General features: G+C 52.5%; 36 protein-coding genes and 1 non-coding gene across 37 annotated transcripts; 19 read left to right on the forward strand and 18 right to left on the reverse strand.

Moving 5' to 3' along the window:
- Window positions 1-485: 485 nt before the first annotated feature.
- On the forward strand, window positions 486-1,233 carry POSPLADRAFT_1132069 (hypothetical protein; the record flags this gene model as incomplete). Its single annotated transcript, XM_024484167.1, has 3 exons — window positions 486-536; window positions 589-774; window positions 847-1,233. 3 exons carry the CDS (start codon window positions 486-488, stop codon window positions 1,231-1,233), a joined length of 624 nt encoding a protein of 207 aa, XP_024342745.1.
- A 971-nt stretch (window positions 1,234-2,204) lies between these two features.
- POSPLADRAFT_1131816 (hypothetical protein) lies at window positions 2,205-4,105 on the forward strand (the record flags this gene model as incomplete). The annotated part of the gene is made up of 13 exons (XM_024484134.1): window positions 2,205-2,263; window positions 2,356-2,454; window positions 2,492-2,505; window positions 2,532-2,596; window positions 2,625-2,710; window positions 2,764-2,773; window positions 2,831-2,927; window positions 3,075-3,130; window positions 3,279-3,290; window positions 3,533-3,633; window positions 3,691-3,750; window positions 3,929-3,966; window positions 4,083-4,105. The coding sequence occupies 13 exons, from the start codon at window positions 2,205-2,207 to the stop codon at window positions 4,103-4,105; spliced, it is 720 nt and encodes a 239-aa protein (XP_024342746.1).
- Window positions 4,106-4,911: 806 nt separating this feature from the next.
- POSPLADRAFT_1064547 (hypothetical protein) lies at window positions 4,912-7,855 on the forward strand (the record flags this gene model as incomplete). The annotated part of the gene is made up of 10 exons (XM_024481819.1): window positions 4,912-4,953; window positions 5,006-5,066; window positions 5,116-5,392; window positions 5,449-5,959; window positions 6,013-6,494; window positions 6,550-6,805; window positions 6,862-7,032; window positions 7,084-7,294; window positions 7,348-7,485; window positions 7,535-7,855. The coding sequence occupies 10 exons, from the start codon at window positions 4,912-4,914 to the stop codon at window positions 7,759-7,761; spliced, it is 2,376 nt and encodes a 791-aa protein (XP_024342747.1). The 3' UTR covers window positions 7,762-7,855.
- Window positions 7,856-7,879: 24 nt separating this feature from the next.
- POSPLADRAFT_1177410 (hypothetical protein) lies at window positions 7,880-11,281 on the reverse strand (the record flags this gene model as incomplete). Its single annotated transcript, XM_024488499.1, is given in 17 exon segments — window positions 7,880-8,236; window positions 8,286-8,357; window positions 8,407-8,476; window positions 8,526-8,630; window positions 8,644-8,718; window positions 8,771-8,995; window positions 9,057-9,139; window positions 9,190-9,301; window positions 9,405-9,665; window positions 9,719-9,828; window positions 9,877-9,997; window positions 10,050-10,352; window positions 10,415-10,542; window positions 10,591-10,661; window positions 10,708-10,858; window positions 10,936-11,081; window positions 11,137-11,281. 17 exon segments carry the CDS (start codon window positions 11,279-11,281, stop codon window positions 7,880-7,882), a joined length of 2,535 nt encoding a protein of 844 aa, XP_024342748.1.
- Window positions 11,282-11,573: 292 nt separating this feature from the next.
- POSPLADRAFT_1132764 (hypothetical protein) lies at window positions 11,574-13,332 on the forward strand (the record flags this gene model as incomplete). The annotated part of the gene is made up of 4 exons (XM_024484253.1): window positions 11,574-12,188; window positions 12,248-12,364; window positions 12,412-12,975; window positions 13,033-13,332. The coding sequence occupies 4 exons, from the start codon at window positions 11,574-11,576 to the stop codon at window positions 13,330-13,332; spliced, it is 1,596 nt and encodes a 531-aa protein (XP_024342749.1).
- Window positions 13,333-15,181: 1,849 nt separating this feature from the next.
- POSPLADRAFT_1043504 (hypothetical protein) lies at window positions 15,182-17,535 on the forward strand (the record flags this gene model as incomplete). The annotated part of the gene is made up of 14 exons (XM_024478325.1): window positions 15,182-15,317; window positions 15,372-15,469; window positions 15,525-15,616; window positions 15,670-15,713; window positions 15,766-15,863; window positions 15,926-16,098; window positions 16,167-16,417; window positions 16,468-16,534; window positions 16,586-16,780; window positions 16,832-16,861; window positions 16,916-17,149; window positions 17,205-17,237; window positions 17,297-17,325; window positions 17,387-17,535. The coding sequence occupies 14 exons, from the start codon at window positions 15,182-15,184 to the stop codon at window positions 17,533-17,535; spliced, it is 1,629 nt and encodes a 542-aa protein (XP_024342750.1).
- A 564-nt stretch (window positions 17,536-18,099) lies between these two features.
- On the forward strand, window positions 18,100-19,578 carry POSPLADRAFT_1052618 (hypothetical protein; the record flags this gene model as incomplete). Its single annotated transcript, XM_024480291.1, has 7 exons — window positions 18,100-18,114; window positions 18,173-18,208; window positions 18,263-18,308; window positions 18,359-18,413; window positions 18,468-18,923; window positions 18,986-19,097; window positions 19,153-19,578. The coding sequence occupies 7 exons, from the start codon at window positions 18,100-18,102 to the stop codon at window positions 19,576-19,578; spliced, it is 1,146 nt and encodes a 381-aa protein (XP_024342751.1).
- A 991-nt stretch (window positions 19,579-20,569) lies between these two features.
- Window positions 20,570-21,229, reverse strand: POSPLADRAFT_1132541 (hypothetical protein; the record flags this gene model as incomplete). The annotated part of the gene is made up of 2 exons (XM_024484229.1): window positions 20,570-20,929; window positions 21,053-21,229. Coding segments are annotated over 2 exons (537 nt in total), but the record flags the coding sequence as incomplete, so codon positions are not given.
- Window positions 21,230-23,208: 1,979 nt separating this feature from the next.
- POSPLADRAFT_1043507 (hypothetical protein) lies at window positions 23,209-24,684 on the forward strand (the record flags this gene model as incomplete). The annotated part of the gene is made up of 7 exons (XM_024478326.1): window positions 23,209-23,505; window positions 23,563-23,617; window positions 23,677-23,758; window positions 23,816-24,086; window positions 24,157-24,173; window positions 24,227-24,526; window positions 24,585-24,684. 7 exons carry the CDS (start codon window positions 23,209-23,211, stop codon window positions 24,682-24,684), a joined length of 1,122 nt encoding a protein of 373 aa, XP_024342753.1.
- A 442-nt stretch (window positions 24,685-25,126) lies between these two features.
- POSPLADRAFT_1165954 (hypothetical protein) lies at window positions 25,127-28,996 on the reverse strand (the record flags this gene model as incomplete). The annotated part of the gene is made up of 4 exons (XM_024487903.1): window positions 25,127-26,908; window positions 26,965-27,985; window positions 28,045-28,637; window positions 28,694-28,996. The coding sequence occupies 4 exons, from the start codon at window positions 28,994-28,996 to the stop codon at window positions 25,526-25,528; spliced, it is 3,300 nt and encodes a 1,099-aa protein (XP_024342754.1). The 3' UTR covers window positions 25,127-25,525.
- Window positions 28,997-30,706: 1,710 nt separating this feature from the next.
- On the reverse strand, window positions 30,707-32,855 carry POSPLADRAFT_1043509 (hypothetical protein; the record flags this gene model as incomplete). Its single annotated transcript, XM_024478327.1, has 6 exons — window positions 30,707-30,820; window positions 31,051-31,089; window positions 31,236-31,729; window positions 32,112-32,262; window positions 32,391-32,526; window positions 32,704-32,855. 6 exons carry the CDS (start codon window positions 32,853-32,855, stop codon window positions 30,707-30,709), a joined length of 1,086 nt encoding a protein of 361 aa, XP_024342755.1.
- Window positions 32,856-35,887: 3,032 nt separating this feature from the next.
- On the reverse strand, window positions 35,888-39,580 carry POSPLADRAFT_1177420 (hypothetical protein). The gene is made up of 17 exons (XM_024488500.1): window positions 38,812-39,580; window positions 38,581-38,754; window positions 38,471-38,513; window positions 38,325-38,414; window positions 38,181-38,264; window positions 37,997-38,129; window positions 37,839-37,941; window positions 37,747-37,797; window positions 37,595-37,696; window positions 37,286-37,544; window positions 37,077-37,237; window positions 36,881-37,023; window positions 36,764-36,833; window positions 36,528-36,711; window positions 36,308-36,465; window positions 36,151-36,253; window positions 35,888-36,095 (listed from the first exon to the last, which is right to left on the reverse strand). The coding sequence occupies exons 1-17, from the start codon at window positions 39,277-39,279 to the stop codon at window positions 36,028-36,030; spliced, it is 2,394 nt and encodes a 797-aa protein (XP_024342756.1). The 5' UTR covers window positions 39,280-39,580; the 3' UTR covers window positions 35,888-36,027.
- Window positions 39,581-40,209: 629 nt separating this feature from the next.
- Window positions 40,210-41,010, forward strand: POSPLADRAFT_1177425 (hypothetical protein). Its single transcript, XM_024488501.1, has 6 exons — window positions 40,210-40,349; window positions 40,405-40,546; window positions 40,608-40,684; window positions 40,741-40,746; window positions 40,811-40,894; window positions 40,943-41,010. Exons 1-5 carry the CDS (start codon window positions 40,238-40,240, stop codon window positions 40,855-40,857), a joined length of 384 nt encoding a protein of 127 aa, XP_024342757.1. The 5' UTR covers window positions 40,210-40,237; the 3' UTR covers window positions 40,858-40,894; window positions 40,943-41,010.
- Window positions 41,011-41,337: 327 nt separating this feature from the next.
- On the reverse strand, window positions 41,338-42,016 carry POSPLADRAFT_1043513 (hypothetical protein; the record flags this gene model as incomplete). Its single annotated transcript, XM_024478328.1, has 3 exons — window positions 41,338-41,460; window positions 41,515-41,614; window positions 41,673-42,016. The coding sequence occupies 3 exons, from the start codon at window positions 42,014-42,016 to the stop codon at window positions 41,338-41,340; spliced, it is 567 nt and encodes a 188-aa protein (XP_024342758.1).
- Window positions 42,017-42,748: 732 nt separating this feature from the next.
- Window positions 42,749-43,653, reverse strand: POSPLADRAFT_1043514 (hypothetical protein; the record flags this gene model as incomplete). Its single annotated transcript, XM_024478329.1, has 4 exons — window positions 42,749-42,888; window positions 42,957-43,208; window positions 43,262-43,428; window positions 43,493-43,653. The coding sequence occupies 4 exons, from the start codon at window positions 43,651-43,653 to the stop codon at window positions 42,749-42,751; spliced, it is 720 nt and encodes a 239-aa protein (XP_024342759.1).
- A 3,591-nt stretch (window positions 43,654-47,244) lies between these two features.
- Window positions 47,245-49,469, reverse strand: POSPLADRAFT_1131117 (hypothetical protein; the record flags this gene model as incomplete). The annotated part of the gene is made up of 5 exons (XM_024484031.1): window positions 47,245-47,327; window positions 47,396-47,757; window positions 47,804-47,824; window positions 47,884-48,259; window positions 48,311-49,469. 5 exons carry the CDS (start codon window positions 49,467-49,469, stop codon window positions 47,245-47,247), a joined length of 2,001 nt encoding a protein of 666 aa, XP_024342760.1.
- A 3,506-nt stretch (window positions 49,470-52,975) lies between these two features.
- Window positions 52,976-55,148, reverse strand: POSPLADRAFT_1052627 (hypothetical protein; the record flags this gene model as incomplete). The annotated part of the gene is made up of 5 exons (XM_024480292.1): window positions 52,976-53,025; window positions 53,084-53,427; window positions 53,483-53,503; window positions 53,561-53,712; window positions 54,681-55,148. The coding sequence occupies 5 exons, from the start codon at window positions 55,146-55,148 to the stop codon at window positions 52,976-52,978; spliced, it is 1,035 nt and encodes a 344-aa protein (XP_024342761.1).
- Window positions 55,149-56,165: 1,017 nt separating this feature from the next.
- On the forward strand, window positions 56,166-57,904 carry POSPLADRAFT_1131289 (hypothetical protein; the record flags this gene model as incomplete). The annotated part of the gene is made up of 3 exons (XM_024484056.1): window positions 56,166-57,312; window positions 57,371-57,710; window positions 57,847-57,904. 3 exons carry the CDS (start codon window positions 56,166-56,168, stop codon window positions 57,902-57,904), a joined length of 1,545 nt encoding a protein of 514 aa, XP_024342762.1.
- Window positions 57,905-59,454: 1,550 nt separating this feature from the next.
- On the forward strand, window positions 59,455-61,360 carry POSPLADRAFT_1072839 (hypothetical protein; the record flags this gene model as incomplete). Its single annotated transcript, XM_024482553.1, has 8 exons — window positions 59,455-59,955; window positions 60,014-60,158; window positions 60,207-60,311; window positions 60,363-60,461; window positions 60,519-60,885; window positions 60,945-61,079; window positions 61,140-61,203; window positions 61,267-61,360. Exons 1-8 carry the CDS (start codon window positions 59,516-59,518, stop codon window positions 61,358-61,360), a joined length of 1,449 nt encoding a protein of 482 aa, XP_024342763.1. The 5' UTR covers window positions 59,455-59,515.
- Window positions 61,361-62,510: 1,150 nt separating this feature from the next.
- POSPLADRAFT_1177440 (hypothetical protein) lies at window positions 62,511-64,545 on the forward strand. Its single transcript, XM_024488502.1, has 6 exons — window positions 62,511-62,681; window positions 62,751-63,540; window positions 63,598-63,800; window positions 63,861-63,942; window positions 64,011-64,097; window positions 64,150-64,545. Exons 2-6 carry the CDS (start codon window positions 62,775-62,777, stop codon window positions 64,299-64,301), a joined length of 1,290 nt encoding a protein of 429 aa, XP_024342764.1. The 5' UTR covers window positions 62,511-62,681; window positions 62,751-62,774; the 3' UTR covers window positions 64,302-64,545.
- A 612-nt stretch (window positions 64,546-65,157) lies between these two features.
- On the reverse strand, window positions 65,158-68,152 carry POSPLADRAFT_1132752 (hypothetical protein; the record flags this gene model as incomplete). The annotated part of the gene is made up of 6 exons (XM_024484251.1): window positions 65,158-65,504; window positions 65,718-65,905; window positions 65,975-66,037; window positions 66,163-66,547; window positions 66,599-67,811; window positions 68,048-68,152. 6 exons carry the CDS (start codon window positions 68,150-68,152, stop codon window positions 65,158-65,160), a joined length of 2,301 nt encoding a protein of 766 aa, XP_024342765.1.
- Window positions 68,153-69,198: 1,046 nt separating this feature from the next.
- On the forward strand, window positions 69,199-69,786 carry POSPLADRAFT_1043517 (hypothetical protein; the record flags this gene model as incomplete). The annotated part of the gene is made up of 5 exons (XM_024478330.1): window positions 69,199-69,279; window positions 69,315-69,429; window positions 69,468-69,533; window positions 69,567-69,628; window positions 69,691-69,786. The coding sequence occupies 5 exons, from the start codon at window positions 69,199-69,201 to the stop codon at window positions 69,784-69,786; spliced, it is 420 nt and encodes a 139-aa protein (XP_024342766.1).
- A 395-nt stretch (window positions 69,787-70,181) lies between these two features.
- Window positions 70,182-75,590, reverse strand: POSPLADRAFT_1133143 (hypothetical protein; the record flags this gene model as incomplete). Its single annotated transcript, XM_024484305.1, has 20 exons — window positions 70,182-70,359; window positions 70,403-70,435; window positions 70,493-70,868; window positions 70,920-71,254; window positions 71,294-71,373; window positions 71,583-71,870; window positions 71,960-72,084; window positions 72,139-72,175; window positions 72,524-72,643; window positions 72,913-73,011; window positions 73,165-73,253; window positions 73,704-73,886; window positions 73,959-74,059; window positions 74,202-74,285; window positions 74,466-74,523; window positions 74,594-74,614; window positions 74,768-74,788; window positions 74,914-75,043; window positions 75,081-75,119; window positions 75,243-75,590. The coding sequence occupies 20 exons, from the start codon at window positions 75,588-75,590 to the stop codon at window positions 70,182-70,184; spliced, it is 2,745 nt and encodes a 914-aa protein (XP_024342767.1).
- A 523-nt stretch (window positions 75,591-76,113) lies between these two features.
- Window positions 76,114-76,187, reverse strand: POSPLADRAFT_t32. Its single transcript has one exon. It is a non-coding gene; the product is annotated as a tRNA-Val (tRNA).
- Window positions 76,188-77,024: 837 nt separating this feature from the next.
- On the forward strand, window positions 77,025-78,837 carry POSPLADRAFT_1131370 (hypothetical protein; the record flags this gene model as incomplete). Its single annotated transcript, XM_024484070.1, has 8 exons — window positions 77,025-77,152; window positions 77,205-77,642; window positions 77,698-77,782; window positions 77,838-77,923; window positions 77,980-78,202; window positions 78,262-78,395; window positions 78,460-78,558; window positions 78,621-78,837. Coding segments are annotated over 8 exons (1,410 nt in total), but the record flags the coding sequence as incomplete, so codon positions are not given.
- Window positions 78,838-79,551: 714 nt separating this feature from the next.
- Window positions 79,552-81,726, forward strand: POSPLADRAFT_1052635 (hypothetical protein; the record flags this gene model as incomplete). Its single annotated transcript, XM_024480293.1, has 6 exons — window positions 79,552-79,747; window positions 79,803-80,714; window positions 80,767-81,142; window positions 81,202-81,222; window positions 81,278-81,630; window positions 81,683-81,726. The coding sequence occupies 6 exons, from the start codon at window positions 79,552-79,554 to the stop codon at window positions 81,724-81,726; spliced, it is 1,902 nt and encodes a 633-aa protein (XP_024342769.1).
- Window positions 81,727-82,668: 942 nt separating this feature from the next.
- POSPLADRAFT_1177444 (hypothetical protein) lies at window positions 82,669-85,001 on the reverse strand (the record flags this gene model as incomplete). The annotated part of the gene is made up of 6 exons (XM_024488503.1): window positions 82,669-83,757; window positions 83,812-84,253; window positions 84,313-84,486; window positions 84,546-84,641; window positions 84,701-84,824; window positions 84,887-85,001. 6 exons carry the CDS (start codon window positions 84,999-85,001, stop codon window positions 82,669-82,671), a joined length of 2,040 nt encoding a protein of 679 aa, XP_024342770.1.
- Window positions 85,002-85,196: 195 nt separating this feature from the next.
- Window positions 85,197-85,931, forward strand: POSPLADRAFT_1132407 (hypothetical protein; the record flags this gene model as incomplete). Its single annotated transcript, XM_024484209.1, has 2 exons — window positions 85,197-85,298; window positions 85,818-85,931. 2 exons carry the CDS (start codon window positions 85,197-85,199, stop codon window positions 85,929-85,931), a joined length of 216 nt encoding a protein of 71 aa, XP_024342771.1.
- Window positions 85,932-87,528: 1,597 nt separating this feature from the next.
- POSPLADRAFT_1043520 (hypothetical protein) lies at window positions 87,529-89,125 on the reverse strand (the record flags this gene model as incomplete). The annotated part of the gene is made up of 4 exons (XM_024478331.1): window positions 87,529-87,655; window positions 87,731-88,367; window positions 88,424-89,012; window positions 89,066-89,125. The coding sequence occupies 4 exons, from the start codon at window positions 89,123-89,125 to the stop codon at window positions 87,529-87,531; spliced, it is 1,413 nt and encodes a 470-aa protein (XP_024342772.1).
- A 2,702-nt stretch (window positions 89,126-91,827) lies between these two features.
- On the reverse strand, window positions 91,828-94,380 carry POSPLADRAFT_1131900 (hypothetical protein; the record flags this gene model as incomplete). Its single annotated transcript, XM_024484146.1, is given in 5 exon segments — window positions 91,828-92,116; window positions 92,318-92,634; window positions 92,715-92,763; window positions 92,780-93,173; window positions 93,231-94,380. The coding sequence occupies 5 exon segments, from the start codon at window positions 94,378-94,380 to the stop codon at window positions 91,828-91,830; spliced, it is 2,199 nt and encodes a 732-aa protein (XP_024342773.1).
- Window positions 94,381-94,918: 538 nt separating this feature from the next.
- On the reverse strand, window positions 94,919-96,901 carry POSPLADRAFT_1052639 (hypothetical protein; the record flags this gene model as incomplete). Its single annotated transcript, XM_024480294.1, has 4 exons — window positions 94,919-95,155; window positions 95,202-95,229; window positions 95,289-95,664; window positions 95,716-96,901. The coding sequence occupies 4 exons, from the start codon at window positions 96,899-96,901 to the stop codon at window positions 94,919-94,921; spliced, it is 1,827 nt and encodes a 608-aa protein (XP_024342774.1).
- Window positions 96,902-97,291: 390 nt separating this feature from the next.
- On the forward strand, window positions 97,292-99,140 carry POSPLADRAFT_1132248 (hypothetical protein; the record flags this gene model as incomplete). Its single annotated transcript, XM_024484192.1, has 9 exons — window positions 97,292-97,335; window positions 97,390-97,439; window positions 97,629-97,672; window positions 97,823-97,835; window positions 97,934-98,011; window positions 98,352-98,453; window positions 98,520-98,695; window positions 98,745-98,930; window positions 98,988-99,140. 9 exons carry the CDS (start codon window positions 97,292-97,294, stop codon window positions 99,138-99,140), a joined length of 846 nt encoding a protein of 281 aa, XP_024342775.1.
- Window positions 99,141-100,553: 1,413 nt separating this feature from the next.
- Window positions 100,554-102,306, reverse strand: POSPLADRAFT_1043522 (hypothetical protein; the record flags this gene model as incomplete). The annotated part of the gene is made up of 6 exons (XM_024478332.1): window positions 100,554-100,691; window positions 100,742-100,843; window positions 101,421-101,724; window positions 101,774-101,807; window positions 101,931-102,038; window positions 102,132-102,306. The coding sequence occupies 6 exons, from the start codon at window positions 102,304-102,306 to the stop codon at window positions 100,554-100,556; spliced, it is 861 nt and encodes a 286-aa protein (XP_024342776.1).
- A 3,228-nt stretch (window positions 102,307-105,534) lies between these two features.
- On the forward strand, window positions 105,535-107,569 carry POSPLADRAFT_1052642 (hypothetical protein; the record flags this gene model as incomplete). Its single annotated transcript, XM_024480295.1, has 4 exons — window positions 105,535-106,726; window positions 106,778-107,144; window positions 107,202-107,222; window positions 107,278-107,569. 4 exons carry the CDS (start codon window positions 105,535-105,537, stop codon window positions 107,567-107,569), a joined length of 1,872 nt encoding a protein of 623 aa, XP_024342777.1.
- Window positions 107,570-109,471: 1,902 nt separating this feature from the next.
- Window positions 109,472-111,503, forward strand: POSPLADRAFT_1052643 (hypothetical protein; the record flags this gene model as incomplete). Its single annotated transcript, XM_024480296.1, has 6 exons — window positions 109,472-110,047; window positions 110,391-110,529; window positions 110,581-110,953; window positions 111,024-111,032; window positions 111,088-111,428; window positions 111,493-111,503. 6 exons carry the CDS (start codon window positions 109,472-109,474, stop codon window positions 111,501-111,503), a joined length of 1,449 nt encoding a protein of 482 aa, XP_024342778.1.
- A 921-nt stretch (window positions 111,504-112,424) lies between these two features.
- On the reverse strand, window positions 112,425-117,079 carry POSPLADRAFT_1052644 (hypothetical protein; the record flags this gene model as incomplete). The annotated part of the gene is made up of 11 exons (XM_024480297.1): window positions 112,425-112,538; window positions 112,588-112,699; window positions 112,756-112,790; window positions 112,842-112,889; window positions 114,940-115,089; window positions 115,141-115,229; window positions 115,285-115,360; window positions 115,416-115,913; window positions 115,964-116,052; window positions 116,108-116,183; window positions 116,237-117,079. The coding sequence occupies 11 exons, from the start codon at window positions 117,077-117,079 to the stop codon at window positions 112,425-112,427; spliced, it is 2,130 nt and encodes a 709-aa protein (XP_024342779.1).
- Window positions 117,080-118,350: 1,271 nt separating this feature from the next.
- Window positions 118,351-120,474, forward strand: POSPLADRAFT_1052645 (hypothetical protein; the record flags this gene model as incomplete). Its single annotated transcript, XM_024480298.1, has 11 exons — window positions 118,351-118,405; window positions 118,463-118,770; window positions 118,835-118,910; window positions 118,965-119,083; window positions 119,144-119,169; window positions 119,225-119,425; window positions 119,478-119,530; window positions 119,605-119,771; window positions 119,837-119,906; window positions 119,961-120,073; window positions 120,127-120,474. 11 exons carry the CDS (start codon window positions 118,351-118,353, stop codon window positions 120,472-120,474), a joined length of 1,536 nt encoding a protein of 511 aa, XP_024342780.1.
- Between the last annotated feature and the right edge of the window lie 3,099 nt (window positions 120,475-123,573).

Raw genomic sequence — 123,573 nt, forward strand, 5'->3', positions numbered from 1 at the left:
CCTTCACAGCACTTGCCTCTATACCAGTCAATGCGAAGATATGCTCTAGCGCGTCTTTGAGACAAAGGAATGGACGGGTGTATAACCGCAAATATGCGTCTTCATCAAGGTTTTGCACGACGCGAGGATGAGCGAGACGGTTTGCGGGCAGCCTAGGTGTTTGAAACGGCGGGTAGCGCTTTCATATAGATGATAGCAAAGTACTGCACTTGACTTCGCGCCTCCTGCATGTACGCATCATTGCTCTTGTAAATATTATGAACCTGGCCGACGGAAAAGGATGCTGAAGGTACATACTATAAGCTAGCCTAGTGGTAAAACGCGATTGGCTATGTGATGACGTCGGATCTGGAATGACTTGACCCGCGACCGTGACTCTCCCTCGCTCCGGCCCGCCACCCCTCGCAATACACCGTTAGCTCGGCATGTCTTGACCTTCAACGACCACAAACATTTCGCAAGCGGCCATTACAAACCATAGAACCATGTCAGATTCTCATCAGGATGCACCCAAGCCCGTCCTCATCGTCGTCATGGTACGTCTCGTCGCCCCCTTGCATCTCTCGCGCAAGACGAGCCCGACTGCAGGGCGTCGCAGGCACCGGGAAGACCACGCTCGCTCAGGCCCTCAGCCGCACACTCCAGCTTCCATACATCGAGGGCGACGAGCTACACCCGCCTGCTAACATCGACAAGATGTCCTCCGGGCAACCGCTCACGGACGCCGACCGCGAGCCCTGGCTCGCCCTCCTGCGCACCACCGCCGAGCATCTCGTTGCGGAGCAGCAGCGTGAGGACAGGCCCGACGCGAACCCCGATCCTACGCGCATACACCCCGCACCGGAGCTGTCTGACGCGTCCTCTGACCCACCACGACGACGTGCCGGGGCGCTGATGACGTGCTCCGCCCTGCGCAAGTACTACCGCGACATATTGCGCGGGAACCTGCGGCCCGGCCTCCCCGAGCCCCTCGACCCGCTCGAAGCCCCCGCGGAGCCGGAGACACTGCCAACGTACTTCGTTTTCATCGAGGGCTCGCGCGAGCTCCTGCTCGAGCGCGTGTCAAAGCGGCAGGGGCATTACATGAAGGCGAACATGGTGGACAGCCAGCTGGGGACGCTAGAGAGCCCGGAGGGCGAGGATGGCGTGATCCTCGTCGGTATGAACGAGAGGACGGAGGACCAGGTCAAGATTGTCATTGCTGAGCTGAACCGAATGACGGAAGGCCTATAGAGGAAGCGGGATAGAAGCGAGAAGTCAGACATGCTGAATGCAAGTAGTATCAGTGTATCGATAGTTTACATGTGAGTGTTTCCAACCATAAGGTTCATCCCGGTATATCAGGCGTGGCGTAAAGAGTCGCAAACGTATGTTTATATTTGTGCATCGACATCAGTTTCCATGGTGGCCACCATTCTCACTATTTGGTGCTGAGATGAGGTGTAGATGTGCACCCTGTAGGTTCACGCTTTCTGCGGTGTCCTATGGGGTGCGGATATGGCGGATCTGGGCACGAGACCCGCTTCCCGCGTCAGGTTTTCGTCAGCATGCAGGCCTCGGACGCCGAGCTGACGGCCACTGGTCGAGACGTTCTCATTCACAAGCAGCATGGAAGCTCGCACGCGGTCTGCTCAAGCGAACAGATCGCAAACAATTGTCTCAACCCGTCGGATGTGGATCGTTGTGGTTAGATATGACCGCCATACCCCCGTGGACTACGGTCAACACGAAGGTGAGCCCTCGTATCGTCTGGCTGAACAGCTGAGATCAGATTCGGTCCACAGAACGATGCAATGTCTTCTTTTAATTTTCAAATTTAATCTAAACCTTACGTCCCATAGCCCGACCGACTCGGCCATTGCGCATTTAAGGTTGCGACTATGCAGCGTGCACCACAGCAAATCGTGCCCGGATTGGCCTGAAATATTGAGGGCAACACAACGACCGCAGTCCATGTACGCTCCAATGGCTGTCAGCAACTGAGCGTCCTCTTTTGACTATCATTACAGTGTCATTTCGTGAATTATACGAAGCGACGCCCGCGTTCGGATCTTAACAAAGGCGTAACACCCAAACTTTATGTGCGCGGGACCGCATCTTCTTTTTGTTCATGTACATCAATCATAGAACGGTCGAGGGCTGCCAAAATATGACATGATCCGTATAAATACACCTGGTCGAGGTGATACCTCCCGGCGTGCATCATGGTGTATCCGACGCCGCCTCAGCCTTTCACCAATCGACAGCTCAACAACACCATTGGGTGCGGCCTTATAGGCAATATTTGCGGAAGCATGTCGGTCGCACTAGTTGGTGTTCAGATGCAGTTCCGGCTGCTGATGAATCACTTTACAGGCTGTATGGTGTTTCTTGTGCTCAGATCCTGTATTATTATCGACATTACCCCAAGGATCGCAGAGGGCTTAAACTGTTTGTATGTCGCGTATTCTCAACGTATGTTGACACTGCTGAAATAGAGTGTGATATGTAGATTGCATTTCTCTGGTGAGTTCGCTTCTGGATGTTCATAGCACACTACCGAAGTGCTCTGCTTGGCAGGGTGCTCGACACTAGTGGAACGATAACACATACCTTGGTATGTCAATCCATCAGATATCCTGAAGACTGAATTCCGAAACCACTACAAGTGCCAATGGGTCTTCAATGTAACATATCACGCTAATCCAATCAGCATTAAGAGCACACCAGCGTAAGTGAGAATCAGATTCTGTTGACTATATATATATACTAACACCGTTATAGAGTATTCATGGTGAGTATCATCCCGGATGCACGTCCGTCATTATTCCATGACACACTTGTTGGCAAGATCGATGTCTTTCTCACAGTAAGCATGCCATTCAACAACCTGCAACGAATTAACCAATCGTATTTACTAAGGGACCCACCATTTTCGTCGCACAAAGGTCGGTTTTCCAGCTCTTTGCAGAATACATTGACGATACAGATGGTGCCGTGCACACAGCTACTTCATCTACTGCATCTGGAAAGGTAACACAAAGTCACTAGGTCAACACTTAATGCCTGATGTAAACCGGCTTTGTACGTACCAGTGAACAGCAACATCATTGAGCCGAAGAGCTACCGGTTTATCGAGACGATCACCATGGTATGGTCGTCGCATTACATCCACTTCACATCTGAGACAAGACCTTGCTTCGCGACAATAGAGCTGTCTTTCCTTCTTGTCCTTCGGCAAGTTTCCACCCAGCCCATAACGTTTTTATCGGTACATACTAACATCCATCGTACTACAGCTTTTTGCATCGGTAAGTTAATGATTCTTACTTTGTCTTACACGCACTCTCTTGCTGAGCATATTTCTCAGCCACGGTTGTCCGTCTGTAAGCTTTAAATTCTGACAATAATGATATGCTAGTATAGACACATAGCATCTGATGTGGCCCCACTCCCAGGCACGCTCACTCGGGAATATCGGTTGCGCTTCATTATATAGAGGTGGGTTATTATGTCTGACATGTGACCGCCCATCCTTGTTGATTGTCTCTAGATAACTGGCGCTGCGCAGCTTTTTATTGCGGAGATCACAGACATATACATCGCCGTATCGCTCTCATTACTTTCACATGGCATGAAAACCGGACTTCCCAGGTAACAAAACCCTCGCCGTTGAGGATGTGCTTCTAAGCCGATCAAATAGTCCTCCAGCAGTAACAATCTAATCATGCGCCTCATTCTTTACACCTTCAACCGCGGGATCGTCACTGCGTGAGTCAATCCTTGGACACCATGTATACCGGTATGGAGACTCATTCCTCACGCATAAAGGCTCTTTCAATTCACCGAATCCATTACAGTAATGATGCTGTTCCTCAGTGTATACTAGACCGTTCATTCTGATAGGTGCATCCTAGTTCATTGCAGCCATTAACGCTGTACCATACAGTCTAGTGTGGATGATCTTCCACTTTGCAGGAAGCAAATGTGAGTACGCAAAGATAATTTCTGTGTCCCCTGTATGTTAACAGCTACACATGACAGTATATGTCAACTCATTGTTAGCTTTGTCCGTATCCCGTTTCTGCTTAGCCTCTGTATAGACACTAACCCGTATGCTGCATGACATGGACACAGGTTGAATGTTAGCCAGCATATTCAGCCGAGCACAGTTTGCAACCTTGCAACAAATCACGTGTTGGTATACCTCCGCGGTTCTGCCACAGCACGCCATGAAGGCGTTGAACTCATTGATTCCCGTGTAGCTTGATCCTCTCGCAAAAGCATATGCTTCGCGATTGCTAGGTGTAATTATTGGAAGATCCGAATGCAGATGTTGTATATGTACTCTACCAACCCCCCTGTAGCAGAATATTATACGACATGAAGACCAGGTATCCCAGACGTTCGTTTGATCGCACTCGTCAATATTGTGTCTTTCCAGCATTCCTTCGAGGAATGTCTCCAGAGTGATGTCGGCGCTGCCCTCGATAATGCAGTCTGAATTATGGGCACCAGCGATAGAATGCCTAAATGACCACAGAACAAGCAGGCATTCAACTTGATAGTTTGGTTCGTGAGATATAAGGAGCGTCCGATTCTCTTTGCTGCTACTTCACATTTCCCCATTGATATTTTGATTTGCCGCACACATGCCGGTGGCCTTTGTCGTCTACATAGCGCACGACATGACTGAAGACGGTAATCAGGTAAACAAACGGCTGAGATATACCAGCTGAGTACCGCGGATGTGTACTAATCCCAGGCTCAGCGCTTCCGGAAATCTAATCTAAGAACAGCGTAGCAGATACAGGATCTCGATCACCGATCGTAAATTTCCTCGTGCAAACCTGTAGGCTCGAGATAGTATATGCTCGTTTTCTGGTACATGCACTGACATCGGTCCACTTGACTCCAGCTTCACGTACTACCATGACGGCTACCGTCCACCGTCACCGGCCTACATTAAAACAGGTACGAGTGTGCTATATTCCCTCAAATATGGGTGACAAATTGCATTTCGCAGCAAAACAAGCCGTTCAAGTCAAAACATGCTACAAAGAGTTCTTTGAAGGAGGCCGCCAAAGGTCCGTAGAGAGTGGAATGTATAACAGTCATCCGTTGACGGCATTTCAGGTCGCTCTAGTGGGCAGTCACCAAAAGCCGCGCCTACCTCGAATGCAGCAGCACAGTCGCGACTGAACAGACGTAACAACTCGAAACAAGCACAGGTCAAGAAGCGTCAAGCTCTCATCTCTGCTACTCGTATATTCAGCGGCGTGGATGGCGCACCGCGGATAGTCGCTGTCGTCCCTCTGACCGAGGACGTTTCGTCGCGAGCAGTAGCGTCTGCGATCTCGAGATCGCTAGACGAAGCGATCGAGGTGCCATCAGAGGGTCCGTGGAAGGTCAGGTGCGTATTTCTGTCTGTGCCATCTCGCATATATTGAAAGGGACCTGCGAATGCAGAGCAGAACGCTTCAAGACCTCGCTCCAGCTGATTCCCCTCCCCTTCAAACGCTTGTACGCAACGCTTGACGCCTGCAAAGCCGCCGACTACGTCGTCTTCGTGCTTTCCTCCGACGTCGAGGTCGATGTTTGGGGCGATACTCTACTGCGCACGCTGCAGGCGCAGGGTCTCCCAGAGGTCGTCACCATCGTCTCTGCAGAGTCTCCTATGGACCCTAAGGAGAAGTCTGGTATCCTCAAGTCGCTCCTGTCGTTCATGCAATACTTCGTGCCGAGCCAAACGCGGGTGTTCGACGTTCACTCAACCTCGGATGTCCTGAACACCGCCCGGGCGCTCTGTGAAGGGAAGCCTGGGGATGTGAAGTGGAGGGAGGGTCGAACGTGGATACTGGGCGAGAAGGTCGAGTGGCAGGACGGCTCGTTGGCCGTGACCGGGGTGGTCAGGGGTGCAGCGTTGTCTGCAGACCGCCTCGTCCACCTGCCAAACTTCGGAGACTACCAGATCTCACAAGTGAGTCCTCCTGTCCGCCATCGCATAGAAACATGCAGCCCATACCATTTTAGATCACGTCCGCTCCTCTCCACCGGGTGTCGAGGTCTGGGAATGTAGATGGTATGGACGTCGAATCTGTCGTTCTTGCGGAGCCGAGCACGTCCGACGCGGATTCCCTGGTCTCAAGTAATGACCCTGACGACATGGCCAACGAGCAGACATGGCCGACAGAAGAGGAGATGAATGACGCACAAAACGGCGAGGACCCATCGCACGCTATCCCCGACGCACAAGACGGCACGACGCCAAAGCGCGTGCGGAAGAAACCCAAGGGTATGAGCGAGTACCAAGCAGCGTGGATCGTTGACGAGAGCGACGAGGAAGACGGCGGGGACGAGGAGGAACACGAGGGCGAGGATCAGGGCGAGGTGGAAATGCAGGACGTGGATGAGGAGGAGATGGTTGAGTTGAAAGAGGAGGACAACGACTTGGAAACGGACGGTCGAAGGAGCGTCGCGTTCCAGGATCTGGACATGGAGGAAGAGGATCGACAGTGTGTGACCCCTACCTGTCCATTTATGCCTCAAACTGACGAGTCTGCTGCACAGACTCCAGTCATGGAGAAACCGAAAACGAGAAGAGGAGGATGATCTCGCGTTCCCCGATGAGATCGATACACCTCTCGATGTCCCTGCGCACACGCGATTCCAACGGTACCGCGGGCTGCGATCTTTCCGGACAAGCCCTTGGGACCCGTACGAGAATCTGCCCAGGGACTACGCACGTATATTCCAGTTTGAGGACTACAAGCGCACCGAGCGGGCGGTGAAGAAGCGTGCAGAACAAAACGCTGTGGCAGTGGAGGTTCGCTGCAGAGCTGTATTCTCATACGCATTTCTTTCTAACTGGGTATTACATAGCCGGGGACTCGCGTTACCGTCTACCTCAAGGACGTCCCGCAGGAGGCATCGCAACACGATCTGAACACTCCTTTTGTGATTTTCGGTCTGATGCAGCATGAGCACAAGAAGACAGTTCTTAACTTCACTGTCCAGCGCAACACGGAGTATGATGGCTCTATCCGTTCCAAGGTGAGAACATGGAAACGTGCCTTTGAATTGAGCTCACAAGACGTCTTTTAGGATGCCCTGATTCTGTGCGTGGGCCCGCGGAGACTTCGGGTCAATCCAGTTTACAGCCAACATACCCGTGGAGGAGGCAAGGGCGTGAACAACGTGCACAAGTTTGAGCGCTATCTCCGCCATGGAGTCACCAATGTCGCAACTACATATGGACCGGTAGTCTTCGGCAAGCAGCCTTGCGTGTTGCTCAAGGAGACCGAAGATCCACAGGGTATGCCTTTCACAATCGTGCATCTTTCATGGATGATGCTCACCTTTTTGTAGCCCCTGCGCTAGTAGCAATGGGAAGCTTCCTCAACCCTGATACGACGCGCGTCATCGCAAAGCGCGTCATTCTAACGGGACATCCGTTCAAGGTCCACAAGAAAACCGCTACTGTCCGATACATGTTCTTCAACCACAGTAAGTGCACCCTCTATTGTCCCATCGCTCTTATTGACTTCTGTCGCAGACGATGTCAACTACTTCAAGCCCATCCAGCTGTACACTAAGTACGGGCGAACAGGACACATTCGCGAGTCTCTTGGTACGCATGGATACTTCAAGGCGCACTTCGATGGGCCCATCAACCAGATGGACACCATTTGCATGTCATTGTACAAACGCGTGTACCCAAAATGGAGTGAGACGTGGACAGGAGCGTCCACCGCACCCGTTTCCGACGCAATGGAGGAGTAGCCAAGTCTCCTCTCATGTTTTCAATTGATGTTCAGTAGAGTCCCATGCCCTGTGTACACAATGTTACACCAGAGTTGTATCATATATCCAGGGTATCAACCATGAAATGTATGTTCGATTATGATGGCGGCATAGACTCCCGCCTCAATCCGAAGCTCACGAACCGCTTGAAATCGGAAAATACCTCCCGTCTCGGTGCTTGATCAGTTCTGGGTGGCGTGTCGGAGCCAGTTGACGATCCAGCAGCGGGCGGGGAAGCCAGTGCTGCAAGCAAGCCATCGCTCTGCCCCGATCCCTGAAGCAAAGATACACGACTGGCAGCTGGGCTTATGAGATTGGTCACCTGGCCAGGATCCATATCGAGGGATGAGAGGAAGGAAGCGTCCTTGAGGTCCGTCTTGGTGCTGGTAATCGTGAGGAAACAATCGAGTAGATCGTTCTGCTCGGCCTTCGTTGCGCCTTTGAGGTCGAGAATCTGATGGGATTGAGTGACATCGTCTCGAAGCGTCATGGAGTGCACAAACCTTCTGGAAATTGGTAAACGAAGAGTCCCCGATGAGAAGGGTGTAGTTCAAAATGAATCCCTCGGCAGGGTCCTGAGAAACTCGTATTCAGTAAAACTCGGGAACTGGCCATGGCTCGTACCAGTGGTGTCACGATGACTTTGAGAAGCGCCTCCAATCTGATTGTGTGATTCGAGACGCTGCGTGTATAACTAGCATTATGATCAGCTTCGTGTTCTGCGTTTATAATCGGGTACAAACTTCGTAGTACTGAGCGAGTCGCCAGGGATTCGCAAAAGAGCTACTTTGACCGCTTGTAGATCGATCAGTAGCTGCCAATCACCAAGGTCAAACGTGATAGAAAGGCTGGTCGCGGCACTATACCTGTTCGGCACCGATCTCTTTGAGTGGTCGACTTTTGACCAACGCGTTGGTAAACTTAGCAAAAACAGAGCTAGGATCGCAATTCGGGTTAAAGGACCGCTGATAGCTGCAAAATATCTCACCTCGACGCCTTGTCCAGGAAATTCCGCAGATATTTCTTTTGCTCCACTAGAGGCCTGACAGTATCCACGACTTGCTCGACCGCTCCAACCAAATCATCAATATATGCAGACTGGCCGCTGACAGACTTCAACGACGCCCAAGACGTGCGCGTCATAGTGGAAAATGGACCGTCACAAGCCGATTCCAGCTCGCGTACCATGACCTGAATAGCAGCAGAAATGGCACTTGTGGACACATCGAATATCAGCAATGAAACCCGCATTATGATAGAACTTATATATGCACCTAACGAATAGATCACGCTCGTCCTGGAAAGAGATCCTCTCTTTGAAAGGTTTGTCACATGTTTCTCTGATATTCTCTTCCAGCTATCAAGACGTCAGTTAGCTGGGTGCTACCTCGGTGATGATATGATTACCTCCAGCGCTGTTGTTTGACAGTAGTCGGCGGTGTTTATCAGCGTGCAGGCATTCTTCAGCTCATTGGCGTCCACGCGGCTTTCCGTCGATTTCCTCGATACAAACGCAGGCCTTGGGAGACGATGAGCTTGTTTTTGTGTACGAACCAGATATCTCACCTTTTCAGACTCGACATGAGAACATCCTCTGTCGAAAGAAAGATAAGTGAGTCAACAGATTAATAGGAGGCTTTGTCACACCTGCGTAGATCTTGAGCCACTTCTTGTGCAATACGGAGAGTTCATACAACGGTTGACCAGTGAACAAGCTCGCGCACTGGTCCAATGTTTGCTTGTAGTAATAGAACAGCTCCGTAGACGACGGCAGAACGAAAACAGGAGGTGCCGTCTCGTCAGAGGATGCCGTAGGCGCCGCTGCTTCAAGCGAAGAACGCGACTTATAGCCTCTGTGCTGGGCTAGCATGTCGGATAATGCTCTAGAGAACGTGGATGAGAACTAATTTCACTTCTGGAGTATATATCACGAAACCTGTCTTGCGCGTCTATGAAAACTCCCATATGAGGCTCGAATGCCGACGTGATCGTCTTGAGAGGCCGCGATGCTCCGGAAGGTTGGGTTGCTTTGAGAATGTCTGGTACCTATTGATAGCATGAATCACCGACAGGAATCCCATTGTAACTGCTCACAGGTGTCGCATATTTCCTCGTCATCGATTCCTCAAACTCCATCGTTTCCTGCAGAGTATCCAATAACTGCTTGACGGATAGCTTGGAACCCGCTTTGGACAACAAAACAGTCATATCGTCCCTAGTCAAATGCGATTGAGTCATTGTGATGTATAGCAGTACTGTCCTTTTACCTTGTGATCTCGATGAATTTCGAGCACAGGAACCAGCCCACTTTCCATTCTGCCGGAAACACTCTACCTTGCTCAGTTTCGTGTGTTTGCAAGAGCCGCCGGAACCACGCAAACCGCCGTGAGAGGTTGTCCAGCTGGCCCGCCTCATCGGTCGCACGGAATATTCGCCTATACTCCTTCAGCTCCAATGCGACATATCTTTCTACGAACTGAGAACGGATTTCTGGGCCAAGCACGTCGATTACGAGGCAAGCATCAGCGATCACAGAAGGCTTGATGGGCCTCGACGGGTCCTGTACGTAGCTGTTGGTGAGAAGAGGCTATCAGTCAATGTATAATCAGCCAACACATCCATGTGTGCATACAACTTATCCCAGTCCGCATCGATTCGCGACTTAATCTCAACCTGTATCTCTTGTATGCGACGCCAAATCTGAGATATGCGTTGAATTGACGTGTATGGCTTGAAAGATGTACCGATCTGCTTGACTGCCTGCACGACATGATTGAGACGCATAAACACGCAATGAGACTGACTTACAGCAAGAGAATTGACGATTTCGTGATAGTTGTTCTCTTTGACTTGATCTTCCAGCTGACTGAGGGCATTCACTTATGATAGTTCAGGAAGTGTGACCAACAAGTAGAAACTGCATACCCAGCATCTGGAGGCGCTTGAGCATCGTCATACTAAGTATCAAGTTCTTCTTCGCAAGGTCTAAGACTTGTATTTCCTTAGTGATGTTTCGTACAACTGCTTCTGATTCAGTTGCTTTCTCTCTGATTCGAGACATCTGGCCCAGTAGATCCTACGGTTGTATTCCGTCAAGACAAGATGCTGTTAAGATGTAGCTATGCAGGCAATTATAAGAACACGAAGACATACTGATATCATCTCTTGTATGAGCTGCATTCTGCTCGGATCTTGCTCCCGCCGGAGCTCTTCCTTCAGAGCGTCGATTTCGGCTTGCAGCTGCCTCTCTGTCTCTATCATACGAGTCTGCACGGCGTCCAAGCGCTCCAACGAGGATTCTGTGTGTGGGGATGAAGTATGTCCTACAATAACAACGAACAGTTGTGTTCGTACCGTCTGGAAATTGCGCATTTAGAGCACCGACGGCGTTGAAGTCATTGGTGAGGATGTCCAACGGATCCGTATCTCGTCCATGACGAATATCTAAGATACGTTCAATAGAGATAACAAGGTCCGATGAGAGGTCATCTCCTTGCATCTGTGAATACGGCCGAATTATACGGCTGACGTCAACGGCCATATACCTTGCGCTCAAGAGCGACAAACGAGTGATACTGGTATTCCAAGCAAATAAGGCTTGTAGAATACCCGAGTCGGCTGTGTCTCTGAGCGCGTCAAGTAGCCCGGGAAATGACCTCCCAAGTGCGTGCGAGTATGTGCGGCTACACAGGGCGGAGATACCAAGAATGGTATGCAATATTGACCGCCTCTATTTGGCTGAGACAAAGTAAGGCGGGATGTGGGCGCTTACTCCGTGTGCGCTCCATTCTATGTTCGGACCTCCCCCTTCAGCAGCTGGTCCATCCCAGCCGACTTCTGCTTCGCCAGAAAATATCCTGCAAAATCGTCCTGACGGTTCGGATGCTTCCCCAGGCGGTAATGTACCAGACGCACCATATTTTAATTGGCAAGCTGCGCCGCAGAATTCGAACGATCTACCGGCGGGCCCGAACCTAGGCAGGAGCCAGATTTCGCCCTCTTTGCCTGCACACGTGCCAAACGCAGCCCAGCATCCACCTTATGCGTATTACCACTATCCTCCGAATGCATGGGCTAGTGCATGGCCTCCCAGTACCTATCCGTACGGCGTTGTTGGACCTTACCAATATGCTTTCCAGCATCCGCAACCCAACCAAGACGCTACTCCGCAGCTGCCACCGAGCTCTCCTCCCACCCGTGCTATCTTGCAAGAACGGATAGATAGGTCTCCCTCTCCGCCACCGCCCTTAAACAATGACTGGGATGCGGTCATAATCTCATTTTTATCTTCGGCCGGGTTGACGCAAGCATTGCGCGGTTTCAAAGCCGACATGGTCGTCATGAACCCAGATTGGGCGAATAGCAAGATTCCGGTGGCGCTCGACGAATTAGGGGACAACCTTATGGTGAGAAATCTATTGTGTAAACCGCCGCGGTTACCTGACGTTCACCTCGTTGCTGACAGCGGCTGCGCGCACGCGGCGAAAATAACGACGTCAAGTACGAAACACGCCCCCTAGAAGACCGCAAGCTTGATTATGTGCAGGTCTCTCACGCTGCCCAACCTCGTGCTCATACGTCAGTAAGTTAGCTTCTCTGTAATCAGGCACAAGCTCAATTGTTATTTAGATTACAAAGTCCATATCACAGCTCCTTGCTCACAATCGAGCTCGAAATGATACGTCTAATCGCGCTGAATTTCTTGAGTCTCTGGTGCAGAAACGCCGCAGGTTGAGCCGGGAAGACCATCCGGATGTGTCCACATCGACTCCAAGTTGCGCGCGAACAGATGCAAAGACGCAGGACAGAGATGTCCAAATGAAGTATGACATCGCCAAGAACGAAGATGGTCCTTTACGCAGGACGCTCAAAAACGATCACGTCACATCGGAACAAGCAGCAAGCGGGACAAGCCAAGGCAGAGGCTCGATGGCTACGTCTGCTGACAGCGAGGCCGCTCCTGAGAGGTATCCTGCCCTTGATGAACGGATGAGGAGCGTGGAAACGCACCTTGCGGTCCGCTACGGTGAGGTTAATCCAATAACGTTGCCCCATCGCATATTCATTTCAGTAGTGCCGTCCCCACCGAGATCGCTACTGGATCGTCTGAAATTCCTAGAAGACCACATCGTGAGACTGGAGAAGGAATATCCTCCATGGGCCGCTCTACACTTCAACCAGCCCAGCCGAGGCGTAAGTCAGCAGGTCCAGAATCGCTTGTTGTACCTGCTCATCAGTCCATACACTTAGTGGCCACCACCGCCTCGACCAACACCTATCATTGTACCTTCCCACCTCACGTCAAGTGCCGCCCAGTCCCATGGGAGCCAACTGACCTCACACCGAGACGTTCCACCTCCTTGGCCAATGCATGATCCAACTGCTCCACTAGGGACTGCCAGTGGTAATGATGCCGAGACGACCGACTCGAACACGTTGAAGACGAAGGGGAAAATAGCTCGCAATAGCAAGTCTAGCTTACATAGAGCCGTCATGGAACGGCTCGAAGTCCAGAAAGCCATGCACGATCTCGCTGGAGGCAGTGATTGAGTCAATTGAAGGTCTCAGACTGGTGAAGTTCTCGTCATTGTAGACGTATGTGGTGTCTATTAGTCTGCGGAAATATGTCATCTCGTCATCGAGCACATGCTGTTCTCCGACCGAGTCTCGATGTCCCCTTTCGAGCGGGACGGGCCGCAACCAGACTGCATGTTCACGCAAGATTACCTAATAAGAACTGCCTTGTCGTTCGATCGACGTCCGGTGCCCTGGTCGGAACTCTGTCGCTGAGCCGCCATGCAGATCGCTTCGGGTTGTTCAGGTGTTTCGTCCTTGTTGCTGGAATGGCCTGACCGCTCTTTTTATTCAGTCTTGTTCTCTGCTCAACTCCTGCCATCTCAAGTCATTGACACATGCACAAGTTTCGAGCAAGTTGCGCATTTTTCAGCAGCAATGAGCACGGCTCGCAGCTGATTAACGCCGCGGTCCTCAGGCACCCGCGTCGAGGCTTCCGGAAGTTATGGTGCCTTAGCCATCGACATGTAGGTGTGAAAAGCGGAGCTCCGATCACTTGTAAGCCGTGTGGTGGCTTTCCTGAACGCAGACATGGTCACTGTCAGTAAGGCGTCGCGGCGTTGGCGCGTCGTGGCAATGGATCACGTGCCATACGTAACAGCTTTCCGCCGCTGACGCTCAGATCGTTTCGTAACATACGTTAAATGATCCACACGCCTTGGGGAGGTGGTAGCTTTGCCGCAGTTAGTAGAGCTATCAGAAGTGAGCCTCACTGACAATAGCAAAGCCTGATCAGCGTTTGATCATATACAGAGTCAGAGCACTGCGCCACAAATGGGGAGCTTACAGCTGATTGCATGTCGTCAGGCCTACCTGATAATATCCCTGCGCAAGCGGGGCCGATGTGGAATTCGGCAGCAACGGCCGGAACCATGGTCCTGAAAATAGATCGCGCTTCGTGGGGTACGTATTGTCCAGCTTATCCCTCCCGTGTTCTGATACTCACGATGCCTGTTAGTCAAGACTACTTGCTCACGTCAAGCAAGCTGATGCTGCAAGGTTTAGCGTCTTTTGCTTTTTCATCTACAGGACCATCGGTTATTGCCTCGATGCGCTGATAGTTTTGTGTATAGAATCGGTTTCCGGGTGATCGTCAAGGCTCGGCTACCCTCAAAGAATCAACCAAGCTCATTTCACGTGTGGTGGTCGCAGTTCCATTCCATTATTTGTATGGCAGACAGCTGTAATTGACGCTCCATAGGCCTTCCCTAAACCATAATAAAACACCGATGACCAACCAAGCTCAGCTACGGCCCTGTCAGTATGAGGAAGGCACATGCACGATAGCCGCATGGAGGTACGAGAGAAATGCTTCTCGACTGTGAAGTGTCGATGCATGCCCCTGAATGTCGATCCCCAGCCAAGCAATGTACGTCTCACACTCCTCATCCAACCTTCGCCAAGTACCACAACATTGTTATCATTGTTGGGTCAGGAGGTCTAGATTACTGTGTACAGCGGCAGTGTGCCGCTCGATATGATCCTACAGTAGCATTGGACCGTCAATGTCCAGTACCCGTTCTAAATCCGCTCGGGTGGAAGGTACGCAGTATGACTGTCAAAACAAGGTTGCAGAAATTGGACCCGAGCTTGACCCGGGTGCTATGTAGGTTCATGCAACACCGTATCATAGTGTTTTATCAAAGGCCTTTTGCTTCCACCGCATTCCTAAGACGCCAATATCTCCCAAAGCATACTAACGGGCCGTAGGGCGGGTCAATGCTGTCCTATTTAAATGTGGGACGTGGCATTGGGAACGAACCTCCAGCCCAGTCATCTACCCTCCTGTCTAACAACCCCTCTCACCTCTACTACCACCTATACAATGAATATACTTATTTCAACGGCAACCTGGGGTTTGCTCGGCTCTTTGGCATTCGCGATATGGAAACGTATCCGATGCCTGGTGTTCTCTCCTCTGGATAATATCCCAGGCCCATCACGTCAATCATTCTGGAGCGGTACCACGGCAAGCTTTCCAGCGATGAATATAGGCTCAAGCTGGGGTTGCACAGGAAACGTTGGTCGGTTTTTCGACCGCCGCGGGCTCAAGTTTCACATGCAGTTGGCGCAAAATTACGGTTGCGTCGTCAGAATGCATGGGCCACTTGGCGTAAGTGACTCTCTGGTCGAATGAAAACATTAATAGGTCACGAGGCAATCTACAGCGTCGTATGCTGTACGTATATGACCCATTGGCGTTGCACAGTATGCTGGCCAAGGATCAGACCTCATTCGAGGAGTCCTCGAATTTCATCTGGTGGGCAATTTACTCAGGCTTCGCCGGCGGCTACACTGACATACCTACCTCAGTTGTAATCAACTTTTGTTCGGCCCTGGATTGTTATCTACAGTCGGTCAGAAGCATCTTGAGGTTTCAGATGTTTTGCGCTAACAGCAAGTTAACAGGAGAGCAGCATCGGAAGCAGCGAAAGATGCTTAATCCAGTCTTTAGCATCAACCATATGCGACGTCTGCTGCCGATTTTTAACCAAGCTGTTCATAGGGTGAACTGAGAATCCCCCAATACCAATTCATCAAATACACATTCTCACGCTTATAATGACAGCTTCGAGTGGCTATCTCTTCGGAGGTAATTGAAGGCACAGAAGAGATCGACATGCTTGACTGGATGAGTCGTCTCTCTCTTGAGCTTATTGGACAAGGTGGTCTCGGGTATTCGTTTGATCCGTTGGTGGAAGACGCGAAGAACGAGTATGGTGATGCACTTAAAGTCATTTTGTACGTCTTTTCCCACAACTTGCGGAATACGTGCCATCAATAGCACTTTCCACTCATGCTGTCTGTAGTGCCGCCCTGCAAGATGTCTTCTTTCTTCGGCCTCTGCTGCCGTATGCTTCATTGCTAGGCTCGCGTTGGATCTGGCGCCGGTTATTGGACTTAATACCGTACACTCCCGCACGCAGGTTGAAGACCTTAGTGGATGTCATGGCAGACCATTCTGTCTTAATCTTCGAACAGAAGAAAATAGCCTCAGAAAAAGGGGATCAAGCACTTGAACGCCAGTTAGAAGAGGCGAAGGATATTATGAGCATTCTTAGTGTGTCTTTTTTCAATCCGTTCTCCCTACGTCGCTTAGGGCAATCTCAGTGAAGAAGAACATGGCCGCGGCTAACGAAGACAAACTTGACGAATCTGAGGTCGTAGCGCAGGTCTCGTACGTCATGCCGTTCTATCCCTTTCGTTTTGTTACTCATGATCATGATAGCACGATGACTTTGGCAGCCACCGACACTACTTCAAACACTGCCTGCAGGATCCTACACTTGCTGGCCGAGCACCCTGAGGCACAGAACAGACTTCGACAAGAAATCATAGAAGCGTCTAGCGGCGAAGATATATCTTACGACGAGTTGAATCAGCTACCCTACCTTGACGCTATAATAAGGGAATCATTGCGACTGTACGCTGGTCTTTCCCCGCTTAATGTTCGGCTTATGGACCCGTTTTATAGTTATCCGCCGGCTACCTTGATCTCCAAAGAGTGCGTTCAGTTTTCTCTGCTCTCGAAAGGTTTTCGATGAATTATGATGGACAGGGCGATAGCGGACACCATTCTCCCCTTGTCCGAGCCGATAGTTGGTATCGACGGGAAGATGATCGCCGAGATTCCTATCGCCCGTGGTACAGAGATTTACGTGGGTATTCTTGGGTCCAATACCAACAAGGCCATGTGGGGGGAAGATGCTTTAGAATGGAAGCCAGAGCGCTGGTTGTCCCCTCTACCTCGTACTTTGATGGAGACACCTATTCCCGGTGTATATTCCAAATTGTATGCATGGCTGGATTGCAGCCGTTACCACCTGCTAACTGCGAAATCTGACCAGGATGTCATTCTTGGGTGGGAAGAGGGCTTGCATGTACGCGCTCGAACCCCTGTTTTAGATCTTGCTGTACTAATTTCAGTGCGATCGCTCAGTGGTTTCAAATTCGCTGAGGTGGAAATCAGTAAGCCAATTTACTCTTGCACCACATCGAGAGTATATAATATATAAATATCTATTCACAGAAACTATCTTATTTGTTTTGCTCTCTGCCTTCACATTTGATGTTACCAAAAAGTCTATTGTGTGGAATGTTGCCACTGTCAATTATCCCACGGTAGGGATGGATAGTGCGAAGCCAGAGATGCCCCTACGCGTTCAGCTTGTATCCTGACTCTTCTTCAGCCCTTGATACATACCTCCCCCTGGCCTTCGCATCAGTATTCTATCCATCCCATCATTTCCCAAGACGTCGTTCCTGCGCTTTGAGTAACAATATCTACTAGTAGACATCGTCGAGATGCCTCGACGAGTATGCAAACAATACTTAAGCCCTTGCGATATGTCGAGTGTCGAGTGTAATCGCACCGTGATCGGTGACTGAGTCAATGCCAAGTACTTGACTGACCGCACCTAATTTGTACAGCTGCGTGGATCTGTCTCGGCAGTAGATTTTGGTCATCCGCCAAGTGCGTCCACATCTCCTGGCACTCCACTCTGCACATTTGTACTCGACAGAGTATGTGATGCTCAAGGTTGCTAGCTGTGATTGCACTGCTGCACGTCCCGGAACTGTATCAAAAGGCTTGAATCACGACACTTGCCTCTTATAGGCTCACGTGTATGATCGATTGCATTTAGGTCAGGGCAGTCGTACCGTGCACTCGCACTTTGAAGGGGAACTTGTACCAATCCTCCCCGTAATTAGACAGACAGCACCTGAACTAGGCCTACGACCATGCACGCGATCCAGGTATGATAATCGTATCGCTAATACCATAAGAACAGCCGTTGTTGACCACTCTCTGCAGCAACAATACTGGGCAGTACGAGACTATCTCAGCCCGGTACGCCACGTCCACAAGTCTATGCGGTGCCCACACTCATCACGCGTCGAATAGGTCCTGAAAGAGAGCAAGTTTAAGGAGCATGGGCGGATTACCCCAGGTGAGTCCCAAGGCGCGCGTCTCCTTGAGCACAAGACCGACGCCTTGCAGAGGAGTTCGTGGCTGCCGGCGACTTCCTGGCATACAAGTTCGGAGTCTGGACATGGTGTGTACCTCATTCATGTCTGTCGTCGTCTCGCATACGATGTATCACGGCTAGGGAGAAGGGCGACGCGTCGAAAGCAAGGGACTACCTCCCGGCCGATAAGCAGTACTTGCTCACCCGTGGCGTAGCGTGCCTCCGACGCGCCACATCTCTTGCCTACACCGACGCAGATGAAGATGCAGAACGACTACTCTCCTTCGGAGACTTGTCATCCACTGGCAACGAAGCAGACGAGTGGGTCGAGACGCACGCAGGGCGCGTTGCGAACCACGATTCAGCTGCGAATCCGGGAGAGATCGACGAGATTCCAGATGTGGACGACCCAGCTGGCACCGTGTCAGGCGCGATGGGGAATCTTTCGCTCTCTGGCGCGAATGGCGGCATTGGCGAAATCCCAGACATGGACGACATCCCTGATATGGAGGAGGAGGGCCTAGAAGCTGGTGACGACGAGGCGACGGCCACTGCACCGAAGACCACAGCGTCTTCGTCCAATGTAATTGACGGAAGGTCTGTCTGCGCATGGTCAACATGCTCATTCCTCCCTCATTCACAGCTGATGTGCGTCTCAGTAAAGTTGAGGTAGCCAAGGGCAACCTGCTGCAGGTCCGAACTTACGACGTCATGATCACATATGACAAGTACTACCAGACACCGCGAATCTGGCTCATTGGCTATGACGAGGTAGGTGTTTGCGAATGGTACCTACCTTCCGGCGCTAACTTTGGATGGCTCCCAGAACCGGACACCCTTGACGCCGTCGCAGATCTTTCAGGATATCTCTGCTGATCATGCGTTCAAGACTGTCACGATCGAGGCGTTCCCGCACTCTGCCAGCCTGCAAGCAGCCTCCGTGCATCCGTGCAAGCACGCGAGCGTCATGAAGAAGGTCATAGAGCGCATGAACGCGACCGTAATCGAGGAACAGCAGGCGCAGCGCAAGGCGTCCGCGTCCGGCGTCGCGTCCCCGAAGGAAAAGCAGAAGAAGTGGCTCTTTCGGCGCACGAGCGGGAATGGCAAGGAGGACAAGACGCAAGCACCGACTTCGCCAGGGGCAGAGGACGACATCGAGGGCATGCGCGTCGACTTCTACCTCGTCGTGTTCCTGAAGTTCATCGCGTCGATCGTCCCCACGATCGAGGTCGATTCTACTACAGCTTTCTAAATCTATACATACGATGAGATGATCATCTGTGGGGGGCGCCTTGGATTGTGAAGTATAGACATACCGGAAGAAGATACCTGGGTTGAGAACCTTATGCTTACCCTCTCAGACCTTTGTACAGTATACATGTATAACACGACGCTGAATGTTCAGCTTCACGACATATCATTGCGGTGCTCTAAATCAAGCAAATATCACAGACATGCGTATCGCTCACCGTGTAGAAAGTCAGATATCCATGAATCCAAGGTAGATCTAGAGATACATACGCAAGGTCTAAAATCATGCCTCCACAGCTTGCGCCTTAGCTTTCTTCGCCTTGTCTTTTTTCGCCTTCTTGGCCTCCTTCCCGTTCTCCACGACCGCAGGCGCGTCCACATCCACCCCATTCGCCTCCCCAGCCTCGCTCTTTCTTCGCTTCTTTTTGTCCTTGTCCTTCACCTCAACCGCCGACTCCTGCGACGGTGGCTCCACCTCTGCAGCCTGCACATCCTCGAAACCCTCCTCGCCCTTCTTGTGCTTCCGCTTCTTGCTTTTTTTCTCTTCCTTCGCCGGCTCTTCAACTACCGCTGCGGTCGCAACGTCCTCTTGCGCATCCGCGATCTCCTTCCCCTTCTTGCTCTTTTTTGGCTTCGCGGCCACAGCCCCCTCTGCTGTCCCGTTGACACCATTCACCGCTGTCTTCTTCTCCTTCTTGCCCTTCTTCTCGCTATCTCCTGACGGCTGAGCGGCAGATACGGGTGCAGAGGTTGAAGGACCAGCAGTCGCCTCCTGGTCTGCTTGACCCTCTTTGGATTTCTTGTCCTTTTTCGCCTTCTTGTCTTTTTTCTTGTCCTTTATTGACGAAGCGGCTTCTACGTCTGCGCCTACGTCAGCCAAGGCCGAAGGGGACGTTGTGGGCGCAACGCCATTCTCCGTCTTTGCCTTTTTCTTGCGAGGTTCCTCCTCAGCCTGGGCGCCCGCAGCCTGTTTCCCGTCAACTAGCCGTATATCACAACGACACGCGGATACTCGCCTGTGCTGATCCTCCACCATCCACCGCACCAGCCTTCCGCTTTTTGTCCTTTTTCTTGTCCTTCTTGTCCTCCTTTCCCTTCGCCGGAGTCACAGATACAGCCGCGTCCTTTGCGCCGTCCGATGCGTCGCCGTTAGCACCGGCGTGCGTACCATTCGTCTTCGGCAACGGGGCCTCAATAGGAACTGGAGCTGGAGTCGTTACAGGTGACATGCGCAACGGCGTGCCCAAGGGAGTAACGTTAGCACCAGTCGCTTGAACTCGGGGCGCGCCCCTGCCCCAGCCACCGGAGCCGCCGCCGCCACCCCAGGACTGATACGTACCCGTTGAAGCATTCTGCCCGCCCGACCAGCCGTTCGCGCCGTTTCTCTGCTGGCCGTTTTGTTGCTGCTGCTGCTATAGGCGTGCAGTGCACTATGTGAGGGAGATGGCAAACGAAGCGGGAAGTAGAGGACGTACGCCCTTGGGGCCTTTGTACAGGCCTTTTTGGTACTTCTCCGCCTCGCTGATGCAGGTTGTGTGTGCTTTGAACTGGGCGATTCCGGCGAAAGTCGTGTTGCAGTCGAGACAGGTGACGGAGGCGTGGCACATTGAGTAGTGCTTTTCCAGCTTGGGTTTTTTCACGACCTCAGCGCAGCCTAATGACGAGATGCATTAGGGGACTGCATCAGGGGGCATAAGTAAAAGAGAGCTCCCACCATCGCATCTACTCGGGCGTTTCAGTAACAATTTGAGACGAAAATGATACGCTACTCACTGAAAAGAAACCATTGAAGTGACCTGGCTCGCGCAGTGTTTATTGTCTCAAGGACAACAATAATTAAATTTGACGGTAGTAGAGAGGAGCGAGGAGGAACTGCAGCCTGCAGCAGACTTGCGGCAGCCAATCCAGACGCTCTGTGGGAAAATTATTGGCACGTGTTCCCGATTGATGCGCCTCTCGATCTGAGTTCCCATTCTGTGCAACTATCCTACAGCGACGACTTGCAGCGTCGCTTTCGTCGAGTACATGACAGTCATTCCTCGCCGTGTGCTGGACCTGTGCTGGGTCACTTTCTTGCAGAATAGCAAAACGTAATCTCCGCGAAATTGCCGGAGCAGAACAAGCGACTATTGGTCTTCTTAGCATCAATGCCAGCCATTCGTCTGCTGCTGCTGCTGCCTACTCGCTACTTTTATTGCTGTTGCACTTTTCCTCTGCAAAATTTTAGGCGGATTTTGCATATTTAGCTGGCGACATGCTACCCTTAGTCTGCGTTGCTAACCATAAACGGACATGGATGACAATCGATCCATAACTAGTATATGGTCTGCCGGAAAGCGCGCCCACTTTACTGGACCATCGCCTTATGTCCCAAAAAGGAAACGCGGCTGCAGCTTGCTGCCTTTAGTGTCGACTTCGACCTATATTCTGCATCCTGTACTATCAAATTGTGCACTTAAATTATTATTATGCACTATCCTTGACTGTGGTAGACTTTCAGCAAGAACTCGTGCTCTACTGCAGCCCAATCCCATCAGACAAGCAGTTTGAGGCAGATTTAGGGCCTCTAGTGGAATAATATACTCGAAATTTAACAAAAATGTTACCGTAAATGAACAGAACACATAGCGCACTCTACCAGCATGATGTACCTTCCATCTAGCTGTGCGCAGTATCGCGACGCGCTCTATAAGGCCCGATTGCACTGCGAAACGCGCCTCACGTGACCCGGAAAGTGCCGTAAGCGGCTCGTCCTGCAAACCGGGTCAGGTTTCATGAAGACTATGCAGCCCTTGCCTTTTATGGTGGGTCTCCTACCCGAAACAGCCAGTAGTATTCTCTCGCTTCGTTTCATAGCATCGTATACAAAGGGGCATATCCCCTTCTTCAGCCGTTTTCTCCTTTGCATACATATCCAACGTCGATATCTACAGCACAGACGATACATAAACATCGCAGAGAGTAGAAGGTATGCCAGCACTGCAGGTTCAGGGATCGTTGGCCAGAAGCGCTGATGCTCGACCTCGACATCTCCTGCTAGCGCGCACATTTTCCATGTCAGCATCCTGCCTCATTTCTAGGTGAACCACGAGGGTTTGTCATGAGAACTGACTCATTCCGACGAGCAAGAGCGCTGCGGTATCGGCGCAATGTGAGCAAGCGTTGATCGTTGTTCAGGCGAGCGCCTCCAGGTTTGAATGCAGAAAACCGGCGGGCCACGGAAACAAACGCGCCCATTGTGACAATATTTCCAGCGCCCTCTCGATTTTCTGTGTTGTCCGTGTGTCCCCGAGATTTGACTGCTGACAGCACATGTGATCGCGTCTCGCTAAGCGGGCCATGCAGGCACGACCGAGGGCAAGACAGTGCCGAGTGCGCATCCCGACGCGGATGTGACAAATGCGGGTGCGCGACTCACGTGAAGCGTGACCGACGTGCGCTCCGAGGATACCCGAGCAAATGTGGGAGCGCTGATTGGCTGGCGTGGTGATGAAGCAGGGCACGTGATGCGGGGAAATGGGATGGCGGGTTTCTAAGCGGATGAGTGCAGAGGTCGTAGACGCCTGCTTATAGGCCAGGCGGCCGCATTGAGCTGGCTCGTCCGACATCTCACCGGTTCCCACCATCCATCATGTCGTTCGCAGCCTTCAGGGCTTCTCTCCGCAAGGCCCCCTTCTCGCCTCCAAGGGCTGCCCGCGTCGTTCGCACTCCCTCCGGAGCCTTCAGAAGATATTCCACAGAGGTGCCGAAGAAGTCGAACACCGCTCTCTTCGCTGGTCTGGGAGCAGCCGCCGTCGGCGGTATTGCGATCTATGTATACGCCTCAGACTCCAACTCCGCAAAGGAGGCCGGCACTGCGGTTAAATCTGGCGTGCAGGTCGCCAAGTCCGCCGCCCACTTCACCCCGACCAAGGATGACTACCAAAAGGTACGTGCGTCATTGGCTCGGAGCCGCCGTGCACATGCTGATCGCCGAGCTGTGCAGGTTTACAACAAGATCGCGGACATCATGGAGGAGGCAGCTGACAAGAATTACGACGGTGCGTGTGAACGACCTGCTATTGAGTTCGTTCGCTCACTTCGCCATTCAATCCGCCAGATGGCTCGTATGGTCCCGTGCTCGTTCGCTTAGCATGGCACGCGTCCGGCACATATGACAAGGAAACTGGCACCGGCGGAAGGTATGTCGCGACATCACCCCAACTCTGTCCCATTCGCTGAGTCAGTTCGCGACCCAGCAACTATGCGACGATGCGCTTCGAGCCCGAAGCGCTGCACGGCGCGAACAACGGCCTGCATGTTGCGCGTGGTATCATGGAAGGCATTCACGAGCAGTTCCCCTGGATCTCGTACGGCGACCTTTGGACCCTCGGCGGCGTTTGCGCAATCCAGGAGATGGGCGGCCCCAAGATCCCCTGGAGGCCTGGGCGTATTGACGGTTTCGCTCCGCAGGCTACCCCTGATGGTCGTCTTCCCGATGGTGCACAGGGCGCTCAGCACCTGAGGAACGTGAGTATTTCCGGCACCTGTGACGGTGAGATGCGCGGGCATGTTCTGACGTGAATTCATTGCACTCCAGGTTTTCTACCGCATGGGGTACGCGGCTCCTCTCACTCAATTGTCGTGCGCGTCTAACTCTATTCCTGAAGGTTCAATGACCAGGAGATCGTCGCACTGTCTGGCGCGCACGCGCTTGGGCGGTGCCATCGTGACCGCTCCGGCTTCGAGGGTCCGTGGACGTTCTCCCCCGTGACAGTCAGCAACGAGTATTACCGCCTCCTGCTCGAGGAAAAGTGGGTCTGGCGCAAGTGGGACGGGCCGAAGCAACTCCAGGACAAGACGACGCGCTCGCTCATGATGCTCCCGTCGGACTACGCGCTCACCCAGGACAAGGCGTTCCGCAAGTGGGTCGAGGCGTACGCCAAGGACCAGGACGTGTGGTTCAAGGAGTGCGTTGACCCTCGTCTCTTTTGGTCCTTCTGCTGACCGATGCGTGCGCCGTAATAGCTTCTCTAACGTGATTTCTCACCTGTTCGAGCTTGGCGTTCCCGAGGCGCAGTTCGTTGCCTCGGAAGGGTGGATTATGAAGGGCACTGACGAGCAGTAGACTGCTATGGTGCGCTCAATGTTCGATCCGCCTAGAAGGTCCCTAGAGCTAGAGGACCGTGTCGGGACCTAGAGTCCTTGCTGTGTGTTGAGGCCGTTATGTACAGCCGGACCTAGATCTAGAGCTGCTTGCTAGACCTAGAGTAGACCTAGAGTCGTCGACGATCTTACCCATTTATCATACCACTATTTCGCGTCTTGGGCATTTTGGTTTGCATCGTATCGGTTTATCACTGTTCTCGGCCAGACTGAAACCTGTATGAATGTTTTTGCTATCGGCTTGCACGTCGAGGGGTGCCGTTCGACGATTCTGCTGCATGCGCAATGGTACTTCATAATGCTCCCGTATAGGTCGCGAACCTAGAGCCAATTTTGCTACTTTTGAATCCACAAAACCCCTAGCACTTGAGCAATCTGGATGCGCTTTGTCACACAACCATAATAGTGTAAGAGCATCATGCGAGCTCGAAAAACGCATCGGCATACCATTACAGCGCAGAGAGGGGGTGTCTATGGGGATATGGTGGACGAGGCCTGTGCTAATAATACTAGTAATGAAGGTCCTGGCGTCGCGCTTAAGTTATGCAGTCGTCTAACGTATCAACGAACGAACGAGTCTATGTCGTGAGCAGCTGTACTGTACTTATACATCGATGAGAGAAGGACATTGGGGACAATCAGGAAGGATGCCGGTGATGGAGGAGGAAGCAGAGCTAGGACGTCTCGATTTTCGTCATGAGTGGAGAGGAGAGAGAAAAAACCGTATATGCTGCACACCTGTCACAGAGCAAGGAGATATCAGACGTCAGAGGGAAAACGGACGAGAACGCTAGAGATCGGCGCTATGATTGGACAACAGAGGCTGCTGGCGGTGGTGGCGGTGGCGGTGGCGGTGTGCTGGCGGTAGTCCGCGACGGATGCGTCTGCGTGCGCTGCTGCTGCCGCCGCGCGCGCTGCGCAGACGCAAACATGCCCGCGAGGTCCGTATCGCTGAAGCTGCGCTCGCCGGGCGAGAGGCCGCGCTCCGCGCCCCGCATCGCCGCCGCGTCCTCGTAGCTCGGCAGCCCGCGCAGGCTCGACAGCGGCGTGATGCCCCCGCCAAGGAACCCGCGGCTCGCCATGCTGTAGTCCGGCACCTCCGTGAACGCATAGTGCAGCTGCTCCGGGCTCGTCATCGGCTGCGGCGTACCGAGGCTCGCGAGGTTCACAGACGACGCGCTCGCGGACGGCAAGGCAGGTGTGTGCACCCCGGTGTGCACTTGCGAATGCAGGTTCGAGGGCCCGTGTGCGAACCCGCCGTGAAGGGAGTTCGAGTGCCCGTGCTGGTGCAGGTTCGTATGGCTCGGGCTGCGCGAGGCAAGCGAGAACGTGCTGCCCAGACTCGTGAACGGCTTCATCGCGATGCTAAACAGCGAGTGCATGTTCCGGCTCGCGGTGCTGTGGCTGTGTACATAGGTCTCGTCCCGCGCGCCCGGCATGCCCGCCGTCGGCGATCCGCGCTCGGGGCTCCCCGCGCGACTTCCCGCACGGCTTCCCGCACGACTGCCTGAACGGCTATTCGCACGACTAGGCCGATGACTGGGGAAGCGCGAGCCGTGGCGGCTGGTCTGCATTGACTCGGGTGGCGTGCGGCTCGGGGGCGTGACACGCGGCGGCGGAACGGGCGCCTGGACAGGCATCTCAGGCGCCTCGCGGCTCAGGCTGAGCAGCAGCTCAGTGTTGACCCAGTCGAGGGGGGCAGCGCCGGGCGCGGGCTCGTGCGGAAGGTGGTGCCGCGGCACGGCGCTGTTGTTGTTGTTGCCGTTAGCGGTGTGCGAGATCTGCCACGTCTCGAACGTGGCGGGACTCTGCAAGCCGGAGGAGCCCTCTGAGTGCGGGGGATGGAGCGTGGGGGAGACACCCTGCATGACCCAGGGGTTGACGACGCGTAGGGTGGCGGCATCGGGGAGGTACGCATTGGCAACGCGATCGCGTACATGCGCGGGATACGAAGGCAGATCGTTGTCTTCCTCGGGGTCCTCACCGTGTGTGCCGACAGCCTGGCCTCCGTCGATGTCCTGCGGGCCGAGGAGGATACGCCGTGTATGCAACGTCGCCGCCCGTGCTTCATCGTAAAGACGGTTGTCAAGGACGTGCAGAGGAAGCGAGCAACGAAGCTCGGAGGTGTGTCCGTCCGAGTTGCTGATGAGGATGGACCAGCGGATGCGGTGTGATACTTGAATAGGCTGCGAAGGACATTAGTATAGGCGCATATATGCTGAGAAAAGGCGCATATACGGACCTCTAGTGAGTGACTTGGCGTCGCATGCATGGGCACACTAATATTGAGCGTGGTGACAACGTCTACCGACGGCTCAATCATTTCAGCCTCTGTTGGATCTAACGGAGGTGGTGGTAGGGGGAACGGGTTGACAGGCAAGCTCTCGTTGCTGCTCGTCGATGGTCGTGATTGAGGCGCAACATTGGAGCTTGTCGTGGATGGGCGCGTGCCGACGCCAGACGATTGGGAGGAATTTGTCGTAGTAGTCGTGAGGGGCACCAATTCGGACGCGTGGTGGACGGGTGACGGTGGATGTGACGTGACGGCGGGGAAGTAGCCGGTCGATCCATTCGCAGGACTGTGATGCGCGTGCCCGTTCGCGGTTGCGGGACTCGCGGGCGTTGACGCGTTGTGCCGTGGTGGATGTGTTGTGTGGGTTGTGTGCGAGTGGTGCAGGAGAGGTATGCGATACCGGTGGTGTTGCTCGTCGACACACACCGCGAGGCCGTCGACAATGTCATGACGCGTACTCGAGATCACACGCGTGCTTTCCTGCGTACCGCCACGCGCGTAAAGCTTGATCGTCTCATTTACGGTCGTCGTAACATTGAGCACGCGCGCCCCCTTCACTAAAGGGGAGAACTTCACTACCGCAGTAACCTTCTCGCCGGCGGCCCACGCCTTATGTGGGATCATGATGCTATACATGAGCTTTTCGGGCCAAGTATTCTCAATCTCGAGGGTCTGTTGGTACTCGAGTGCCTCGGGACCGAAACCACGGAGGATGGTCACGGGACAGACGGTGGCGAGGTCACGGTGAGCGAGCCCGCGGGCAGCAGTTGCGCGGAGCTTGTACTGAACGGAGGCGCCACCAAGGGCGGAGGTGGTGATAGATGAGGGAAGGGAACCGCCGATCTGGAGCTGAAAGGGGAAGAGATGGCGGCCGGCCTTGAGAGTGTGCGAATGCGTGCGGGTACCCTCAAGGAAAGACCATTCATGATTGCAGACCAGGTAGGTGAGCTGCGAGGAGCTCAAGGATAAACTGTGGCGTAGGGGGGTCAGTATATGCGCGGTATGGTGTACGTGAAAGGGAGTACGCACGGTTCCGAGGCGGAAACAGGGAGGCGGGCCTTGCCCCTGAACTGGAGAGTAATTTCCTTGATGTCTGTGGGCTCCGTGAGGTAGAGGACGACGTTGCCGGAGAGGAGGGCAGCGTCGACGTCGACGCCGGTACCGCGGAGGACAAGGGTATCGGAGGCGACGAGGATGTCGAGGTAGGGGACACCGCGGTCCTGCTTCTCCCTGTGCATATCGTGGTCGTGGTGTGGGGTATGTGCGGCGGAGGGGGCGAAGGAGTGAAAGGCGGAGTTGAGGGCGGCGACGAGGGAGTCCTCGTCTGGGTGGGGGTGGTGCATGTCCGCGCGTGGGGACGGGGGTCTAGTGAGGATGAAGGACATGACGGGCAAGCAAATAGCAACAATGGAGAAGACGAGAAAGGGAAGCTGCAAATGGAAGATGCGGCGGCGGGTCTCTGGGCTGCCCTGGTGTGTTGCGAATGCTTCGAGGGAGATCACCCAGTCGAGATCCTGACAGCTTCGCGAGCCGGGAGACTGGAAGGTGCGGTGCGGTGCGGTGCGGATGCAGATGCAGATGCAAATGTGTAAGGTGCGGTGGTCGCAGAACGCGGCGAGGGCCTGCGCACGCCGTTAAGCAGATGCGGGTGGCGGCAGTTGGAGAGAATTATACGCACTACGCCATCCTCGGTCCAGGTCGGGCTCAACCCCTCTCCCGGAAAACACTCCGTCTCCGGCTGCATGTCCTCCTCGGGCGGAGTGGTCCATCCCATCGGGCCTCCCCCTGCCAATCGCCCCCCGCCCACGTGTCTACCGGGACTGCCGCCCGGATGCCGACCCCTTCCGCACCCCCGATCATCTGTCCTCACCTCCGTCTGCGTCCCCTGCCGAGCACCGTTTTCGCCCTTCCGACGCATATTCCAGCCCCGCCCGCCCTGATTAGGGCGTTCCACTCCTTCCCCCCCGCCTCGGTCGACCATTCTCGTCTTGCCTCGTCTCCCGCGTTCGTGCCGCTACGTCACTCGATCCGAGTTTCCAGCCTCACCCTGCGCGCAGACCGTGCGTGCACAATACGGGCCCGCGTCGCCTATCAGGCCTTTCATTCGCGATTGCGCAACGCTTCTTCCAGCCACCTACCCACTTCTACAGGGTTCACAGGAACAGCCTCTATCTGTATTAGCGTTTCATTTCCATTTCTGTGTACTGGCCTGCTTATCGTCGCTATCCGCCTTCCCTTGTAGTCTGAGTTTCGATCCGAGTACACGAGCTGGGTGATCAGGCCTCCAGCAGCGCGCCCACGCACGTCCCTGTCACTGATGCTGATAATCTCCATGACAAGACCCAGTGCGTCGCACCGTAACCCCCATGCTCGTCCATTTCTTCACGTCCACAAGCATACCAATGATACGCGACGCCGGCCTATTGTAAGTACGGTAACTGTGCCCTTCATTCCAGTATCCCCATATGCAACACGCAGCGCGAATCCGAAGCGCAAATCGAACGCGAAGCCTAGGCATCTGCGCCACAAAGCAGATGAACTTCAGCACGCCCAGAACCCACCCTTCCTTACGATATATGCCTTCTCTGGAGACGCGAGCGCGCGTTGCCGGGCCCGGCCGCAATTGAATGCTGGTCAGTACGCAGCAGCCGCTCATAGGTCGCTGCTTTTCGGTCTTCTCGCCCTATTTCCTATCGCAACCGCGTTTTCCCAGTCGCCTGTCCCTCTTTCCATCTGCAGCCCGCGTCGACAGGGGTAAATGCCACAGGTAGTGCAGCGATCTCGAGTTGTCACAGCCGAGCCAGCCCGCCTTGGCGTACATACGCGATGACGTTACGTTATAGCCGCGGACCCTGACAGACAAAAAAAGAAAAGAAACAGGCACCAGCACTCGCAGAACGCCGGCATTTTGACGTTGACGCGTCAATGTTTCGGAAGCTTTTCGGGTAAACCAATGATCCGTTGAATACCGAGCGCGGAGGGACGCGGGCCGGCCTTCTGTCCTCACCGTCAGACTTGCCTTTGGAAATCATCATGTTTGGAACTTCGCGTTCTGCATCCCGCGCGTTGGCATCGCGCTCGGGCTGATGGATGCCACCATGTATGCTGTGGCTCTCGCTGTCGAAGAAACCTTTTTGCGATGGTCTGGGCTCGCCGACGCGCAGTCGCAGTGTGGTGCGGTGCGGCCTCATCGATCTCCCAAGCCGGGTAGAACGAGGATGCAAACATGGTACGTCGCTCGCATTTGGGCATGGCACTCGTGGCGCTGTGTGGCTTTGTGGGACAATGCTGATTGCTCTTCCCTCAGTCATCGTGTTATCCTAATCGCTCTTTTCTACCGCCATCTCCGCGACGTCTGACGGCCGCACCGGCGTGTCCGAACCCGTATCGGGGCGTGCCTATCTCCTCGTTCGCTGTGCCGAGGCTCGCGGTGGATTGCATAGCGTTGATATCTTTCTGTTCCTTGGAGTGTGGTGTGCACTAATGATTCATTGTGTGCTGCGGTGGGCTTATCCACCGCACCCACGAAGCGGCGCATAGATATCTGGCCGACGCGAGAGGGGCTCCATAGCTATGGCAAGTTGTATCTCACCGCGGCTCCCTGCGATCCCCGCCGCAGATACAGCCTAGGAAGAGCATTGGCCCTCAGTCTGCTCCAGTACGTCGTGCGACCATCTTAACGGCGTCAGATTTACTTTGTGACACCGATGCCGGTAGCAGATCTGGTCGGCCCTGGCCTTGGCCTGTCTTCACGCATAAGCAACTGCGTCCCGGCAGTAATCTCGGCGATTGCAGGTCTCCTACTCTAAAGCGCCAAAGGTACCGGCGGTGAGACAAGCCGCGGGTTCATGAGGTAGCTACCAAATATATGCACGACGATGACTCGGGGAAGTCTAGCGTGGTTCGCTCTGCTTCTTGCGCCTACTTTGGCGCAGTGTCTGCGAGTTTCTTGGCCACTAATGTTCGCGCGATCTCCCTTCAGTTGACATCGACTCGCAGCTCGGGGTATTCAATTGCTATTCAGCGGCCACGTACAGCGTTCGTTTTACGTCTTGACGGTGCTGCTTTGCACGCCTGAGCGTGGCATGCATCATAGCGTGTCCTGAATTCGAGGATCGCGGTGGCGCAGCGATACACAGGCCATTCAATTGCCTTACACTGTGCTGCCCTCCCATTCGTAGCTGACACGATATGCAGCAATGACGCGCGTGGGCTCTCACCAATTTTGCACAGACGCCCCGAGCTATTTCCGGTACGCCGAGGCCCGTGGGTGGATCGCGGACGCTGTGCCCATGCCTTTCGCCGCCCAGCGAGCGCGCGGGGCCTGTGTCGCATATTCCGCGCACGGCCGCATACAGTATTGTACGTGCGCAGATCGTAATAGAAGAAGCCCGGCCTTCCGAGAAGCTCGGCGAGAATAGCCCGCTTCGGTGCGTCGCTATATTCGACGCTTCGCTGCTTCGCCCGAGTGTCCTGTCAGGCTTCGCCAGTTGCGCCCCGTCGCACGGTCCTCGTGCGTGCGTTCGCGTACCGCGGCCGGCGGGGGCGACTGTATTGCGGCCGGTGCCCGTATCGCTCCCTGCGTCCGTCCTTCTCCCACCTTGGGCGCAGACGGAGGTGGAGCGCTGTCTCTCACCCCACTTCTGGACGCTGCGGACGGCGAAGACGTTGGGCGGTTCGAATTCAAGTGCGGTGGGCTTCTCGTCGGCGATGCCTTGCATGCATCATGAAGGGAAGCAATTCATTTGCGCATACGGAGATGTATTGCTTATCGCGATTGCACGCTCATTTAGCTCGCTGGTGGTCTAGTATTCCACCTTCGTATCCCCCTAACGCGCTATGCGTGAATCTACGCTGACAGTTTCCTGAATCACCTCGCGCGCTTTGCAATTGCACAAAAGAGAGAGTCATGGAGAGTTGAATATACATACTCATCAGATGAGTTTGATGAGCACTCTGCGCCTCTCAGTCGGACTTACGTGTATTGTCCTTCACTCATTGAAATGACAAATGGGGCTGACATTGTGAATACGAACTTCTAGCTCACCTGATAGTCGCGTGTGCGAGCTTGTTTCCCCACTATGCGGTCGCATTACGCTCGTCGACCATTGAACGAAGCTCGCCTCGGGGCACCCATCTTGGGAAATAATCGAGCTTCGCGAAGGCGTCTCCCGCGAGCTTGAGTCCTAGGTGGAGCAGCGCGTCGACCATATGCTCATCGAAGGTCTTATCACATCTCGCCCATGCCTAGGACAATGCTCCACACTTCCTGGCTGCGGCGCGTGCTGCTGAGCGAACCTACTTCTTGCCAGGCCCATGAGGTTTGTGGACGTCGATTCGTGTCCCATTTTCCAGATATCTGGCAGAGGACGTACAGGCGCGCTGGTGAGTCTACATGACAGTCCGCGCGTGTGATCGCCCTTCGCCTCAGGAGCCGCCCTTGGGTCTTCTGCAATTTCCAGCTTGATAGATGGGAGGTGAGCAGACTTCCAACTGGCATGACGCCAGCGGCTGTGCAAGGTTATATCTGTCAGTCACATATGTCCAGCGAACGCCGTGTGCTGTCAATTAGCCTCAGTGCGTAACCTATTCGCCAATTCATTCGTTTCATAAAGCTGACTTCGAGAAATATGCGCGTCTAGCTTGCGCGAAGTCGTCCTCGTGCGCGAGCTTATTTCCCCAATATACCCGCCCATCCTTCGCCGACACTGAACGAAGCTAACCTCATGATGCTCTGCCTGGGGGAGCGAAGGCTGCACGCGCGACTTGCGCTTCCCAGAAGTGGAGCGAGGCGCGCGGTCGATGAGTTGTTTTAAGGTATTCTGATAGCATTCATCCATTTTTTCGGCCGACGTCTGCCTCTACCGGGCAAGCGAGCAGGCGTCCCGATGACGTACGCATCGAGCAGCGCCGATCAGCGTGCGCGCGAACTCCAAATATAGGCTGCAAACGTCATTTTCTGCTGTCGCAGGCGCGGGGATTGTGCGGATACATGGCTGTCTAAGTGGACACTGTCGGTGGTGAGTAGGCTGCTCTGTCGTTGAGCTATGTGATGCCTTTGTTGGCACTGGAAGATTGATGTTTCTGCCACATGGGTGTCCTGTCAGTCCATTTCAGGCTCGGTAACAACCTTTGATGGATGTATTTCCATGAACGAGGCCGTCATGGCATGGCTTCCTGTGTCTTGCTCCTTCGCACGATGTCCGCTGATTGATCCTGGGATTCTTAGAATACGTTGGCCGTGCAAGGAATTGCCGCAGCCGTACGCTGCATGCTGCTGTGGGGCCCGGAAGCCGCGGATATTGATATGACGGCAAGGTGTAGGCCCAGTCCTAAGTATACCGTCTAAGTCAACGTAACGGGTTCTTGATGACCTGCTACGTTCTCAGATACCGCAGGTGGAGTCGAACCCGAGCAGGTCCTATTTCATCTGATGCCACAGGCACGGCGGCCTGCTCAATTCTGGAGTTACGCATGCTGATAGGAGTTTTTGCTAATCGCAGTGTATCAGGAAGAACTTAAGGTGCAGCGACGAAGACGCAGCCCATCCTTTTGCGACATTATCAGTACTATTGCATCTCGGCGGCCGTCAGTGTCATACCAGCGCATGTGAAATCGTAGCAGCAGCATTGGGCAAGATCAACCCGCGTACGCGAGATTATCGAGGAAATCGACCCTTCCGAATGCAACTTGTCTTTCGTATTTTCATGGTCAGCATCGTCGCCGGGCGTGTTACACTCTGAGCTTGAGACATCGTACAGTCTTGACCCGAATGATTATGTAAATACACCGCAAACTACTACCCGCTTTTCTACCGTGCAGGTTGAATCATGATGCACTGCATGCAGTGATGCATCAGAATTTCAAGGTCATGGCCAAGAGTGAGCGCGCCCCCTGTGTATCCGCTATCCGCTCCACCTCACAATCTCACACGTTCCCCATCATCTGCGTACGCAGTCAAATACGGCAGAACGGTGCGCATCACGGAGTGCTTCATGCTTGCGATGGGGCTCAGCATGGCTATGGCTATCTTTTTGCCCTCAGGAGTCCCATAGGTGCCTCTCCCCCTGAATCGTCCGCGACAGGGCCAATCTAGGTCGTTCGCTTGCTATAGGAAACTGGATTGTGAGATTCTTGCGCTTGAATTCTCCCTATCCCGGTTTCCCTCGGAAGCTGTTGGTATGTCGCGATCCCCGTTACACAGCGTTAGCCCTATCTGATATACCTAACGTTGCTTTATGCTTCGAGCATCACAGGTGTGAGCCGTATCTGTAACTGATAGAGGTCCTTCTCATCATCCCACATAACCTGTGTGATAGTGCATATGTCAAGAAAGATTGACAGTTCGCACTTTAAATTTTTCGTTCTCTCAGTCATTTATCAAACCCACAGGCCCAACTGTATTGACATGCTATCGGTTGCAACTCAAGCCACTCCGATGCATGATATTGTGACATTCATGGCGAAAGCGACCCTTTTCGCTGAGTGTTCCTGAATATCCGTTTCTGTACATCTTCTCGTGATCGACTTCTGCAGACTTTGAACCTGCGCACGTTCCTCGGTGCCTTTTGGTCTTATCCGTTCACGTTTTGCCCGATTCTAGCTTCCGCGATAAGTCCGGCAAATTTCAAAGGCCTTTGATACTGAACAACGCCACCGCAATGACCCGTTTAGTTGCTGCTACCTTCAATACTTCCTCGCCATAGCTGCGCATTATGTGTCTCAGAAACTAGTATGTGTTATCCTTGATCATTGCAATCTTCTGATATCGTTGCGACCACCATAGTACTACTATATCCGTACCCCAAAATTGTTCTTAGCTCCTCGCGACTTTTTGAACATAATCTCTCGTGCAAGAAGTGCATTCCGGTTGCTATCAGGCGTACCCAGGATGCCCAGATTGGCTCGAGACCGGGTCTCCGCTGGTCCGGATGCAAAATACCCGAACGATGGGCACTAATCTGGGTGCGTCTATCTGTCTCATCTTCTATTTTCCATTCGTCATACTCGTGGTGAAATCATGTCCGTGTCGGGGCAGAACGTTGGCAAACCGACCATGTTGTCCTATTCTGATCCCGTTAGATTCCCAAAGACTGCACCGCAAACAAACTCTGTCCTTTCATGCTGCTTCTGATGATCGATACGCAGAGAACCGGTCCGACTGAGCCTGACATAAAAGAGGGAATGATAACGAGCCATCGACATCCTAAACAGGAGGTGGGAACAAGCTTGCCGTCTGAAACACCCAAGTTGGATGCGAGACGTTTTTCCACATGAGTTCATGTCAAGGACCGTAGTGAGACCACGCGGCCTCGACGTGCATGTCCCATCGAAGTCTCATTGTGCGGGTGTCTTGACAGGAATTTGAGGTGTCGGTCGTCGCGATAAACGTTTGACTAACCACCCTTTCTATTATGGAGCGATTACCAGAGCATTCAACAATCGACCACGGACAGTAATCCTGCGTGTCATGATTTGTACTACTCCAAGGACATTGATCAATACTTCCGCCGTAGTGTAACCGTAGCGAACATCGAGATCGGCAGGAGAGACATCAGAGTCCATGTGCCTAACCATGGTCATCCCAACCGAGGCACAGCAATGACCGTTGGCCGCGGAACGTGATATGATAAATGGGTGCTGACCGGGATAGTGAGGACTACCACAGGCTGGCGACTTCCAGGAGTCCACAGGACTGCGTCAATAAACACGAGACCTTACGGCCAAAGGCTTGTTTTCCTGTTGTCGGACTGCTCTAGCTACGTGAATTAGAAAACCACGATCAACGTGCACCCCCGCCGACGATGATAAAATCATGCACTTCGGAGTCGTACTTGTCCTCGCAATGTTTGAGATACAGCCTCGGTATGGTACACGAGGGATAAAAATGATATATTGCGCATCATCACAATAAAACGTAACTTATGCTTGCTATTGTCCTAAATTGATCCACAAATAGCGATAATGTGCAGAAATCAGAGCAACGATATTCATGTTCATTAGCATGTGCGATCAAGAGTGCTGTTCTTCAAGCTGTCCGAGGAAGGCGAGCCAGGTCTTTTTGTCAATGACCCCCTCATCTGCAACCATGTGCTGATCAGCGGGATATTTGATGCGTACAGCGGCGAGGCTCACAGTATCCGTCGGTATCAGTCACGACCACGTAGCGAGCACCGAGCTTCGTAAAAAGCTGCTGGACGAGCTCTAGAGGTGACTTTGACTGGACCGTCAATGGCGCCTATATTGCCGCAGGTCAGCTTGAGCACAGAATGGCACGAGGATCAGCCCTCACTTGGTCCATGTAAAGGCTGAAGTCAAAGAGGTCAACGCCGCCCCGGTGAGAGCCTGTCTCGGCCAACGAGGAGTATGAAGACGTCATATGCTCGCCATGACCGTACGGATTGGCGGGGCGGAATGAGACCACTTTATCTGCCTCGTCTGCAACAATGGCTGTTGGTGTCATATATATTGCATCAGAAGTGCAAAGTGAGGATGCAATTATCGCTACATACTCAAGGCGTGCTCGAGCTCGTTTGCACCAATGTAGCCCACCATACGCTGACCGCCGTCGTCTTCTCGAAGAATGGGGAAGCCGCTGTCAGACCTTCCGGTCACGAGTAAGCCTTGTAGTTGGTCTCTGAGACTCTTGACCGTATTCTCGCGATCGCCTCGGATGACATCGACGTCACGATCGGTCTAAAGCAAGGCAATCAGGTGTTACTCATGCATGTGTGCTATAGACACCCACCACATCGTCAATCTGCAACTTGCCCCAGATGTACTCATGCTTCGCATCGAGGTAGGGCAATTGCGAGAGACTGGAGGGATCGTGAGCTGAGTTTTACTGCAGAACAGTGCAACATACTCGATCACGAGGTCATAGATTCCCTTTGGCTCAAGCGCATCGGCAACTGTCTTCGCAACGAGGACAGAGAGCATCACCGGCACCGCATACGTAAGCGTGTCGGTCAGCTCAAACATAATGACCGCCAACGATACAGTCGTGCGCTGCAAATACAATTGTTGGTAACATTCGTTCTATACGACGAGAGACGGCGTACCGTCACGCCGGACAAGGCTGCTGCTGCGCCCACCATCGCGTACAGCCCCGGGATCACGCAATCGAGATCCCCTTTACACGAAGTAAACATAACACTATTGGGATGCGAGTACTGCCACCATTGAACTAGTATGCCAAGTATACGCCCTGCACAAGCTCCCACTATCCTGACGTGAGAAACATCCGGCTCATCTACAAGCTGGTACGCACCTCCCAGTGACGGTATGAAAATCCCTGCGGGGAGCTTGATACCGAATGTCACGATTGTCAAAGCACCCTTGACGACCAACGCCACGAGGATAGCGCGTATGACAGGCAGGGCTTGCTCAGGAGGGTTCAGTACACACAGTCCGAGATGAGTGTTAGGGCTTCCGGGTCTGCATTCTGCAAACAAGTTATATACGAGCTCTGTGGTCCCCATGCGAGTGTATGGGTTGACGAAGCACAATAGGGAGGTCACCAAAGTAACCTTAGAACGTGTCAAGCAGAGACCATGACGCTGGCTACGACATCACGTACGAGGAATACTTCCACAACAGGATGCTTCTTCAACCAGGTGCCATTGCGGACATGGCGTGTCCATCGAATGTTGAGTTTCGAGAAGCATGCGCCGTAAACTCCCTAGGAGCATGTCAGGAGTCGTGATCCGTGCTTACGAACGGGGTACGTACTCCAAAGACGCCCAAGAGAAGGAAGAAAATCAGCTCATATGCATGCCAGTCCTGGTGCATCATAAGTGATGTGTGATGCGTCTGTTGAAGACACAGCTTGCCTTGTCGTATGTGACCTGGAAGAGCACCAGCTTGCCACTTCCGAATGGATCAAGAAACTTCAGCGTCATCGCAGCAACCATAGCACAGAAGAAGCTGGTATAACGTTCAAAATTATTGTTCTCGCGCATGTAAGTGTGCGATTGCTTACCTCCTCCACATAACTTTGGCCGGGAAGAAATAGGAAACCTCTTCCAAGCTGAAGAGCACCCCACCTATGGGTGCACCAAAAGCCACTGCTACCCCGGCTGCGCTTGCTGCACTCAGGATCTCGCGTCGCTTGCCTTAACTCATAATATCAGGAAGCAAAATTCGCCTGTGCACAAGTTTCTGACCTTCGTTTGTCTCATATTTGTTGAAGAACCGGCTAACAATATTCCCTATGCATGATGCGATGTGAACAAATGGGCCCTCCTTGCCTGCGATGAACAACGGCTCGTCAGTAAAGTGGCTCAAAGCATCTCGGAATGAATCCGCACCTAGAGTGAGGCCAGATGCAACGGAGAGAGCGAGACCGACTGACTTGGTGAACAATGTCCTTCCTCCAAGATACCCGTGGATTACGAAACCTAAACAAAAGGAATGATGTGTCGTTGGAGATTTGCTTGTACTTCTGCTTAGGTACCTGATAGGATGGTCTTGATCTCTGGTATACCACTCCCCGCCGCCTGTAGACGACGATGGTCAGACAGAATGTATGACTTGTTGGACGCCGATTGATCACACATTACGCACATAATACAGGACCTTGCGCGTCTGTTCTCCAGCCGAAGGTGTTTCCACAGTTTTAGGGTCGCCGTCGATGTGAGCGAATTCCGGTGCCAGCACCCCAGAATCTTTACGGGTAATAAAGCTCGTAGAAGCCGTCAGATAGATTGTTAGCAAGCAGGACGCTACCGCCAACATAAGCTATAAGATTAAGATATCAAAAAGATCGCGGAAGCTGCAAGAAGCGCTCGTACTGACCGCGATGATGGCATAGGCGATGTACTCCACCATTTCTGCTTCGAAGCCGAACCAATCGCCTTTGCGCTCGAGCATATTGCCGAACACATCGGTCCACGTCCGCCACGACGCACACTCTCCCTCAAGAGCGAATGTGAGAAAGGATTCAGGGGACGTGAGCTCTGCATCATCGTCTATAGAACAACAGAATCTCTTCGCCTTGGTCCAGTCGTCCTGACAATATCCCTCCTTGATATCGAATAGCCACTGCTCGCTTCGTACGATCAAAAAGGCAACGACCGCGGTCAAGAATCCGACAATTGTGACAATGATCCATCCTATGCTTCTATCGAACTGCCGAATGAGACGGCCGCGCTTTGATTTCCGCTTGCGAAGACGCGTCTGGCGCGCTGAGTCTTTGATCGCGTCGTGGAGCCAATCAATAGAGGTGAACGACGAGTACCAGACACGGACGCCATTCGTCTTCATGTCTGCGTGCGTTTCCTCAGATGCGAAGCTGTCTTTGGGCTTGTCATATGAAGATATGGGCGGCGGAATGGAGAAGTAGGAGTCTCTGAAGGATGCTGGAGAACGGGGCGACCCTGGGACGGACTTGGAGTAGATGGGTATTCTGAGGTGCGGCAGAGTGCTCAAGCCGCGTCTGCCCGGGAATGCTGATTTGGACTTGCTCCTCCCGGTGCGTGTAAAGGTAGAGAGTGTGCCATAAGAGGGTTTGCGCGTGGGCGGATCGGGACGCAAGGCAGATGTCTCATTCGCGTTGGTAGTGTCGCTGCCTATCCTGAGGAGACGCTGGCGCCTCCAGGCAGGGTCGGATGGGCCACTGTGTGGGCCTGTTGGCGGTCCATCAACGGTATCCGCGGAGACATTGACGATAGGATTCAAGCTAGATGAAGTTCTGCTCATAGGCATGCTGGGAAGCGCTGTGGTTGATCCGGGGAGCGAACAAGGCAGACGCTCAAAGTGAAGCAGTCAAAAATGTCAATTCGCGTGCCCTAAACCGCGCGATTGAGCGTCCCGACAAGACAATCGAGAGCGACTGCCAATTCTTCCAATATTGCGGAGTTTGTGGCTAGTGGGAGCGTTAACGACGCGACGTGTTATATGATCTCAAGACCTCACTGTCCAATGTTTCCCCGGAGGCCTTCACAGCTTGCAGGAGGGCTAGAGAACCGTCAAGCTCGCTGTCCTAAAGCTCAAGCCTGAGCAGACAACACTTCCTAACCCAACGAGTGCTGAGCAGGCGAGGGAGACACGACCGATCGGGCTCGTTAGTGTTACCGGTTGCCTGTCTAAGCGAAACATCTAATCTGATCATGTACGGTGAATGCCGAGAATACTCTGGGTCTGGCACAGGGTCTAGTCCAGCTCCCTGCACCGAAACGCCCAATCCTCGTTTTGCGCAACCACCGCCTTCACCGACGCCAAAATGACCACCGCAGGACTCGGCGTGCCCGTCAAATTGTTGCACGAGTCTCTCGGACATATCATCACCGTTGAGCTCAAAACGGGACAGCTCTACCGCGGGAAATTGGCCGAAGGTGCGTGCACCTTTGCAGTATGTGCAGCACACCTTGATCGTGGCTCTACATACAGCGGAAGACAACTTGAACATATCTCTCAAGGACATCACAGTAACAGGCAGGGATGGTCGTGTGTCTCAACTAGATCAAGTGTACATCAGGGGGAGTATGGTCCGATTCTTTATTGTCCCAGACATGTTGCAGAACGCGCCAATGTGAGTGCTCAATTGATGGGTTGGGCTCCCCCGAAGAAGAATTAACGTTACATCACTCTAGGTTCAAGCGTGTAGGTCCTAACGCTATGAGAGGGCGTGGTATTGGTACGGCGCGTGGTAGGGCAACGATCATGCGAGGTACGTCCTTAGCTGTATTATCCGCGCTCATCCTGCTGACGACGTTTCATTTCCAGCCAATGGTACGCATTCATATTCCTTTGTTTTCTCGGTGCAGATTTTAAAACACCTGTTGCACGCTTACAGCTCGTCGTGGTCGTGGAGTACCCGCCGCCCGTGGTATCCGGCGATGAAAGGGTGTCTCTCCTCAAAAGTCTGTTATATAGCTGTGTAAGCGTTCGCAACGTTTTGTTCGATCCCTGGTATCTCATCAGTCAGCATGCAGATTGTAGTCGATGCTTGTCTTGTTGTTCTCGCATCAATCGATTCACTCATTTTGGAGACACTACGCGGTGCTTGCATTTTCGGGACACCAGGGTATAATTTTCGATCTCACCACGCACCACGACCTTCCGAAGACATTGTTCTCACATCTACGAGAAGAGGCATGCCTGCGATGCACCGTGCCAGTGCGTTCTCCCGCCTTCGATCAGGCTGCTATCACCGTGAAGGTAATGGTCTACATGAATGAATACACTAGACATACACAGATTGACCAGTAAGAATTTGATGAGCGATGAACGAGCAGTATAAAGATCCTCCAGCAATTGCATGATCAGCGGGCTCTTGAGTAATGCGCAGCCCTTGAAATTACATCCATCCGAACTTGCCGACTAGTGGCAAGCCATCCCCTTGGCGTCCACAGGACCGGACAGAGCAGCGTTTAAGTCCATGTGGGACCCAAAGACAAAGTGACCGATGCCAGCGCCCAAAACAACGGCGAGAATCAAGTATGCCTGCGCAGAAGTTACTATTTCGCTCGACTAGCATACATAGAACAAGCCGCTTACGTTGTAAGTCATGAACACCAGCATGAGGAAGAAAGACAGGAACACCGTCAGTCCATAGAGAACGGCCCGGGTCACGCGGGCGAGTAAGGGGAGAGGGGTCCTAGGTCAGAATGCTTAAAATGCATCACCCAAGCATCTCATATTACTTTGCAACTCACCCCGTCTGGACCTTCGAGACTGCAGCGCCCGTCAATAGTCCCGCACCCTCCGAGTCGCTGTCCGGCGTGTTACGCCCGCTCCTGACGAGGCGCGCCTTGCCCTTGCCCTCCGCGATTAGCCGCCGCGCGATGAAGCGGTCGACGTCGCGCTGCGCGATGCGGAGCCACTCGTAGAGGACGCCGAGGGCGACGATGGCGAAGAAAGAGACGACGAACGTCGTCTTGGACGAGACATGCCAGGAGCGGAACACGACGCAAGTGTCCTCGATCTGCGTATTCCACAGCATGTTCATGGAGCACTTCGGCCCCGAGGGCATGGGCATGTCATGATCGCCGTGGTCCATGGTGTGCGCTGGCAAAAGGGGGAACGAGGAGAACAAAGAGGAAGCGCGCCGCAGTGAGAACGGTAGTACTTGTAGTAGCAAGGTGAGAAGACGGAACGGCACTTCCTTCCAGAAAGGGTAGAGTAGAAACGCCAGCGTATGGGCGCTTTCAAACCACGGCTTGCCCAGACATTAGAATGAATATTTCAAACCCTCTAACTGGCGGAGAGATTGATCCTTTTCGCGGAGCAAAAGTATGATGTGTACAGAGCACCGCAACTGTCGGCAGGCTTGGTCGAAACGCAGATGCTATCAGCGTTTCAGTCCTGACTAGAGGCTGAGCCGCAAGTATGTACGCCCCCAGTGGGACAAATGGCACGACTTCACGACCAGATGTATGGACAGAAGCATATCTATATGGTATGTGTTCATCTCAAATATGGAATGCGATCCTACGGGCGCACAATCGTACGCCAGTACGATCAAATAATGAAAGCAAAGGTGCCTCAATTCGTCATATCTAAAACGACAGAGTGGTGTGAATGCTCCTGAGATCGCAGAACAGCCAAAGCACATCAGCAATCTCATGGGATGAAGCAGGGGCTGCTGCACCCGAGTCTGCACCCGACAGTGCTAGGCCTCGGAGATTGATCAGACTGATCGTTTCTATTCTTCTGGGAAACTCAATTCCAACATGCGAGGTAAGAATAGCTCGCTAACAGCAGTACAATAACAGGTCCATCTGGTGAAGAATCATGTTGCCCGCATCTCCGCGTCCTCGTCCTTCTTAGCAAGATCGTGTTTGGCCAACAGTGCATCGATCTCCGCAGGCTTGTAGATCTTCGCTTTTGGCTGCTTCGTGGTCGCATCCAATGTCATGGTAGCGAATTCCACTGGTTACATCGTTCACGTCAAAAGGTTTCTTCAGCGTCGCGTCAAACAAAGCAATGAGCAGGCTTACACTTCTCACTGCCCAGCGTGGTGCTATCCATGGTCTTGCTCATCACCCGGAGCACCAGCCCGATGGCTTCCTCAACACCTATGTCCTCCTTGTACTCCTGCTTCAACAAACTTTGTGCGGTACCATTGTTCGCGCCAATACACGTTGCCTTCCAGCCGGAGTAGTTCCCTGATGGGTCGGATTGGTATAGTTGAAACTGGTAGTGTGGGTCGTAGCCCGCATATAGGAGAGATACACCGAAAGGTCGTAGACCTATAGAACAAGTCATGCAGTAACGCGATTGGCCGAATGTGCAAAAAGCGCACCTCCGTATTGTGTGTAGCCTTGCTTAAGGTCACATAGCCGTTGTGCAAGTAGCTCAACCGGGATGTCTTCGTTATACACAAATAGATGTCTTTGTGCTGCTGCTCGGGCGTAATTTACGAGCGAGTTCGCGTCGGCGGTGATACCTGCAACCCCAGATATCACATTCCTGACATTCAGGGTCATCATGAGAAGATGGTGATGGCATACGACCGGTGCAAGGAGAGACATACGAGTTCAGCAAGAAGATCTTCTCTCCACTGCCACCGTAGCCTCCTTCCCTCGCCCCGCTGAGGTCGAGTAGCTTGCCTGTCACCTTTTTCTCCGCAGCAAGCACAACGCCATCCTTTGCCAGAACACCGAGGACAGACCCTGCGTGGGAGATGGCTTCCATGGCATACTCAACTGATCGGAAAGCATGTAAGTGGTGACGGTTTCATTGAGCACGTCCCCATCACATACTCTGATACAATCGCCCTGGAGTAGAATATCAAAATATATTCAAAGATAGCGAAGTCATTGACACCCACCCTCCGGCGAGAATATTGTAGTGCGACCTGCAAGATGCACGAATGTCAGGGTCATTGCTCGGGCAATCGGATGCGGTCGACGCACTGTCATAACGTCTGGCCTATATCGACGCTCAGCATGTCACTTCCATTGATAATAACGCAGTACATACCATGGCGAATGAATAGATGAGACACGGGCGTAGAATGCAGGAGAGGATGCACGGGTTGACGCGTCTGCGTTACGCGTCGCGCATGCACCAGACCAATCGGAGAATGCCGATGATCATGGGCGCTTGTTCGCCTGTTGAATAGTATTTATCTCATCGAATTGCCACAATCATAACACGCACGGCTCTTTTCCCTCAATTTGATGACATTGGCCTGGGTACTCTAGGTACCGTCTACTTGATGGACCTGCGGCACATATGTAGAACATGCCTATAGGCCTTCTGGTAATCTCGCCTAGACAGTGACCAGACCGCTTGCGGTCCGCCCTCAGCCTACGCGCACTCATATTTTATTTTAATTTGCCTAGGCCATAAACCAACGGTCCGCTAAAACACTCTCCAAAGATTGAATGGGGACGAATAGGACGAGGGTAATCGAACTCCGCGGAAAATGCGGACACGTGCTCGTGGTCGAAGACAGGAGCCATACTGGCGAATGAAAATTCATCTTCACGGCACACGGATGGTCAAGCCTCTTTACGGCTTGGTATGAGGAGAGCTTCACTTACAAAGAGGTATGCATGAGCCACGGGTGGTATCGAATTGTGGCTAGTGCCTACTAGTCAGTGAGTATCCAACTTCGCGCAACTCTGGCCAGACTCCCTCTATTTGTTTTTCCTCTCGTCGAATCTGGCAGAAAACAGTTTCACGAGCTTTGTGGGTATGTTTGTGGGCGATCTGGATGCAAAAATATTGTGCGAACTTCCCACTGGGAAAAAGTTATAGTTTTATGTTGTTCCCATTGTGATTCGGACGGGATCAATGAGTATTGTGACAAAGTGCAGCTGAACGACTGCCTGCCTCCATACTCTGCCTCGCTCAAGCAGGGAGTCCTCAGCTGTACTATGCCACTTTACTAGTCTACGGGGAGCACGCAATGGACAGCTTTTGCGAGCCGCATATGTTCTGCACATCTTGGCACTCTATAAGCTGCCACATGTGGCGGGCTACACCAGAGCAGAGACTGGAAGGTTTCTCGCGGAGGATACCGCCCAAGTGCGGCTCCACATTTCCTGCGCATGCTCAGCCCATGGTCTCTGCCCGTCTGAATGCTGAGAGTACAAATACACGTCGCTGACAATCGCTACGTCTGACGTTACCGGGTATCACGCACGCTCGAAGCCATCAAGCGTTCTATTGGAATGTACTAGGAGATGGTTGTGTAACGGTCTGCAGAGCAGCGGTCGCGCTGCTGGTCCAGCGACGTCTTCCATTCATTTGGCAGAAGTGCGTACCGTCGTCACATCATCATGTACTAGCGCCGCAATCCGGGGAAGCAGCACAGCTCACTCTCCGGTGGCATCAAATGACATGCACGCCACGATGTTGAAGGCACCCACAGAATGACAAGAAATCCAACAGGCTGCCATGATGAAGCCGAATACGATTTGGAGCTTCAGGTGCGCCGCTACTAGAATCCGCGTGCACAAAGACCGTCAATATAGCACTCTCAAAATAGGGAAGTGATCCGACATTCGCGCATTCGCTGACGTCGTCGTTTTGGTTCAGCGCTCTCATCCGCGGAAGGCTTTTTGCTGGGGATGTTCTCCCGTTGTGCTTGGCAGAAAATGATTAGTTGCTTTAAGAAAACGAAAATCGGCGTCGCCTGTCGACACGAGCCTAGCCATTGTGGTGACCCTCTCAGTCTTGCTTTCCGTGAGCTGCTTGCGTTTCTCGGGCGAAGGTGACTGGGCAAGTCGACACGTAACGCATCTCGATTTGCAGGAATACTGCTTCCACCTCACGACGCGGTACATGGTCCACCCATCCCTGCCCTCTTCGGTATCAATACAGCACAGCGGCCTCTATCTTCTACTTCAATTCAGGACCGTCGATCTTTATCAGCCTCGATTCAGCCGCTATGCAACTCCGTCCGTTCATCTATATCGCGCTTGCTGCAGCGCTTGCGACTTCCGCCAGCATTGCGGGCCATCCTTCTGTTGTCCAATGAGTGCTTCCAGCGCATGATCCAGCCCAGCATTCCCTGATGTAGCTATCCAGTGGCAATGCCCAAGCTCGCCCATCGCATGCGCTCTCACAGGCTGACGGCACCTCGCTGAAGGCTCGCAACATATGCTCGAACACCACCATCAACCTCAAATTCGTCGACTCTACCGGGGACACCTTCGCCACATGCGAGCACATCATCTACGAGACATACTTGGTGCCCGACAAACCGCACGACTTCTTGTGCACGGAGGGAGTGTCCGAATCCAGATTTCCCGCTCGTCTTCTGCGTATCTCATTTCCTTACGGGTCCTCCACGCCCATATAATTCGCATTCATCGTCTTACGAACCTTTCGCATCGATATGCCGATTTGAAGCGACATTTTGCAGCGATGTTCATCCCTCCGCGCATAAGACGGATGTGAACCAGGAGAAAGCCGTGGTTCTGCGCGAGTGATGCATACAAGCCTCGCTATCGGCCGTCAGCCGTAGCACGCCAAGCGCGACTCGCAACGGACGGTTTCTCATCCAAAATTGGCTTCTTGGCTTTGCACCAGGGTCCAGGGTCCAGCAGAGAGACGATGTTCCACAAATGAACAAGTACCAGAGTAGATCAATTACACAAGAACTCCATCAGCGTCGGAGCCCACATATCTTGTGAATACAAGCACTACTAGACGTGAGGAAATAGCATACAGAGAGAGAAAAGCGACATCGGCCATAATCCTAGTGGTGGGCATCGTATGCATCCGGCACTCTAGAAAGTTTCGCAGGCTCGAGCCTTTCGGAGGCGTATGGACAAGGAGGAGATAGTACAGATGCAGTATCGTGCAGGTCGCATGCACGTGAATGTGCGCGCGAGCCTGTAAAGTCTGGGACAGCAGGCGAGTACATAGGCGCTCAGAGTGCGTAGACTAGAAATTGACCATGCATGAGATGAAGGAGGACGGGAGGGGCGTGTTGGTACAGAGTGGAAGGAATTTTCGCATACGATCGATGTCGCGTTCGCGCTCCCTTCGTGATGGGCGATTGTCAGGGGCACATCACTGAGGAACCAACCTCTCGTACGTGCAGAAGTTTGAGACGAGGAGGGACAAGGCTATAGCAGCTGTAGATGCGGTGCGGGCGGCGGAGGAAACGTGATATGTGCTGATGCGAGACGCATTCGGCGAGAGGAGAGGAGGGCCTGGGAGGGACATGAACATGAATGCAAGTAGACCGGGGATTGTAGCCGGACGTCGCTAAGCCTACCAGCTCCGGGATGAGCTATGCGCGTAACGGATCTGGCTTGGCGGGTGTCAAGCAAGATGTGCTTCAGTCAGCACGCTCAGTGGGCTCCGTTCCGATACAAGCGTCTCTGGCTCCGCAGATAACTTGTCACCTATACCTTGATGCATGTAGATCAGCGTCAATGCTCCCTCGCCAACATACACTTACTTGCACACGTACCGTGATCATCTGGCGCAAATCTGTCCACGGATGTTACCGAACCTGCCGTCGCATTTTGCAGTACAAGTTCATCGTCGCACGCCGAATTAGCAGGTACTTGTGCATCTGTTGGATTTGACGAGGAAGGTGTCTCAGCATCGGCATACACGGCTGGCGGCACCCAGACGGGCTGTGATGTTTCAGACGCCACGTCTGAGTCGTCATGCGGGATTGTAACGCTGGTAGCGTTGTTGGTACGCCTGTCGTCGTCAGCACCAGCCCCTGCATGACTGACCACGGCATCCTGTGCGGACACGCTCTTGATCCTATGGCTTCTCCATCCACACGTCTCTTCGTCCCAGTGCACTGCACTCCTGGATAAGCTGTGTCAGCGAGATGGGAAGGTAATGCACTCAGCACACGGCTTACTTGACATTATTCAGCTCAATGCTGCGAATGAACACATTGTTATTCGAATGGTGGAGCGTGCAAGGTGAGAGGATACGCACCCTAGAATACTGCGTGCATCAAGCGTTGGCAAGCACAATCGTAGGTCATACGCTAATTCTTTATCTCGTACATTCGATCCCCTCAGCGTGCTGATGTGTATGATAACGTCGGTGAGATCATCAAAGATCGGCCGAGAGAAGATGGCATCAAGCTGTGGGAGCCCATCCATCAGCTTTCCCAGATCTATGTCGAGCCCTGCGCCGGTGTCATTACGAAGCCAGAAATGGAGTGCAATGCTTGATATATGTGCGGATGTGACCTGTGACAGAATCTCAACCGCCGGAGTGCACGGGTGTGATATATTCTCGTGATCGACTTCGACTGTGAGATAAAGGCGTTCGAGGCATGTATTATTAGACACATCGAGATATGGGGCTATGCATATGGGTTATAAACGTGGAACAGAAGGCATATTAGGAGACGGACCTGCACTGTGATCTACATGCACCCTTACATCGGCGTCTGAACTTGCATGCAGGAGAAGATGGCGGAGTGATTGTGAATGTTTGACGAGCCTATCAAGAGCTGCGTCGCACGCTGCTTTGGCTCGGGGTGACGAGAACAGACGGGCAGTTATGCGCCGAAGTTTTTCGCTGAGACCACTGGCGATGAGAAAGTCGACAAGGTCAGCCACAGAACAAGGGTCCGAGCGTAAAAGGAAGTTGTTTCCCAGGTCGACATCTGCTAGATGTGATGGTAAACCAGGGTGCACAGGAACACTTCTGGGGTCAAAACCGTGTTTCACGAACGCGTATGATTCTGGTAGTTCGATGCTTTCGAGTGAAGGGAGAGCGCACAGGAGGCAAGCAAAGGTCGTGACCGAGGGAAACGTGACATGGCCGAGTGTCAATCTTCGAACGGCGCTCCAAGGGGACGCTTGCGCAAGATTGGGAGGAGGGATTAGGCACCTCCTGTTACTGACGGCAACCATGAGGTCGATCAGTTCAACAAAGGAGGGTCTCAGTTTCGTGCTGTAATGCCCATGGTCGAGGTAGAGTGTCTCCAGCTGCGGGTGCGGTAGAAGATGGAATCGAGAGATAGCGCCTGCATCAAGGGGATGCTGGGTGAATTGGACATCATCGAGAAGGAGGTATTTGAGGCGTGGGAGAGCGCAGAGCAGGCGGCCAAGCGTCAAAATCGACGGGAAGGTGACGTCGACGAGGCGGAGGTGGGTGATCGCAAAGGCGGCCAGATCGCGCACGACGGCGTCCAGATCGAGATCCCGCGCCCGCCACACGGCGGAGTGGATCAACAGCTCCTCGACGCGGGGCCATCTCCCTGCGAACCTCGACGCGAACGTCGCCAGATGTGGAATCGGTCGCCGCCCGTCTTCTCCATTCCCGCCTTCGATCGACACATCCTTTGGCCCACCCCAGCTTCGCAACCTACCACCGGAAGCATCCACCTTGATGCGCTCCACGTCCCTTATATCATTGAATGTCATGCCATATGCTAAGCACTCCCATGCCATCGGCTTGAACTCCCTGCACACCACCCTGCATCGTTCCAGCGTGTCGTACTCGCCTCCCTCGGCCAGACCATGGAAGATGTCCAACCATATCTCATTCGGGAACGGCCACACCATGGTATGCACGATGCGTCAGTGATCCTGTCCATTGAGATGTCTGTATGCGTCGCGATGACGCTGTCTGACAGAGCTCACCGGAATATCGCAGTATCAACGGGAGGTCTTCAGCCAGTCTGCCGTGTTTGACAAACCGCAGTCGAGACGAGCTAGTTGATATACATTTGCTGAATGTGTCAAACCTTAGCAGGATATAGCTTCCGTGCATCGCCTGCTGATTTCGCCCGTGCGACTCACGCTGCTCAACCCTCCAAACTTTCTTTGAGCGTCTTCTGTTCATCGCTGACGCCGGCCAATCCAATCTTTCCCCAGATGCTTAACAATATCTCCCATTACTGCCATCAACACCTCAGCTGGCCTGACTTCAAAAGCAGCGACGGCCTCATCCAAGACACACCCCCTCTCGATCCCAGATACCGCTGCCTCTTTATCAGAAGGCCTTATCGATATGAACAGAGACACCTTCTGACGCGCTGGCGTGTGAGATGTGACACCGCTTAGATACAGCCGGAGCTGCAATGGACGGTCTCATACTCGGCCAGCAGGCCACCCACGGAAGAAACCTATCCTTCATCTACATTTGTAGGCTCGCAGCACATTCTAGGACATCTTTTTATAGAGATGATGATCTGCGAACGACCTCATCATCACGGGGCAGCGAACCTTGGAGGCTGGCGTAGCGCGCATAGCTCACATGATGTCTCCTTACTCGCCCGAGCAAGCCTGAGCACCCATGTCCGTGCAATGCTTGTACTCGGAGTATAAACATCGCACGGGCGACGCAGCATAAGGCAGGAACGCCGATATTCAGGGCTGTCCCGGTTCGTTCTCGCCGTCTTAGGTATGTGTATAGTCATGTCGCCGCAGTTGACTTTTTCTTATGTCCCCATTGATTCCTTTCTGCCTGCAAGTACCATATGGCCGCTCACAAACCGCATCTTCGAATGACGCAGAAATGAGCAGCAGACTACGAACCCGTTATACCTCAAATCATATCCTCGCCTTGAGGTCAGCAAGAGCATCGTGAGCGGTCTCCTCTCGCACGAGCCTTGCCATCCAACTGCGGCACGAATTCATTCCTCCACACCCGTACACGTGTCTCGTATGTGGCGCAATGGCGTCGAGTGCTGCCTCCAGAGAGCCTTCATGACATCGCCCGCCCACCGCAGAGTACAACACGCATTCAGGAGCCCGGTTGCCCGTCGCAGGGCATGGTCCGCACGGGACTATCATATTCAGAGCGAGGCGATAGGCACCGGTAGTCCAGTATGCATTGAGTTGTTGAGGCTTTGCAGGGTGCGTAATTCTGTTCATTGTTTGCGAACCTGTGTCAAATAGGCATGTTAAGCTACCTCGCGTTTCTGGGTTGAGATTCCCCACGTCACCGAACGTTCTCATACAGTACCTGTATTCGGACTACGGTCAATAGCTGTATGCGTGTTGCAGTCGCATGACACATAATGCTCCGTTGATCTAGCGTCGGATTATGACCTTCCAGGAACGCCATAGTCGAGCGCGCCATCCACAAGGTTAGAAATCGCAATGCATGCGGTGCATAGATGGTACGTGCTTAGCGTGTGGTCTTCGAGTGGCTGAGGCGTGACTGGTCACAGAACCACATTCATGGAATTTGACGTGTTTGAGGCCGCGTGAGGCACGAAAAGGCGCCGCTTCCTGTCCCCTATACATAACAACGAGTCGCCATTTCATGCAGTTGCGTGCGCGGGGCTGCATACCTCTTGTAGGCGCTTGTATCGCAACATCTCACGCCCCTTCAGAAGTCCTCTCGATGTCCAGATGACAGTGGTCAATGACTTCTTGGTTCGTGTTGACATTGATGTGTGAGAATGACCAGTTGCATTTACTCCCGATACGCGTACTACAGCAACCTCAAGTCGATCCGCAATGCCTCAGCCTGTCCATTCGCGATATGATTATTCTTCATTAACACACTAGGTGCAGAGCACTGGAACTGTGTGCTGAAAGCAAGTACAGATGCCTGTCAAGAGCTGATGGAGGGGAGCGGTGAGGTATGTTCCAATCGAAATGATACTCACAAAGTAGGAGGTTGCGTGCATCGATCGGGGCGGAAACCAGTGGTATCAGTAACGACAAGCGGGCCCCATTCCTCGCCTGGTAACGCCTGTATCGGGGCGCGCACGGACATAGATGCACGTCGAGCGGCTCAGAACTGGAAGTGCAGAGTGGCAGGTGTATAGACTTGACTCTTATGTCGTCATCAAGTGAAGCGGGCCAGGTCGCGGTATCCTCGATTTGCCCTGCCTCACTTGGATCACATGCCTCGCCCTCTGATGGTTTGCTGCCTCATCTTGCGAGGCATAGCCGCAATCCTAGGGAACACCTGCCGTCGTCTGCCTTGGCTCACACTCTCGCATTCCGGTTTGCTACGCAGCTATGTTATCCTGTACGCACAGAGCTCGGGAACTCTAGTTGGCCGCGAGGTTTCCCTTGCGACGAATGCGCCCCCAGTGGCAGTGGAGGACGTTGATGCTTCTGTCTTCCTTGTCTGTTCTGCTTTGCTATAATATGGCTCGTGGATGAGCCATCGCGGCCAAGCGTCAGCATCGTCGGAAACGTGACATCATGAGGATGAGTATTGTGCTCATCCTCTGACATAGCCTTCACGACGGTCATCGCGCTTCGCTGCCTTGTAGTGGCGTTGTCTCCACAACGTAGATTCCTCAGTTAAATCCACACGCATGGCACGAGGCAAACTTTCGCTTCCGATATACTTTCCCGCAACAAGATAAACCATTCGAGTAGATCCTGTACGTTTGATACTGTCATTGAGCCTCAAAGTGCGCGCTAAGCTATTGTCTCGCGTACATGAGTCTTGCCTCCGCATGCTAGTTTCGATAGTGCATATGTCAGTACATGTAGCGACTAGATGATTCTGCACGACGAACGAGCACGACGATGCCCTCGATATGGTTTGCAGAAAAACAGAGGAGCACACCATCAGTAAGACAGACTAAACAGAGCAGATCGATAATGAAGTACACTCGAGACGGTGCCAATAAGATCACGTACAGGAACAGAGCAAAGAGCCTCAGCGTACAGAGAGCACATGAGGCGTAGGCATCTAGAGCATAATTCCAGTGATGTCCTGCGCTCGCATCCACCTCCATAGATATTAGTGAGATGTGCGATGCAAAGGTAAAGCAACAGTCAAAGACGCCGTGAATAAAATGATGTTACGTCCCTGAGATGGCGCTAGCTGCGGGCGTGGTGCATGCGTCGAAGGAAACGTCCATTGCGCTGATTCAAGGATGACCCGGGGAGAGGTGAAAAAGACGGCCAAGTGTGTCAACAGCCGGAGAGCTCGAAGGATGCTATATGCTGGCTGTAAAACCCCGACCGGCTTCCAGCGCAGGCAGGATAGCGCGGTGCTTGTTGGATTTGGTGTGAGCGGTGAACATGATGAAGCCCTGGCCGAGCGAGTCGTGGGGGAGACGTTATTCGGCGTGCTCCTCTCTCGAATTGCGTCAGTCTTCTTTTGATAGTCCTGTGCCCATGAATGACTCGGCATTCGTAACTAGATACATATATGTCAATGGCATTCCTCCTTCATCAAGACACCCTAGAAGGCGCACCGTGCTCCTCGGGCGCATAGATCCTCACATATTCCTCGGACCCGGTTGTTGCGTCCTGCTCTGGGGTTCCGTTACCACGAGCCAGTTCGGTAGCTATTCGTGCATTTGGTGTAAGTGACGAGGAAGGCGTCTCAGCAACTGCTAACGATGCCGATCCGACCTGCAATGCCGCAAGGACCGCGCCGGTGTCGCTGCAGGCGGTCGTACGACTGTCGGCGTCAGTTGTACAACTCTCGTCGTCGACCCTGGTTACTTCGCCATCGTTGACGTCATCTTGTGCAGCTCCTCTCTCGACTCCACAACGTTTCCAAGACCTGGTCTCATAATCCCAGCGCAGTCCCATCCTGGACAGACTGTGTCAACAGATCGAAGAAAACAGTGAGCCAGCTTTTAGCATACCTGGTGAAATTCACCAATATGCTATGATTCAATAGGTCGTTATTTCAAACCGGGGCACACAACTGCATGAATACGTACCCCAGAATGCCGCGTGCATCAAGCTTCGCTAAGCACACTCTCAGGTCGTTTGCCCGTTTCTCATCCTGAACGTCCAACCCGTCAGTCGTGTGTATATCTACATTGACGTGGGCCAGATTGTCAAATACTGGTCGGGAGAGGATAGCATCGAGCTGTGGGAGTTCCTCAATCAGCATTCCATATTTCACGTCGTGGAATTCAGCATGGTGGAATTGCACCGAAATTCTGGATATATGCGGGGACGCCACTTGAGATAGGACGTCAATTATGGGAGTACACAGGCATGGTCTATTCTCGCTTCTGAAAGAGATGGTGAAATTGATATGTTCTAAGGCATGTATTCTCCGATACATCGAAGTATGGCGCTTTCATGAAATAGATTGAAATTACTGGAGCGGTATAATGATTCAAGACGCACCTGAAGTCGAGTCTGAATATGGCGACACGAGTTCACCATTTAGGAGAGGGGAACGTTCCCATAGGCTGAGACTAAGTTCATGCAATGATTGCCCAGTGTGCCTCACGAGCCTAGTAAGGGAGACGTCAGACTCTGTCATTGTCTGGAGGGACCGGGAAGGACAAAGTTTGATGTCTCGAAGTCGGCTACTGGTGCCAGTAGTAATGAAGAAGTCGACAAGATCATCCATGGAAAGAGGATCAGAGTGACTGTTGGACCGAAACTCGATAGCCACCAAGCCTAATGATAAATTCGGGTGCACAGGAATGCCCTGGATGTTAAAACCGTGCTTCGAAAACGTCCATGGCCCCCGAAAAACGAGATTTTCGAGGGCAGGAAGAGCGCACAGGAGGCGAGCAACGGTCGTGACTGAGGGGAAAATGGCACCCAGGAGATTCAGTGTGCGGACGGCGCTTCATAGATACGCCTGCGGAGGATTACAAAGAGGAACCAGGCATGTACGGGTACTAACGGAAGCCATGAAACTGACCAGTTCGACGAAGAGCGGACTGGGCTCAGGAGTGTTGAACATTCCGCTCAAAGACAGTGTCTCCAGCTGCGTACGCGGCAGAAGGCGGGATTGAGAGATGGTGGAAGGATGGAAAGGTTGTCGAGTGAATTGTACATTGATGAGTGTGAGACATTTGAGGGGGGGGCGCACACCAGCCGGCCAAGTGTCAGAATCGTCGGGAATATGATGTCGTAGAGGAAGAGCACGGTGATCGGGAAGCGAGCTAGGTCGCGAAACACGGCGTCCGCGTCGAGATCCGCAGCCTGCCACATCGCATTGGAGATCCATAACATTTCAACTGCAGGCCATCTTCCTCCGAACCTCGACGCAAACGTTGCCAGATGTGGAATCGGTCGGTGTCCGTCATTCCAGTTCCCTCCATTGATCCCCACCGTCTGTGGCCCGCGCCAGCGCCGCATCTCGCAGCCCGGAACCTGCAATCTGATGCGCTCCACCTCTTCCGTACTTATGAAGCTCATGGCCCCCAATAAGCACTCTTCAGCCATCGGCCGGAACTCTCTGCACACCGCTCGGCATCGTTCCAGCGCGTCGTACTCGCCTTCCTTGGCCAGGCCGTGGAAGATGTCCAGCCATATCTCATTCGAGAAGGGTAGAACCATAGTATGCAGAGCACTACAATGTGCCGGCCGTATCTAGTAAGGTATCAGCATGCCTCCCGAGCGCGCTCTCTGATGAAGCTCACCGCAAGCGTGAATGGGAGACCTTTAGTCCGCTGGGACCTCCCAAATCGTAGATGGGATGCACCTGTCGGGGCCCGTGCCCGTTTGTTCTGCACGGGTCATTGATATGAAGCCCTCCATTAGCAAGACACCGTGTACCACGCATCGCCTGCTCTTTCGATCTGTCTTATTCGTCCTCGCTCAACGGTCCAGGCCCTCTATCAGTCCCTCATGTTCATTGGGGACGCCGCCAGGCCCAGTCTTAGCACCTGCTCTCCCAGGGGAATCGTCAGCCATCCCCACATCGTCCTCAAGGACTTGGGACAGCCCGTTTGACAAGACGGTGCCACTTCCATCATTTACCCAACTCAAGAAACACTTTCGGTACAGCGAAGTAAAGCGATTGGAAAGGGGCATTTGGACTTCCAAATTGGTCATGTTCCTTACTTAGCGCGCGGCTTATCATTGTCGAAAGCAATCCGGATCGCGACCTTCTCGGAAGAGTTTCCTTAGGACACCCATGTGATTGATCAGGGACCGCAGGAGATACTAGATGATGCCCCATGTTCGGCATGCGTCCTTTCCAGCCTCACACATTGCGCGAGGCATTGAGATAAGACGAATGAGAGCGACGAACAAATGAAATCGGTCATCAATCAATTACATTGGAAGTAGCAATTGAGCGATATGAAGTGAGACGCACTGTCACGCGCAGAGCCAGACACGAGGCTTCCCGTGCTCCTGGGAGCCAAACGTAGTCCCATATAACCCTCAGGGAGGGCGAAGCCGCATATCTCTGCGAGGTATTCACATTGGGACTTCCACGACCTCTCAGCCCTCCGGTCGGTGCAAGGACCACAGTGGGCGTTCCCTTCTGGTGCGCAGCAATGTCATCGTACGAGAATCTCAAGTGACACTCACTCTGGACTGTTTCCACCAGTGGTTGCCCCGACGGCTATGCGTCGGCCCCTCCCTCTAGAGGTTTGGTTGCTGATCGTCGATGAACTTGGTGCGGCACGCGAATACGATGCGCTGGAAGCTTGCGCAGAGGCTAGTAGCAAGGAATCCCAGTTGCTGAATGAGAGAGCAAAGAAATACATTCCTAACGAACTGGGATTTAGGACGCCGGAGGAGGTAGCGAGCATCCGGGTGGCGCGGAAGCTGGGGTGGCTGGGACCAAAGTGCGTGCGCATCGAGGGTGGAGAGCATCGTGGCGAGCGGCTGCCGATTCCACACCTGGCGACATTCGCCTCGAGGCTCGCACGAAAGTGGTACAACGTATCGGTGATGGTGATTAAGAGAGCGGAGTGGCGGGCGCAGGATCTGGATTCCCCCTCCCTCTCGCTCAACCTGTGCTACTTCGCCTCGATCACCCGTCTCCACCTCCATGATGTTGCCTTTCCGACCGTCCGCGCATTTTGGCGTCTCGTCTGCGCATTCCCGGACCTTGTGACGCTTCGTGCCTATGACATCGAGATCGCCAACACTGCCATCGACGCACGAACGCTCGCTGCTCTGCGCCTTCTGTCCGCTCCCGTCGAGCTGGGCGTAATAGAAATTGTCACCGAGCAGCCTGGAGACTTCGCAGCGCGCACCGATTGTGCTAAGCTGTTCCAGGCGATCACACCGCAGGCGGTGCCATTTCTTAAGACGTCTCTATGGAGCTTGGTATCCGAGCTGGATTTCCAGCATGTCACCTGTTCGACGGCTGCTGCCTTTGCACGCTTGCTTTGTGCCCTTCCCGCCCTCAAGAAACTCTCCATTCGAGGGCCGTGCACGTTCTTGGAACAATCCACAGACGTCCCGGACATGACGTTTCGATTGGACCGACTCGATCTAGGCAAGGACTTCTCCCTGCAGTCTGAGTCTCAGTCAGTGGATGCTCTCATCGGCCTTTTCACTCAACCTCGTGCCGGTGGCGGCCTGCGAGATATCTCCGTGTGGCTGTCTCCGTACCTTCGTGTAATGACGAGCACAGATGTTGCCCTCAATAGACTGGTTAAGCATGCTGGTCGATCACTGAGTGGGCTTGGCCTAAGGGCGCTTCCGGAAGATGGCTTCCGACTGTACAGCAAGGCATCCATACTTGCAGCGCCAAACACAGGTGCGTCGCATAACATGATCCTGTACAGCTCACCCACGATCATACGCTCAATATATAGTCCGTTCCTTCAATATCGCGGCGAATACAGACCTCAGTTTTCTTGGCTGCTCGATCGAGTTCAAATCTGACAAATTTCAGGATTCTCCTCTGTTGGAGATGTTGCACAACATCACGTCGGAATGGATAACTCACGTGTCTGTGACTTTTCAAGTCAAGAACGCAGCCGATTTGCCAAGATTCTGGATTGCCCTGTCACAGCTCGATTTAGCCCTCTCCAGAAACGCCTTTACAAACCTCCGCAGGGTCCGATTATACTTGTGCGGGATTGAAGTGACCAATATGATTTCGGACTGTATCACGTTGTGTTTGCGGAGGTTATACAACCGTGATATCCTGAAGTAAGTACCCCATAGCGTCCTCATTGCTGTATTGACGGACGTGTGTTGTTCAAAGTATCGAAACGGGTGATCTATGAGGTATGATATACATTGAGATCCAACCAGTGGAATGTTTGCTTATGACTGGTGTCTGCAGGTGTGTGGCACAGACAGAACAGTTACGACTAGAGATCCCTCGCTCGTGCTGGGCATGAAACCCCTGTTATCTCACACATCTCACCAAATCTCAACACTACCGTGGCGCTCGTCGATTGTCCCGTATATATATCCTGCAAGCCCTCATCCGTACATCCCTCCGAGCTCCAATCGTCCCCTCCCTCTATGACGTCTGCTGGCGGCATCCTTCCGCCGTACCGAACTCAACATCATTCTGTCTGCGCACGGGTGTGCTGGAAATAACCCAAGAAGACAGTCAACACGTGCCAGCACGCACGCAGGCAGCGTCTTCCGCAAACGCAACTGGATGGGGAACCGGTCTCTATCTCTTCCGACTGATACACCTTGTCTATCCTCGCTACCCACCCATCATTCTGTGCGACTGGGTGCTCCGATGTTGGGTGTTTCTCCCGCTTTGACGCGCTCATGAGCTCCCCTCGACCTGCTCGATTCTCGTTCTCCAACAGCGTCTCAACCCCCCTCTCTGCTTGCATTCCCGCACTTCGCATCGTCCGCGACAGTACCATCCCGCCACAGTACGGCCCGGGATGTGCGTCAATTCGGTATCCTCGTTCCATCCCGTGCTGCGTCGTTTACCGGCGCAGCACGGCTCGCTCTTCGTTGCTGTGTATGCTCAGTACGTACTGCTACTCGCCCTCTCTGTCGCTATGTTTTGCATTTGTCCTGCTTGTCCTGACTGCTGCTATCGTGTTTTGTATGCGCTACTACTCGCTCCCGTGCTCTCCTCTGCTCGCTGTCTTGATTGTATTGTTTGCTTTGCTCAGCTATCGGTGCTTGATATCGCATTGCTTATGTACAATAAACGCTGCTCCTCGAACCTTTGAATTGCATTTACGTATTCGTGGAATGCAACAATGTTCATCAAAAGGAAGATTTGTCTGTCAGCAAACGCCGGTCTAGCCAACTCAGAGCGGTCGGAGCGCCGTAACAAACACGTCATCGAGAGATCCCGCGTCACCCGTACTACTAGTATGCGGCTCAGATGACGACGAGAAGATAATAGAGTGGCCGCGTTCGATCGCACTACCGATTTAACTGCAGCTGTTGGACATGTCAGGCAATACGGGAACCTACCAATCATCGTGCGGTTGATGAAGTGGCTGTACCCATGCACATTCGAGACCCTGACCCAGACAGACACCCACGAAAAATCGGCAGGACTGACCATAAACAAGTGCCGAAGCTGTGCCTACCTGGCCGCGAGGCAATGTCATTCTAATCCACGATATTCCCGGACCCCCGCGTCTCCACAGGTGCTGGACAAGGAAGGCATACTATCTCCCCATGTGATTCAGAGCCATTGATTCTATAATGGCAATGCGGTGCATTCGAACGGCCGGGCGATCTCAATAAAATTCATTGACGAGCATCACAACACCTAATTGTACCCCTCCGTAAGTCTAGATCCTGCGAAGTCTCCGAGATGCAGGTGACCTGTCAAAAAACAGTAATCAGCGTTCTCCAAGGTGAGTCTATAGCAATTGGCACGGCGCACACCCGGGTTCCGTTGACCTCGCAAGCTATGAACGATTTCGCTCCCCTTTTTTGGAAGGTCAATGCGAACATTGAATGAGGTGCATGTACTATAAAGGCAGCTCATACAACGGGTTATCCATATCTCCCACACCATGTCCATCCCCTTCATACACCTCTATATCAACGGTGGCGAGTGCCCCGCGAGCTCACAAGCGACCTTCGACGTGCTTAATCCATTCTCCGGGACACTCGTCACGCGTGTGGCCTCTGCGTCTCGCACAGACTGCAAAAGGGCTGTGGACGCTGCGGCGGACGCGTTCAGGACCTGGGAGCATTCCCCTCTCGGAAGTAGGCGCGACTATTTACTGAAGGCAGCTGATCTCCTCACCACGCCGAGATATCAGGAGAAGGCTGCGTCAGCTCTGAAAGAAGAAACGAGCGCGGGAGACTTCCTGGTCGGATTCAACCTCCACGTGGCGACAGAGTGGCTGCGCTGGATCGCGACGTTGGTGTCTGAGCTCAAAGGCGAGACGTTTCCATCGTCGGTGCCAGGTGGACAAGTCGTTGCGCTACGTAGGGCACAAGGCGTCATGTAAGTATTCCACGAATAATAATCATTTCACGCTCACCGAGTATGTTTTGCAACGTAGACTTGCAATAGCACCTTGGAACGCACCTCTGTTTCTCACCGTACGAGCTATCTGCTATCCCATCATCTGCGGCAACACCGTGGTGCTCAAAACCTCAGAAATCAGCCCGCGATGTCAATATCTGATCGCAGAGCTGTTCGCCGAGGTTAGTCCGGTGGTTCGGTGAAGTTATAGCGGACATAAGCAGTTGCAGGCGGGCTTGCCGAAAGGCGTTCTCAACGTGATACACACGTCCAAGGAAGACACACCGGCGAGGACAGCGGAGATCATAGCTGACCCCGCTATCAAAAAGATCAACGTTTGTGGTTACGACAATGTCCAGTAGGCGAGCTCACAATTGTGAGTATAGTTTACGGGTAGTGATCGCGTCGGCAAAATCCTCGCAGCGGAGGCGGCGAAGTACTTGAAACCATGCGTTTTTGAGCTTGAAGAAAAGGCACCGGTGATCGTAAGCCTTCAAGTCCTCATTCTAAATGCACCACGAAATGCTCATTCAACACCAAAGGTCCTCGACGACGCCGACGTGGAGCGCGCCGCAAAAGCCATCACCTTCTCTGCGCTGCTGTTCTCTGGTCAGATCTGCATGTCGACAGAGCGCGTCATCGTTCAGCGAGGAGCAGGAACAAGCCTCACCAAAGCGCTCGTGGACGAGTTCAGTAAATTTAGGTCTGGCAGCCCCGAGAAGAAGCTTGGGGCACAGTTCTCAGAGTCATCCGCGGAGAACATTGTCTCGATGCTACGTGAGGCACGGGCAGAGGGTGCAAGGTTCTTGCTCGGTGATGGAAAGCGAGATGGCGCGGTGGTGCAGCCACATATCGTGGCCGGGGTCAAGCCAGGTATGAAGCTCTGGGAGCGAGAATCGTTCGGACCGGGTGCGTAGTGCATTCTCCCATTTGCATGTTTGGCTAAGCGAAGACGCCGACGCTCCTAGTTGTAACTCTAACTGAAGTCGACACGATCGACGAAGCCGTCGAGCTCGCAAACGCGACCGAGTATTCGTTGGGTGCAGGCCTCTGGACCACGAATATACACCATGCAATGGATGTGTCGATGCGCATAAGAGCAGGTACATGAAGTCTAGCCGCGCTTTGTCGGAAACTGTGAGCTTGATACATATTTGCACCAGGCTGCGTAACCGTGAATGGACCTACCGCACACCTGGAAGATGCCAAAGATCATACGGGGCTCGGGTAAGTTTCGTTGCCAGACTACCAATTGCTGTATCCACAGTGCTAATTGGACCGAATGTAAAGTGGAGCATCAGGTTACGGCCGCTTCAGTGTCCACGAATTCACTGACGTGCGAATGGTGGTCTTAAATGGAACGAATTCGCCCTCGTACCCCTAGCATAGCGTCCGTATTGTCCCTGAATGCCTGTGTTCTCAATGCGAAGTAACGGTTCATGGCTTGATCACAGCCTGTAGGGCGCACTTAGCAAGAAAGAGCCAATATCTGCCTTTTGTTAAAGTTCGTCCGAGACCCGAAGCGAGAACGATCAACAAAGATATATCGCGTTTGTCTGAGCTCTGTCAAACGCGTAAGGAACATACAGGATGGCTCGCGCAAAGTCTGCGAGGTACTACAAACAATGCCAAATACAGTGGCATGCGCTCGCCACAATCTCAAGTTCCAACACCTTTCAACTTGAAAACGCAGTCAGTGGGTGTACGTAGGTGCTCCAAGATCACCGCAATGCACATCTACAGAATGGGGGCCAAGAAATAGTCAGATCCAAGCCAGTGACGACTGAAGGGCCAAGTGCCACGGCGCTTGCTTGGCTCTTAAAGCTAGACTTGGCGCTCATTTCCGTGCCCACGCTGGACCCGGCAAAGTATCGTCACAGCCACAATTTACCAAATCAAGACGTTATTTCCATGGCCCGCTCATCCCCGCTGGAAGTCAGACTGCGCACACTTTGAGTGCAACAGGTCTAGCGGTATGGAATCAGCTATAACATTAGATGTGAAAAATGCTTCTTCCCATCTGATATCCTGTCAACCCGTGGTTGAAACGAAGGCACAGTCGTCAGGTGCACGACATCGCCGTCTCAATTCCGCCAATTCCGGAAGTTCTGGACCGGCCAAAGACCGAATACACACAATACCAGTATGTTTTGTAACAATATCATCACAATATATGCAATCCTGGGTACTGACGCACAGTGTTATTATGAACGCACGTGGCTCTCGCGACACGTCAATCACACGAGGTGTCAACGGCGGACATGTTCAACACTGAACAACGGCATACTTGATGGTCGACAGCGCTGGCGTACTTGGCGATAAGCGCCGAGAGTGACTCTTGTATACGCTCTCCGGGGCCGGGAACATCGTGCCAAGTCGTGCGGACGTGCCTGAATGATCCTGCCATATAATGTCAATTCTACAGATGCTCAGGGACCGAGCATTCCTTCTCTCTTGCTTTCTAAGTCTTCTTGCCCGACATGGCCTACGCGGCCTACTTTCTCTCCTTTCTCCTCGCTGTCGGGCTTGCTAATGCGGACCCTATTCACATCCCGCTCACTCGCAGATCGCACCTTAGCCGCCGTGCGTTGCTTGACCGTCTCCCGGCAGCTGCAGACCATCTGCGTGTCAAATATGGATACAAGACTGCCGCGTCAAGACTAACCGAGCGCGGCCAGAGTGTGAACATACCAATCACTGATCAGGTAGGCTGATGGGTCACAAGGCGACATATACCTGAACGCGCTAACGCGCGACATTCATTTTCCCCATAGGATTATGACTCTTCGTATGTAGGTATGATATCCATCGGCACCCCGCCCCAAAGTCTTCCTGTGCAGCTGGACACCGGCTCTTCCGACCTCTGGGTTGTGTCAACGTCATGTACGGAGTGTGAGGAGGAGGACACGGCCGCATTCAATCCCTCCGCGTCCTCGAGTTTTAAGCTGAACACCACCACCCCATCAACGTTCGGTGCACCTCACGGGGACATCGTGCTTTCATATGGCAGCGGCTCAGTCACGGGCAAGGTTGCGTCCGACACCGTCACCTATGGGAACATGACAGTCCAGGCGCAGACCTTCGTCGCCGTCGACGCGATGGACGAGGCGTTCTTTGAGCTCAACACGACGGGCATACTGGGCCTCGCGTTCCAGGGCCTCTCAGCAACACAATCGGTCCCCTTCTGGCAGGCGCTCGTCAATGCGGGCGAACTGTCTAACCCAGAGATGTCCTTCTACCTCATACGCGACGACGGCGAGCCCTTCGCGACATATGACGAGTTCGGCGGTGTCTTCACGCTCGGCGGCACGGACAGCTCGCTTTTCATCGGTGACATTGACTATCAGGATCTCGTCGGCAGTCCCCTCTACTGGACGCTCTCTGTCTCTGGCGTCACCGTCCAAGGTTCTCCAGTCAGCATTGCTACAGGAAATTCCTCACTAGCGGCGATCGACACTGGCACGACATTGATCGGTGCTCCAGCCGCCGCCGCCGCGGCCATCTACGGCGCCATCGAGGGCAGTCAGGCCCTCACTGGGGAATATGATGGCTACTACACGTTCCGTAGGTGTCTTTTGAAGCTGGAGGCCTGCGTCATCTTCTAACGGAGGCCATTCCCAGCGTGCTCTACCACTGCCAACGTGTCCATCGCATTTGGTGGACGGTCATGGCCGATTAACCCAGCTGACATGAACTTCGGAACTTTCGATGGCGAGTCGTGCCTAGGCGCCATCTTCGTAATAGATCTCGAGGGCTCTGGAGACGCTGCGACAGACATCGTAGGAGCTGAGATTCCCACATGGGTCGTCGGTGATGCGTTCCTTGTGCGTTGGAATTACCCAGTGCAGTGTTGAATCCAGATATGCTCATGGGCATCGCTACAGAAAAATGTCTACAGCGTCTTCCGGGCGAATCCCCCTGCGGTAGGTTTCGCGGCGCTTACTGACAGCACGGCACAAGGCACTGGTGCGTCAGACAATGTTCTTTAGATGCGAGATGAAATCGTGCAGTTCATCATCAATTCGGTATTCTAGGTTTTTCCAGCGTGCTATCAGGCTCGCCTACTACTACCATCCGTTCCGCGAGTATCACTGCGAGCGAAAATCCTTTGCCAATCACCAGTAAGAAGAAGCCTGCTTTTCGATCCAATACTTGTGCTTATAACGGTTCCAGGTGGGACTAGCAGCGTGTCGACAGGCACTTTAAGCGCCTCGTCGACGGCCACGTCGCATGCGTCGTCAGCTACTGGCTTGATTATTCCTTCAACCCTTACTTCGTGTGTTCTCGCCTTCGCTGCGGCGCTTTCCAGCTGGATCACTCTATGACGATCTTGCCAACGAGCACACGCAAGGGAGCAGTTTGTTGTGTTATTTCACAGTATCTGTGCTCTTACTGTTTGAACGACGCGAGAGACACTGGTGATGGTTCTGCTTTTCTAGGGACAATGTTGGGATACTGGGACTTTGTAAAGCGCCTTCAATCGTTGATCTGGCGCGTTCATTAATCGTGTAGCATGAATGTAATGAGTGGTACTCATACTTAGGGTTAATTACAGGGAACTGACTTGTGCTATCACGGGATGTTACTGATGGCCGTGCCCAATACTCGATGCAGTCAACACGTTAAGTATCCACAGCGACATTTCATATAACGCTCTACTTATCAAAGAAACGGATATGCACGCCTATATACGCGATCGACTTGTCCTCGATCGAGATTCGGATCCACGACGTCTGATTCTATACCTTACAATGCTTATCCTATATGACCTCTGTAAAATCTTGCAAGGGAGTAGACGTGGTCGATAGCTCCGTACGTTACGTACACTTTGTTCGGCACCCAACAACGGTTGCCGTTACAATTGACTCGTGCGCTCCGCGGGGTACTGCGTACACCACAGAGCGCCGAAGACTTCACGACGATGCTATGCAGGGGAGAAACGTATCAAGATGTGCTACATCTACTTTGTACATCTGCGCTCTAAATGACATACAGGAACACCGCATTTGGGACAAAAAGAGACAGCTTCGGGAATGAAGCTTACTTCTCACAGAGACCACCGCCCCAGTCAGACCACCCACTACCGAAACGATCACCATCAGCCAGGGGCCACAGCGTCGAACCGGATCGTCCATTTATTTGCAATGAGTCCAGACTCTCACGTCCGAGATGCGCAGTTGCCTACGGGTCATTCAGCTTATATGCCGACAGGAATTTGACGCGCAGGCACCGCCTGCTAGCGATGTTCCCCACTTCTCTTTTCTCCCTCTTGCTATCCCTGGCCGCCCTTGTAGCGGCGGACCCAGTCCACATCCCTCTCGCTCGACGGTCAAACCATGCCCGACATACGTCACTCAACCGCCCTCCGCAAGACTTCCTACTCATCCTCGACACCAGTTCCTCCGACCTCTGGTTCTCGTCTATCGACTGCTCCGGATGTCCACCTGACACGCCCAGCTTCAGCACGTCCGCCTCTTCCACGTACAAGCCGAACACGTCCACAGAGGGCATTAGCATCACGTACGGCACTGGAAGTGTCGACGGTGTGCTCGGCTCCGACAGGTCAGTATGGCAGGCCTCACCGTCGCGCAACAGACGTTTGTCCTCGGGCTCGAGCTCGGCCAGGACACGCTCGACCAGAACGTATCTGGGATCATGGCTGGACCCGCAGGTGACTCATCATCTGCACCTTGATGCGTGTAGATCAGCTTCATTGCTCCCTCGTCGACAAGTTGACGTACTATGGTCGTCCGGTGCGAATACGACCATGGACGTTCCCGAACCGGCCGCTGCATCGGGAAATGCAATTCCGTCGCCGCACGCCGATGCGGCAGGTACTTGTGTATACACTAGATTCGACGAAGGTCTCTGAGTGTCGGTATACGCATCTGCTTCAGCTTCATGCAGGGTTGCACCGGTAGTAGCATTACTGGTACGCCTGTCGTCGTCAGCACTAGCGTCTGCATTGGGTACCACAGCGTCCCGTGCGGAAATTTACTCGATCCCGAGACGCTTCCATTCACCAATCTCCTCGTCCAAGTACAATCCAATCCTGGATAACCTGCGTCAGCGAGCTGCAAAGGCGATTGGCTCTGCATATGGCGTACATGATATTATTTACGTTAATGCTGTGAATGAGAACATTGTTATGCGGATAGCGGAGCGTACAAGATGAAGGAAACGCACCCCAGAATACCGCGTGCGTCAAGTACGGGCAAGCACAATCTGAGCTCATGCGCTGAATCCCTATCCCGCACATCCGAGCTGTCAAGTGTTGTCACGTCTACCACAACGTGAGTGAGGCCATCGAAGATCGGCGCGGAGAGAACAGCATCGAGCTGGGGAAACCCCTCCATCAGCTTTTCCAGGTCTACGTCAAGCTCTACACCAAGCTCGCCGGGCTGGCAATAAGAGGTGAAATGCACTTGAATTATGGATATATGCGTGGATGTGACCTGTGATAGGATCTCGACCATCGGTACACACGAATGTGTCATTTCTTGATGAGTGACTTGAACTGTGAGATCGAGGCGTTCGAGACACGTGTTCTCAGAAACGTCGAAGTACGGGGCTATTGAAATGGATTGAGGATATGCTAGAGAGAACGTAGTAGGAGACGCACCCGCACTGTGGTCGGAATGTACCCATTCATACGTGTCATTTGATATCCAATAGGATAGGGTCGAGTCGAGTGAAAGGTGGCGGAGCGATTGTGCTGAATGTTTGACGAGTCTGTTGAGGGTGACGTCGACTTCGTTCGCTACCCGGAGAATGGGCGACAGGCATGCCTTGATGCGCCGAAGACTTTTGCCGAGACCGGTGGCGACGAAGAAATCAACCAGGTCAGTCACAGAACAAGGCTCGGAGTCTATGCAGAAGCCATCTGTCAGTTGAACAACTGCTAATTGTAATGGTATCCCAGGGGGTACAGGCACGCTTCTGAGGTCAAAGCCGTGTTTCACGAACGCGCATGATCTGCATAAGTGCAGGCTGTCGAGTGCAGGGAGAGCGCACAGGAAGCGAGCAAATGTCGTGACCGAGGGAAACGTGGCATTGGCAAGTGTCAATTGTCGAACGGCAGTCCATGGAGACCTCTGCGCAAGGTTTGGAGCGACCGCGCGTCTCCTAAAACTGAGGGCAATCATGAGGTCGATCCATTCAACGAAGGAGGGTCTCAATTCTGTGCCGCTGTACTGATGGGTCAAGGCAAGTCTCTTCAGCTGCGGGTGTGGCAGAAGTTGGAATCGAGAGAGAGTGCCTGCGTCAAAGGGATTCTGAGTGAATTGCACGTCCTTGAGATATAGCGCTTCGAGGTGTGGGAGGGCACAGACGAGGCGGCCAAGCGTCAAAATCGACGGCAAGGTGACGTCGACGAGGTGGAGGTCGATGATCGTAGAGGCGGCCAGATCGCGCAAGACGGCGTCCAGATCGAGATCCCGCGTCCGCCACACCGCGTCGGTGATCGACAGGGTTTGTATGCGGAGCCATCTCCCTGCGAGTTTCGACGCGAATGTCGCCAGATGTGGAATCGGTCGACGCCCGTCTTTCCTGTCCCCGCCTATGATAGACACCATCTGTGGCCCACCCCAGCGTCGTAACCTACCACCGGAAGCATCCACCTTGATGCGCTCCACCTCCTCTATATTCTTGAATAACATGATACTTCTGAGGCACTCCCGTGCCATCGTCTCGAACTCTCTGCACGCCTCTCTGCATCGTTCCAACGCGTCGTACTCGCCTTCCTTGGCCAGGCCTTTGAAGATGTCCAACCAGATCTCATTTGGGAACGGCTGCACCATAATATGCCGACCTTCACGACGTGCCAGTAAACCTAGCTATCAAGATGTTTGCATGCATCCCGATCGCACGATCTAACAGAGCTCACCGCAATGTTGCAGTATCAATGCGAGGTCTTCAGTCTGCCGTGGTCTGGCGAGCCGTAGTCGAGACGAGGTGTGTGTACAGCTAGTTGATATACATTTGTTGATTGCATGAACCTTTAGCATCACATAGCTTTCATATGTCGCCTACCGGTTTGACCGTGCGAATCATGCCGGCTCAATCCTCAAACCCTCTTTTGAGCGTCTTCTCTTCTTCGCTGACGCTGGCCGATCCAAGCCTTCCTCAGTTTCTCAATGACGTCCTCCGAGTCCACCGTCAGCACCGCGGATGGCATGACTCAAAAGTTCACGAACAGTCAGCAATACCGCTTCCGCTTTATCAGAGGCTTTATTGGTATGGACAGAGACGCGTTGGCGTGTGATATGCCATGACACCGCTATTCAGTCGCGGCGTAATTGGACAGTCTCATTCATACTCGGCCACGTAGGCTGCCCACGCAAGGGACTTATCCTCCATCTAGATCTGTAAGTTCGCTGCACGCTTTACAACGTCTTTCTGTAGGAACCACGAGCTACGAACAACCTCACCATTCGCGGGGCTGTGATCCTTGGAAATTGGCATCGCGCTCATACCTCCCATGGTGCCTCGTTACTCGCCTGAGCGAAGCTTAAATCGTTTCCGGAATATAAACACTGCATGAGCGACATTGCTTAGGCCAAGAAGACACGTATCTCTGATTTGTTATATTTGTACCGGGCAGCAAAGTATATTGACCCTCGTTATCCTAGGTATGCGCGTTCGCATCATCGCGCACACCTTGATTGACAGATCGCAACCTCGTGACTATCACGCCGAGGCCCTCACCGCTTCCAGTTTGCTTTTCAAGCTAGTAGTCCGACCTATCTAAGTAGTATGTGTGCCTTTGACTATGTTATTCTGTATCCGCAGCACCGGTCAATTGGCTCGTGTTTGTGTCCCTGATCTCCCAATAATACGCAAGTTCGATGGTAGGGTTGCAAACATACGCAGTATATTGTTTGTATCACACCTCGAACGTGTAGTATGACAGCTGAGAGAATGACAACGGAGCGCAGATCTATCAAAGAGGGTCTAGTAGAGCAGATCGATAAAGAGGCACACGCACAGCACATACTGTTATTACAGCAGGCGACTATACATACATACATACATCCACCGCCGTGAACCTGCGGATATCGCGAAATCATCCTGACCAAACTACGCAGCATGTAACCTGTCAATGACGGCCTGTGATCGGCGACAGATGAGAGCCAGGGCGAAGAGGAGTCGTGACGGACGTCTCTGGCATTGCGCAGCTCGTTCACGCGAGCTGCAGCGTGAGTCGTCTGGAATGGCGCCAATATGCGCGGAAAGATAAAGGGCTCCCCCAGATCGGAGTGGGAGTTTGAGGTCCACGAGACAACGAACAGGCAGCGAGGGCTGGTGAGTAGCCTTCTCAGACTCGGCCTTTACATTAGTGTCGACCCGTCGTAGGCAAAACACCGTCCATAGCACTGAGGCACCACGACGCCGTCGCTCCCTCGTACGTGGCAGCGGCTGAGAAAAGTATACGCAAGGCGGTAGTGGCCGCAGGTACGGTAGGTGCACTGGAGGAAAGGCGACTTGTGCAGATCTGCGGCGGATTCGCGAGGATAGTATGGGGGCTCGGGGCAACGCGAACTTGATATATGATGAAGGTAAATGGACCGGATAAGCTCAATTTGCTGCAGACGGAGACGTCACTGAGCTTGACGAATGCAATGCGAGCAACGCGCGTGATGGCTCCGACGTGGTAAGTCATCGCGTTCGCGTTCCGTGTATCGTAAGACATCGTGAGCGGCACATCGCAGAGAGGTCAACCTCTCGTACACGACGGAGGTCGAGGAAGGTAGAGACAAGGATATAGTAGCGGGGCGTGCAGCAGAGGATACGCAATTTGTGGTGATTTGAGACGGAGTCAGCAAGAGAAGATGGGACCTTGGAACGAACATGAATGCAAGTGAACCGGGAATTCTAGCCGGATGTCGCTATGGTCGAAAACTTCGGGGTAAGCAACAGCGCTAGCTTAAGAGAGATGAACTTAGTCAGCGCCCCTCGCTCGGTATAAATGATTCCTATACGGGCGGCCTCGGATCCGCGGATGATTCATCATGTGCACCTTGGTGCGTGTGGATCAGTTTCGTTGATCTCTCGTCGCCAAGCAGACCAGACGTACCATGGTCGTCTGGCGCAAATATGACCACGGATGTTCCCGAATTCGTCATTGCATCAGGCGGTACATTTCCAGCGTCGCACGCAGATGCGGCAGAGACTCGTGCATCCATTAAATCCGACGAGAAAGGTCTCTAAGCGTCGACATAGGCGGCTACTTCATGCAAGATTGCACCAGTAGTAGGGCTTTGGGTACGCCTGTCGTCTTCAGCGTTAGTCTCCTCATTCGTTACCACAGCGTCCTGTGCGGCAACTCTCTCGATCCCGCGACGTCTTAATCCACCCGTGTCGTCGTCCCAGTGCATTCCAATCCTGGACAAACTATGTCAATGAGATAGAAAGACGGTGAGCCCACCGTGCGGCGTACAGGATGCCATTGAACCATATGCTGTGAGTCAACATACTGTTGTTAAAACAGCGGTGTACAAGATGCAAGGTCACACACCCTAGAATACCGCGTGCATCAAGCCTTGGCAAGCACAATGTAAGCTCATGCGCTGAATGTTCATCTCGCACATTCGATCTGTCAAGTGTTCTCACGTCTACAACAACGTTAGTGAGGCCATCGAAGATCGGCCCTGAGAGGATGTCATCGAGCTGGGGAATTCCATCCATCAGCTCTCCCAGATCCACGTCGAGACGTGCGCCGGTATGATGACAAGAGATAAATTTCACTTGAATCCTCGATATATGCGTGGATGTGATCTGCGACATGATCTCGGACACTGGTGCACACAGATGTGATCTGTTTCCGTGGGCGAATTGAACTGTGAGATCGAGACGTTCGAGGCACGTGTTCTCAGAGACATTGAAGTATGGGGCTATTTAAATGAATTGAGGATATGCAAGAGAGAACATACTAGGAGACGCACCTGCACTGTAGTTTTGATGCACCCAGTTTTGCCGTAAAGAGGATGAGTGGAGTGAGAGATGGCGGAGTGATTGTGCTGAATATTCGACGAGCCTGCTGAGGGCGGCGTCGATTTCGCTTGCCACCCGAAGAAACGACGATAGGGATGCGTTGATGCGGCGAAGACTTTTGCCGAGACCAGTGGCGATGAAAAATTCAACCAGGTCGGCCACAGAATCAGGGTCAGAGTATATGCAGAAGGCGTGTGTCAGATCGACATCTGCTAGTTGTAATGGTAAGCCAAAGTGTACAGGCACGCTTCTGAGGTCAAAGCCGTGTTTCACGAACGCGCATGATCTGTGTAATTGTAGGGTTTCGAGTGCAGGAAGAGCGCACAAGAGACGAGCAAAGGTCGTGACCGAGGGAAACGTGACAGCGTCGAGTGTCAATTCTCGAACGACACTCCATGGGGACGCCTGCGCAAGATTGGGGGGAGTGACTGGACACCTCCTGTTGCTGATGGCAGCCATGAAGTCGATCAGTTCAACAAAGGAGGGGCTCAGTTTTGTGTCGTTGCTCCCATGATCAGAAGACGGAAATGAGAGATGGTGGATGCATTAAGAGGATGCTGGGTGAGTTGCACGTCGCTGAGATATAGCACTTTGAGGCGTGGGAGGGCACAGACGAGGCGGCCAAGCGTCGAAATCGACGGGAAGATGATGTCGTAGAGGTAGAGTTCGGTGATCGAAGAGACGGCCAGATCGCGCAAGACGGCGTCGACATCGAGATCCCGCGTCCGCCACACCGCGTTGTCAGTCGACAGCTCGTCGACGCGGGGCCATCTCCCTGCGAACCTCGACGCGAACGTCGCCAGATGTGGAATCGGTCGGCGCCCGTCTTCTCCGTGCCCGCCGTTAACGGACACCCTCTCTGGTCCACCCCAGCGTCGTAGCTTACCACCGGAAGCATCCACCTTGATTTGCTCCACGTGCTCTACATATTCCCGAATACCATGGTCCCGTTTAGGTACTCCTGTGCCATCGTCTTGAATGCTCTGCACACCACCCTGCATCGTTCCAACGCGTCGTACTCGCCGTCCTCGAACAGGCTTTTGAAGATGTCCAACCATATCTCATTCGGGAAGGGCTGCACCATGGTATACAAAGCTTCACGACGTGCTTGTGATCCTAGTTATCAAGGTGTTCTCATGCATCCCTATCGCGCGATTTGACAAAGCTCACCGGAATGTCCGAACAGTCTCAATGCGAGGTCTTCGGTCTGCCGTGGTTTGGCGAGCCGCAGTCGAGACGAGAAGCGTACGCATTCATTTCGTACAGCTAGTCGATATGCATTTGCTGAGTATGTCAAACTTTAGCGTGACGTAGCTTTCATGCATCGCCCTCCGATAAGACCCGTGTCACTCACGCTGGCTCAATCCTCCAGATCCCAAACCCCCTTTTGAACGTTCTCGGTTATTCGCTGACGCTCGCCAATTCAAGCCTTCCACAGTTTCTCAACGACATCCTCCAATGTCGCCGTCAACATCCCAGCTAGAGGAACTTCGAGCTGCCTTATTGGCCACAGGGCAGCGAACCCAGTGTGATCAATGAGACACTACGACCGTACCCTGTTGTATGGGTTTGTCCCCGGTTCGTCCTCGTTGTTGCACAGCATCGCTGATAGGCTAGCAGGCACTACGATCTTAGGTGTTTCAACGTCAGGTTTGATTGCGTGGATGGTGACTGACTGCGTATGTGCGCAAATGGTCGATTAAGAGGACACTTTACCAAACGGCAAGCCGTCGCACGTATAGCCTAAGGCGGCGTAAGTTTCGGCAAATCAGCAATGCTCATCCTGGCACTGATCGAGTGTTGTGTTACCTAGGGACATGTACTCAGCGTTTGCAATGCATCGTAGGAAAGAGTACTACTGGTAACACGATGGTGGGTTTAGTCTAAGACTGTCTCCGTTATGGAGCCATTGCTCCGGATCTGCGATTCCATTCCTTAACGGACGAAGTCAATCCTGGCCGCTTCCTTGACGAGCGCGTTGCGAGGCTCGTAACGAAGGTTCCACTCATATTCCTGCGGTTCAACGCCGGCCCACGCATCTGCCTGGAGCGACAGGTGTATCCTTTCACATATCTCCATCCTTATTCGCCGAGCCACCGACGTCGTGTTTACTCATAGTTCGCATATAACGAGATGTCCTGACCAAGCTGCTGGAACAGATCATATAATGACATAAGCTCGCAAAAGTGTACGTACTGTCTGCAGCTCAAATCGAGGACTCCAAGCTGCCAAAGCAATGCCGATGCGATTATACATACCCCGCTGCCTCTCCTTTACTTCACTTACTGCATAGGTCCGCCCCTTCGACAGCTTACTATCAGATACGGGGTTTTGCAAAACCCATCAATTTTGCAGAACTGCGTGATCTCCTCTACACACCGTGGAAATTATAATTTGATCATTGTAGATGCCAGTATGCACTTAGTATACACTATGCGCAAGAGCGATTGAGAGGAAATGAAGGTGAAGTGAAATGACGGCCTGCAGACTGTTCTTAAGGTGTTCTGCAAACATGTGGTGAGCGAGATCCAGAGACAATCATTGTATTTCTTAATGATCAGACATCCGATCCGTTATATTACAGCTTTGTGTTCTCTGGTACACCAGCCCGATTCACCCAGCAAGACATGGCTGGTGGGCGATGGCTGTTCTGGTTGAGCAAGCGTGACACTCGCCACTGTCAGCGTGATATGTTCACACTCCGCGTTCGATCATGGCACGATGCGGCAGCGCACTTTGCAGTCCTGCAACATTTGCCGAGCGGAGTTCAAAGTTGCCGCTGTGACCCAGGCGTGATAAAATTTGCAGAACTACTGCAATGCGAGGCCTCGAATGCGGCATCTCGCTACCACTGGGTGTCCTTCGTGTATGGGCCCCAGCCTCGTTCTGGGTACTCTTCCATGTATTTACAACAATGCCTGAGTGAAATAACAATGATCCTTATGGTGGTTCAAGCAGAGCGAAGGGAACAATGCATGAGTTTGCAAAACCCTGTATCTGATAGTACGAATGCTCGCTCAGTGCTTCATCTGCATTGTGCGGCGCTGGCGTGAGGCTGACAGTCGCCTTAGTGATGGAATCAATGGCAATTCTGATCACTATGGTCAGGATCGAGTGTGCAGAGCAGAATAAGGCGCATACTAGTCAGACGAGTAGCCCGATGGTGTGTGTCTCATCTATCCGAGTGGAGATGATACCTCTGATGTAGCTAACTTGAAACTTCAAGAAATTACAATGCACAGAGCTCCATCGCATTGACAATATCCTGAGTGTAGTGCACCATCGCGAGTAGGCCGCGCAGTATCCACTCGCGCGAGCTTGACGCATGCAATAAGTAGCCACCTCAATTACTGCCGAAAGTCCATCCACACTGCCTTCCTTGTGCAAGAGCGTAAGTACTTGACAATGACGTCCAGCGCACCACGCATACCGCTATGAACACAAGCAAACTCATAAAGCGGGAGCTGTGCGGAATGTCGTAGTGCTAAAGATGTGACCTGGAGGACTCTTCTGGTACCAAGACGTCCGCGGGCGTGTGGTAGAAATGCGAGCAGCCTAAGGGTGAGTATGTGGAGTACGTGATGGGTGCTGAGTGGACTACCTCCGGATGGGACGCGATACCTACCCTTGACGTCTGATCGGAAGTCTGTATCAAAATGGCAGATGATTCCTACAAGTGTTTCAAGCGCTTTCCGGGAGAGTAAAGAAGTATACAAAGGCGAGCGAGGCGGGCATAGACAGATGTTCCACAAGCCTTCTCCACAGTTTAGAGGATGAGTAGCTGCCGCTCTGTACTTACTTCTCGCGACTCCAAAGATAACTTGTCAAAAATATCCAGAGCACGATGACCTCAAGTAGATGTCAGCGGAATGTGCTACCAACTTCAAGCTCCTTCCGCAAGATGTTGAAGAATGGCTCCAGCAAACGATGTACACATACACACACGTGACCGAGCTAAGCTGGGATCAAGACCAGGAAGCATGCCATATAAGGCATTCTTACACAAACAACTTGCCATCCACTCCATCGCCAAGTTCGTCCATGCGCTCTTCACGGAGACAAACTCGATGTGATGCTGCCGATCGTATGAGATCTCTCGCATGGGTACATACTGCCTTTGTGGGATCGATGAGTGGCATTGCCCGAATCAGCTGCAGGAGATGGCATCTCTGCAACTGATCTATACAAGGCCACTCAGTCCGAAAGATGGCTGTAGGTTTGACGGTACGGGCTGTGACGAGTCGGCTCAGTGTCAAAAACAACGGTCAGATGACGTCGTAGAAGTTGAGGTCGGTGATCCAACAGACAGCCAGATTGCGCACGACGGCATTCAGATCGAAATCCTGCGCCTGCGACGCCGCGTTGTAGACCCGCAGCTCCTTGACGCAAGGCCATCTCCAGGCAAACCTCGACGGGAACGTCGCCAGATGTGGGATCGGTCGGCGCCCGTCTTCCTGGGCTCCGCCTATGATGTCTAGTGTCTCTGGCCCACCCCAGCATCGCAACCTACCACCGAAAACATCTACCTTGATGTGCTCCACCTCTCTACATTCTTGAATCCCATCTCGACCTCTCAGCACTCCCCTGCCATCGCCTGGAGCCCTCTGCACACCTCTCGGCATCATTCCAGCGTGTCGTACCTGCGTTTTTTTGTCAGGTTTTCGATGAGGTCCAACCATATATCCATTGGGAAAGGTGACATCATGATATGCAGAGCGTCACAAAGTGCTAATCGTCTTATCCAGCCAGGAAATCGTGTGCCTCCCGAGTGCGCCGTTTGACAGAGATCACCGAAAGCGGACGTCGTTGACACTTTCTGCTCAGCCTCAAGGCTCAAGCGCACGCGCAAGGACGACAACTCAATTCCAAAACACCGTCATAAAGATATCTCGGCACTAGCAACAGTTATTTGATCCATGGATTCTTTTCTGCCCCCTGTTCCACCCATATTTCGTTCCAACTTGAGGCCCTTTGTAACTGACAAATTTGTGTATCGGTCAATGCAATGTATCATACATATTCTATTCATCATCAGAGGATCGTCGGTGAGCTCGGGCCGTGCCAGCATCCTTGGCAGTATTTCGAGTCGACCCAGACAAGGGTAATTGTATATTTGGATAGAGGATGTAACAAAAACCAAAATAATGAGTCGACCCAGGTTCGAACTGAGGACCTTCTGTGTGTTAGACAGATGCGATAACCAACTACGCCATCGACCCGCTTATTGGGTTGGGCCACGTAAACAATCTGATAAGCGCCTACTGCTCCACAAACCGATCGTGCCTTTTCCGCTTCGAAGGAGTACTTGATCGCATGCGACTTTAGGTGATTTTAAGTTGCTTCCACTGTCCGTTTTGTGGTTGAATCAGCTCGACCACAGGCACCATGGTGACAGAGGATGGAAACGCCATAACTACCAAACTGCTAACCCTGCTGAATGTTTCCGCCACGAAAGCGACGAAGCGGAAAAGACCTCACGAGGACGAAGCGAGCCGTACACAAAGATTGAACAAGCGAACGACGGCCGAATACATCTTGTCTGAGGCGGGGGAAAGCCAGAAGCCCTCTGATGACGTGTCTGCAGATACTGTAACGCCAGAGAAAGAAGAGGATGCTAAGTCGGAAGAGGTGGAGGAACTTGAGGGTGCGTATGTGCATTTTTGCCTAACTGTTAGGCGACCCACGCATCACAGGTACCGCACAAGACTCTTACGAGGAGCACTTCGGCGCGCAGTCATCATTGGTCTCACAAGTAGCGCGAGAAGCCGCTGACCAGAAGGCCTGGACGACATCAAGAGAGAAGTATGGCAAACTTGGGAATGTCATAGTCGCAGTGCCAGATGGAACAGATTTTCTTCCCCTGCACAAACAAGGGCAAAAACCACCAGTATGCTCGTCCAATCCCTCGAGTCTGATAACTGCTAACGTTCGTCAAAGCTGCTTGACAAACTCAAGGAGCCTCTGCTGTCGCGACAGGCCAAGCTCCCGCGGGGTACGCACGCTACATACCATTAAATTTCTCCCGAGCGTGTTTAACGTCAACATCAGAAATTGTCGAACTGCAAAACGACATGTTGTCGATGTTGTCATCTCAGCGTGACCTATACTTCGCCCGTACGCCGCTGGATGCACACCAAAGCATGCGAGAAGCAATCACGCTTCATGCTCTCAATCATATCACAAAGTAGGTCTCACCCGTTCCTTCGTCTGAGAATGAGCAACTAATCACTTTGCAGAAAACGGCGTCGTGTGTTGAAGAACAACGAGCGCCTCGCCCACGCGTCCAAGGCCGGTAACCCAGCACCTGAAGATGTCCAAGATCAGGGCTTTACTCGCCCCTCCATTCTGATACTCTTACCCTTCCGCTCATTTGCACAGAAATGGATCACCGCGCTTACCTCCCACACTCCCTCGCCGTCGTATCAGGTGGAGAACCGTGCACGGTTCTACACAGAATATGGGCTGCCGTCGGGTGCAGTGGACAAGCTCGCGAATGCTGATCCCGGCACTTACCCACGGGATCATGTCGAAATGTTCAGTGGGAACGTGGACGATGCGTTTCGGCTGGGCATCAAGATGACACGCAAGAGCGTAAAGCTCTTCGCGGACTTTTATGGTTGCGACTTAATTCTTGCGAGCCCGCTGGGGCTGAGAATGTCCATCGAGAAGGAAAAGTAAGATATTTTGAAGTCCGAGCAAACCACATTTTTGACGATAGGCCCAATCAAGGAATGCAGACTTCCTGTCGTCCATCGAAGTTCTCATTGTGGACCAAATGGATGCACTCACCATGCAAAACTGGGACCACGTTCAGGTCCGTAACGTTGAGACCTTCCTTCGTCTGCACAGGGCTTACCTTAGCCTTGTAGTTTGTGTTCTCGCGTCTCAACCAACTGCCGAAGGAATCACACGACGCCGATTTCTCTCGGATCAAGCCTTGGTACTTGGACGGACAGTACGCTTGAGTATCCTGTTCTATCTGTTCCGTCATTGATTGATCTTCGTTCGCAGCGCGGCATACCTTCGACAATCGATTCTGCTCACAGGCTACGAGACGCCGGAGACACGCGCACTTTTCAATAGCTCGCTGAAGAATGTAGCTGGGAAGGTCAGGACGGAGCGCAAATGGACACCAGTGGAAGTGCCAGTGGGCATCGACCAAAGTTTTGTACAATTCGATTGTAGCCATCCGAAGGACGAGCCGGAGAAACGTTTCCACCACTTCACAACACAGGTGCGTCACCACAATTTAACTGGCTTACCAAAACTGAGCTTAAAAAAACGATGCCCCAGATTCTTCCTGTTGTAATGAAGTCGGCTGTGCAGAGCGTTAACACGGTCGTGTTTATTCCCTCCTCGTTCGACTTCATCCGAGTGCAAAATCATTTCAGAAAGAGTTTGGGTGTATCTTTCTCTGTGCTATCAGAGTACGCAGCTGGCCTTTCCATTTTTGTGGGTTGAGATTCACAGGCCCATCACAATTCACTCCAGGTACTCCTCGAATCAAGATATTTCACGCGTCCGACAAGCATTCTTCTCTGGAAAGACAGCATTTTTGCTTGTCAGCGAGCGCTTCCACTTCTTCCGAAGGTACGTTGTGCACATGTTACGTATTCATTGTGTACAGGTTGACCTCATGTTATGCTTTATAGATACAAAATTCGTGGCATCCGCAACCTCATTTTCTACGGCCCGCCCGATCATCCGCAATTCTACACGGAATTCCTCTCGTACCCTTTCCTGGACGACGGTGTCGATGCCTCCGATGTGACCTGTCGTGTTTTATACTCAAAGTACGACTGGCTACGACTCGAGCGTATTGCAGGCACCGAGGGGGCTGCAGCGTTACTGAAACGAGGTGCCGCTTAACCATGATCAAGTAGGGTTTGACCGTGTGGCTTCACCAGTCACGATATTTGTCTCCATAGATTTGGGATCTCAGAAACAAAGAGGCTGAAGCGTAATCATTTTTAGCAACATGACCAATGAACATAGTCTCTCCTCGCATGGTCCTCGAGTGCAATGCACGAGTGGGAGTGGATGCAGGAGTATCGCCGGAAAGCGCAGAATTGTCGACATGAGTGACGCCGGTCAGGCATCCAAAGGGGTTAGAAAGGAGACCGAGAGTGTCGATCCATAGAGAACGGTTTGGAGTGCTTAAGCGATGGACCAACCTAGGAAGAATTGAACTGCGCTGCGACAGTACCATGGCGGGTTACGTCGAGACCAATTCGTAGCTTTCGTCTCGCAAAGGATGCGGGTAGCGACTGGTTGACAGCAGTGACACCTTCACACTGGAAAATAGAATCAGGTTGAGTCGCACGGGTCGAATCGGAAGGAGATGCATGGAAGCTATGTCACACTAAGGTTTGACAAATTTCACAAATGTATATCCATTAGTTGTAGGAGATCAAGTGCGTACGGACCTCGTCTCGACTGCAGCTTGCCAAATCACGGCAGACCGAAGACCTCGCATTGAGACTGCTCGGACATTCCGGTGAGCTCTGTCAAATCGCGCAATCGGGATGCATGTGGACATCTTGATAGCTAGGATTACTGGCACATCATGAAGGTATACATATCATGGTGCAGCCCTTCCCGAATGAGATATGGTTGGACATCTTCGAAGGCCTACTCGAGGAAGGCGAATGCGACGCGTTAGAACGATGCAGGGTGGTATGCAGGGACTTCGAGCCGATGGCGCGGGAGTGCCTAAGGGGGTTCATGGTATTCAAGAATATAGAAGAGGTGGAGAGCATCAAGGTGGATGTTCCAGGCAGTGAGATGCGGCGCTGGGGTGGGCCACAGAGGGTGTCGATCACAGGCGGGAACAGCGAAGACGGGCGCCGACCGATTCCACATTTGGCGACATTCGCGTCGAGGCTCGCAGGGAGATGGCCCGGCGTTGGTGGGTTGTGGATCACCGGGGCGGTATCTCGATCTGGACGCCATTTTGCGCGATCTGGCCGCCTTTTCGATCATTCGCCTCAACCTCAGCGACGTCACCTTGCCGTCGATTTTGACGCTTGGCCAACTCGTCTGCGCCCTCCCACGCCTCAAATGGCTCACTCTCCATGATGTCCGATTCATCCAGCATCCTCGTGACGCAAGCACTATCTCTCGATTCCATCTTCTGCCGCGCACGCAGCTTGAGATACTCGTCCTAGACCATGGGTCTGTGGATACAGAACTGAGACCCTCCTTCGCTGAATTGGTCGACCTCTTGGCTGCCGTCAGTAACAGGCGATTCCCAGTCGCTCTCCCCAATCTTGCGCAGGCGTCCCCTTGGAGCGTTGTTCGACGGCTATATCTCGACAATGTCACGGTTCCCTCGGTCACGACCTTTGCTCGTCTCCTGTGCGTTCTCCCTGCACTCGAAAGACTTGAACTATGCGGATCATGCGTGTTCGTGAAACACGGCTTTGATCTCAGAAGCGTGCCTGTGTACCCTGGGTTACCATTGCAATTAGCTGACGTTGACCTGACATACGACTTCCGCTTACACTCCGATCCTTGTTCTGTGATTGACCTCGTCGACCTATTCATCGCCACTGGTCTCGGCGAGAATCTCCGGCGCATTAAGGGTTGCCTGGCACCGTTTTTTCGAGTAGCAAACGAAGTCGACGTCGCCCTCAACAGACTCGTTAAACATTCAGCACACTCAATTCACCTTTCACTCGACTCGTCCTTAGCCTGGTGGCTATCAAATGGCACGGATGGATTGGTACATGCAGATCACAATGCGGGTGCGTCTCCCACTACATTTCTTCTTGCATATCCATAATCCTATCTCAGTAGCCCCATATTTCGACGTTTCTGAGAATGCATGCCTCGAACACCTTGATCTCACAGTCCAAGCCACTGACAAAAATATGTCACATCTGTGTGCCTCGGTGGTCGAGATCCTATCGCAGGTCACATCCACACATATATCCAGGATTCAAGTGTATTTCAGTCCTTATCGTCAGCCTGGCGCAGAGCTTGACGTAGATCTAGGAAAGCTGATGAATGGGCTTTGCCAGCTCGATGCTGTCCTCTCCGGGGCGATCTTCAATAGCCTCGCTAACGTTGAGGTAGACGTGAGAACACTTGACAGATCGGATGTGCCAGATGAAGATTCAGCGCATGAGCTAAGGTTGTGCTTGCCAAGGCTTGATGCACGCGGTATTTTAGGGTGCGTGACCTTGCATCCTGTACACTCCGCTGTCTTAACAACAGCATGTTGACCCACAGCATACGGATCAATGGCATCCTGTACGCCGCACAGTGGACTTACCGTCTTTCCATCTCGCTGACACAGCCTGTCCAGGATGGGACTGCACCGGGACGAAGAGAAGGGTGATTGGGCACGTTGCGGGGTCGACAGAGTTGCCGCACAGAACTCTGTGGTGGCTGACGAAGGGACTAGTGCTGACGGCGACAGGCATAGCAGTAACGCTACCGCCGGTGCACTCTCGCATGAAGACTCAGATGTAGTGTCTGCAGTCTCGCAGCCCGTTTGGGTGTCGTCAGCCGCGTATGCCGATGCTCAGATGCCTTCCTCATTCAATTTAATGGATGCACGAGTACCTGCCGAATTTGCGTGTGACGATGAAAGTTTACCTCCTGATGCAACGGCCGGTCTGGGGACATCCGTGGACGTATCTGCGCTAGATGACTATGGTACGTCTGCTCGTTGACGAGGGAGCAATGATGTTGATCTACATGCATCAAGGTGCAGATGGTGATTCATCTGTGGATTCGGAGTCGCTCGTATAGGAACGAATCACACCGAGCGAGAGCGCTGACGTTAACCTTTCTTAAGATTCGCCCAGCCAGCGCCGTTGCTCACCCGGAAGTTGTCAGGCGTAGCGACGTCCAGCTAGAATTCCCTATCTCATTGCATTCATGTCCTCTCCTGGGCCCCATCCTCTCCTCTCGTTGAATCCGTCTCGAATCAGCACGATTCACGTATCATACGCCACACGTACCTACCGATAATGTCCCACTATGCACGGAGTATGAACGCGTCGATTTCTGCTTGCGGTTTTCACCGTCGCTTCCCTCTCATCTCGTTGACAGGAAACATCTACCCTGTGCACTCTGAGTGCATATGCACTTGCCTGCTGCTCCCGGTTTTATGCAACCTGGATTCAGTGTCTGCCGCTGGTATCTATTCCTCGCTCATCTACCACACTAGAGGAGAGCGTCAGGCTTGGGAAAATGCCTACGACGCAGGATCTATGTGACGCTCATTAGGACCACGGCCCATATCGTTCCTGTCTATATGCTGTTGCTTACTGTTTTTGTTTGCAGTACTAGACTGTTTGTCAGTTTTGCCATAATCCTTCTTTATTCCGATACTGAACGGCTTCATCAACAAGCAGTAAACGAGCTCAAAGATATTACATACTTGACGGATTTCAACGTGTACGAATTGCAAGGATAAGCATCCAAAAAGACCGTGTTAATCAAGCTCTGGTAAGCATAATTTCATGTCGTCCATGAGTTCTTTGTTGCAGTTATCGGTCCTGTCAAGTGTTTCGACATGTATGCTAACCTTTATGAGGGTTCGTGAAGACCGATGATCGGGAGAGCACAGCATCGATTTCTGAGAGTCGATCAGCTTTCTCAACCATTGTTCAGATTTATATCCGTAATCCTGTGAACCAGTAGAATTTCAAGTCTACTGATACACTAATATGATTCGCAAGAGTGCTCTCAGCCCACTCTTTTGGCATGTAGACTGCAGTCGGGCATTATCACGCATGTAGATGAGCATGTATCCCTGTCGATAAAGGCAACCAACAATATTACAAACACTACATCGGAGACCTCCCAGCTCCTGCTAACAACAATTACACCGGTGAGTGCGGCAAAGGATGCATGAGAATCGTTCAACTCGCCTTGGGTCGAAATCATGACGTCGTTCTCCTGATCCTCGAGTGAGATCTCACCAAGCACCCAAGTCGTAGCGGACTGTGCATTGCCAGGGCCGGCTTTCGCTGGCCTCAAAAATGCACTGAAGTAATCTGTAACATCACTACCTCCGTCCATGGAGGCACGGAATCCGACGATCCCGTCTGGACGCACAACTACAATGGCGCCCTCCGACGGCTCGACTGAATACTTCACATATGCCTCTCCCGTAGGATCGTAGGCCGTCTTTCCTAGCGGCTCGGTGCCCAGCGCCTCGGCAGACTGCAGCGCCCCAGACCCATGCACGATGGTGAGGAAACTAAACATCGGCGCGAGGGTGCATGCAAATGATACATCCGAGGCGATATATCGTGTGAGATTGGCGTATTTTTCTGCACAGCTCGCCGACAAGCATACATTGGTAGGACTCGATTCGAGCGCGCCCGCAAAGATGAGGATCCAGAATCGACCAACATAGCGCGTTAGCTCCTGCAGGCGCGTAGGTATAGCAGGCCCAGGCCGATAAAGTATGACGTCCGGCGCGCGGTGTCCAATGAGGGCGTCGATGGGTGAAGGTACACCGATGCTACTCGTTTTGTTGAGAACATTGCTAGCGTAGGAGATCCCGAGGCCGATAGTGAATGACGCGTTCTCGGTGAAGACCCTATCGAGATACACGTTAACGTCGGCGTCAGGTGGGGCGTTGAAGTGGTCCGGTATCTTTCCTGAGATGAGTGCAGCGACATCACGATCGAGCTGTATGAGGTGTTGAGCAGATGTGCGCCGCTCAGCATCGTAGGTGTCTAGGACGGCCTCGCTTAGCCAGCCGCGCAGCACGCCAGCGAGCTTCCATGCCAAGTTTGTGGCGTCGTGTATTCCAGTATTCATGCCCTGCACCAGAGTGTCAGTTGCGCATCTTGAGCGTGTAATCAGTTGCGGGCAGACCTGTGCAGCGCCCGACGAATGTGTGTGCGCAGCATCCCCCGCCAAGAAGACAGGACCTTGCTTAAAAGTGTCGGCGACGCGTTGTCCGATCTTGTACACAGTCCACCAGTCCAACTGGAGGAACTCGAGGCTAAACGGCTGCACAGCCTTCCGTGCCTCGCTCTCAATGACCTCCGCAGTGATGTTTCCGCCGAGCGTGTCGTAGACTTCGTCGCGTAGCACGAACCCGATTCGTGTTCGACCGTTGTCTGTGGGAGTCCACAGCACATTCCCGTATTCATGTGATTCTATCGCCGCGCTATGCTTGCGACCGATAGGTATATCCGATCGAACAACAGCATCTAGGCGCACCCAGCGATGTTTGGATTCAGTACCGGGGAAAGCGATCTGGCTCAACGAGCGAACGGTTGATCGCCCGCCATCTGCACCGATGACATATTTGCTAGATATACATGATCAGTTACAGGAGCGGACTCAGCAACGCAGACCGCAACAGCGTACCATTGAACAACGGAGACAGACCCGTTCTCTTCTACCGTGGCTTGAACAGGGTGATCATTTGATGGGTCTACGGCTAATGCAGTCAATGTTGCAGGCGCGTGGACCGCAGTAGGATCCATCTCGGCAATGGCGGCCCTCAGAGTGTCTTCAATGTGCTTCTGTCGGATGCTAAAACTACAGACATCGTCAGAATAATATTAACAAAAAGGAAAACATAAAAAAGTGGATTGCACCTGAAATCGAAGTAAGTCTTTCCTTTCGCCGCCTCTCTCACGAAAGACCAACCGCGTGCTGGAATCTCTATACCGTTCTTGAATGTCGTCGAGTCCCTGGGGTATGCTGGAAGAAGTATGTGCTCCAGCGTGCATGCATTTCGACACATGCTGACCTGACAAAATAACCTATATCCGCGATACGATCGAAAATACCGATCTGATCTAGGAGCTCTACAGAACGAGAATAAAGCATGCAGGCACGTCCGTACATGGCCTGTTCAGCTTTATTGTATCGTTCTTATCATGATTTGTTTGTGAGCAGCCATGGACCGCGAAAGAACTTCGTTTTATTGACGTACCAATAACATTTACGCTCAGTCCGGCTTTGAGCAACAAGTATGCTGTTATGAGAGCCGTAGGTCCTCCCCCAACGAGGAGCACATCGACTTTCCTGGGATGTGCCGTTGCGGACATCTAGATGACTGAGGTAGATTCAGCCGCTCGAAGGTCAACTATAAAGGCAGAAATTGCCCTGGGATACACACCCGTATAGACGCGCCAATGTGCCCTGCTTTGGGCTGTGTTGAAACAGATGTGAGCCCGCACTAACACGTGACATTGCAAGTTGAGCCAAAACGACGTATGATATGGCAGAAGCGTGAGTAGATAATGTCATTTGGGATCGCAAATCGGTCAAATCAGATGAGCTTCCTGCCTGCGCCAAACCGCCCTGATGCCCGCCCCGGCACTCGTTTTGGTCCGCTCCGGTCAGTGTTCCGGTCCCTAACCGCCGGACATGAGTAGATTACACTTCTGTCCACACATTTAAGAACAGCTCACCCTCCTCGTCAAATACTATGCTTGTTAGATCATTTAAATCCTCTAAACAGCACCTACATATTAAAAATACTACATGTAGTACTTCTGTATCGCACGTCCCGTCTCGCTTGGGCGTCCTCCCGGACGAACGCCCGTGGGCCATCACGCGTGAGAACCAGCGACCGTCACCGATTAGTCAGGTTTAAGAACCATTTATAGAAGTCTAAGTGAGACGCCCGTCGCAGCTACCGCCGTTCACACTCTGGAGCCTCGCCGGTGGTTCGACATTATATTGGGTAGTCATCAGGAATTAAAATAAACATATTATGGCTTCGAGTATACAGCTAGCAGACCCCTGAATGATGCTTACATGACATGATCATCACTTCGAGCGCATTTTGAGCGCCCATCAAGCTTCAAGCTCACTAGCTAAAGAAACGTGATATAATTTGCTGGACGCATTTTTGCTAGGCTATGATTAGGGCCCCAAGCCGGTGGTTGGATGTTCAAAGCTATGGCATGGGAGGGCTGTTTCTAAATGTGTGGACCGGGGTGCAACCTTGGTTTGACGGATGCGGCATGTGAAATGACCGGATTGCGGAATCGGACGACATTATCTATTTTCGCATGGCAGAATACGCGGAACTCTGGCAGATTTGAAGACTGTGTCATATTTGCTCGTATCAGCGGCAACCAGCTGTTCTTTGCTGACATAAATTATGCATTCGCCTTTTCTAGACGTCTTGTCGGGCTTTGTTCTGTTGAGACACGCAGACCCGCGTGGTCAGGAACGAGCCCGAAAGCTCGAACGCGCTAGTAGCCGGGGGGCCGGAGGCCCCTATCGTAGTTTAAAACGATCGTTCACGATGTATGTACATACCGCACGCGATTGTCCCTTACGGGAATCGCTACGCCCGTGGACAAACGCGCCCATCGCACCATCGCACCGTTGTTCCAACATGTTCAGTTAGTTTGATGGAAGGTGTCTATGCAAATTGATAGGACACACTGAGCAAGTTGAAAGTCTCAACGAGGTACGAGCGACGTTGGGTCTAACGACGTTCGGTGAGCTTCAGTGATAGAGAATCAACTCTGTGTATTACTATACCTAACGATGTTTAGTCTTTACAGGGGATCAGCGTATGTACAATACATGGGAGAAGACAGGGACTTACGAGCTTCAGTGATAGAGAATCAACTGAAGCTCGCATCGGCACAGGAGCAGTATATAACATATCGTAACATGGTGAGTCGCCAGTATCTACGCCACGTGGCTAAACGAAAAGGACCGGGTATACAGGCAGGAACAGGGGCGCCAGGGGCGCGACAACATCGCGCCAATTCCGACGCGATAACGCGGCGTCATGCGCGCGCGCGCACGCGGGGCGAACGGACGCGCTTGTCCGTCAACAGAAAGTTCGCACTAGGTTGCTTTACGACGTAATCAAGCGGAAGTATCGGAACGGCAACTTCGTAAACTTCGTAAAAGAAAGTTTCTCGTTGCTGCAATATACAAGACACCGTCGCTCCGAATGTAATCAAACCGTGAGATGCTTTCTATTCATTGGGCACGAACATCCGACACTCTCAAGCGGGCAGCTCAACGGTCGAATCCCTGCAGCATCAAGCCAATTCGACGCCATTACGTTCCAATCCAGGTTATCGGCTCGCATCACCGAGGCTTGGCTAAACAACAGCAAAGAGTATCTCAAGGAGGGAACCGCTGAAGACCTATTAGGCACGGCTGGAAAATGATTATATCAATGGGTGAGAACAGACTTGAGCTTACCTATGCGACGTGGAATCGATGTGTACGAGGATACTACCGACGTCCATGTGATTATTATCCACAAGGATATTGTTACAGGGGATATAAATGATGTTCTATTTCAAATATTCCATGTATGATAGATCTTCGACAGACAGCTGCAGACATATGCGACTTGACAGTGATGCTGGAGTACTGGGCTCTAGACATCGCGCAACTGTGGTATGATGAATGTGCGTTGGTTAAACAGTCAGTTGATTGTCATAACCTGGAAATGTCGGTGCTGCTTCGAGGTGCGTTGCACAATGAATATTGCGTAGAGGGCAGACGGGCTCGAGTTAAGTGAGCTTTGAACGTCTATCGTGATAAACAGAGCCGATATGATTGCCCTCAGCCTGCACACCTGCAAGTATACTACACTGGCCCCTCGCTGGAGAAGCATTCCGGGTTGAAGTAAGCGGTAATCTCAGCATCACCCTGCTTAGCGGCAAATGATACATATGTGTGAACACCTGTCTTCGTTTCCATTCTCTTGTGGACGCTGGAACACGGATAAACATGTGAACATAACTCATTATATTAACAATGGCTTTGAGCACACAAACAAGAAGCTCACAAAGTATTGCGCACGAAGTGTCCGTACGAGTCCCTTGCCTTCTCGAAGCCCAGCATGTCGTAGAGGCACGTCACCGCGTGAATGATGTCTCCATCATTTCTACAAAGGTGACGTACGGGAATGTAGACCTTTGGGGATGGTTTGGTATGGTCCGGACGCAGGTCGAAGTAGAACAAGAGACCGCTCGTAGGATGCCGAAGTCGCGCAAGCTCAACGCTTGGTTCCTCATCATCTGTGATATTCGGGAAAAGAAGTCTCCAAAACAACGTGACCCACTCAAGTGTTTTCTCGACGTCGGGCAGCTGTAGTGTGGAGTCGAGGGTCATCACGCGTCTGATGGTAGACAGTGTCGCCAGTGGTATGCAAAAATATATCTTGAGCCTATTCGCATGTGATGGAACGCAATCCACTGCAACGATCTCCAGGGATGGCTGGAGATGTTGCGGGAGCAACTGAAAGAAAGCCTTGATTTCGCACCATGCGATGTAGATATTAGGTGCCTCCATTCCCGGGATAGCGGACAGCCGGTCGACTAAAGAGGACACGACATCTGTCTTGGATACACCATAGACTGCGGAGCATGTTTCCGTCAGGAAGTAAGCCTTCAATCCTGTGCCCTTTCGGGAAAGATCAAATCCTATTGGAGGCCAAGCTGCATTAGAAGCGCATATGTGGGATGGCTATACGACTAACCGATAAAGTACTGTGACGGATGGGATAGGCTAGTCGGCATGCTGGCGGAATTCTCCGATATCACCAGGGTCTCAGCGCAAACCCGACACCAAGCGAGATCTGTCTCCAACGACAAAGAGAGCAGAGTCGCGAAGTGTTCGATTAAATGGAGGGCCGGTTCGCTCTCCTGCTGCCTCTTGAGGGGATCAATGGAGAACCGAACAGTGGGCAGCCTATCGGCTGAGTAGATACACGAGAACTCAATTGGGGAGTGGTCGTCAGTCATATACGATGGATAGGTGGGGTGTCTAACACCGGGTGCCGAATCACTCTTTCCTGCCGAAACATCTTGCACAATATGAGAGGAGACACGACCCGCTATTGTCCCTGTAGCTTCTCGAGTGGTGACGAGCGCATACCCAGTAGGGGAATCACAGAATAACGGCGTTGAGTCTGAGTAGAGTTCGGGAATGACACAGAAAATGAAGAGACAAATGTAAGAGCGTTTCAGGTCGATTGAATAGGACGCCTCCTCCAGCATGCGAGTGAAGACTACGCCGGCTGTGCTCAACCAAAATGCCGAATTGGTGGGAAGGAAATTCCCGATCTCCTGCAAAGGGTATCAGGACGGCGGTACCCTACATAACAAATGCTGTCACTTACAAACAGCGCTCTGCTGGATACTCGAATTGAGCCGTCAGATTCGTTGCAGTATATGAGCATTTCAAGAGGCGGCACGGCTTCCCATCGTCGAGATCTCAGAGGTCGGTGATTCGGAGTAGAGCTATGCACTGCTCCCCTGCTTTCATGGGCCTGCATTGACAGAAAGATGAAGAGTAATAGGAGGTCTATGCACTTTGTGTACGGCTTCCAGGTGCTCACCGAGAAGATTCGATAATGCTTGATGCTGATAGTTCGATGAGAGCGGTTCGTGGAGCGGCAGGAGCTCACGCTGTTGCTTCTACCGCATTGGGCTTTCGATACATGCTCTTCGTGGCACTGTGCATCTCGTCAACTTGACCATGTTCTAGAATTAAGGTCAAGGCATGAAACTTAAGTCTGACACAACGCCACATCGCCACCGTGGGTGTGAGAGATGTGACTCTATTGCTTGCTAGATATCGTTTCGGATCAACTTAGGAAGTAAGTGATTGGATGTCTCGTTGAAGGATTTACACAAGAGCAACGCCGCGCAGCCCCATGTTTCTGACCGCAAATCCACATCAAAGGCATACGGAAGACTGACGAGATGATACTCGGATCACAGCGTGCAATGATCAATCTTATAATCTTGCGGACAAGAAGATTGATCCTTGCGATCCGAAAGCATCCACAATCTGATTACATCCGGAGCAATGGCGTCTCTTGTACTATGCCTCCCTGAGTAGTCGGCAGACCCTCCAAGTCGGCACCCCTTGCCTGATTGGCCCAGGAGCCACAATCAATGATCGGATTGCGAACATCCCGAGAGATTCCGAGATTGGTGGTAGGTCACGCCTGCCGACTCGGGGGGTCTGATGACTACTCAAGGAGGCATAATACTAGAAATAGTACTCTATTCATGAGGTCCCCGGCGTTCCGATGCTTTCGCTTGATTACGTACAGCAACCTATTGCGCACTCGTGTCTTACTGTATCATTTTACATAGACACCTTCCATCAAACTAACTGAACAGAGCCCGTCGAGACATCTAGAAGAGGCGCATGCATGATATATGTCAGAATAGAACAGCTGGGCGCCGCTGACACGAGCAAATATGATACAGTCTGCAAATCTGCCAGAGTTCCGCGTCTTCTGCCTGAACATACGTCACTTTGGCTTCTTGCAAAGTCACGAGTCGGTGCGGGGACACGCTTGGCATCGTTCCAGAGTATCGTACTCAGCCTCCTTAGTTAGGCCTTTGGATATGACCAACCATATTTTTCTCGGGAAAGGCAGCACCATGATGCGCAGAGGGTCACGATATGCCAGTAACCCTATCTAACAAGATATTCGTATGCACCCCACCGGCGCGCGAAAGCCTCGCCGCAAGTCTGCGCTGTGATGTTGGCGGAGGTAGTGGAGGCGGTCGAGGATGTCGCTACGAATTGACCTGCGTGAGTGATGATCAGAAAACGGTCAAAGAGGGTTTGAAGGGTTGAGCGAACATGAGCCGCACAAGTCGAGTCAGTAGGCGGCGCATGGCAGATATGTCATGCGAATGAAGAATTCCAGATCTAAAGCAGACGTATATTAACTCACTGTACGAAATGAATGTTCACGCACCTCGCCACCGCCGCGGCTCACCAATCTCAGCAACTGATAACCTCCCGTTGATACTGCAACCACCTTCTAGTGAGCTCTCTCAGACAGCCAGTTCTGTATCGTTTCCCCTGCCTGGCTCCGTGCCTTTTTGGTCACCTGCAGCGCTAGATAGCGCCTTTGCCTTATCAAAGGGCGGCATTGATATAGACAGAGATGCATTTTCTCTCATCTGCTGGCGTGTCAGGGTATGATACTGTTATTCAAATGGGGAATTCGATAGCGACTGAATTCGCTAGTACTCAGTCAAGCAGGCTTCGCGGGCCGAGAGAGAGAACTCTCCATCTACATTCGCAGGTCCGCCACGAGTTTGGTGCCAGCTTTCCGCAGTCGCCACGGACTGCGAGCAACCTCGTCGCCCACATGGCAGTGAACCTTGTAGGCTGACGTGGCCTGCACAGCTCACATGGTGCCTCTTTCCACCTGCAGGCATGTTGCGCACGAGGCTGGGCACCCAGGTATGTGCGACACCTGTATTCGGAATGGACGCACGAGACATGGACGTCTCCGGCCGTGACAGTCGTACTTGGTAGTGAAGTATATTTCCCCCACAATGTTCGCATCGTCGCGCATACCTTGATACTTTGCGACCGTGTACCGTCACCAAAACGCCCCTCGCGGCTTTCGTATTGCGTAGTGGGCCTGCCAAAGATGTCAACACTCTTTGACCATATCATTCTAGCTTCACAGCGCTGGCAAACATATTGTCTCGTAAATAATTCCCATTGACAGCATAATGGACGGGTAGGTGTCCAGGTCAATGGCTTCGAACTCGAGAACACCATATCACATTCCGAATAATAAGGACCGAGCAGAACAGCTCGATATCAAATCGAGAGACACATAAGCCAATTAGTACATGAGTACATGTTGATGGGGGAACAGGGCAATGGGCGACAGCGAATAGAGACCGCATGAGGCATAGGCATATAGATTGCGACTCTGGCAATCACCCACACATACGCCCCCGGAGAACGCCGGAGTCGTGACTGTATACTCTAGCACGGCGCGAGTGATGCGAACGAGCATCAGTGTCGGTCGTCGGCAATGGCGTCAATACGCGCAGAAGAAGGAATGTCGTCGCTGGGCTCCGAGTGGAAGTTTGGGGTCCGCTCAAAGGCCAGTCATGGTGATGTGTCGTCGAGGGCTCTCATGAAACCCATGCGCTGCGAGCATCGTATATGCGAGAACAGGCTTGACTCAGACCGTGATAACTGGAATACCGGACGTAGCCAAAGACATCGCGGAGAAGGCGATCTCACGTACATGACGGTAGACGAGAAAAACAGAGACAAGGCGATAGCAGGCACGAACGCGGTATGTGCGTCGGAGGAAATATGAGATGTGCTGATTCGAGACATAGTCAGCGAGACGGGAGGGGAGGCAACCGGGAGAGCGGCAAGCCCGCAGGAACTGACAACTCCGGTGTGAGCCTGCACCCAACGGCTCGGGCTTAGTGATGATTATTGCGCGATGTACTGCAACCATCGCCCCGTCACGATCAGCTATTCCCATGCAGACGATCCTGAGTCCGCAGACGACTCGTCAAACACACCTTGACACGTACATCAGCTTCATTGCTCCATCATTATCATCATCAAACTGCCGGCAGACGTAGCACGATCGTCTGATGCAATGCCGCCCAAGAATCTTCCCGAACCGGCCATTGCATCCTGCGGTGCGAGTTCATTGTTGCTAGCCGGTGTAGCAGGTACTCCTCCGTCTGCTGAACAAGACGAGGAAGCTGTCTGCGTGTCAGCACAGGCAGCTGATGGCACTAGGACGTGCTGCGACAGTGGAGAGACTACATGCGAGTCGTCGTGCGGGACCGCACGGGTGGCACCATCATTCGCACGACTGTCGCCGTCAATGCAAGTCCCTCCATTGATCACCGCAGCATCCTGTGCCGCAATTCTCTTAATCCCATTACACTTTCAGCCATCAATCCCGGTGCATTCAGATCCTGGACAACCTGTGTCAGCGAGTTGGAGAGACTGCAAGCTCCGCGAACAGCGTACTTAGTGTCCCTTGACGATACGCTGTGAGTAGATGCAATGTCACTGGACCAGCGAGTACACGAAACGTAAGCATACGCACCGTAGAATACCGCGTGCATCAAGCATTGGCAAGCACAATCGTAGGTCATGCGCTAATTCTTCATCCCGCACATACGACCAATCAGGTGTTCTGATGTGTACGTGAACGTCGGTGAGATTGTTGAAGATCGGCCGAGAGAAGATGGCATCAAACTGTGGGAGCCCATCCAACACCTTTCCCAGCTCTACATCGAGTTCTGCGCCCAGGTGATGAAGCCAGAAACACACTCGAATCCTGGATATATGCGCAGATGCGACCTGTGACAGAATATCGACCACCGAATTGCACAGACGCGATCTATTGTCGTGAATGAACTGGACTGTGAGATCAAGGTGTTCGAGGCACGTAGCACTAGACACGTCGAAGTATGGGGCTATATATAGCGATTAAAAACATGCAGGAGAGCCCATGGTAGGAGACATACCTGTACTGTGATTCTCAAGCACGGGCCATTCATCTGGGTCGTATAACGCACGCTGGAGTGAACGATGGTGGAATGACTGTGCTGAATATTTGATGAGTCTGTCAAGCACGGCGTCGGACTTTGTTGTCACCCAAAGAATCGGCGACATGAAACAGGTGATACGCCGGAGCTTGTGAGTGAGACCAGTAGAGATGAAGAAGTCAACAAGGGCAGCTACAGAACGAGGTTCTGAATGCCGGCCGAAGTCGACATCTGCCAACTGTGATGGTAAACCCAGGTCCGTGGGCACGCTTCTGAGGTCAAAGCCATGTTTCACAAATGAGCATGATCCGAGTAATTCGAGGCTTTCGAGTGAACGCAGGGCGCACAGGAGGCGAGCGAAGGTTGTGGTTGAGGGAAACATGACATTGCCGAGTTGCAGTGCTCGAACGGCGCTCCATGGGGACGCCTGCACAAGATTGAAAGGAGCAACTGGGCACCTCCGGTTACCGATGGCAGCAATGAGGTCGACCAATTCAACGAAGGAGGGTCTCAGTTCTGAGTCATCGGACCTATGGCCCAGGACGAGTGTGTCTAGCTGCGTGCGTGGCAGAAGACGGAAATGGGAGATGTTGGATGCATCACGGGGATGCTGGGCGAATTGCACATTCCAGAGACAGAGCACTTTGAGGCTTGGGAGGGCACAGACGAGACGGCCAAGTGTCAAAATCGACGGAAAGATGACGTCGTAGAGGTAGAGGTTGGTGATCGAAAAGGCGGCCAGATCGCGGAAGACGGCGTCCAGATCGAGATCCCGTGCCCGGCACACCGCGCCAGTGATGACCAGGTCCATGATGCAGGTCCATCTCCCGGCGAGTCTCGATGCGAACGTCGCCAGGTGTGGAATAGGTCGGTGCCCATCTTCATCGTTCCCGCCATCGATGTACACTCGTAGTGGCCCACCCCAGCGTCGCATCTCACCGCCTGAAGCGTCCACCTTGATGTGCTCCACCTCCTCTATACTCTTGAATCTAAGGTAGCCTCTTAGGCACTCCTTCGCTATCGGATGAAATCCCCTGCACGCCACTCGGCACCGTTCCAGCGTGTCGTACTCGCCCTCCTTGGCCAGGCCTTTGAAGATATCCAACCAGATCTCATTTGGGAAGGGTCGCACCATGGCGCAGAGTTTCGCGATGTGCCAGTAATCCGGTCTCGTAAGATGTTTGTATGGAGATGAGGTGCGTAGACGTCCACTGTGTCCAGTTCGTTCATCGTTTATATACATCAACTGCATTCGTGAAACTTTTCATACCATAACACAGCTTCCATGCACCGCCTGCTGTCGACCTGTGTGATTCACGCTCGCTCACTCAGCCCTTCAAACTCTCTTGGAGCGCCTTCTGTTCATCGCTAACGTTGGCCAATCCCAGCCTTCCTCAATGTCTCAACGGCATCCTCGACCGCCTTCACGATTGCCGTAATCGCTCCGGCGCAGACTCGCTCCAGCATGTTTGACGAGACGGCGATGTTTTCGTGCGTGGTGTACACCCTCTGCATGGCTCAGCGCCTTCGTGACCGCCTTAGTGACACATCCTGCCTTCGCCCTATCAGAAGGCTGTATCTATATAAACAAAGGCGCCTTCTGACCCGCTAGCCTGTCTGGATGTGGCACTGTTACTCAATTGGGCCGCCTTTTAAACTTTGAGCGACATACCTCATTTGTACTCGACCATGGAGGTGATGTCCAAACGAGGGACCTTTTCTCCATCTGAGTTTGTTAGTTCGCCGCGCGTTTTACGACACCCTTCCGCAGTATTATCACCGGTGGCGTTGTCATCCATACGGCCTTTGTCGCTACCAGTAGCACTTGCATGAGTTCTCACAGTTTCGTTCCTCTTGACTTCGCAACGTTTCCAGGCATTCTTCACGTAATCGCGGTGCAGTCCAATCCTCTGCAACCCGTGTCAGCGAGCTAAGACGATGATGAGCTCAACATACAACATACTTGGTGCCATCCAACGATATGCTACTGATAGACACATTGTTAGTTGAGCAGCAAGGTGTGTGAATTGCAAGGATACGAACCCCAGAATGCCGCGTTCGTCAAGCTTCGGCAAGCACAGTCTTATATCATCTACCAGTTCTTCACTTCGGATATCCTGTTTGTTGAAGTGGTGCACTGCTATGACGACGTGGGTGAGGTTGTCGAAGATTGGCCCGGAGAGGACGGCATCGAGTTGCGGGAGCCCATCCATTAGCCTTCGCAAATCTATATCGAGCGATGCGATCGAGTCGGAATTATAGTGAAATTGCACTATAATGCTCGATATATGCGTGGACGTCACGTTGGATACGATATTGGTCACAGGAGTACACAAGCGCAATATGTTTTCGCGAGTGACATCAACCGTGAGCGCGAGGTGTTCAAGGCCCGTGTTCTCCGAGACATCGAAGTATAGTGCTATAAGCATGGATCATTAGCATCTGATCGAACGCATAGTATGGCACTCACCCGTGTTCTGGTCTTCATGGACACATAGATCCTTCTCATTCGATACACTCCAGCGTAAGGGTGTGCCGAGCGACAGATGTTGCAGTGTTTTCCCTGAATGTTTGGTGAGCCTATTGAGGGCTATGTCGGATTCTCTTGCTAGCTGAAAATACGGGGACAGCCAAACGTTGAAAGCGCGAAGTTGATCACTGATGCCAGCAGTGATGAAGAAGTCAACAAGGTCGGCGACAGAGCGAGGGTCGGAATGGAGGCCGGATTGTAAGCCAAATTCCGTTGGCAGAGAGACGGAGTCTAATCGTGAGGGTAGAGCAGTGCGTCGAGGGACACTGCGGTGGTCAAAGGGGTGCTTCATGAACGTACATGACCCTGAGAATTCGAGGCGTTCTAGGGCGGGAAGGGCGCACAGGAGACGAGCAAAGGTCGTGCATGAGGGAAAAACGACGTCATCGATCCTCAGTGCTTGAACAGTAGTCCATGGGAATCCCTGTGCAATATCGCGAGGGGGAACTTGGCATATGCGGTTACTGACGGAAGCAATGACGTCGAGCAGTTCGACAAAGGATGAACTCTGGATCACTGTTGAGCTGTCGTACCAAAAGCCGAATATTAATACCTTCAGCTGCGTTTGTGGCAGAACACGGAGTTGAGCGATACTGCATGCATCGAAGGGCTGCCGGCTGAAAAGCACGCTGCGGAGTTCAAGTGATTGGAGGCGTGGGAGAGAGGAAAGGAGGCGGCCAAACGTCAAAATCGTCGGAAATGTGACGTTGTCGAGGTGGAGGTGAGTGATCGAGAAGACGGCGAGATCGCGCAAGACGGCGTCCGCATCAATATCCTGCACCCGCCACACCGCTCTGGTGATATGCAGCCTATTGACGCCCGTCCATCTTCTCGCGAGCCTCGAAGCGAACGTTGCCAGGTGTGGAATTCGGCGCTCGTTTCCTCCCTGGATGTTCACTTGTCCTGGTCCTCTCCAGTGTCGCATCTCATCGCGTGAAACGTCCACCTTGATGCGTGCAACTTCCTCTGTGCTCTTGAATATCATGTGATATGCTAGGTACTTCTCCGCCATTGCTTGGAAATTTCTGCAGGCCACTCTACATCGCTCCAGCGTATCGTACTCGCCTTCCTTGTCCAGGTCCTTGAAGATATCCAACCATATCTCCATCGGAAAAGGAGACACCATGGTATGCAAAGCGTCACGTTCGTCGTCCTATCTAGCAAGGTAACGGTAAGTGTGCCGAGTGCTCTGTCTGACGGAGCTCACCGGAAACGTTATTTCAACAGGAGGCTTCAAGTTGCTGAGACTTCAAGGTGATATATACAGCAGTTGAGGTGCGTACCACATTCACCTTGACAGATCGTTGATATACGCATGGCACAGCCTCCATGCACTACCTCTTAAACTGATCAATCTCACGGACACTCTATCAGTGACCCCCTTGTCAGTGTGAAGCTTGCCAATTGACTCGACCTCTGATTGGCATACTGTACTCGAACGTCTTTGACGTCGCCATCAACGTTCCACTGTGGGTTGACAGCAGACTACGAGGGTGGCGTAGCGCGCATACATCACATGGCGCCTTCGTCATCATTGCCCGAAAGATGCTGGGGACCCGAGTACGTACACTGTTCGTCAATGAAGTACAAGTATTGCATTGGAATATAACCCAGGCCATTGACACGAGAGTTTCTGATTGCGTTGCTACATCGTCTGACAGCAGGTGAGTGCCTACGGTCGGGGTCCCGATCCTTGACAGCAAAGTGTATTGCCTCTCGCGATCCGCATTTGGTGTTTCTGCACGCGATTGATATGTGACGTGTCGCATCGCCTTACGCCTTCTGTTTATATGCGTATTCTATGCCCCTCAAGGGTGGCTAGATTTTCAAATTACCTTCCTGCACATCTTCAGTCTGGTTCCGTCCCGAGACTGCGATACTCTCTTGCACGACCCAAGTGAGTCGCACGTCCTTCGATTTACATTCGCGCCAGGACCGCACGCAACAAAGCGGAGGAGCATCGTATTCGATGGCCACTGCAGGGCATCCCTGTCACGATTGCAAGTGTCTCTGCAGGATGAGAAAGACATGAATATGACTTCCACAGAACAGCTGTCATGGTGTGCCTCAGTGGCAACTTTCCTTACTGAAGACAGGTCACCTTATAGACACCAACTATATGTGTGTACAATGTGATTGATGCATTGTACCGGCGCAGGTCCAGGATTGACCAGCGCGCAAAGCCAGGCAAGCGGCAGAATGCAGCTGAGAACACTGCATAGTGTAGGGGCAGACGGTGCGCTTTGTCACAGTACTCATTAACCCTGTCCAAAATACAATAGGGACAACATAGGACCATAGGTTTCCACCAGTGGCAAATCTCCCTTTGTCCAGACTGCTCGTGTACATACCAGAAATTGTTTCTGCTAGGCCTGACGAGAGGAAGGAAGGAAGGAAGTCTACCAGGAATCGCGTGAGGTCAGACACTCACCGACTGGTAGATACCATGAACATGTGTCCGCATGATCAGTTCAATTATTCTTGCCCTACTAGTCTGAAATGGTAAGTATTCGGATAAATTCGTGATAAAGTGCGTGATGAATACAGTATTGCTTCTGTCTCCGTCAAACTCACAGTCTCTTGGATCAGCGATCACGAGCACAAACGCACCTTGTATAGGCGCCGGCCACAGGTCGCTCTCTGCTCCTACGTGAAGATCGTGCCTCCAGTCCAGCCTTGTACGCACACCTGCATTCGGGTAACACTTGATCACATATATTCAGTACTCACTCCTCTCCATATAGCGCAACTTACAATGTCCCTTCTTGATGAATCATACGATTTCAAGCCCGCCACTAGAGATAAAGTAGCCACTTGTTCCTACATCGACCTACCGGACGTAGACGATGTATTCGTGAATGACGATGCATGCTATATGGACTGGAAGATGGGGAACACGGCAAAAACAGACAGTTTTACTGTGAGTGGACCCGACCGTGACGCCACAATGTCGTCAATGCTTACCAAAGATCCAGTCTGTACCACACAGCGACGAAGAGCACATCCCCGACTTGTCTGAACTGAATCTCGAAAGCCCGTGCGGAGACCCACATCTCACTCCGAAGCTGAGATCGTTGGAGCTAAAGACCGAGCTCACATTTGACAATCAAGAATCAATATCAGAATCTTCTGGAGAGACCAACACTCAGCCTATGGTGCGTTCTTGTGCAGTTCATGCGGAGGGGGTCACAGAAGTGTTCATGCGCGTGCAGGCTCAGGCCCAGAGTGCGGCGCCACAAAATGTTCGCCTCGGTCCTCTTCTGGACGGTCTCTCGAACGCCCTCAGGCTAGAGGTCGACCAGAGGTGGAACGCGTGGCTTGAACCCATTAATGCGTGGCTCGAGCCTCTCAAGATGTGGTTCTGAGATGTTCAGCGAAGACAAGGAATGTATGATATGGACGAGAAGATATGGATGATAAAGCCTTGATTCAAGGTCAGACAAACGAAGTACGATGCAAATAACCAATTTTTGTCACGATATGTTGAAAGATGTCCATGAGCCAGTAACAGACATACAAAAACCATTCATGAAGCTCGGAGAAGTGTACCGTTCGGACGAGCTCAGTAATCAAATCGAGCATTTTGGAGAGGCGTGGACGCGATAGGAAAGTAGTGTGGTTTCGGGTAGGTTGTTGAATCACTGCAAGGAAAGCAGCTCTATCAGAGCACCGAGAGTCATCTGAGTAGGGGCGGTGAATCTGGAATCCCTTCCTGATTTACCGTAAATTAGCAGTTAGGGGGCCAGATTAACAGGTGTAATTAACGGCTAATTAACCCACGAGCGTCTACGTGCTGATTAACGTTAATTTACAGCCTAAAGCGGTAAATCACAACATTGACCGTCAATTACCATGTATCCCAGTCCAGGTCTTCCGCGCGAACTTTGACTGAGCTCGCGATGTTTGATGACACTACGCATTCCTGTCATTCCTTCTGGGAAACCGCACTACCAGCTAAACTGTCCTGCAGGAACTTAACAGTCAGATCAATAGACTTGTCGGCAAGGAATATACCCAGATTAACCCAGATTAACACCCATGTTTTCGACCCGAGGTAAATTACCGGTTAATCTACCAGTAATTAGCCGGTAAATCAGGTCGCTGTTAATTAAGGTAACCAGATTCACCGCGTCCTACATCTGAGGATACTTGACAAATCAGAGGTACGACGCAAGAAAGGAGAGCAATCTGAGGGAAAATAACGTCGCGAGTGCACCAGCATCAAGACGAATGTCTTCGTGACCGACCAGGAGACAGTATTCATGAGCGACATACGCAAGCCTAGATGAACAGAGAGGTTTGCCTCAACGTGTCCGCCACTACTGAACGCAGTTGAGAAGGTTGATCAAATGATGATGCATGAATCGACACGAGTGTCTCAGGCTCACGGCGCCTAGCAGTCGATCAAGTCATCTGGCGGTCGTTCACCATCTCGCACGCGGCACAGCCCAACCCATCGTGCTCTGCATCCTGGCCACTTGGAGAGCTTGTGACTGGATAGTTTTTGTCAAGTTGACGAAACCACTGTATAGGATTTTCGTCCGTCCGCTGATGTCAGGACACCGTCGTTGCTGACTGGCTCAGCTATCCGCCATCTTCTCTGCTTCTCACCAGCATTTTGTATCAGCCTCGCCAACACTTGTTAATGCTCCTCCCTGGATAACAGTTCTTCCTCGATGACGATGCCCGGAGCTGGATTTCGACCGATAGCTCTGAACTACAAGTCTGACACCATTGTCATTCCGTCCAACAACCTCCGTCGCCCACCTTGTTGTTCATCAGTTCAGAACCGGGAGGTCAAGAGGTTCAAGCGACGTGTTCGATTCTTCATCAATCCCTAGACCGAGGAGGTTGGTGTACTGGTTCTCCCACACGAGATGGAGATGGTCGCTCGGGATGACGGTGTTGTCTTGTTCCTTTATGTGGGCGTTGATTTCTGAAGACTACAGGGAAGAGCTGGACATACATTAGGTTGCTTGGTCCCATTGGCTTCTCCGACAGCCTCTAGGAGGTATAGCTCTTCCAGTACCTCATCCTCTTGCTCCAGCTTCTGCGGAACCAACCTCGGCTGTGGAGGAGTTGCGATGCACGTGGGGTGCAATCGGCGTCATCGTTTTGTTGGATGGACTGCAACGCAGGTGAGCGCCCAGGCTGTTACGGCGTCAAGATGAGACCGGTACAAATGCGAAGAGCAGGTCAAATCGTAGTAATTGCATATCATGAAACGAAACTGGCATAAACCATGTTAACGAGTGTGTGGATAGCCTGAGGAGAGCAAGCACAAATGCGATGAGGTAGGTTCCGTGATCATGAAGAAACAGCGGGCAGTGGCGAGCCATGATCAGCCTCGACGGCGGACCATACTCGAAGTGTTCGGACTTTGGTCAGCTTCTTCAAATCGTCATCTGAAAGCTGGCCTTGTGGACTGAAAGATGGAGCGGAAGATGAGCCTCCTTCGAGTGGGAGAAAGCGTCCGAGAAACATTGGCTGTACGTCGAAGGAAAGAAGTCAAGGTAGACTGTTCCACCTGCTCTTCTTCTATTCGCAGAACTGGCGGTTCACTGGGCAAGTTGAAGCGTTGCCATCTGAGTCTGTAGGACAAGGGAATGTCACACAAAGAATACAGGTAGTGCTTTTGAACTTACCGTTCGTAGTCCCAGAGGTAATCTCGTATCTGATCCTCCGACAGCAGCGGCTAGCCATTCAGCCCCAATAATAACACAGTGCCTGTTGAGGGACTTCTGGAGGTGTGGCACAGACAATGGCGGCGGCGCAATTGTAGGGAATTCCAGGTCGTCATCGATGAGCTCGAGCCGGCCGCCAGGCGCAAGGATGCGCCATACTTCACTGAACACGAATTCCCAATGTTGCCGAGGGATGCAGGGACTCAAGTTGGCCATTCTGACAAGATCAAAGGAATCTTCCGCGTACGGCAACGAGTCTTTCACGCTGTAACAGGTGAGCCAACGCGGTAATGACGGACTGAACAAGCACTCACAAATTGCTCCTGTCCCATTCGACATTGTGTACCTCTGACGGTGACTCGGGACAATGTGCCTCCTTGCCGCACATGTTGTAGACGTCAATCAGATCAAGGCCGGTCACCTTCGTATTTTTCCATGACTTGGCCGCGTTCAGTACTTAGTACCCTTTACCGCAGCCGAGATCGAGGACCCGAGACGGCGGGTTCTTGCCGTACTTATGGAATGATGGCGAGCAATTTGGGGTGAGGGGCCGGAGAATTTCGTATGTCCCAAATTTCGCTGTGGCCGCGACATAAATTATGCGCCTAGATGTCAATGATGCTACTTACTTGTCTAAGGATACACGACTAAAGGATTGCACTTCAACCTGACTTACCACTGGGTCGTTGATTGCTGTACTAACAGTAGATGTGATTTTGTCATGGTACTTGATGGCATTAACATCATTGGGGTGCGGTGGTCCAAACTCAACATAGGTAAAGGCTTCTGCTTCCTCCCTGGGCGATGTCATAGCGAGGACCTTGTTACGCCGTCCGAGACAAGACATAGTAGTGATTGGTGAGATCTCTGCTGTTATCATAATAGATGCAGCTATTTCGTGGTCATAGCTTGCGTGGTTGACTGACATTGGAAGTTATGGCAGGGTGACATGCAAGTTGAAGTTGTAGCAGTGCCTTGGCGGGGTTGTATGCGCATCACTAATTCCTGAGATCCCGAGGCCACAGGGAGAGTGGTATAATTTGATATTTTTGGTCTCTACAGCCTTATATGTAAATTCATACCCGCTGATCATTCAGGTGGCTGCAGGCCAGACCATGTCATGTAAATCCGCTATCCTATTGCTGTCCTTTTCGAGCTACCGCGCCTCTATTGACAGCTTTTGTGCTCGACGGTAGACGACAATGCTACAGTCTCTTCAAGTGTCCTGAGCGCACTATCGTTCCGATTGATTATGTCCATTGTGTCCTGCGGCGGGATGAACGTAGATGTTCCCAACTGCCCGTGGTCCACGCCGCCGCCTGCATGGGGTCGAGCTTGCGAGAAGAATCTTGCCTTTCATAACGACAGCTTTCCCAGAACTGTTGCGGAGAACGCCGCGACGCTTGAGGAATTGCCTGCACTTTGCATAGTCAGACATTCGATCTGTCAACTTCTCTTCGAGACCGCTTTTGCATTGATCGAAGTTGCATACAAGATGTCCATAATGCTTTGCGCCTTCCATTGTTTTGTCTGCTGAAACATACCTTATACAAGTAGGCTCTGTTCTCGCGAGGATACCCAGTCGAAAGATCGAATGTTTCAGTTGTGTTTTGTTTTCAAATTGTCGAGGGGGGCCAGCCTGAGCGTGTAGTCTTACAGGCTGTGATAGCCCAGTGATCCTCGGCGTCGTAACAACAGAGATACCCGTCGCAAAGTATGAGTGCGCCTTCATCTCGCAGTCCTGCGTAGACTTGGCAGTTGATCCTGATTCAAGCGAAAGATAGTGTCAGGGTCGCTCCGTACGCCTGACTAGCTCTCTCGGGCTTCAAGTGAGGAACGCGCACATCAATTTACTGGGAAGCGGAATGAATTTCAGCCGCTCAGCACGAGCAGGATTAAAAATGTATGGTTATACATCAAAATCAGCTTACGCTTTACGCGAGTAAGACGGCAGGTCTGTAAAGGAGGGGTCACGAGAGCAGATTGGCAACACAAAAGACGATATTAGTAAGAGCTCGCATATGTTATATATACTGATACTTGTCGAAATCAATACTATGACGGCGACAGAAGCAACATCACCTAGAAACAGCGAAGACATAGATCGTGATTTTGGCGATGAACAACATATATCTCAGGCGCCGTAGGCTTCCTCCTTAATTCGAGTCTCTCTTCAAGGCCATGTGGACGAGCGATAGCATCTAGCGGCGGAACCGTTAATTTTCAGGTCGTGCAGTTGTTACGCGGGTGCGTATGTACGTGCGAGCAGAGGGCCTGAAGTTGAAGACAGGGGAAGCCAGAGATTTGTTGTCACTGGTGCTAGTAATTATGAAGAGGTCAACGAGGTCGACCACGGAGCGAGTTTCGGGCCGTCGCCCGTCAGTTGACAGCGAGACAGTCTTCAAATCATGGTGGTGAACCAGAACGTGAAGGACCACTTCTGAGGTCAAATCCGTGCTTCATGAACGTGTATGACCCCGAACTTTCAAGGTAGTCGAGCGCGGGAAGGGCGCACGGGCAAAGGTAGTGATTGAACGAAAAGTTATATTCCAAGGCTGCAGTGATCGAACGGCGCTCCATAGACACCCCCGCGTGAGATGGCGAAGAGTGATGACAGGCATCCGGTTACTGAGGTCGACGAATTAAAGAAAGGAGGCAGTAGGCTCTTGGTCGCTGCATGAAGAATTGGTCAGGCGCAGGGTCTCCAGCTGGGTATTTGGCAGAAGACAGAGGTGAGAGATGCCTGCAGTATCAATCGGGTCCAAAATCCCTTTATGCAAGTCTAATCAGCGCGAGCCCTAACAAAACACTGCCCGCCGCATCGGGCGCACGCGTTCGCAACACGTGCAATGTTCCCTGCTCGACCCGCGTGCCGAACAGTGGGGATATGCGGCTCGCAAGCCCCTTTGACAGCGCAGGTGCCTGACGGGAGGATATAAACTGGCGGTCAGGTCAGGGACAGGAGAGCGCGCTCTCCCGCTCCCTTTCGCTTTACCGCCAGGTATGTTTTTTTATTTTTTATTTTTAAATCCAGTTTTATATCCGCTTGAGGGCTTCGCCCTATGCCGGATACTACCTGCGAGTACACTTCGTAGCGTGGGGGTAGTATCGATGGGCTGTCCGGTAGCATGGAGTAAGTGGAGCGCGAGCGATCTATCTAACATGTATCGACGTGGGGGATGGGTGAGGACATCTCTCGAGTTCAGCTTGTCAAAGGGGCCGGGTGAGGGCGTAGTGAAAGGCATGGGCGCAGGGTGTGGTAAGAGTAATAGTATGTAGGTAGTAGATTAAGAAATGTACAGTAATAATCAGTATATGATGAGGGATGTGTTCGTGCAAGGAGTAGTGGAAGTGCGTGGAGTGGTCGTTCGTCACGGGAAGACTGTCATACCTCGATTTTGAGTCAGTGGGGATCCAGGCGGTCGTTCCGTCCGGCCGCGAAGCGGCCGGTCGCTTTGATGTAGTCAAAGAGATGCGTGAGAGCGTCGGGGTCGTTGAGCGCCAGGTATGTTTATGTCCGAATCAGTCGACTAGCGACAGTTCACGCTGACTTCACTTTACCGTTAGTCTGTAATATTCGCGCTACCCACCATGCGCTCCCTTCCATCCTCTTGTGTAGCCGTACACTCGAGGACAGATAGCATCTATTCGAGATACATACACGTTTTGTCGGGTGCCAGCCGGGCGAAAGCCGGAAGGGACGCTGAATAAACTTTACACCGTCGAAGTCGAGCGGAGAGGAGGCGGTCTACGATCAAAATCACTGGAAAGGCGACGTCATTGAGCGAGCCTGGAGGAATTGACGCTAGCTCGCGCGACACGCGTCAATGAGGCGACAGTGCGTGGTAAACGGTGTCTTGCTAATCAAGGGTCCCTGATATTCAGCGCACATATATCAGCGGTCTGCCAAGAGCGACTAGTGTGCACCCCATCCGCCTCCACTGCGATTTGCAAGGTTTCAACGGACTGAAAGCTTCCCATCTACCCTTCCGGTGAGCTCCGTTAGATAGTACGCTCGAAATGCATGCAGATACCTTGCTAGATAGGACCGGCACAACATCGCGCTCTGTATACCATGGCGCCACCCTTCCCGAACGAGATATGGTTGGATATCTTCCATAGTTTGGCCAAGGAAGGCGAGTACGACGCGTTGGAACGATGTCGAGTCGTGTGCAGAGAGTTCCAACTGATGACTCACGAGTGTTTATCGTGGGACATGGGGTTCAAAAGCACAGAAGAGGTGGAGTGCATCAAGGTGGACATTTCAGGCAATAAGATGCGGCGTTGGCGTGGGCCCCAACGTGTGAGGATCTATGGCGGGGAAACGGAAGACGAGTGCACGCCCATTCCACATCTGGCGCCCTTCGCGTCGAGGCTTGGCGGAAAATGGCCTGCTGTTGACATGCTGAACATCTCCAACGCGGTGTGGCGGGCGCGTGATCTCGACGCGGACGTCGTGTTTCGCGATCTCGCTCGCTTCTCCTCGATCACTCTACTTTCCCTTTATAGCGTCAACTTCCCTACAGTTTTGACGCTTGGCCGGTTGGTGTGTGCCCTTCCCTGCCTCAAAGTACTCACACTCTACGATGTACGGTTCAGTCACCAACCTTTCGACGCGTCTGCTATTTCTCAATTCCGCCTTTTGCCGCGCACAAAGCTCGAGACATTTTCTTTGTACAGGCTGCACAACGTTTCCGTGCTGACTCCCTCCTTCGTCGAGCTGATCGACGTCATAGCTGCAGTCAGTAACCGCAAATGCCCAGTTCCTTCTCGCGGTCCTACGCAGCCGTGTCCAGTATGGAGTACCGTCCGAGTGCTGCACCTCTCTGGTGTCACCTTTCCCTCAGTCACAACCTTTGCTCGCCTTCTGTGCGCGCTTCCTGCTCTCGAAACACTCCAAGTTATGTCGACATGCACGTTTGTGAAACATGGCTTTGACCTCCGAGGCATTCCTGCGCACTCAGGTGTACCCTCAGGCTTGGTGGCTGTCGAGCTGGCATTCGACTTCGATACTCACTCTGACCCTCGCTCCGTGGCTGATCTCGTCGACCTCTTCGTTGCTACTGGCATTAGTGATCGACTTCGGCACATTCATATTCGTCCGTCCCCAGGGCCGTTACTCCGGGTAACGACAGAGTCGGACGTCTCCCTTAATAGGCTCGTCAGACATTGTGGGCATTCGTTACATCACCTCGACCTCGACACATACCAATTCTGGCAAACGGGGATTGGCAAAGATGTATCGTTACATACAGGCCCAAGTGCAGGTGCGTCTCATATGATGGTCTCGATCAAGTTCTTACAATCCGCATGTACAGCCCCATACTTCGATCTCTCGGAAAATACGTGCCTCAAACGTCTGGACCTCAGAGTCAACGTCACTCGCGACAATGCATCGTGCCTCTGTACTTCTGTGATTGAGGTCCTATCCGAAATAACGTCCACGGACATATCCAGAATGACAGTGCTATTTCGCGTAGATGACTCGCTGGGTGAAGATTTGCGACCGCTGATGGATGGGCTCCCACAGCTCGATGCCTTCCTCTCCTTGGAATCAGTCTTCGACACTCTGGCTCATGTCAATATAGAGGTGTACACGCCTGGCCAGCTGAATGACCGAGATGAAGAACGGGCAGATGCCCTAAGAGCATGCTTACCGAGGCTTGATGAGCGCGGTATTCTGGGGTGCGTGCTTTTGTATAGGCGAGCTCGCTATTCTGACAAAAATATCTTGATTCATAGTACACAGCTAAACCGCACCATGTACGCCATATGCTGGGCTCATTATCTTGCCAGCTTGCTAATACAGCTTGTCCAGGATCGGATCGCATTGGGATTCCGACACCATGTCTTGGAAACATTATGGGGTCGAAAGGAGCGCTGCACATGACGACGTGACAGCTGGTGAAGAGACTAGGGCTGGCGGAGAGAGCCGTACGGATTATGCCGATACCTGTGCGACCTCTAATGACGACTCCGATGCTGCGAGGTTGCAAGTCGTCTTTGCGACATCAGGAACGTGTGCCGATACCCAGGCACGCCCCTCGCCATATTCAACGGGCACGAGAGTAGCTGCCGGTCCGGCGTGTGGTGATAGGATTGCACCATAGATGCAGTCGCTGGCTTCAGAAACATATCTGCGAGAAGGGCATGGTACGTCTGCCAGTGCGTGCTTGTCGGCGAGGGAGGAATGCCGTTGACGTATTTCCACCAAAATCCAGATGGCGAGTCATCTATGGACTTAGGATCATCCGCGTAGGAAAAATCAAAGTCGATAGAAAACAGCGTTCCGAACGACGTCTCTCTGAAGACTCGCCCGGTCAGACAATCACCATGCGCACCACTCGCGCAAGACGCTCAAAGCACAGCGCCGTCACGACTGCATGCACCGATAGCCTGTCCAGACAGATTCCCCTGCCCATATGTATCATCTTTCAAGTTCTCCGGCTGCCAGGCCGCCTTATTCTCCTCTCGCTGTATCAGTCTTAAATAAGCATGATACACGTTTATGTTGAAACACGCAGCCCCGCGTGGTCAGGAACGAGCTCGAAAGCTCGGGCGCGCGAGTAGGCGGGGGCCGGAGGCCCCTATCGTAGTATATAATGACCGCGCGCGATGTATGTACAGTACGCGATTGTCCCTTACGGGCATCGCTACGCCCGTGGACAAACGCGCCCCGCGCCGTTCGCACCGTTGTTCCAACAGTTTACTCCGACGTGCGTATTGCAGGCGCGGCTAGCCTTGTCCCTACCTTTATTCTTGTTCTAGTCAGGCAACATGTACTTTCTTGCCCTCATTTGTGCAGGTGCAACGGCGCCGTCTTTTGCATAGTCATGCACGAGAAGCTATGAACTCGCGGCGTGTCAGACATCATGCAGGTCGACCGGCATCACCGCGCTCCGAGCCGTGCGCACCTTCGCTCATGTCCTCACTTATCCAGATATCGTAGACCTGTATCACGAACTCCGAAGACCCCGCACTGAGAGTAAGTCGATGCAGTGATGGCTCAACATGCCTCAGCGAGTCTCTTGTTACGCGGAAAAACGGACATGTTGAGGAGGTGGCGAGCAGATTGTATCGCATGATGTGGGACAAGTGCATCTCGAGGGGCTCAGTGCGACTGGAACGTTCCGGGGACATCCGTTTCCTTGCCTATACTGTGCCGACTGTACAATGTTTGCATTCCACATACAGACATGACACGCACACGGGTGCACAGCCTCATTCAGAACACGCGGAGATTGAGCGACGATAAAGCGGGCGATAGAACGCACCATGAGAGGTATGCGCGCCACGCCCGCATTCGAGCTTCACATTGAACGATACGGGCCGATCGCAGCTCGTGGCTGGTACAGTAGGTCGTAGCTCACATCACCGAGCACTACCGCGGCTGGTGGGCCGCGACATGACGCTACTTGTATCAAGAAGGCGGCTGAATTGTACAATGATTGTTTCTTAGACAGTTTCGGCGGTTCATGTGGCACGCAAGCGCGTTCGATTTCTCTTCATATATCAACGAAGTTCTCCGATAACGCGGAGACTGCGGGTGGTCCAGAAGCGTGCAGAGAAGGTGGTCTGTGTCTCACATGGAACCGGACCCGCCTTGCCAGAACCAATGTCCGATGTTTATAATGGGGATGCGGGAGACGGCTGATAACACCCGTGAGATGGAGTACTGGGCCTGGGCAGCATTCCCAATGAACGGAGGGCGCTCATAGAGAGCCTGGAGCATCGAGCGAGGACGAATGACACGGATCGGAACAGCAGGCGATGTGTGGCAAACGGTGCCTTGCTAATGAAGGGTTGCTGAGATTCAGCATACATATCAATGGCCCGTTCAAAGCAACTGTGTACGCGCCTCGACTGGGGTGCATCCCATCTACAATTTGTGAGGTCTCAGCGGACTGAAAGACTCCCATTCACACTTGCGGTGAGCTTCGTCAGCGAGCGTGCTCGGAAGACATACATGTAACTTGGTAGATACGGCCGGTAAATGTAGTGGTCTGCATACGATGGTGCTACCCTTCCCGAATGAGATATGGTTGGTCATCTTGCACGACCTGGCCAAGGAAGGCGAGTACGACACGCCGGAACGGTGCCGAGTGGTGTGCAGAGGGTTCCGTCCGATAGCTGAAGAGTGCTTATTGTTGAACATGAAGTTGAAGAGTACGGAAGAGGTGGAGCGCATCAAAGTGGAGGCTTCAAGCGATGACATGCGGCGTTGGGGTGGGCCAATGGGGGTGTCGATCGCAGGCGGGAACTGGAATGACGGGCGCCGGCCGATTCCACACCTGGCGACGTTTGCGTCGAGGCTTGGCGGAAGATGGCCGTCTTTTGCGACCTGTCGATCACCTACCTCGTCCGTCGATTCTGACGCTGGGCCGCCTCGTCTGTGCCCTCCCCGACTCAAGCGGCTCCATCTCTCCGATGTACAATTCACTCAGCAGCCTTTTGAGGCCTTCACTATCTCTCAATTCCCTCTTCTGTCGCACATGCAGCTGGAGACACTGACTTTGGACAGCATACCCGACGTCAGTGTCCCTGCGCTGCGGGCCTCCTTCGTCGAACTAGTCGACTTCATTGCTTCTGTCAGTAACCGCAAGTGCCTGGTTCCTCCTTCCCATTCTACGCAAGCGTGTCTATGGAGTGCCGTCCGAACACTGAACCTCTCGAATGCCGTTTTCCCCTCAGTCACGACATTTGCTCGCCTCCTATGCGCCTTTCCCGCCCTCGAAACCCTAGAGTCTTAGGAGTCATGCATATTTATAAATCACGGCTTTGACTTGCAAAATATTCCTGCACATCTGGATTTACCGCCACGACTCGTGACTGCTGGGCTGATATACGACTTCGATATGCACTCCGACCCTCGCTCCATAGTTGATCTTGCCGACTTCTTCATTACTACTGGCACTGCTAAGAAACTTAAAGACATCAGATTCGGACGTCTCTCTCAACAAGCTCGTCAGACCTTCTGGGCAATCATTGCATCATCTTAGTCTTTGTCTCGGCCAATACAAGATTCTCCCTCTCCTCGATGGTGAAGCTCTGTCACCATATTCAGGTTCAGGTGCGTCTAATATCATTATTCTACTCAAGCGTTCTCAACCAATTCGTAAAGTGCCATACTTTGATGTATCCGAGAATACATACCTCGAACATCTCGAGTCCACCGTCCATCCCGATCACAAGAATGGTCCATACCTGTGGACTCCTGTATTTGCTGTCATATCCCGAGTGACGTCCACGCATATATCCAGGATTTCAATATTCTACTCCGGTCTCTTCCACGATGCATCATTAGATGTATGCCTGGGAAAGCTGATCGAGAAACTCCCGCAGCTCGATGATATCCTCTCCCGACCAGTCTTTGACAACCTGGCCCACGTTAATGTATATGTCAGCACACCTTACGGGCCGGACGTCCGAGATGAGAAATGGGCGAACGACCTAAGAGTGTGCTTGGCGAAGCTTGGCGAACGCGGCATCCTGGGGTACGTATTCATGCAGTCGTGCGGTCTATTGCTGAAATAACAATTCATTGAACCATAGCATATCGTGTAGCTCAATCAGGTACGCTAATGGCTGGCTCACTGTTTTCATTAATTCGATGACACAGCTTGTCCAGGATTGGATTGCACTGGGATAATGAGACCAAATCTTGGAAACGTTATGGAGCCGAGAGGGACGCTGCACAGGATGTCAAAAATAGCGAAGTAGCCAGGGTGGGTGACGAGGGCTGTGCCAGTGATGCCGACGGTCATACAATCTCCTGCAACAACTCCGGCGCGGTCCTTGCGGCATTGAAGGTCGTCTCGGTGTCATCCGCAGATGCTGAGACGTCTTCCTCATCGCTTTCACTAAATGCGCAAGTAGCTATCGAACTATCCCGTGATCATGGAATAGCACAGAAGGGCGCAACGACCATCTCCGACGCATATCTGAGCGCCTCTGCACCAGAAGAGCAAGGTACGTCTGTCGCTGTGTGTACGTTGATGAAGAGTTTGATTGATATATGTCTATCCAACCATAGCTGACGAGTAGTCTATAGGCGCAGGACTATTAGAATAAGGCTACTGCAATTCGAGAAGCGAGACTGAGCCGAACAACGTCTCCAAGACTCGCCCGGACAGCGCTTCATCGCGTACGCCGCTCACACCAGATCCGTCAAGCACACCACCCTATCATCTGCGCTGGAAGCCGGTACAGATTGCCCAGCCAACGTATGGCATCCTTCGAGCTCTCCGGCTGTCACCGTTCTACGCTGCCGTTCCCCCCTCTCGCCAAAACAGTCTCAAACCAGCACGATGCATGTTTCCTCGGACGCGTGCACCGCGCCCGCAGCTAGTGTTGTCTCAGAGACGTAACATTGATTTTTTTTGCGGTGTCTTCGGCGGTCATCCTTGCTTCGCATAATACGAGTCACCGGAATAACTCACCAATCTCCATGGAGGTAGATGCCAGCACAGACCATTGCTTGGAATACTTTGTAGATGCATTCACCTCATTCGCTCCCCCTACGCTATGGCCTTTTGCTTTGTTCCTTGTATGTGCTCTTACTGGGACCAGCTCGAGTGTGCTTCATCTTCATTCTAGACCTGCTCTTCTCAGTCTGTGTTCATCATGTATTCCATTGTTTGTCTATCTCGAGGACGTCGTCGTGCCCATTCATTATGCAGAATCATCAGGTCATAACGTGTATTGAAATCTGCACCATCAGATTGAGCATGCAGAGGTCAGTGTCATGGTCCTGAGATAATATCTAAATAGCACGGCCGTCACTTTAAGGCGCAAATGATGCTACGTAAGCCACAAGTTCTGTTGGCACTTGGGAGCGCATGCCAACGTATTTGGCATTGTTTGTAGTACCTCCAGGCTTTGCGCGAGCCGCTCTGTATATTCGTCGATCGTTCTCGCGTCGGGTCTCAGACGAACTTCGGCAAAACATGCTCATCGAGTAAGTATTCACAAAAGCCAGTGGAAATGTGAAGTGCTCGAGGCACCGGGAAGAACCACAGTGCCCGTGTCGCCGAATGTTGATGAGGGCTCGGTGCGCGGCGCGAGGAGAGAGGATAGCGACTAAGATCAATCACGGAACAAGGCGTCAGGAACCGTCCAGCGAGCGCACTTCAAGCGTGTCGCGCCATAATCTTGTGTACACGGGCGCACCGTTCGTCGATAGACCAATCAATGATAGTGTCTGGAACCATTCGTCGCTGGACTGTCCGAAGGTAGTCCGCCTGTCTGACTACGAGATCAATCAAACCTCGAGACTACAAGGAAGATCCGGACTTACGACATGGGGAACGCCATGATAATGGGAATGGTAGTCTTAGAGACAGCATCAGCGGTCTGTAGGCCGTGGTTAAGGAATCAACTTACAGCATTGCCTTCGCATATAATAGTCTTGACATCAGTAGCGAGGACAGACTACAGGTTCGATCAGAAATCCCCGCACTCAGTAGTGATCGCCTAGAAGCGGGGATATGAGTGCAGCGCCACAGTTCGAGTGAGCTGCCGCACACGGTTGTGCTGATACCATCCTCGTAGCATACTCTGATCTAATCGTGTACTGAGTTAGGGAACGCATGTGCAACCCATCAGATACGTCCCTTACCTGATATTTGCGGCAGCCTACGACTGACATGCAGATGCGACTGCTAATGATAACACGAGGAGGTATCTGAGGCTATCAACAGGATGAGTCGAATCATGCGCATGGCTGAGAAAAACTGACGGATTGTTCTGACTGTACAACATGTGGTTTGGGTATTGCAGTGATAGATCCTAAACCTCACGTGAGGTGAAGTATAAACGCATTTGAAAGAACGTACCATTAGTCCATCGTGAGATTGACAGGCGAAGAGAAGGTTGAATTGTAATGGCCACGGCTTCTGCCAAGTGGCATCAGCTGCTATGCTTGATCATGACGACAGAGGATAAATTACGCTTCATTCCGAAAATCAGACTCTGCTAGTGATAGTTGCGGAATCGAGAGTCGGAGAAGGTGATTTGCGAAAACGATCGCCATCGGCAGCACATGCTTGCAGTTTCCATATTTAACAGATCGACTGCCGCTTCCTGCCGTTGAGGACAAGCAGATTCCCGTACGAAAAGTCGATGCCCAAAGGCTGGTCTACGTAGGGCCTAAACTGCCCTTTAGTCAATCGCCGACATCGAAGCGCTGTCAGATACACATACGGGTATATTGTCTCATGTGTTCGGGTTGTATGTCATGCAGCTGGTAGCAATTGTGATGCAGCACAGCTCATTCTCCTCGAGTATCCTAGGCACACCTGAGTTTGAAAAGCTAAGTCAATCTTGATGTCTGGCGGTTGCACCGCGTTCAGCTATGTTGTGAGAGAGTCGTTACTTGAAGAACCAGAACCTGTGTGCCAAACATCAGAGAACGGAACAAGACGGGACACGCATTGAACATACCGGATGGTTCCATGGAGGAAGGGTAGTATGCACCGACGGCTGGTAGAAGTTGTTTGGCATCTCGCAAGGACCACGCATATGGGTACCGCGGCGGCCGGAAGGAAACTCTGAGATGCAGCCGACAGCCCGAGAGCTAGAGACGTCAGAGCAGAATATAAGGTTCTTCAATACAATTGTACATCCCGCCCCTTGCCGTCAATCGCTACGCATGGTTCGGCAGCACATCTAGCTCATCCGTGCGGATCGGAGATGTTAGAATCAGTCCATTGCCGCCTGTGAATCGACGTGACGACAGAAGCTCCAGTCGCGATGGCGGGTCGATGAGGTTCGATTGTTCAACAGACCATTTTGTATATTCATGATCTGGCGAGCACGTGCAAAACGCGGTAAGATGGGGTATGTGGCTAGGTGTTAGGACTCGGGACCGTATCTAGAACGTTTGAGTTTGGACGAGATGACGTCAGTTATACTTTCACCTCCAAATTTACCAGAGAGCGTACCTTGAATTATGATCTTCCACCCACCAAGGTTTCTGCGCAGCAGTCAGCACACTGCCGGCTTCCTCCTGTCGATAAGCGAGCAACTCTGCATCCTCAGGTTCCGCAGGCGGCCCCATCGTCCACTCGTCTCGAGCCTGATCGCAGTCTCTACACCACTTATGGACGCTAATTTCGCATTGAGCATCTTCCTTGGCGGTGTAGACTTCATTGTCCGCCCTGGTGTCACCAGATCGTTTTCTCTTTATCCCTGAGACAATTGGCCGAAATGGGCGAGGAAAGCGGACAGCATCGTCATCCGACAGGGGAGGGCAATATTGCTTCCTGATGTAGCGTAAATCACCATCAGGGAAGGGTGCGAGCTCGCCTGTTGCCCATAACCGCCTGCCGTGTACTATCCCCAGTTGCAGGGGGCCCGTCCACAACTTATACCGAGAGACTATGCTGTATGTATGATTGACCTCATTGTGGGGCAGCAGCTCCCGCAAGATATGCTGGTAGTGGAATGGTCGCTTGCTCAATTTCTGTCCCGCTCGAAATACCATCAGACGGGGATCGGCTTTCAACTCATGCCACCCGAGCGACCGATATGAGCAAGGGGCCGTCATGACGGAAGGCGTGATGGGGTTACCCATGGTCGCGCACGAGTCGGGAGGGTGCTCGTCCTCTGCGATGACGCAATACTTATACACCTGCGTCACCATAAGCGCGTCGATCGGCCAAGAGGGTATATTGATACATACAGTGCAACAGTCAACACTCTTCAAATGATCAGGATGGGGTATCATCAACAAACGGTTTGTTTCCCACAGCTCTCGGAGGTCGCGCCGAACTGGGTACAATATATGAGGCCACAATTGACAGATAGATCGATTAAATACACGCACGGAATATTATATTCCTAGGTGCATGACAACGCAGGGTGTTGTAGTTGCCACGCATTCTGGACATCAAGTTGTCGAACTGGCGATTCATCTTGTCAGCCACAGAAGCCAAAATAACAGCCATACCCACTCACCAATCGCTGAGGCATGTCTAGAGGCCAGATATAGCACCCCTCTACATCAGCAGACACGCAGCCGGTGATCACGCATCTCGGGTGGGGTCCAAAAGGAACGGCGTGCTCGATGTTGGACATGCGCATTCTCTTGGCGGGGACTGCATCAGTCTCTGTGTCTAGGCCCCGCTTTCGCTTCGGCCGGGGGATGCCTTCGACTGGCGACTCTCGTTCAATATTGGGGGAGACCGGCTCAACTGCATCCGGCTGGGCTAGCCGGATGATGGGTATATGTACAAGAGCGTCCATAGGGAACACATGCTCGTAGTGAAGTGGTCGCTTGATGAATTCACGGCCCACTCGAATTGTCATTAAATGCAGATTCGCACTTAGGTTGTGCCACCCCAGCGAGCGATACGGGCTACAAGCCCTCGCGACTGGAGGTATAATGGTATAATCCTGGGGGGTGCCCGAATCTAGAGGATGCTCATCTTCTGCCACGACGTAGTACTTGTAGGCCTACTTGACTGTGAGCTCGGCGACCACCTGAGAGGGCGTGCGATACATACAGAGCGGGTATCGGGATGGTCTATATGATCGGGATGGGGTATCATTAACAGGCGGTTCGTCTCCCACAGTATACGGAAGTCACGTCGAACTGCATGCAGGTTGTAAGAAAAGGCAAAACAGGCTAGATAGGAGCAAGTACGCACGAAATATGATGTTTTCACGCGTGCTACAATGAACAGCATTAGAGTCAGAGGGCATACGGAGCGTCGCGCAGTCGCTCTACAAAGCTGCCTTGTCAGCTGCGAGGTCGAGGCAGTAACCATCCTACTCACTAACGGCTGAGGCGTGTCAGGGGGCAGGATATAGCACGCCTCCACCTCAGCAGACACGCACCCCGTGATCATGCATCTAGGGTGAGGTCCATAAGGACCCCCATATTTGAGCTTTGACGCGTCGCTCGGAATGTCAGACAATCGCCTTCTCTTAACACAGACTTCGTCGACTGTCGTGTCTGCACACCGTTTTCGCTTCTGCGGGCGAGCGATAGCTTCAAGTGGCACGTGTATGTCAATACCGGGGGCGACCGGGGGATCCGCGTCAGGTTCGACGACCCTGATCTTCGTGTAGTCGTGGATGGGTATATGCCCAAGACTGAAACATGCGCGGTCCTCGGCTTTGGTTGCGTCGTTCGAAGTGCCAGACGTCCGCGCCCTCTTCGCGCGAACGTCATAGGTGCTTGTGTTTGCGCTTCGGTTCCGTTTCAATGGACGGGAGACGTATTCTAGTGACGGGTGCAATGCATCGGGCTCGACGTCCCCGACACTCGCGCAGTCGCTGATGGGTGTATGGCCAAGACCGAAGAACGCGCCGTCATCGACCATGGTTTCATCGCTCCAGATATGAGGCGGCAGCGCTCTCTCTGCGCGGACTTCATCAGCCCTTGTGTCCGCCAACCGCCTCCGTTTCAGCGGACGGGTGATGTCTTCTGGTAGCGAGGAGTCCGCGTCTGCTTCGACAATCCTGATGTCCGTGCCATCGCCAGCGTGTGTATGCTTAGAATAGTCATCAAAAGAAACAGATGGTGCACGACTGACTCCAGAAGTGGGTGTAGCGGGTGGAGAGCTTTCGCGTGAAGAGGAGCTACCAGTGTCGTCGGAAAGCGCGGGAGTACTCATTTTGCGTGGTGGATGCGCAGCAACAAATGTATGAGACGTGTCAGGAATAAGGATGTAAAGGCCATTCATTTTTGTGTCGACTGTATCGCGAGTTCAGCGAGGTAGTGACGATGGTGTAGCGCGAACAGCGTGCGCCACCAGTGCCCTTAGCGGGAGCTTAGTCAGCGCTACTCTCGGAGTTCCCCGAAACCAATGAAGTCTTGACTGGTGTAGTCGATTGAGTGTACAGTCAATCAATTCTCAGTGCGTTTGTACGCTGTCATAGATGTCCGTCTGCGCCTTGTGATACACAAACTTAGCACTCTGAATGTTTTCATGGAAGACGTCGCAAGCCCTCTGTGTGAGATCGCAGTCGGGGTCCGGGTCAGGTTATTTTGACTTTGCAATCTGTGTCGTACTTCAGAGATGCTCACATTCTACTTCTGCTTAGATGTAACCCCTTGCTTTAGACGGAACACGTTCCGTCCTTTGATAGAGAGTATCCCTCAACACCTTGCGCAGGGTTCCTTGTGGAGAGTACGTGTGAGGTCATTCGTACCTGACCTTCCGTGCTCATCGCCAGCATTCGTCTGACTCTGTCCCATGAGGGACGCAATTCATGACACAGATAATCATTTTACATCCTTGAGTATACGTAGGAAATGTTCGTAGCCTCTGGCAGACACGGGCGGCGTGCCGCGTCAATTCCAGCTTCTTGTTGAATGTGTCAATGAGTCAATAATTGTAGCTTTCTCATCAATGTCATACTATACTCTTCCCTATCACCCATTTTATGATTTTGCGGTGAGAACATGGGTTTTGGAGGCGGACAGACACAAACGTCTCACCTGGAAATGCTTCGCGCCAGTGAGGTCGTTCAACATGTCCTAGGTGAGTTTCGTTCCTTTTCGTCGAGTCTTCCGCAGACTGACTGTGCGGTTCCGATTCAGCAAATGAAAAGCGTGCCTCCTTATGCGACCTTTATAGCGTGTCTCTCCGGTCAGCGGGGCACGGTTCCCGCGCCTCAGACGGTGCATCTGATGTCACGACTCCAGAACACACCTCGCACAGACCATACAGATTAGGTAATATGCGGGAGGTCGCCAGTCACTGACCCGCGTCGACGATGGCCGCAATATCCAAATTGGAATACAATGGCCTCTGTGGCCTGTGGTCACGCGCTTTGCAACATAATATGAACTCAGCAAAAGCCGCTCGAGCCACACACTCTCGCAGTCTCTTCCTTCACCCCCACCTTCACCCCTCACCTCATCTCCGAAAATCCCCTAGCCATGGCTGACAGCTTGGAATTGAGACGATCTGATAGACTCAAAGACTTGGATCCAGGTACGGCTCCTCGTCGCTACCGTTGACCGCTTTGCCCTGACTGTGGCCCGGCCACAGTTGATTACGACGAGGGCAGCGTCAGTGGCTCCCAGCCCGAGTCCGAACCCAAGCCTGCGTATGGGAAACGGAAAAGGGAAATATCAGACGACGGAAGCGATTATAGGCCGTCTAGGGAAGGCACGCCGGTCAATGACACTCCGAAGACTCCAAAACGGAGAGTGAGTCGCAAGTCCGGCATTACAAACGGTGCACGACAGCGAGCGGTCAAGGCGTCTCGGAACGGAGGTGCCTGTATTATATCAGGCTTAAAGGACAAGTCAGTGCAACAGTGCCATGTCTTGCCACGCGCCACAGACGCGCGTATCGTAAGTTGAAGTGGCTCCTGTGCGGAGGTGGCGCATCTGACGGTCTACATACGCGCATGCATAGCTCACGTCCCTGGAGTGGTGGTGGGGCATCAAAAAAGAAGGCCTCAATGTAGATTCTAGCCGCAATATGGTTTTCCGTGCGTCTTCGTTCTCGGAGGCATGTCGATACGCGAGGGCTTACTTGCATACAGTTCGTGGCGACCTCCATGTATTGTGGGATCGTGGAGACATCCTTATTGCTCCGATGCCCGACGTGGTGAACAAATATATGGACAAGTACAAGGATGGTGAAAGACACGACATCTTGGAGGTGGGTCGCCGCAAGCTATTCATTTACGACTGATGCGAATCGTCGCCACAATGCGTATAGGTCATCGGCAAGAAGAAGATCCACAGGTACTGTGTGATCCCCCACCCTAGCCTCTCAGGTGGTGCACGCTCTAGAGCAAAGCGTGCAATCCGCCAAGGGTTCACCAACGGGTTCCACAAGCTCAAATTCGTGCCGAGAGCTGTGGGTGAAGGGCCTGGAGGAATTCTACGAAAGAATTCACCTCAAAATCGACGCATCCCGCTTTGTGGAAAACATCTTGAGAGTGAACGCGATGTGGACTGCGCCACCACCGGGAGAGGCACAATTGGTAAGGAAACAGAAGTCAGTGAACACACTTGATCTGTGGCAACGCAACCACTTATCTCGTTTGCAGGCTTCCTATGAACATTCCGACAGGCGTACCAAGGACGCCTGAACGGCCCAAGGGTATGTCCTTATGCATTGCCTTGTTATGTGCCACGGACTCACTTGAACATTTATGGGTCTTGTACATGACAAAGACCGCAAACCGGAGGCCTGCAAGTCCAACGGTGAACAGCGCGTTAACACCCTCAAGTCGCAAGTCGCCCAATTGGCTCCTACTGGATCACGGTGCTTGTTGACCAATCAAGAGGACAGGTCGGTTCAGGGATGTCACGTTGTTCCGCGAAGAACCGACAACCGTTTGGTAAGTCACCAATAGTCCGCGGTGGCATTTGCGCGACCCTGACCCGGATGCGTCCGTGCATGTAGCGTAAGCGGCTGGCGGCATGGTGGGGGCTTAAGGATTTCGACATCGACACGCCTTTCAACCTCTTCTTGCGTCAGTTTATATATCCTAATCGCTCGACGTAGCCCTCACTCAGACCCCACTTAGTAAGGGCTGATATCCACTCCTTGTGGGACAAAGGACATATCATATTCGTGCCTGAACCTCAAATCCTCGACGAGTATCGCGCACAATCTAGATTTCCCATCGTTGTAGGGGCGGTGAGTGGAGGGACAGGGCCTAGATATTGTATCTTGCTCACGGTGCTATCCAGCCGCTGGACAAACCATTTAGAGTGTGCAATGGCCCCCTTTACAAATATTGCGTCATCGCACATCGCGGCCTTCCCCGCTCAGAAGAAGACAGTGATTTTCCGAGGGCCCTCGACACCGTGGGCTGCGTGGTATCCCGCGTTCCTCCTCAATTCGTCACATACAACGCCGGTCTGGCGCTATCGAAGGGTGACGGACCAGAAGGCTTTGAACCAGCTCTAGACGCCTTCTACAAGGAGCACAATATCCAATATGAAGCGATCAACGTACTCGCTGATATGAAAGGCTTCTTCGACCTATGGTCAACAGACACAGACGACGCTGCGGAAGAAGCCTTTTGGTTGGACTAGCTGTCTCGATTGGTGCGCCGGATATACTTCATTAAAACTCATATCATAATGCGATCCTAGCTGGATGCAAGAGACCTGAGTGTTATCGGTCAATGCTGGGTGTAGGGTGATTATCAGGACTTATGTGGCCTTATGGCCAGTGCGGACACGAGAAATATGCTTTGCTATGGTGAACCATCTATGCCCCATTATGTAGTATCCAATCGTATAGTTATCCATGTGGTTTATCTACTGCATGTCTATGAGAGATGACCTGATCGCATCGCTGCTCGTCACAAGACATGAGAGAGCGGTTGCGTTATTTGGAACATCCCGGGTCGTCGCAGTACACAACCAGCTTATGAATGTCGTTTGCGCATTTGACGCTGATAGAATTCAGAGATCTTAGTCCATCAACAATCAATCATGTCGTGTATGACGTCGGGGCGCGAGTGGTGATCCAGTTGAAAAGAATCAGTACGAGGTTACATCGCTGAGCTTACGCAAGACGTGACGTTGCATCTCGCCAGCGGTCTGATATCCTCGACATGCACAGGAATGCAGCTTGCCACGGGGTTCATAGCCACAGGAGCCTCTGCAAATACTCCGAAAGCCACGTTGCGCGAAGTGACACGCTTGATACCTGGACAACGGTCCGGGCTGACGTGACACAGATGCTATACAGTATAAGCCCTGTTCCCGTCGGCCAACAATGATCGCCTTCATTGGGAAGGAGATGTTCCCCATGATACATAGTGACTTTCGTCAAATATTTGGCCTGCGATGAGACTCATAGAGATCGAGTGACTGTATCAATTATCATCACTTATCATGGATAATCTCAGTCACAGGAGATGGCACACGAATATGAAGTCGCCGACAGACCTTGTGGATTCCGGTTCGCAGACAGTGTGTTGACTCTTCCGGCAGCTGTTTGGGATGTAATCAAAGCCCCAGGCGGGATAGGAGCACAACCTGGGCTAGGTATCTGTCCGGGCTACCATCCAGACTGCAGAAAACGAGGCACAAAGATACCTCCAGTCACTGACACTCACAGTTTGGAGACTTGGCAGACTTGTCTGCAAAGAGTGTCAAACGAGAATTGCGCTGTCTCATCGCGGGAATGTCCAGAAATATCAGTTGCAGAACATTCGTGGTTTCGAGACGAGCATGATCAGATCATTACACTGTGCATAATGATCAATCTCCGATAGAATTTGTTACGACTTGTTGTACTTCGTGAATTTGGACTCAATGGACTGAAACCAAGGTGCATATCGAAACCCATCGGTGTAGAACGAAAGCAACACTAGACAAGGGCGTGAATGCGGTCTCAAGCATTTTGCGGACACAAGGATATAAATAAGAATCTCAGCAAGGATGAATCAGCCATCTTGCAACGACGGGGCTCATACGAAAGGCCGGCGCCTAGAGCAAAACGCGATCGCGCGCGATCGGCCAATGAGAATCGTCAGCCGGAGAGTGGGACCGCGACGGCCAATAGGAACGAGCTACTAGTATAACTTCCAGCGATGGCAGGGAAGCAACCTTTAGATCAGGCTCCTAAAACCAGCCCCACAATCGCGTTCTTCGCTCCTACATCCGAGAGGCCAACTTAGTGTTATATACGAAAAGTTAATCACGTGATTGATCCGAAAATGAGAGCACGTGAGGAGTCAGAATCAAACAAGAGGAGGACGAATGCTATGGAGGGGCTGGCGCAACTGGTCGCCGAGTCATCCCCGAGCGCTGAGGTTTTAGCATCTAAATACTTATTCTTCGCTCCTAACCCTGATGTAGGTCTTATTTGTTTGCATTCGCATAGTAGCAATCCCAGCTGCATTCGGCGCATCCTGCTCAACCTGTTGACCATAATGAGCTCTGCCGAGTGTCTTTGGTCAGGTCTCATGAGATACATAATGCTACATTGCATTTAGATTAGGAGAAGTGATATATATCACAGCAAGCCAGATACAATTGGTTTGAATGTCTCTCTTTGGATAGTCTATGAGCAATTCTCTGGTAGTTGGAAGCACATAAAACAAATGTTACCTGAACTTCCCTGCTACTCAGCAATGATGTGGCCTTTTGGTCAGCATTCAATAATATCACTTGATGTATATTTTTCATACAGTTCAGGCAACACATGAGCCTTTGAAGGTGTGGATGCATGAGACTGCAAAGAGTGCCTAACCAAATGAGATTATCGGGCTCACACAAATGAAATAAATCAAGACCTATGTCAGGGTTAGGAGCGAAGAATAAGTATTTAGACGCTGAAACCTCAGCGCTCGGGAATGACTCGGCGACCAGTTGCGCCAGCCCCTCCATAGCATTCGTCCTCCTCTTGTTTGGCTATTCTGACTCCTCATGTGCTCTCATTTTCGGATCAATCACGTGATTAACTTTTCATATATAACACTAAGTTGGCCTCTCGGACGTAGGAGAGAAGAACACGATTGTGGGGCTGGTTTTAGGAGCCTTGTCACGACTTGATACGGCGCCTAGCCATTTTTTAATTTTTCCTTTTCGCGGGCTCGAACCCGCGACCTCTGTACTACATGCCCGATATGGACGCATCATTATCTACTGTACGATCTGATTAGATAGGACGGCAGTGCACGGCACAGCTCGGGCCCCGCTGACGCAGCCGCTCTGACTCACCGGCCCCCGGGGCCGCGTCGGCATGCTGCGCACGGACCAGCTGCGCACGGACCAACGCGCACAGCCTGCCCTTATCTCCCCATGTATATAAGCCGGCCTCTGCTGCCCTAGGGACCTCAGTTTCGACCTCTTGTCCCTAGGTCAGTAAGCTCCTGTATTCTCTCACTTACCTTACACTAACTAATACATTTTCTTGTCCCTAGCCTTAGGTTTGAGCACTGCTCACCATCGCTTCGGTGAGACTTAGTCGAACGCCCCCAGCTCCTTTTAGGTTTTCCCCTGTCGCTAGACCTCAAGTCGCGACATTAGGTCGAAACTCCACAAAGCTGCCGGCGTTCCTCGGAACCCCACACACTCACTTTTCCTTTCCCATAGGTTGGGTGGTGCGCACCCCTACTGTACCCTACGATACGTAGATAACATACGATACATCGCCAACACTTGAGAAACGAACTC

Source organism: Postia placenta, assembly GCF_002117355.1.
Source record: "Postia placenta MAD-698-R-SB12 unplaced genomic scaffold POSPLAscaffold_2, whole genome shotgun sequence".
Lineage (NCBI taxonomy): Eukaryota > Fungi > Basidiomycota > Agaricomycetes > Polyporales > Adustoporiaceae > Rhodonia > Rhodonia placenta.

What these genes read in the sequence shown, in the direction of transcription:
- POSPLADRAFT_1177420 (XM_024488500.1), bottom strand. Translation starts at nt 39,279, where the DNA reads ATGAAGACGAATGGCGTCCGTGTCTGGTACTCGTCGTTCACCTCTATT. An exon ending in TTCTCTTGGGCGTCTTTGGA is followed by an intron (nt 37,697 to 37,746) that starts GTACGTACCCCG and finishes ACATGCTCCTAG; the next exon opens with GGAGTTTACGGCGCATGCTT. An exon ending in GACTGATACCGACGGATACT is followed by an intron (nt 36,096 to 36,150) that starts GTGAGCCTCGCC and finishes ACATGGTTGCAG; the next exon opens with ATGAGGGGGTCATTGACAAA.
- POSPLADRAFT_1177425 (XM_024488501.1), top strand. Translation starts at nt 40,238, where the DNA reads ATGACCACCGCAGGACTCGGCGTGCCCGTCAAATTGTTGCACGAGTCT. An exon ending in CCGCGGGAAATTGGCCGAAG is followed by an intron (nt 40,350 to 40,404) that starts GTGCGTGCACCT and finishes CTCTACATACAG; the next exon opens with CGGAAGACAACTTGAACATA. An exon ending in ATGTTGCAGAACGCGCCAAT is followed by an intron (nt 40,547 to 40,607) that starts GTGAGTGCTCAA and finishes ACATCACTCTAG; the next exon opens with GTTCAAGCGTGTAGGTCCTA.
- POSPLADRAFT_1177440 (XM_024488502.1), top strand. Translation starts at nt 62,775, where the DNA reads ATGATATCCATCGGCACCCCGCCCCAAAGTCTTCCTGTGCAGCTGGAC. An exon ending in TCGTCGGTGATGCGTTCCTT is followed by an intron (nt 63,801 to 63,860) that starts GTGCGTTGGAAT and finishes GCATCGCTACAG; the next exon opens with AAAAATGTCTACAGCGTCTT. An exon ending in AAATCCTTTGCCAATCACCA is followed by an intron (nt 64,098 to 64,149) that starts GTAAGAAGAAGC and finishes TAACGGTTCCAG; the next exon opens with GTGGGACTAGCAGCGTGTCG.